At 41.3% G+C, this 121,896-nt stretch overlaps 1 protein-coding gene and 1 pseudogene across 2 annotated transcripts; one reads left to right on the top strand and one right to left on the bottom strand.

Moving 5' to 3' along the window:
- Nucleotides 1-437: 437 nt before the first annotated feature.
- On the bottom strand, nt 438-109,182 carry peli1b (pellino E3 ubiquitin protein ligase 1b). 2 transcript variants are annotated; one of them, XM_034185528.1, is made up of 7 exons: nt 108,875-109,182; nt 32,630-32,916; nt 20,559-20,688; nt 13,983-14,084; nt 11,420-11,617; nt 10,856-11,044; nt 438-3,911 (listed from the first exon to the last, which is right to left on the bottom strand). In XM_034185528.1, exons 2-7 carry the CDS (start codon nt 32,710-32,712, stop codon nt 3,333-3,335), a joined length of 1,281 nt encoding a protein of 426 aa, XP_034041419.1. In that variant the 5' UTR covers nt 32,713-32,916; nt 108,875-109,182; the 3' UTR covers nt 438-3,332. The 2 variants fall into 2 exon arrangements, with proteins under 2 accessions (XP_034041419.1, XP_034041420.1); XM_034185529.1 differs by lacking the exon at nt 108,875-109,182 and adding an exon at nt 96,676-96,807.
- LOC117523905 lies at nt 87,199-90,461 on the top strand (annotated as a pseudogene).
- Nucleotides 109,183-121,896: the final 12,714 nt, after the last annotated feature.

The raw sequence follows: 121,896 nt of genomic DNA, 5'->3' as shown, positions 1-121,896 counted from the left end.
GTTTGTGCCTGAAAGTTTTCAACAGGCCATTCAATACGGCCCAGCGCTGTTATCTTCATCTCTAACTGGTCAGCAGAGGTAAGTTTATGTAGTTACTTAGTTGATTATTTTTACTCATAATCTAGCAGTATTTTCATGTTTTATCATATCATTGCAGTGCATTGAACAGCAATAACAGTCAGAAACCACTTTTTGTGTTGTTCAGTTGTGTTGGGGAGTTTTCCAATACATTTTGCAACAAGTACAAGTACTTTTTTGCTTCAGTGTATTTTATTGTGTATTTTATTGGCCATGGCCAATGCTTCAACACACTGAATTCAAGATGTTAACCCACACACCCTACATAAGCAACAATCAAATAATGGTTTGGTGCTTTTTCTATAGAGGCATCCTCTATTCTTTCTTCAGATAAAACTGAAATGAAACAGTACAGTGAATTGTATCACTTTTGCACTTTATTGTTTAAAGTTATTACAAAACAGTGTTTTGTTTTATTTTTTTGTTTGTTTTTTTGGAAACATTCTATGCTTTATAAGCACAAAAGGTCTGTAGAGAGGATGATGGCGGTTGGATAGAAGCGGGACACGCTGACGGCCACGTCATGTAAAAACAGGGTTGCAGTAACAGCATAGAGACAGAGTAAAGCCCTTACTCACACATTTTATTCACAAAGAGACACAGTTCCTCAGAGTTCACAAAATGGGACTGGGAGAGGGAGACACACGTTTGATTTTTTATTATTATCCAGAATAAATGTGTTTCCTGATGAGGTATCCTCAGCAGACCTTTGCTCTGTGAGTGGCTGTGACACAGGTTGTTTCTTTTCTCCCTGAGGTGGTTTGGAGCGTTGCAGTCTGAGCACTGGGGGACACGTGATGGATGATATTAATATATGTGGACATGCAAACTGCATACAATCACCTTGAACATATAAATTACACTCATACACACACACAAGCACGCTACTGATACCTGCAGATATCGACTCATTTCAGAGCGCACGTACGGAAACATCAAGTCACATCAGTAGAACTGCAACAACAGTTTCCATGACAAATTCAACTGGGAATTGTTGGGTTTAAGAGGAATTGCATCGTTATAAAATAGTGAGCAAAATTAATATAACAAATACTCTGGTACAATTTTACAGAGCACGAAACGATCATTTCAAACGTCTGACCAACAAGTAAACAAGTGTTTACTAATCTGTTAGTGGAATAATTGCCAATGAACGTCTGGATTTAGCTCCTAAATACTGAGCTGCAAATACTTTTGTTTGAAAATTTAAAGCAGGGCAGAAAATGAACACGTCACCATGCAATGATTGTGTGGTTATAAAGTCGAATAAATCTTAAAGGTGGGATTCAATAGTGGACCTGATACCTAAATATTTACTGACTTCTTTTAAATTAAACTTTCAAACTGTACAACTAGTTTTCTGGAGGCATCAAATTGAATCAAATCCTGAGCAAAATGTGAGATTTCACACTGCATAGAATCACTGCTGAACCAGTTTGTGAGTTATTACAATAAAGAACGAGTATACACATCTGCCAAGGCCTACAAGGTGCCAACACGTTTGTGGGTTGTTTTTTTTTTTTTTTAAGTTTTGGGTTCAGACCCCAAACACTTTATTTTTCATTTTTGTGGAATCCCCTCATAATAACATCCTACATTTAAAGCAAATTTTTTAAAATTGTTTTGAACAATGTGGCCAATTTTAGAAGCAAACATTTTATTAAATATTCCTCCCAGACTAACCACCCCACCCACCTGCCTGTCTGTAGATTTAATAGTGATGAAGGTTTTCAGGGAATTACCAGATTTACGAATTTTGTTATATCAATATGGCTCATTTAAGCACCAACTTGCCATATGGCAGAAAATGTTAACCACAGTTAGCATTAGCACACACGGTATAGTTGACACCTTGACATATATGTAATTAGCATATCGCCACCTTCTTAAAATAATGGCCTGTCATTTTTTTTGACAATTTCTTATTTATTTATTTTTGCCAAAGTTAACTCTTCGTGATGCTGACCACCTCTGGTAAAATCATCTATATCCTCAGTTGAAAAGATTATGTGATTACCCCTGTAGTATAATGCCCTATGTCAAGAGTACATACGTAATTGGTTCAGCTTTTTATGGTTTCTGAAAAACTCGAAATTATGACTAAGACGGGTGAGGATATGTGATTACACTGACTGCAGTTAACTCACACGTTTAGCACAAACTGCAGCAGCAGCCAATGCTAGCCACAGCCACATCACCACATGTGCTAATGCTAATCGTGGTTTGGTTTAATATACCAAAATGACAAAGTGAGAACACCTGTAGGACGCTGGCGGAGGTATGCACTCTAACGCTCTACATCTAAGCGCACAGTTACACCCTTAAACATCGTACAGTCATCTGATTGACCTCACACGCTTGTGCACAGTCACCACTGGTGGTTAGTTGCAGCACTTTTTTGTCGTGTATTTGTATTCCTTTCGATATTCTGTGCGAGTTCTACTGTAGTCAAAAGTACTGAGGCGCTACATCTACAGCTGCACTGTCTTGGCTAAACTGTGGTCGCCCACAGAAACATTTCCACTTAAAGGGACGGCGCAGTTGGTTCAGGGAGAACCCCGAGAAGACTCAGTTTCCCATAATGCATCAGGAGGTGTCCGTTCCACATCTATTGCTTTGAACGTGAAAGGCCGTGGTGACGCCTGATGAACTGAAGGGATAAGACGCACGGACATGACACAAAGTGAGCGCACACCAGACAATGGCGTATAAATACGACCGGATGCACAGAAAGTGACGTGAAAGGTCAAAGTCACAGAGTGTAACAGTCAGCTAGAACTTTATATATATATATATATATATATATATATATATATATATATATATACTGTATTTTCAAATTAACAGCTCAGGTTAATTAAGTCTGTCAGAGACACACAATAATGTTGTGGGACATTAAAAAAAAAAGTCTTTAAATTAGCTCTAAGAGATGATATATTGCAACGATAATGTGTAAGAACTGCATGTTTGCCTCATGGTCTGTTAGTATTTTACATAAATACTGATGTTCTGAGAGGGGAAAAAAAAAACACACAACAGTGTTATTTGTTTGGTTTTTGTGTCTCTGGTTTCACGTGAAAATATAGAAATCTTTGTTGTCATTCATGAAAAAAGCAATAGAAAGGTCACTTAAAACAACAGAGAAAAAGTCCAGAAAAGAGTTAATAATAATAATCCAACTGCAGAGGAAAGACCACAAATGAGGGGAGCCATAGGCATTGTCCGCGCTTGACCCCGCCCCACGCCGCCCTGCACTAGTCGAGTGGGCTCTGGAAGATGAGTCTGACGAAGCCTTGCTCGCCAGACAGCTGCTGGCCGCAGAACGGGCAGGCGGCGTGAAAGGTGTGCGTGCCGTGCGGCAGCGGGATCTGACTCCAGAAGGTCGCCGTCTTCTCTGAGCAAACATGGCCGCAGGGGTTAAAGGCGTGAGTGGGTGGGGAGTTGTCCACATAAAAGCCCGCCTCGCAGCCCAGCCACAGTGGGACGTACGGCCCCTTGGCTCGGCACATGGGGCACTCCCTGTGCCGGACCTCCCGGCCATCCCGCTCACCCAGCTGGTTGCCCCAGTTGTGGTAGCCGTGCACGTGGCCGCACTGGAGGTAAACCCACGGCTGTTTCTCATCCGGCGTGTCCTTGCGGCGCATGGAGGGGAAAGCCAGCGTGTTGAAGCCCACAGGGCACTGTGGCCGGGCTGCGTTGATCTCCTGCCGCAGCGCCTCCAAGTGTTTGAGGGTGGGCGTGCGGGACAAGCCCTCGGCAGTGCGCCACAGCAGGGTCGCCCCGCAGAGGTCGATGAGAGAGCCGTCCACCAGCTCCTGAGTCTCGTTCTCCACCTGGAAAAGACAACCAGACCGTTACAGTCCACATCCTGAAAGTCAAAGTGCAACTTGCCCACCACGTTTCCCTCCATACTGATGGACTTAAACTTATGATATAACCAGATGCATGCTGGGACAATCTCCCTAAATCTGGAAAAGGATCAGGAATAATTTCTATCTGCTGCAAGAGACAAAGCACAAGTTTGCAGTTGCAACCTGAGCACAACAGGTGGTGCTACAACATAAACGTTCTGGTGGGGAACAAGACAGAAACATGCTGGGGAAAAAAAATATCACTGGTTTCCACACAACATATTCTGATCAGACTCAATGAGGAGACAACAGGAAGAGGAGGAAAGACCTCCTGACCTTTGACCTGTAGCTGTGTACTCAGTAGCCAGGTTTATGTGAAGTAGGTCTCTGATGAAAAAATATCACTGATGCAGATCTGGGAGCATCCACTGGGGTCTGGATGGGAACTGGTCCATCCTCACTTCTTGAATGTAACCATATATCTGCTGCGTCCAGGTGTAACATGGGCGCCCCCTGGACTTTTTCACCCCCTGGAGTCACTGAGGCACCTGAGTACTGGATCTCAGCTGTGTGGTTCCTCATAATGTAAGTTATACTCCCTCAAGTAACGCCACTTGTGAGACAAAGTCATTCCAGCAGGAGCCAAGGATCCTCTGGACAGACTGTGAATTGTCACGGTCATCTATTAGGTCACCGTAGGTCTCTGGTTTTTACCCAAGTCTCACAGCTGTCTGCTGATATTCAACTTGAGCTTTAAAAATGCTAAAAATCAGAATTTTCTGGGTATACTCCCGGAGCTAATCATGTTAAAGAGTGCCCAATCAAAAATCAAAGAAAAAAAAAAACTGACGGGGAAGAAACATCAAATTACAAATGACAGCTGGTCTGGGATCGTTTCCCATCTGGAATGTTTTGATTTACCATTTTCTTGTATTTTGTCTTTTTTTTTTTTTTTTTTTTTTTTTTTTTTTTGGCAAACTTGCAATGATGAGTGTTTTCACTGCATTCAACCAGAATGTTCTGCAGAAGTTAACTTTTGTGAACACAGGGGTAGTTTAGTCCGATACAGTGAGCGCATGTCCATATGTACAAACAGCATTATTCATGTTGTCTGTATGCCGAGCTGTAAAAAACAGACATGCTAACATCCAAATTTCAAAAATGTCTCTTGGACAGTATGTACCAAAATGACAGGAACAGATACAGAGCAGTCACCACGCCTGTGTGCATTCAGCGCGATAATTAAACCCCATTATGTTCTATTACCGCACATAATGAAACAGGTGCTTTCCCACTGCAGACTACCTAAATTGTCAATTCTGAAATAATGACAGGTTTGTGTCGTGGAGGCTGATGTACGCGCAGTTAACTCTGGAGATAATAAATTGCAGGTTGAGATAAGAGAGCTGTTAATTTGTGCTGCACTGGAGACACTTAACAGGTGGAATACAAGATACAGAGGCTGGACTCCTCCAATACGCCGACGATGTGTCTGTGATGGATGATGTGTTTGTGAGCAGGAAGATGAAAAGAAGAAGAGAGAAGGAATGAGAAGAGAGAGTGGCGCTGTCCGCAATGTCATCTATAAAATACTATCAACTCATACAACAACCGAATAAATAAAAATGAAATTCAAGAATCTGAGCTGTTGAGCTTGAGGTCGGATGTGGAGGATGTTGCAGGGAATTCCCAGAGACGGAATATATCTACTGGAAAAACCCTTAAGGTTTCTGAAGAGCAGGGGCCTCATGTACAATGCATGCATACGCAAAAAATGTGACATACGTCTGTCTCCACGCGAACATTCGCATTTATCAAATGTGAAAAGACCGTGGAAATGTGCGGTGCATCATGCAAAAATCCTGGCGGGTGTACGCATGTTTCTACAGCTATTGTTCCACTGCTGACGCACAGAGGTGATGCTGTGAAACCGTTAATAGTGTGAAAACATGAAGTCATCAGAATGATGTGCACACCAGAGACACACTTATGAACAGTTAACACACCCACCTGTTTGCAATTATATGGGTGGATATAAAAGCATGCGCAAAGTGATGCGTAAAATGGCACTAACAATGGCTGCGTTAGCGTTGTTAGAAGACCTTGCAAATGGTGCAATCTGAGGTGAGCGTGTATTCAGGGAATGCGAGGATTTACTTGCAAATAATGTTAATTGGCTCATAAGCCGATTTCGATTACCAAGGCCACTGTTAGTGGAGTTGTGCACAGAACTGGCCCAGAGCGCAATACAGTGAGGAGCCAGGGGCATTCCAGTGTGAGCCGACCTATCGGTCAGGACTGTGCCAGTCAACCTTACCCCGAGCCATGCCAGCTGTGTGGGATGCAATCATCTGAATGTCATCCAGGTACATCACATTCCAACAATAAAGCGCAATTTGCAGTGAGAGCTGGTTTCCCTAATGTAATCGGAGCTATTGACTGCGCACATGTTGCTATAAAGGTGCCATCACATGACGAGTTTGTTTTTGCTAATAGGAAACAATTTCATTCCATCAACGGTCAAATCACATGTGATGCGCAAATGAAGTGGGTTGGGAGCAGGCTAAGGGCTGGCACGGTGTGCGGTAAATAGTTTGTGTATTTGTTCAGAACGGAAGCCAACGTGGGCACATTTGGGCATGTGTGCATTCGACTATGTTTTTTGTTATTATTATTTATTAATTTATTTTCTTATTCTTGGTGGTGAAAGTAGAGCTGCAGATTCTTAACAAGCCCCCAATTGTCTCCCTGTGCTCAATATTTGTCAATAAACGCGTGTGTAAAGTTGTGATGTCACACACGGTCAGCCGGCGCACCTAATTTACTTTAACTTCCGTTTGTGTGCACTGCTCTGAGCTCACAGTAGTGTCATGCACACATGCTCTCACTCACAATTTTCATTTTACCAAATGAACTATCCCTGCATGTCTCCATGTCTGTAGCTCACACTCGCTATAAATAGTTTTCTGTGTTCATGTTGAGTGATCTGGCGGAGAGGATTCCCAGCTCCCAGGGCCTATTTACATGAATTTGCACCTTTAAATTGTGGTGTGGAAAGGGAGGGGCGTGGAAAGCGAGGGGCTTGGTGCATGTGCACTCAATTCCATGTTGATTGGGATGTACAAACAGAACGTGCTTGGATCCATGTGTATGCACACTTTGATACATCTGGATATTTTTGTGCTTACCCCAGTTTCTGGGTTTTGGTGTAAGCCAGGTTTCAGTAAGAAATCCACACAAGTATTTGTATATCAGGCCTCTGGTCTGATGATCAAGTGGGGCAACTTCAATGTCAGCATCTTGGCAGTGTCTGACTTCGCCTAACTACCGGGCAACCCAGAAATGGGTAAAGGGGTGGAGCATGGTAAATGGACTGCATTTACATAGTGTTTTTCCATCTGCATCAGAAGCTCAAGGCACTTTGCAATGATGCCTCACATTCACCAATTCACACAAACACACTCAGCAATGTCAGGGTGCTGCCATTCAAGGTGCTCACTGCACGCCAGGGGCAACTATCAATCAATCAATCAATTTTATTTATATAGCGCCAAATCACAACAAACAGTTGCCCCAAGGCGCTTTATACTGTAAGGCAAGGCCATACAATAATTACGTAAAAACCCCAACGGTCAAAACGACCCCCTGTGAGCAAGCACTTGGCGACAGTGGGAAGGAAAAACTCCCTTTTAACAGGAAGAAACCTCCAGCAGAACCAGGCTCAGGGAGGGGCAGTCTTCTGCTGGGACTGGTTGGGGCTGAGGGAGAGAACCAGGAAAAAGACATGCTGTGGAGGGGAGCAGAGATCAATCACTAATGATTAAATGGTGGTGCATACAGAGCAAAAAGAGAAAGAAACACTCAGTGCATCATGGGAACCCCCCAGCAGTCTAAGTCTATAGCAGCATAACTAAGGGATGGTTCAGGGTCACCTGATCCAGCCCTAACTATAAGCTTTAGCAAAAAGGAAAGTTTTAAGCCTAATGTTAAAAGTAGAGAGGGTGTCTGTCTCCCTGATCCGAATTGGGAGCTGGTTCCACAGGAGAGGAGCCTGAAAGCTGAAGGCTCTGCCTACCATTCTACTCTTACAAACCCTAGGAACTACAAGTAAGCCTGCAGTCTGAGAGTGAAGCGCTCTATTGGGGTGATATGGTACTATGAGGTCCCTAAGATAAGATGGGACCTGATTATTCAAAACCTTATAAGTAAGAAGAAGAATTTTAAATTCTATTCTAGAATTAACAGGAAGCCAATGAAGAGAGGCCAATATGGGTGAGATATGCTCTCTCCTTCTAGTCCCTGTTAGTACTCTAGCTGCAGCATTTTGAATTAACTGAAGGCTTTTCAGGGAACTTTTAGGACAACCTGATAATAATGAATTACAATAGTCCAGCCTAGAGGAAATAAATGCATGAATTAGTTTTTCAGCATCACTCTGAGACAAGACCTTTCTAATTTTAGAGATATTGCGTAAATGCAAAAAAGCAGTCCTACATATTTGTTTAATATGGGCTTTGAATGACATATCCTGATCAAAAATGACTCCAAGATTTCTCACAGTATTACTAGAGATCAGGGTAATGCCATCCAGAGTAAGGATCTGGTTAGACACCATGTTTCTAAGATTTGTGGGGCCAAGTACAATAACTTCAGTTTTATCTGAGTTTAAAAGCAGGAAATTAGAGGTCATCCATGTCTTTATGTCTGTAAGACAATCCTGCAGTTTAGCTAATTGGTGTGTGTCCTCTGGCTTCATGGATAGATAAAGCTGGGTATCATCTGCGTAACAATGAAAATTTAAGCAATACCGTCTAATAATACTGCCTAAGGGAAGCATGTATAAAGTGAATAAAATTGGTCCTAGCACAGAACCTTGTGGAACTCCATAATTAACTTTAGTCTGTGAAGAAGATTCCCCATTTACATGAACAAATTGTAATCTATTAGACAAATATGATTCAAACCACCGCAGCGCAGTGCCTTTAATACCTATGGCATGCTCTAATCTCTGTAATAAAATTTTATGGTCAACAGTATCAAAAGCAGCACTGAGGTCTAACAGAACAAGCACAGAGATGAGTCCACTGTTTGAGGCCATAAGAAGATCATTTGTAACCTTCACTAATGCTGTTTCTGTACTATGATGAATTCTAAAACCTGACTGAAACTCTTCAAATAGACAATTCCTCTGCAGATGATCAGTTAGCTGTTTTACAACTACCCTTTCAAGAATTTTTGAGAGAAAAGGAAGGTTGGAGATTGGCCTATAATTAGCTAAGATAGCTGGGTCAAGTGATGGCTTTTTAAGTAATGGTTTAATTACTGCCACCTTAAAATCCTGTGGTACATAGCCAACTAATAAAGATATATTGATCATATTTAAGATCGAAGCATTAAATAATGGTAGGGCTTCCTTGAGCAGCCTGGTAGGAATGGGGTCTAATAGACATGTTGATGGTTTGGATGAAGTAACTAATGAAAATAACTCAGACAGAACAATCTGAGAGAAAGAGTCTAACCAAATACCGGCATCACTGAAAGCAGCCAAAGATAACGATACGTCTTTGGGATGGTTATGAGTAATTTTTTCTCTAATAGTTAAAATTTTATTAGCAAAAAAAAGTCATGAAGTCATTACTAGTTAAAGTTAAAGGAATACTCGGCTCAATAGAGCTCTGACTCTTTGTCAGCCTGGCTACAGTGCTGAAAAGAAACCTGGGGTTGTTCTTATTTTCTTCAATTAGTGATGAGTAGTAAGATGTCCTAGCTTTACGGAGGGCTTTTTTATAGAGCAACAGACTCTTTTTCCAGGCTAAGTGAAGATCTTCTAAATTAGTGAGACGCCATTTCCTCTCCAACTTACGGGTTATCTGCTTTAAGCTGCGAGTTTGTGAGTTATACCACGGAGTCAGGCACTTCTGATTTAAAGCTCTCTTTTTCAGAGGGGATTAAGGACCTTGCCCAAGGGCCCTTATCGATTTTCTGGTCGGGCTGAGTTTTGAACTGAGGATCCTCTGGTCTGACGCCCAACACTTAATCACTGGACCATCACTTCCCAAAGATAATAAGTTAGCTCGGGCTAACTTTGGTTGAGAGTTTATTTTTGTGGACAGGCAAGCGGTTTTAATAATAAAGTCTGGAATTAAAAACTATGACTGGCGTATTACCTCAAGAAGTGTGAGACTATAAGTGTAGCGAATATCACAAAGTGCACAGCAGGCCATATTATCTACTACTATAAGCAACAGATTGGTCATTTACCAAGGTTCTTGACATGGAGCAATATCTCCACCTGGTGAACAATTAGTGCAAGAGCCCTAGTGTCAAATATTTGCAAGAAAATGCTAACAAATTAACAACCACGGACATGTCCACAGCAGCTAGCGACCTCAGCTAGTGGCTGGACCCAGCACACTAGGTGTTACTCAACACAACTACGGCGCTAATTATTCACAACTTAAAAATAAATGAATGAGTTAACTATAAATATTCTCCTTCATAAAGCTGTCATGAATGGGGAAAACTAGTTATAAAGACCAAACCTGTTTTTTTTGTACCAGGCTGTAAACATGTTTATTTCTGCTCTAAAATGGGACAACTCGCTCACTTCTGGAGCCTGCCTCAAGTGGTCATTCAAGAAACTACAGATTTTGGGACTTGTTTCTTGGTTTTCATTTTTCAGCACCAAAGGTTGCAGCTTGGGAATTCCCTGTAAGTGTTTTTGCTTGTTGCAGATGGGAGCAGGACTTTGAGGTGAGAGGAGATACTCCTCAGTAATGAAAACCAGCACTGTTTTGGCCTGTTAAGAATGAAGCTGCTTTGGGATTTTCTGGAACCGGCAGTGAAGATCATTGTGAACTCTGAACACACCCTGACTATAAAACTCTTCTGCGTGTTCTGTGACAGTACTGTGTGTCTTCTCTCACCATCTTGCCCCGTTGCTGCGCTGAGCGGGTCTCTCGTAGGGTGAAGACGTTACCACAGACTGAGATCTCCCTCCACACGCCTGGTTTCGAGTCTTGACTGAAGCCGTTGCGAGGATGCATCACCAGGACACCATTGGTGGTCAACCCGTCCATCTGACCATCAGACGTGGTCCACTTAGCAGCCTTCTCCTGAGGTAAAAAAGACGCATTGAACAGAACAAATTCTGATTTTAGAAATGTGATCAAGATGTCTGTTAAAATGATTCAACTTCTGGGAAGATCCAGAACTAAAAGACACGCATGTGAAGCTTTCATCAGAGTAAATCACGCTCATCCGAATATGACTGGAGGCAGTAAACAGGTTACAGAGTTGACACCAAATGTTGTTGTTTTTTTTTTGTTTTAATTTTGAGACCATAATTAGTGCATCTTATTTTCATTCTTATCTCTAAATTTATTCCTTACTTTTTCAACTTCTACATTTCCTCGTCATTCCCTGGTGCCATCTCGTTTAATTGTTTCTTTGTGTTCTTCCTTTACATTTGCTGGCTGAGCACAACTCACCCCTAAGAAGATGTTCTTGGAGGAATCAAATCCCGCAGCGTAGATGCGAGCGGTGTAAGGTGATGTGCGCTGGCAAATGATGCGGCAGGCGAAGCGGGAGATGGTGCTCTGGACCGATTGGGTGTCTGCGTTAGTTTGGCTGCCCACGAGCGTGTCCGTCACCACAAAGTCGATCGGACTCTCTGTTGATCGGCCGATCTGGTGACGAGTATCGATGGACAAGTGAGACAAAGGACACGGGAATCAAATGTGTTCTACCAAGTTCCAACCAAGACAACAAGATTATCAAATTAAGCATTCCCATTACAGTACTGTGGAAAAAACATTGCTATATCTAAAATTCATAACAGAGGTATAAAGCACATTGAGAAAGTATTCACAGCGCTTCACTTTTTCCACATTTTATGTTACAGCCTTATTCCAAAATGGATGAAATTATTTTTTTCCTCAAAATTCTACACACACTACCCCACAAGATAGGTGTGCCAAGCATGTGGCATCATACTTAAGAAGACTTGAGGCTGTAACTGGTGCCAAAGGTGCATCAACAAAGTATTGAGCAAAGTGTGTGAATACCTATGTACATGTGATGTCTTTTTGTTTTATTTTTAATAAATTAGCAAAAATTTCAAAAAACTTTTTTTTTCATGTTGTCATTATGGGGTGTTGTGGGCAGAATTTTGAAGGGGAAAAATGAATTTACTCCATTTTGGAATAAGGCTGTAACATAACAAAAATGTGGAAAAAGTGAAGCACTGTGAATACTTTCCAGATGCACCGTATGTACCCACTCAATAAAAGAATATATATATATATATATATATATATATATATATATATATCAAACTAAATTCTTTTAGGTACTCGTGTAAAAATTGTCATATTTATCAGTTTTGCAATCACTTTACTACAGCATCATTATCAGTATCTATATACTACTAAAACTCAGAAATGGTCTGTTTACCTGTAATTGAATACATGATAAAAGGTTAAGTGTGCCATATTTTTGAGAATCTGGGAACCCAAAGCAGAAGTTTTGTTGAAAATAAGTGACAACGGACCTAACTCACAATATGGTGTGCCACTGATCAGTTGACAGATATAGGGCACAATACACAGAGCATCATGGGAAATTGTCAGTTTTAGAAATACGAGGGCTGTCAATAAAGTAACGGTCCTTTTTATTTTTTTCAAAAACTATATGGATTTCATTCATATGTTTTTACGTCAGACATGCTTGAACCCTCGTGCGCGACGCTCCGCCACAGGAAAAACACCTCTGTTGAAAGCCTTAAGGACAAGTTGGAACATGTCCTGCCTGTTAAACAATTTCTCATATACTCACTCCACTGAAAGCCATCAAAAGCCGCCTGGATTTTACAAATGGTTATCAACACAGAGGTGTTTTTCCTGTGCTGTCGCACCGCGTCGGCTGCGTCCCGACGCGCGGATCCGTCCGCACGTCTTTCATTAAAAAAATCTCCTTTAACAGTGGAATATCCGGATAAAATGCTGAAACCGACTTCTTCTGAAACTTCTCTGTTCTCTCACGACGTCCTGGATCAATAGAGCCTGAAATGTGGAGGTTTTCAGCTTGAACAGGCTGATGACGCCGCCTGAGACGTCTCGCACCGTGAAAAGTCCTTAAAGCGACAGAATCACCTCAAAATCTCTCATCAGCCGTTAAAATTTTCACTGAAAACCAGCTTAATTTTTCGAACCGTGTCCACTTCGATGTGTCTCACAGGTTTAGAAAAAATTTTGATCAAACAACGCGCCAGTCTCTCAGCAACTTGTCAGACAAAGGAATTCCGACGAGGGGCTGGATGACTCCTCCCACAAGGAGTGCTCACAGGCGAATGACGTCACCGACAGGCGTGGAAAAACTCACGCATGCGCACGAGGGTTCAAGCATGTCTGACGTAAAAACATATGAATGAAATCCATATAGTTTTTGAAAAAAATAAAAAGGACCGTTACTTTATTGACAGCCCTCGTATGCATGCAGATGACGGCACAATGTCACTATGTGTAGCAAATGTTATTAACAATTCACAGCTGAGATTTTAGGAAATTATTCTGACCATTTTCATGCTTTTTTTTTCGTGTGTGGGCTGTGATAAAAAAAGTTGTTAGTTAATTCTTAGATTCAGCCAGTCTTCCTTTTCCTCATCATCAACAATCAAATATCTTTTCTTGAATTCTGAATAACATGGAAGGATTGAACTAGCTAATTACCTTCAAGTAAACATTCATTTCAGTGGAAATTTGACGTGGGCGACCTAAAGGGTTTTACAAGTGGTCAAATTATTGTTTTGTCCTTTTAAGTTTCTTTAATGAACTTGGAGGTGAATATAATCACTTTTTTTCCACCACCAGAATAGGAATTTTGATAACCTTCTTTTGAACTTCTAGTGAAGAGTGAAAATATGAATCAATAATTTTTATAAAAATTCTAGGACACGACATCTTTCCCATAGTATTGTTTAGATTGACATATTTAGTGCCACACTGGTAGTCGTCAAATATTCGGGCGTGCAGTGGTGGAAATAAAGGCGGTCACCTGAAACATGTCTGTATTGCTCTCATGAGTGTACTCCACCACCACCGTCTGCACTCGAGAAAGAGTGAAAGAGATGCTGTGCTGGTCTTTGTTGCTTATGGCCTGTGGGACAGAGAAGGGACCAAGGAAGGAAGGAAGGAAACAATGAAGGAAGGAACAGACAGACACACAGAGAGATGAAAACACTAACATTTTTGATTGTCTCTAATCAAACTTTTCATTTTAAATCCAAAGGTGATTTGTGGCTCAGATGCAGCGCTCATGTGTCATCAGTTCAACTTTCACACAAAGTTAGAACTGAATAAATGTAAACTCATATACTTTTTTTATTTTGCACCACCACCAGAATAAAACAACAAATAAACAACAACAAAACATATGTTCCAATCAAGATGAAAAGACACAAATTATGCTGAAGTTAAATTATTATATGAAATTAAAACAAAATCATTTTTATTTATTTTTTTTTAACCGTGAATATTATGTCGGGAACAATTATCTTTTTCATGAAGCTGTGCACACTTAAACCAGTGTGGGGCTCGATGGAGGTCTGTCTGTATTCATGTGGTTGAAGGGCCTCTGCTCCTCTACTTAATGCAGCTCAGACAATGACTGAGCATAAATAAAAACAAAACTACAGCAGTTGTCTGTGAAGGACTTTTAAGATGTTTCCTAGCTGCTTGCAAAAGTATAAAAGCCCTCAGAATTTTAAAACGTGCACCAAAATGCTCTCGTGTCTGTTTTAAGATAAAAAAGAAAGAAAGAAAGAAAAAAAAAGAATAAATTAAGTAATTAATTAATTTATTCATAAAAACATGAGACTTTAGAGAGAATATTTTAATGATCAATTTAATTACTGTGAAACTGTGATTTATTATGCGAGTTGGCACTTTGACATTTCCCATCAGAGCTGATTGTTGTTTTAAAACATCGGCTCACAGAGGACAAGAGAAAAACAGTAAAGAAAAGGAAGGGTGGAGTTTTGTGGTGAAGAATCCGGTGATGGACTCACTGGCTGGAGCTGATACAAAACTCAACATGCTTTTGTTGAGTCAGGACAACGGAGGACAGTCACTCATCCAGCCGGCTGCAACAGTGCACACGGACGAGGCTGCTGATGTGTTCCGTTGAACCAAAAACACACAAAAAAGCTTTCCACGTGTTTGTAACCCCTGTGAAACCTTCAGAAATGAATGGTTTATTTCACTGAATAAGTGCTCCCCTCAGGTGCTCTCTCATTCTGTCTCTCGTACCTGGACATTCATATGTTCTGGATGTGTGGACTTGAAGGGAGGCCTGAATGGAGAAATTCAAGTTACCCATATTTATTGTTTGGCTTTTTGTTTTTTCTGTTTAATGATATAGAAAACTGTAGTTATATTTAAACAAAATCAAATATTAAAATGTATATAAAAACTCATTATATGCAGCATGTTTGAAGTGACTGAGCAATTTTTTACATGCTTAATTGACCATTTATCTAAAGGTTCAAAAACAGAAATACAATCAAATTTTTGATTTTTATAATGAAAAAAGCAACAGACCTTTCCATGTGGACATTAAATATAAACTATTAATTCATTAAATTAAAGTAATATTTACTATATACGAGGTCTGTCCAAAAAGTATCGGACCTTTTTATTTTTTGCAAAAACCATATGGATTTGAATCACGTGTGATTGCATCAGCCAAGCTTGAACCTTCGTGCGCATGCGTGAGTTTTTTCACGCCTGTCAGTTCCGTCATTCGCCTGTGAGCAGGCTTTGTGTGAGCAGTGGTCCACCCCTCTCGTCGGATTTTTATTGCGAATAAATGTCTGAACGATTTGGAGCTTTGCTGCATCAAATTTTTCCAGAAACTGTGAGAGACCTCCAGCTGGACACCATTCAGAAAATTTAGATGGCTTTCAGTGATGATTTTATGGGGATTACACAGATTAAGGAGTGCTCCAGCCGGTTTAAAGACCGCCCACAGTGTCTGAGAGTGCGGCTCGCTCCGAGCGCCGATCGACAAGCTCAAACCCCGCTCAAACAACCAGATCATTTCCAACGTGAAGGCTTTGTTGATCTGGGACGTCGTCTAACTTTCACAAAAAAGGCAGAAGGCGTGGACATCAGCACTTTTTCGGCACATTCTACTGTTACATGAGTTTTTTTCATGGAAAGAGAAGCAGAGGATTGTGCCACCGTGCCGTTCATGGCGCGGGACAAAACCACCTCCGTGTTGGTCTCACAGGACGGCTTTCAGGTGGCTTTCAGACAGCTTCCGGTTGCTTTTCAGTCGTGTGAGTATCCGAGAAATTGTGCATGAGCTGGACATGCCCCAACATGTCCTGTGAGGCTTCATCACGGCAGTGCTTTGCGCCATGCGGCTCCGCCGCGACGTGCGGAGGAACTCCGCGGCTTTCGGTAAAAATTTTACGGGCTTCACAGAGAATAAGGACTGTTACTACAGCTTTAAGGACGGCTTTAAGGATGGCTTTAAGGACGCTTGGCGCACCGCGCTCCGTGCCGCCATCGAGAGCCACAAACCACCGGATCATTTCTAAATGGATGGCTCTGTGGAGCCGGGACCGTCGTGTGCACTTTCTCTGGTTATCACAAGAGCTGGACAGCAACAATTTTCCGGCAGATTTCACTTTTAACAAGAGATTTTGTCATGGAAAGCCGAGCGGAGGCTTTGCGCGTCACGATGGATTCGCTACTGGAGCGAGACAAAACCACCTCCATTTTAGTCTCACAGGACAGCTTTGAGATGGCGTTCAGACAGCTGTCGGTGGTTTTTCCATCGAGTGATTATCCGAGAAATTGTGGATAAGCCTGGACATGCCAGAACATGTCCCGTGAGGCTTCATCACGGCGTTGCTTTGCGCCATGCGGCACCAGCGCGACACGTGGAATTCCTCCGCACGTCTGTCTCAATGTGCCAAAAAAGTGCTGATGTCCACGTCTTCCGCAATTCCTGTGCTAGTCAGACGACATACCGGATCAAGACAGTGTCCAGTTTAGAAATGAACGGCACATTCCACTGTTACAGGAGTTTTTGTCATGGAAAGAGGAGCGGGGTTCCTCCACGCGTCGTGGCGGAGCCGCATGACGCAAAGCAACGCCGTGATGAAGCCTCACAGGACATGTTGGGGCATGTCCAGCTCATGCACAATTTCTCGGATACTCACACGACTGAAAAGCAACCGGAAGACGTCTGAGCCACCTGAAAGCCGTCCTGTGAGACCAACACGGAGGTGGTTTTGTCCCGCGCCATGAGCGGCATGGTGGCGCAATCCTCTGCTTCTCTTTCCATGAAAAAACTCCTGTAACAGTAGAATGTGCCAAAAAAGTGCTGATGTCCACGCCTTCTGCCTTTTTTGTGAAAGTTAGACGACGTCCTGGATCAACAAAGCCTTCATGTTGGAAATGATCTGGTTGTTTGAGTGGGGTTTGAGTCTGTCGATCGGCGCTCAGAGCGCGCCGCGCTCTCAGACGCTGTGGGCGGTCTTTAAACCGGCTGGAGCACTCGTTAATCTGTGTAATTCCCATAAAATCGTCGCTGAAAGCCATCTGAATTTTCCGAATGGTGTCCACCTGGAGGTCTCTCACAGTTTCTGGAAAAATTTGATGCAGCAAAGCTCCAAATCGTTCAGACATTTATTCACAATAAAAATCTGACGAGAGGGGTGGACCACTACTCACAGGCAAATGACGCAACCGACATGCGTGAAAAAACTCACGCATGCACACGAAGGTTCAAGCTTGGCTGATGCAATCACACGTGATTCAAATCCGTATGGTTTTTGCAAAAAATAAAAAGGTAAGGTGCTTTTTGGACAGACTTTGTAGTATGGTATTTACTACATTATGATATAGTATCATCTTATTTTACTGTTTCTGTCAAATCAGGCAAGGTTTGCTGAGCATATGTACGCTGTAAAGAGTTGGTGGTATTTGTGCATTTGTGCGTGTGTGTGTTGCATGTCACAGTACAAAATAGATTTTGGTTTTGAGTTGTGGCAGAGAATCCCACTGCAATGGACATGCTTTATTTGCTGTATTCTTTGAAGATTAAAGAAGACAGAACTAATGAACTCATGAGATGAGAATTAATGATTTTTTATTTTAATTTATGGAAAAGATTTTAGAACATTCAAGAAAACAAATTTCACAAAACTCCCATGAAACAGAAACACTAGAGAAGCTGTTGCTGTGTGTGGATTTGATGGTTGCAGCTTTGTGGTCCCTCAGATGAGTAAATAATACACTGTGTGACATCAGGGTGTGTGTAAACATGTAATTACACGTGCTGAGACGGACACAAACATCTTCCTGCAGTCACTTTTGGGGACACGTTTCTTTTGGGGGGGGGGGGGGGGGGGTGAGTCTGAACTTTTTTTTTGTTGGATCACGACAGATGTGGACGTGGCTGTGTTTGTGGCCCATTATCCAAAGGGTTGGGAGATCGATCACTGGCTAGATTGGTCTGTGCTGTAAAATCTTCTTGTGCAAGACACTGAACCCCAAATTGCCTCCAGTGTACTAGCCATTGATTAAATGGATGCTTGTGGTACTGCCATGTGAATGGGTAAATGTCAAACACTAATTTTGCGTGGGTAAGGTGGTAGTTTTGATAAATTGTTGGGTTCAAAACTGTAGCAAATTACAGCAGAACAATTAATCAACGTTTCACTGAAACTGGAAATGTTATGTTTTTAATTACACCTTAACAACAAGCTGCAAGAGGCTACATCTGTGAAGCTTTTTGCACTTTGTAAAGATAGCTTCGATGAAAACAAGACTCACCCTGTATCATTCCTGATGTTTATAAAGACGGTCTGTGCACTGTGTTGGACTGAGCGTTCTTTGTCTGTTATAAGGTTGGAATGTATAAGTGAACTTTTGCTTTGTATCAAGGCACAGATTGTGACATCTTAATGATGTATTATCAGTAGATCAGTTTTAATTGCAAACAATGTTTTATGTCTGAACCCACTATGAAAACTCAATACCTCCATCCCTACCCCATTTGTCCACACACAGCATGATTATCATTGGTTATTACCTTTATTTTGTATGCAATTCAGTTTCATGTTCCTATTATGCACTATTGTGCTTCGGCACACACTCGCATATGTTTCAGAAGGACATATGGAGATAACACTGTAATACCAATTGATATATCTTTGATGTTGTGCTATGACAATTTTTTTCATGAAAGCAGTCTTTGTAAAGAAAAACAAAACAAAAAACCACAACAACAAAAACAACAAAAACAAACAACAAAAACCTGTTCTGTAACTTGGAGATTCAGATTTAGAATTTCAGATGAGGAGCAAAGCATTATCTGTAAAAGGTGCCATATGTAAACTGTATCAAAAGGCAGAAGCACTTCCAATCTACTAATTCACCTGCAGCAGAACCACAAACTGTTTTATGAAAAAAGGCAGACACCTTGGGCTCCTGCAGTGTCCAAGTCTTTGCAGCCGGTAAAGTCTGCCCAACGACAAAGTTCATTGGAACAGAAGCTGTGGCCTTCAACATCATGCAATAGTGGAGAAAGAAATCTTTAAAAAGCTGCTAAAAATAATCGACCCACTCTTGCTGTTTACATTTTTCCTATCTGCACAGCTGTGCTTTATTGATAAAGAAAGAAAAATCTGGAAGGGTTCTTGTTTGATTAGTCTTTAAATACAACTGTTTGTGACATCATACATGTGATATTAAGTTAAAAATGAATATATTTAGCCCATTTTGTAGAAAACACTGATATATATTGAGTATCGCCCTTCAGCCTAAACATATGGGGATATGATTTTTGGCTATATTACCCAGCTGTGTGCAGAGGGTACGTGGCACCATGAACCCATAAATAAGGCGTGTCTAAATATTGCTGTTTAAATACCACAAACATACCACACTCAATTATAGACCCAGTTTGTGTTGGTCCCAAAGCACAAAATCTTTCAGATTTACGTGCGACCATTCATCATTTTTAGACCAACAAGCCCATGGACGAATACATGATATCTAGAGGACACAGACATTGGATGTGAAATTAACAACATCAGGTCGAAACTAGTAGTGACACTTGTCTTTTTTGCACAAGGTGGAAGATAAGCTTTTCATAATACATATCTTGTTTAAATAACTTTTAATGTGCCTAAAAAGCTTTAAAAAAACTGCAAAATATTTATTATTTGTAAATAAATATAAATAAGTACAATGTATGACAATTTGTCATCTTTTAAAATGCATAATTTCTTTCAGGTGGCTTCATTTTATTACTGTGGGTTAATCTTCAACTGTCTTTGTGATGACATACTAGACCACACATCTACAACTTTTTTTGAATTTATTGTTAAAAATAAGGTTTAACTGCTTAAGTTTATTTTATTTATTTGATTTCTTTTCAAAACGTTTGAAGATTTCAGGTTTGATTTTACGCTTGAGACACTGATACAGAAAACAAAGCATCAAATACTGCATATTTATCAAAACTCCTCTCTGCCTAAATCTTTTGTTGTTTTTAACAAGATTTTGCAGAAATGGCAAAAACATGTCCTTTGCGTGCATTTGTGTGCGTCACCTTGGCTGCCTGTGGAGAGCAGGCGACGTGAACTGTGCTGGGTTTCACCCCGTTCGCCTTCGGTCTCTTATAAAGTGCGAAACGGCTTTTACGTCTGCCTCTGTCTCCGTTGGGCAGAGAGCCATTGTACCTGCACACACCAGAAGTAAAAATATGAACACACACACACACACACACACACACACACACACACACACACACACACACACACACACACACACACACACACACACACACACACACACACACACACACACACACACACACACAATAATACAAACACGCATGCAAAAACAACTGAGTGTTATTGGCGTTATTGTCTCAGCAGCTGGACAATCTGTTAGGAAAACAGTCCTTGTGAAAAACACTGGAGTTATTTCTCTGCCTTCCCTCTGTGACTCCAAGAGCCAGTGAACGAACACACACACACACGCTCGCAAATATAGCAGCCTATATTTTTCGTACATGCTCTGACAAAAGCTGATCGTGCTCCTGCAAACAACAAATCCCTCCAAACATAATCTGAGAATGGCTGAGAAAATAAACACAGAGAAGCCCATTTAGCCTGATACATGTCTGAGGAAACGAGAATAAACAGAGGCGTTTCCTCGGACAGAATGGAGCCTCTGTGAGTCCCAACAACGCTGTGATTGTGCCGGTTCATCGCTCTGCATGTATTACTCAACATCCTCCAGTTAGAAAAGTTTTTTAAAAAATACTTAGAATTTGATTCATCATTGTGAATGAGAAGGAAAAAACAGAATGTGAGAACATGCTTGACTGTAGCTGACCTACTGAGATTTGATACTAGAAGAAAAAGGGGCAAAAAAAAAAAAAAAAGATAAATAAAACTGAGATATATAAAGTACTTTGGAAGCGGGATAGCACAAAAATCCCCGTTATCACTGTTGTTCAAGATGTTTTCAATAAAATTAACCTTTATTTTGCAATACTTTATAGTGTCTCTGTTTCAACACTTTTCCTTCCCTGTCCATTCTGGGATTCTTCTGCTTTTTTTACTCCACATCAGGCCATTTTATTTGTATTGAGGCTTTTCAGGTTTCAAATCCCGCAAAATCTCAGAGAGGTCGCCGCGCTGCGAGATCTCAGTAACACTGAGAACTGCATTGAGACGCTCTGATCACGTTTCACTTTAACCGCTGCACACGGACAACACAATTAACACCGCAACATAAAACTCTTTTTATATTGTGTCTAAAACTCTTGTGAATATATTCTCTGGGTTTTTAGACGTTGTTATTGCGTTTGTTTTATATAAACATGCGAGAATCACAGGCTCTCTCTGTTACTGCTGTGAGCTACAATCGCTTCCTGATCATGTCGTTCTGAGGGAAAGTTAAGTTTGCTCTTTAACATCTTGATTATTGTTCTTTACAACACTGTTTGTCCTCTGTTCCAGACTAATATATACAATATGTCTGAAATTCGGTTTGCGCTTATTAAATTCCATGCAGATTAAACGTAGCAGACACGGATTTTTTGTTATAATTGTTTTAGCAAGTTTTCAGTGTATCATGCAGCAGTCTCTTATTAACGTGATGAAAAGCATAAAAAATGACATTTTGTAGTATAATATTCATTTACAATTGTCATCGTGTGGATTCTCTATGTTGTTTTGACTGCAGCGACTCTCTGGCACGCAAGGGATTATGGGATACGTGAAAACCCCGAATATACACAAACTTATATACACTTAAATACATTAGTTGCTGTTATATCATTTTTACTATGGCCAAAATTAGTCAGCGGGGAGACAAATGTTTTGTCACAGCTTTATTAAAAGCATTTTCCTCTCTGCAAGTCAGAAACTCAGACTTCCCAGTTTCCATCAAATGCAGCATAAACTTCTAACTTTGCACATGCACTTCCTTGTTCAAGTCATCTTTAAAATCTCACGCAGCAAACTCGCTACATGGAATCACACCAAATACCAGAAACGTGTGTAATAACTACATTTCAACATGGCTACAATAAATTTAATTAAATTGCATGAAATAAACTGTTTAGTGGACCTTTAAATTGTAGTCATTTGAATAATCAACTCGGCTTTGGAGACTGAATTAACATTTACAGAAATGTGTCAGTGATAAAGAACAAGCAAATCTTCAAATATCAGCCCTCACCCAGCATGCTCACTCTTAAATACGTTCCTTAAGAAAATTAGTTACCTTGTCTTAACCTTCAAGCAGTAACCCTGCCGTATTTGTTATGATTTAAGTCATACAAAGTATGTACTTTGTGGCCATTACAATTTTGTTCCAAAGTACACAAACAAAGGATTTGCAATCAGTTCTCCAACATGATCAAAATTCACCTTTTCTGGAATGTTTTTCTTTTTCCAATTTTGAATCATGTCAGTAAAAACTGACAAGACATCATGACACATTAGGAAAATGAGTTTGCCAGTATGCCATTTGAGAATCAAAGGACACTATTTTCTACATGTGCTTGTGTTAGCGTCAAGGAGCTGAAAGAACGCAGAAGTACATACAGTACATACGGTGGTGGGCACAGTTCCGCTAATCCGCTAACCGTTAATTAGCAAAGCTGATGTTTTCGTTCGTGGATTAGCTTTTCAGCTAACTTTGAAAACCATCAACGAACCAATTAGCCCTTGCTAACTTTAGTTTCGTTAACATGTTTTTTTTTTTTTTTGCTGGTAAAGTGAGTAAATTTAATGGTCAAAAACGTTTGCAAACCCCAAAATTATACATATGAGTTCCTGTTTATGAATGCAGAAAACCAGCTTAACACTTCGGGTTCACCCCCCCCCGTTCTCGGTCCAAAAATAAATAAATAAATAAATAACAGAAAATGGAAACAAAGACAGAAATTGACAACTAATAAACAGAGGCAGAAGGACTCTGGATTACAATTGGGTATATTTTATATTGTTGTTTTGCTGGATATCTGCTGGACAGGTCAAACACTCACACAGGTCTGCTGTATCAGTTGTTGATACAAACATTACAATGTTTGTATCAACAACATTGTAATGTTACATCATTTTTACTATGGCCAAAATTAGTCAGCGGGGAGACAAATGTTTTGTCACAGCTTTATTAAAAGTATTTTTCCTCTCTGCAAGTCAGAAACTCAGACTTCCCAGTTTCCATCAAATGCACCATGAACTTCTAACTTTGCACATGCACTTCCTTGTTCAAGTCATCTTTAAAATCTCACGCAGCAAACTCACTACATGGAATCACACCAAATACCAGAAACGTGTGTAATAACTACATTTCAACACAAAGTACATTTTGTCAGTTTTTTGAAAAAATCAAACGTGCATGTACCTTTAAGAGGAATTACTTTCCAAATTCACAATTAAATGTTCCATATTTTTAAAGTGATTCCCACAACTGCAATCATTCAATGACAAAAGAACACTAGTCATTCTATGATTACATTTGGAGAGATGAAGTATTTGAAAACACATGTTCAAAGGATACTCCCTTTTCAGGATCATGTGTGGGTGGCAAAAAGACACAATTAATCATATATGTAACTGATTCCGCACGTGTTTTGTGACTGATGAAAGCTTCCCAGAGACAAATAAGTGCCATGATTCATGGTGCTTATGCAGGGATTTCATAAGCAGGAATAATGTCTGAAATGTTTTCTTAAAAGTAAACAGGATTTTTCTTTTTGTTTTCTTAAGTGAAAATTTTGGACTCAGTCAAACTCAGCAGAACTAACTGTGCAATAAAAGGGGCGCACCGCTGAGACAGAACATGCCTTTGGCTGATCACAGAGTCTTGAAATGAAACCAGCCTTTGTATCATCATGTAATTAGTCCGATACCAGCAGAGCAGACGGGTTTGATGGACACTCAGCCTACAGTCAAATGTTTCTCTCTTGACTGGTGACACAACAGGCCTGCGGGGATCAAAGAGTGCCGCCAGGGTTTATAGGTAACCATGGTGAGTGAACACAGTCACAGCAAGGTTTGGGAGGAGTAACCATGGCAAGAGCGTAACCATGGTGAAGTTTAGTATGTAGTTGGAAAGACGGCAGGGACAAAGTGTGCTGGCAGTCAAAACCCAGGCGGATTCCCATGTGTGGCAGTGATGTGCACATATAAAAGTACATCCAAATAATATTACAAAAAAAAAAAAAAAGAACGCAAACAAGCTGAGGCCTAGAAATATGATACTCTGTGGGCACAGACGCATACTTTATCCTACACAACCCCGCAATTAAAAACAAAACAAAATCAGTAACACTACATAATCATGTGACAGCAGACTGTGTGGGTAATTACAGAGTACACCGCTGCTGTTAAGTCTCTTTGCAACTACAAAGTTGTGAGACTGATAAACTGACTGCCAAATGTTTTTTTTAAATAGTTCATTGATGAGTAAAAGTTAAAACTCAAAGTGCAAAACACGTGATAAATTTGGCTCTGCATCAAAGAAATATGAATAGCGTCAATCAGCACCTAAATGGGGAGAACATTTCATTCATCTCTGTGTTTTTGTCAACACTACCTTAAATGAAGAGCAATCAGATATTTAAGAATGTCCCGCTGCTCATCAGATCACAAATTCATTTTTAGCTTGTGCCCTATGTGTTATATAATGGCTGAGTGGATCTTTTTCATTTGACTGGTGGCTTGTATGTCACGTGACTATTAATAAGATTTTATCAGTATCGGATACCATTAATTATTCCGCTTCTGGATCCGATTCCTTATCGAGTCCCTTATCGATACCTCTTGTGAATTTTCTGTGTACTTTAAGCAGGCTTTACAGGTTTTCTATGTCAACAACATTTTATTGAGTCTTAAAGCAAATAAATATAAAATTGGTCACTGGACTCTGGACATAAATAAACTCTACATGGTGGATCCTTGATCTCTGGACATAAATAGAAATAAAATCTGTAGTTTTTGTCAAAAGCATTTCCTTTCAGACATTATTGGCATGAATGTCACGCCATACATCTGAGCTGAGCTCTTGCAGCCGGCTGTGCTACACGTCTCATTTTGGGAGGGGAAAAACATTTTAGTTGATTGTAGTTTGTTGTCTGTATTATAACGTTTGGAAAGAGGTGTCATTTTATCTAAAGCGGCAATTTGCTTTGAAGTTATTAATTGTGGCTGGACTGTAACGTGACTCAGCAGAGAGCAGCGCAGTGTTTGAAGCTGTGTGGACGGAACGGAGGACGATTCTCGTTTCTTGACTGCAACAAGACAAGAGTCCCAGTTAGTGACTTTAATCTGCACAAAAGTGACTCATGATTGACATATTTTAATGGCTTTGAGAGGGGTTAAGAAGCGAACTTGCCACGTCTGAAGGGCAGCGAATCGAAACACTGCTTCATTGGTTCAAGCTTCAAAGTGGTGTCACGCTGCAGAAGTGTTTGATTACAGAGCCGCTGCAGGGTCTGTAATCAACGCTGAGAAATGATCATTTTCCCGATAAACACCCTCAAACACAAAGGACCGATAAGGGAATCGTTAAGCAAAAAAGCTATTGATATCTGTGGATTGAATAATTTCTTAACAATACACGAAAAGAACCGGTTCTCGATACCCAATCCTACACATACATGGATTATTCGTACCATTTGCCATTGTGTTCCATTTAGTGTGCAATAGTTCTTGAACTCATAAACATTAGTGACTTTTATGTGCAAGATAAAACACTACAAAGCCAGAGAATATCAGAGAAATATGAAAAGACGGAGAAGCTTTTCACAGTTTAGACATAGACACCACACATTATCAGTATGTGACAACACTTATGGAGAACTTTTTTTCCCCCCTATTCACACCAGCTCAGTAAATTCTGTATCACTGTTCATAGTACAGAATTTACAATGCCCGCACATGTACACACACACACGATATACTGAGCATGATAGCGTGTTTATGGATTTCACTCAATGATATTAAAAAAATCTGATTCCCATTTCAATTCAATTTCAATTTATTTCATTTATATAGTGCCAAATCACAACAAAGTTGCCTCAAGGCGCTTCACACAAGTAAGGTCTAACCTTACCAACCCCTAGAACAAGCACATAGGCAACAGTGGTAAGGAAAAACTCACTCTGATGATACTGAGGGAGAAACCTTAAGCAGACCAAGTCTCACAGCTATACAATAAGACAGGAAGCACCAGGACTCTAAAGACTTGGACCTTTGTTCTCCTGCAATGATTTTAGCATACACACCTCAGTCCAGTGCCTTCATGACTTTTGTGGGAGAGTTTACAGTTCAGTAAACATGTTTTAAACTTATTTTTAAAAAGGCCAAGGTATAAGACTGGTGCTAAATGAATGTTTCTCTCAGTTTTGTTCTCCATGTCTGAAAACTCAGATTGGTTCAGCTCGGTTCATCCGTACAAACAGGACATTTATGGTACCCTAATGTTTTGATTAATGGTGCTTACAAGGCTGTTTGTGTGTTATCCAGCAAAAATGTGTTCTGACCTTGGAAAAAGGTGGCCTGACATAGAATAAAAATTATGAGCGGAAAAAGCAGAGCAAAATGGAAAAGCGGGGTTCTCCCTTGTAAAGGCACGGAACATCATTTTCTGCTCGCTGCATTTTTCCACTAGGGAGAGATTTCCACGGTGCTCTCCCTAACAATACTGCTGTAACACATCCCACAACAACAAACTGTGAGTCAGCTGTGAATCCAACTGTGTCTCAAGATGTACAGTACGTGCCCTAAATGTCTGTGAATGTAGGCTGTGTTTGCTTATGGTGTTTGGTGTTTGGTGTGTGTGTGTGTGTGTGTGTGTGTGTGTGTGTGTGTGTGTGTGTAAGGAGCATGTCAGACATCTGCAGCCCTCTGTGGAGTGGGCTGGGAAAGGGGGTGGAGTAACTCTCTGGGGAATAAACAGGAGACCGACAGATATAAGAAGTCCTTCATTGTGTAGTACATGTATTGAAGTGTACATGTTTGCGTGTGATTGTCTATGTGTGTGTGGATTTATGTGCTTTGAGCTGTGAAAGTTTCTTATCCCCTACACAAGTGTGGACAACAGTCAAAACAAACCTCTGATGAGGAGAAATCCAGATGAAGATCCTGAGCTGCCACTGAACAAATCTGACCTCATTTCACTATAAAGTCACAAAGCACTTCCTGTTTTCTCCAGTACATCATGGCCGCCGACATGTAGATAAATACGGTGGCCACATCATTGATACCAAGGTTCAAGTGTTTCATGCCAATCTCCTCTGGGCCTTTATTTGCTGATCTCATACTGCACTGGACAATTCTGAATAACACTGCACAACAGGACTGCTCGAGGTCCTGATTACCAACTACCAATCCATCCTTACTTCCCAAAAATAGCCTCTATCTGTTGCAAACAGATGACAAGTGGGCATCTACAGACCCAAACAATGAGTCAGAACTTTTGTCTTTAAGCACCCTGCCCCCTTCTGGAAGCTCCTGTTTACTACATGGCTTCCAGCAGAGAAGCAGCTGAGAGGAGCAGCGAAGCTCAACTCTCTACTCAATAACAGCATGACCGTGAGGCAGAGGTCATGGAAAACAAAGCAGTGCTGACTTATGGTTTTGAGTTATAAATAAAATTAATACTGACAGAATAACTCCATTAATGTCAATTCTGTCATTTGTACAAAGTTAAAATATAACATATATATTTTAATGTTAAATAATGCACTAATTCTTAAGTTTTGTAACAAACACAGGCAGATGCCAAAGGGATTATGGGTAACATGTGCCTCCGCTAACACTGATTGGTTGACTCATTCATTCTATGTAAAAACCAACACGTTAATGTGAGGTGTGTGTTGCTGTTTACATATAAATGTGCTTTTGTAAAATATGACATTTTTTTATTTGTAAAAAAAAAGGCATTTGCAAAAAAAAAAAAAAAAAAAAAGCAAACAGGAATCGATTGCAATGATTCCAATTGAAAATAATGGAGAAGCAACCTGGGCTTCTTCTGGCATTTTTACATAAAACAAACACAATAACAATGTCTATAAACCCAGAGAATATATTTGCGAGAGTTTTAGGCACAATATACAAAGAGTTTAATGCTGTTGTCCGTGTGGAGCCTGATCAGAGTGTCTCAAATGCATTTCTTCTGTCGTGAATGTACTGAGATTACCCATCATGCACTGGGCACAGCATGTTCACTCTGAAACCTTCAAAATTAGTGCATTACTTTAAAACTAAAACATATATCTGATATTTTCACTTTATAAAACTTCAGACATGACATTAATTTAAATAATTTGTCCAAAATTAGTTTGGTTAAAATTTTAACCATAAGTTAAAACTGTATACCTTTGGATGACTTGGGTGATATTGCCAGCATATCAGTATGGGGTCAAAATAAATTTTCTGTGACCTGCTCTCCTTTGCTTGCAGAGGATAGAGCGGTTTCTTCTGGAACCAGCTCTCTTCTGTTTGCAGAGGATAGAACTGCACATCTACTACAAAACATTTAACAGGTAGGTACACAACTGATTTTAGACTTCATAAATATTTGTAACTGTTAAGCTTTGTTTACCACATCTGCAAAAATATGTTATCGGTCTAACAATTATCGGACCAAAACGTATTGGAAGATAATTGGTCCAATGATGGTTTTCAAAGTTATCTGAAAAGCTAATCCGATAATGAAAACATTATCTTCAATAATTAGTGGCTAGCGGATTAGTGGAACTGTGCCCACCACTGCGTGAAGGCAAAGCACATTAGATCATTATCAGGAAAGCAAGCCACAAGGCCAAAGAATCATAACTGGCATTCTCTCACAAGGCATGTAGTACTCATCATTTGAAATTTCCTAAGCAAAGCCATTTGACACCCACTCAATGTCACCCAAGGATTACCCCAATGTCATAACCACAGAATAAACCTGGAAGCACCAGGACTCTAAAGACTTGTTCTTCTGCAAAGTTATCATCGTCATCATCAGACCTCATGAAGATCTTCCCAGCTGTCTCATGACCTCAAAGGCCAAGCTCCCAGAGACATGATTTAAGTCCTTATAGGCCCTGAGACCAGTGGTGGGCACAGTTCCGCTAATCCGCTAACCACTAATTAGCAGTTTACATTTTTGTCAGCAGATTAGCTTTTCTTCTAACTTTGAAAACCATCAGCGGACCAATTAGCTTCCACTAAATGTAGTTCCGCTAACTTTCCGTCCACTAACATTGTTTTGCTGGCATAGTGAGTAAAGGTTAATGGCCAAAAACATCCCAAAATCCTAAAATCAAACATTTTTTCCTATCAGGTGTTTTGCAACAGTCAGGCCACTGTGAGAAGCTCAGCCCTCCCCCAGCAGACTTGTGGCAGCAGCAGGCCGGGTGCATAAAGACAAAAGCTCTGGCTCGTTGTTTGTTTTTGGTTTGTGATCGCTTTGGAATGTACTCAGAAGCCCCTTCGGTGCTTAAACTCGAAACTGGCTTGACTAGCTGACAATGTACCGAGTCAATACTAAAAGTTAGCAGTTAGCTGTAACTTTCGCAACATTTTTTAGCAGATAATCAGTTTAGTGTTATAAAAGTTTACTTTTCAGTTAGCGGGTTTGCGGTTATTGAAGCTAACTTTTCGGTTAGCTGTGCTCACCACTGCGTGAGACTCATCAGGCTGATGCTTATCACCAGTTTCCTTGGTGTGCAGCGGATAAGACTCCACTGCTCCCCCTGGACGGGTTACCAATTCATTGCAGGTTATTATGTAAATTCAGTGCCTTGCCCAAGGTCACAAACAGCATGAGTGGGATTCAAACCCAGGTCTATATATTGGCAGGCCAGGTCCTTATCCATTGAGTTACCTGCTCTGCCAGAGACATGAATGCCACTTTAAATATAAGCAAATGTCTCATCAAGTTCAACACAGGAAGTCACTGAGGCCTTGGATCTTAGTCTTGATCCAGGACCACGCAAACCCAGACATTCCCACTCCTCACTCAGCCTCTCAAGCAGTGCAATGAGGGCACCTCCATTGCTTCCACAAAACCATCCACTAATACCCCTCTGGATGATATTCAGAATGCTCTCTGAGAAGTACCTCCTCCTGTGAATACTGATGATTACTCTAACACAATCTCTGGCAGCTATCAGGGTCTTGTTTAAGAAGAAATCTGGCAGAAACAAACAGTCTCCTTGAACTTAGCTCATTATACAAACTGTAATCAGTCTGTGCACTCACTCCTGTGGATGACATTCACAAGACACCTCCTCCTGCGAGCACTGATGACTACAACTCAACCTTTGCCAGCTTTCAGGGTTTTCTAGCAGAAGAACTCCCACATTCCATTTGGGTAATTTGTTGTGTCAATGTCTGCTCTTGCAAAACTGTAATCAATTTCAAATTCCTTGATAGAACTCTTTATCAAGATCAGTCTCCAAAAGTATATGAATCTCTTGCAGAACAACTCCAACCTATTCAGTAAGCATCATGAGCCTCTTAACAATCCAGCAACTACAACAATCCTTCTAACGAAGCAACGCACACATGAGTGGGAGGCAAGATCAAATTAAAATCTGTAAATTTCAAAACCATCAGTGGAGCTCTCGAGAAAAGAGAAAAGTCCTGTCCAGGCCCCAAGGCTTATCCCTGTATACGCAGATGAGAGTCTACAGCTTCCCCTGGATGGGACACCAGTCCATTGCAGGTTACTCCTCACCTAAGGGTGGCACTCATTCACAGCTGAGTGGACGAGGACAACGCATATGAAGTTAAACAAGGTCACAGGGATTGTGACTCCTAGGTCTTGTCCACACGGATACAAAATGATCTTTGTTTTTAAATAGTGTTCCATAAACACAGCAATATTTCAAGATTTATCTGCATCCACAAGATTTATCTACATGCCAGGCCTGTGGGTGGCACTGTAATTTGAGTGAGTGAGCGCATATGTGTTTTTAAGTCATTCCCTGGACTTTCTATGGATTGAAAACAAGAGAGAGAGAGAGAGAGAGAGAGAGAGAGAGAGAGAGAGAGAGAGAAAAGCTATGTGCTAAAACCAAGCTAAATATTAAATGAATAATTTTCCACACTTCAGTTTGGATCGATCTTGTGCGCGTGCATTTCTCTGTCATTCAAGCGGATGGTGTCAACTGAATCAGCAGAAAAATGATGTATAAGTATAATTAACACCTTTCAATGGACTTCCTATGGCTGGAAAACAACACAGTCATGAAAAATACAGTTTTTCTTAAAAAAAAAAAAAAAAAACACTGTAGGGACTGAAAGAAAGTCACACGACTGTTGTCCAGTTCAGAAAACTCACTTTTGGTCTCTTTCGATCGGATCACCATATAGAAATTTTTCTTTTGGATTTTATACAAAGACTGGAATGCTACACAGAAAAACTTTGGATTTTACAAATCATGGAAAAAAGAAAACAAATGGTGGGTCCACATGAACTTTAATGTACCTATTAATATATTAATATGTTCCGCATGAGGTGTTTTTGTTTGGTGCTGTGAGGCTCACGACAGTTTAAAATAAATACACATGATAAATCCAAATCGAATGCACAGTACAGAAATGCGGAAAAACTATTAATTTAATATTTAGCTGGTTTTCGGCCGTCCAAAATGCTGTTTACGTATGGATGAAACACCAAAACGGAACAAAACGTATGCAGGTGCACCTAAATCTGTTTTCGTGTGGACAGGGCCTTAAATTTAGACTAGTGCGTTGCTCGTGGGGATCCATGGGCTCTAGATTGGATAGTGTTTATAAAACAGGTAGCTGACATTTTTCAAGGATGGTAATAAATTATGCAAAGTTTCTATAATGATTTTGGATGGCATGTGAGCCCAGAATGTAATTATCAATGTCCACTGTTGTTACGCAATATCATTAATTCTCCAAAAATATTTGTCTTATTAACTGTCCATTTTGGCGCCATTTACCCTTGACCCAAAATGCATAAGCAACCTAACGAGAAATGTCAGCTCTCCCTGGTTTCTCCATGATCAAAGCCATATATATGCAAGCACGCACACATGCATACACGCACACAGAGGCCACTTGGCTTTTAATATATAGATGTTCCTATATGTAAAGATGGGGAGGTGTGAAGTGTGTGGCTGCGTACCCCAGCACAATGAGCTCTCCATACTTCACTGGCACTTTGGTGGAGGCGGTGGTGGAGATGTTTTCTTGTTCCGGGGAGTACATTAGGAATGGCTGATTGAGGTTAAGAGGAAGGTGAGCTGGGTGAGATGGAAAAAGGTGAGGGTGACAGGAAAGGGAAAGGAGGGGAGGGGAGGGTGCTGATCGTATGGTGGGCAGGGGAGGAGGTGGAGGAAGGGGAAGGGTCAGCTTAGCCTCAGCTCCACCCTCTCATGCTTCATGTGGCCCCCGCTCAGCACTTGTCCTGCCCTGCATAGTAACAAAGAAAGGACAAAAAAAGTAGATGTGAGACAACATCAGCAGGTTGCATACAAATTTGCTGAAATTGCATGATGAGTTTGATTTGATGCATGTTCACAGTGCTCCTTGATGGTGCAGACAGCATAACTTATAGTAGCTTCTGGTACTTATGGTTCTCATGTGGCCAAAAATCACCTTTTAGTCCAAGTGGAAGATTTATTTTTATTAAGCATACAAAATGTGCTACTGAAGTAGCATGTTTATCTTGACCTTAGAAGGAGTTGAGTGGAGGTACAGTAACTGCAGTAGGCAAAATGAATACATTTGAAAGAAACTAGAGATCTGTCAGGAAAATCACACAATGATACCCTGCACTCTGTTATATTAGTTGCTTCCATGTATTTCTACATTGGTGGTAGTTAGGGCTGCCACAACTAGTCGACTAGTCACGACAACGTCGACTAATGAAACCGTCGACAACTAATGTAGTAGTCGACGAGTCGTTTATTTTATTTAAGTCTTTGTTTTTCTCTCAATTCATAGTTTTAGGCAGCGAGCCATCCTGCCGTCATTTGAATGTTCAAACTTGGATAAGACGGCCGATTAAAACACTGGCCGTCTTGTTCAAAGTCGTTTAAAATGCACAGTTTACCGGAGGAGTTGTCTGTGTGTGTGTGTGTGTGTGTGTGTGTGTGTGTGTGTGTGTGTGTGTGTGTGTGTGTGTGTGTGTGAGTCAACTCACTGCAGACTGCGAACGGAGGCACGAGACGTTACATTCTGCTGAGAACCATCAGTGTAAGTGACACAGCAAGCAAGCAGAGAGAAACGATTTTAACCTGAGCGAACATTTAAAAAAAAAAACACATGGAACTGCCTTTACTTTTCTCTGCTCTTTCTCTACCAGTGTTTTTCTGATGGCACCGTCCTGTTCACACCATGTGCACGTCGTATACTGAATTTATGAGATCATGAGATGAAATAAACGGTCAAATATCCTTAAAAAATGAGAATATATAAATGAACTGAGGAAAAATTATGCATTCATGGGTTAAAAAACCCTGCTGTGGAGAAGCTGCAGTGATGTTCAGAGGTACAGATCACAAAAACCAGGTGAGAACTCTGAACTTTAACAGCTGTTATTTTCCAAAGGTGTTTATTTGTTCAATCTTAAGCTTAATGTAGTGTTCAAGCACAAAAACGTGACTGATGAGGAGAAAAAAATGACTTCATCACACTAAAATGAACTGGAGTCAGAATAAAAATACAAGCTGCTGATTTTTGTTATTTTTCAAAGTTATTTTAAGCTGCAGCTATATGTTTTATTCGTTTCAAAGTGAGTTACGTCTTATTTTATTCTGATTTATTTATACAAAAATATGGGGAGTCAAATCAGCCTGCATTGTTCTGTTCAGTTAATTTCAAAGTTTTCCTGCACATGTCTGTGTATTTGTTCCTTCTTTATAACAGTTTGTTGTTTGCATTTGCTCCACAAAGTTTTAAAACACAATAAAATGTTCACACTTTTCTTTATAGCAGTTCTGAAAAAGTTGGGACTATAAGTAAAATGAAGATAAAAATAAAAATGTTGCCCTATTCCCAGTTTCTCACTCATAGAAGTCAAAAGTTCTTCCAGAGTTGTGTCTTGGTGGCTTCCCTCACTTGTCTCCTTCCAGCATGGACATTTAGTTTTTGAGAACTGCCTACCTGACACAGATTTACTACAATATAACGTACCACACTGTTTGAATGATTGATGTAAATGAAGTCTAAGAAATAGTCACTGACTTGGAAATGTTCATGTTTTCATTCTGACGTTTCTCGGAAAATGCTGCAGGTCTTAATTTAGGAAATTATGTATGATCCAACTGGTCGACTATTCGCAAAAATAATCGTTGACTAGTCGACTATCAAAATAGTCGTTTGTGGCAGCCCTAGTGGTAGTAAATAAACCTCTGTACATGCATTAAAATGGACATGAACTAACATGATGTACTTTTTGAACAACAAAAGCCCAATTACCACTTGTTGAAGACATTGAACCACAAATATTTTCCTTCATTTAGATCTTCCATCATTGTTTGAAGTTTATTTGAAATCCATAAATTGGTTTTGGAGGAGTTGCACTTCGAAGACTCCTAGACAAACGGGCAGATGGATTTAAAATTTTTGAAATTTGGAATCTAAATTTTTGTTTGCATAGGATATACGAGGTCTGTCCGTAAAGTATCGACAAAGGAACACCTCCGTTTCAGCGTGTTAGAGGACAAGTTGGGACATGTCCAGCTCTCCACAAGTTCTTTTATACTCACTCGACTGGTAAGCACTGAAAGCCGAGATAGACATGTCCCAACTTGTCCTCTAACACGCCGAAACGGAGGTGTTCCTTTGTCTCGCTTCATCAGCGAATCGGTCGTGATGCGCGAAGCCTCCGCGCGGCTTTCCATGACAAAATCTCTTGTTAAAAGTGAAATCTGCTGGAAAATGGCTGATGTCCAGGTCTTGTGATAACCAGAGAAAGAGCACCCGACGGTCTCGTATCCACAGAGCCATCAGCTTAGAAATGATCCAGTGGTTTGTGCCGCGTCGTCGCAGCTCGCAGCGCGGCACACCGACCGTCCTTTAAAGGGGTCCTTAAACCTGTAGTTAAAGTCCTTATTCTCTGTGAAGCCCGTAAAATTTTCACTGAAAGCCAGATAAATTTTTCAAATGGTTTCCAGGTGCCAGTCTCTAACAGCTTCTGAAAAAATTCTGATGGAAAAAAAGTCCTTTTCATTCCGCCATTTCCAGACAATGAAAATCCGACGAGGGGGCGGGACCACTCCTTCCACAAGGCGTGCTCACAGGCGAATGACGTCACCGACAGGCGTGGAAAAACTCACGCATGCGCACGAGGGTTCAAGCATGTCTGACGTAAAAACATATGAATGAAATCCATATAGTTTTTGAAAAAAATAAAAAGGTACGATACTTTACGGACAGACCTCGTAAATATGGCAATTATATGAAAACTCTGATAGAAAAAAGCAGTGATTTCAATTTGGATGGCATTTTGCTGTGAACTGTGGAGGATTAACATCAGTTTCTTCCCCCACAGGTTCTTCACTGTTGGACAGTAAAGCCTGCCAAATGGACTGCTTCCACAGCAATTTATGACAGAGAATAAGAATTATTATTGAATGTTCATCAACAACAGCCTTTGTGCTGTCATGTATCAGGCAGTGCAACTACAAAGATTTTTTTAAAATGAAAATGAGGTTTGCAAATTAATAACTGACTGTAGAAAAAACATTCAGTTTGTTGGAATATAAATATATGGACATTTTCTAAATTGATTTTCCACTGATATAAAAAAAAAGTACACTAAATTTCTACTCAAAAGAACATTTCTATTATAACAGTAGTACAGTACTGCTTGTCAGTAGATAGTTGTACAACTCAAACATGGCACACGTACTGTATATTGTCAGCTACAAAACTGTAGCTTCATATGATTTTGAATCAATTGTGACAGATTTGTACATTAAAGATACAACACTACTAAAAGTCAAGACAAAGCCCTCCCTTGCCCAACTCAGGGTAAAGTTCTGCACTAGATGACCTCATGATCTAAGCAGTAAGATCAACTAGTATCTGGGAGGGGGTGGGGAGTCCTTGGAGTCAGATGTAGGTTGTGTCAACATTTCGGGTGCCTATAAGTAATGCAGCCTCTATCAGCCAAAACATGATTTCTGCTCACTGACCATGTGACCTAATTAATATGCAACTCAGGTCATGGTTGCTATGATAACTGTTCCCCCACTGGGACTACCAATGTGCCAATTTTGGTTAGTACGAGCCCAAGCGCCTTGGAGATATAGAAGCAAATGTTTGAACATAGTGTTGTGTTGTTTGGGTGAGTGGGGGCAAGAAATAATTATATGGATTCATTGCCAAGTAATTGTGAGTAAAATCACAGAGCATTAGGAAGCCTCAAACATGGGGATAATGGAAACAAAGCCATCCCTTTAAAGTGCATATTGCTGGTAAATGAAATGCCAAATGAGCCGACTAGTCTAACTAAACTAACAAAATAAATAAAGAATTATGAAAATATTGATGCATTGTGTTTTATTTTGGTATCATATGCCCTGATAAATTAAGTCATAAATACGGGGAAATTAGCTTGATTTCATGCCTCCCGGAAAGCATGGAGAAATTACAGCCGGTGCAACGTGAGAAATGGGCTTAGATCTATTCACTCAATTCAATTTGTGTGGCTAGCAGAACTAAACGTGTCACCTCTCCCAAAAGCGTGGAATGGGAGGTGTGGTTATTTATTTATTTATTCATTTTTGCAGTTGTCACAGAAATGGACACTGGACCAGAGATTAATCTTGGAGAAAGAAGAATTTTATCCATGTCTTTATCTGTGACATGAAAACAGAGAAAGTGACTGCTGTTGCAATCTTAACAGGAGAGCCGTGACATGGACATCGGACCAGTCCGCAGCCGTTTAACGGCATTACCTTGCCGTATCAATGACTGTGGATGATCCACGATCAGAACTTACTGACCATCATATGTTCTTAAAATATGGAGGATTTGAAAGGAGATAACTTTGTTTACATACAGAGCCGTGTAGAACCAGAGCTATTCTACATGGCTGGTGTACGTATCTCTCAGGATATGTATTTATTAATACTTTGTGCTTATATTAGTTTAGTTTTTTTCCTGAATACCAAAAGAAACCCAAACTGACGTACTGGTGTAAGTCCAAGCATGAAACTGTAACTGGACACAGGCAATCACCCTTCATGCAGCTAAAAATCTGTTCCAAACATTACGTAATAATTATAGATAAAAATGGCTGTGAATATGTCTTGTAATTTCCTGACACACTCTGACTTATTTGACCTTTATCAGCTATACTGCAGCCTGCAGAAGTTAAAGACTTAGAAGAAATGCTTTATAATGTGGTATATCATTTTTAAAAAGACAGTGTTGACTGGAGTGAGATATGCCCTTTAAGACCTTTGTAGGACAACATTTATGGCTAATATTACTCTGCAGGTACAAATGAAATGGATGAATTGAAAACATCTTGCTTCCTAGATGCAAGAATTGGAGCTGCTTTCCAAAAATGGAATGAACTCAAGCATATACTAATTGATCACCAAATAAAGCGATCGACATGAATGACATTCCTAACTATCCTTCCTGTCTATGCTTTTTCCTTCTATATAATGTGCAGGCAGGGTCATTAACAAAGAGCGAGCTTCTTACGATTGAGGTCACATGGCATGAATTTATGAGGAGAATGGTTAAGTGTGGGTATGGGTGTATAAATGGACCCACAAGCAGGATTAAAAAGAAGGGAATAGACAGTGAGCTGGACTGGAGATATGAAATCTCAAACGAATGCCTTCGAGAAGGAACAAACACATTACCAATCAGGAATTTCTGCCTTCCACAGCATCTTAATTATTTGGTACATGTGTGCAGGCTGGAGAACTACTCACTGCACAAACAACTGCTGTTTGATGTTAGAACGTCAAGGAACCTATGGAACTATGTTGAGGAAATAAGAGGCACTGACACGTTGCAAACACAGAAAATCATGATGGACAAAACAGCTTTGATGCAACTGGTGGATGCTAGGCTAACCCTATCAGGAGTACCCCAAGGCCAGTGATGTACCTTGTGGGAAAAACGATGATGATGACGGAAAATTTACCAACACACACTTTAAGTTCCAAAACTGCTCCTGTAATTATCACAACAGCTATGACTATGGGACTATGGCTGGTTGTGCATGTGACCAAATCTTCCTGTAGGGTGAGGTGGGTGTGTGTGTTCAGAGGACTACTGAAGAACTCATATGTGCAAGAAATCACATGGAGGAAGAGAGAAACAAGCATGTGAAAGAGCAGAAGATGGATTTCCTGTTTGAGTGAAAATGACAGACCTTTTGCATTCTTGACATCATGGGGTTTGAGTTCAGGTCATGGCTTCTCCCTCTCTCAAACTCTTTTTTTAAGAATATCATTCCCCCCTTTCTACTCCTATTTTTAACTGTACACTAAATAACTTCAATGTAAATTCATAAACAAGAAGAAAGAACATCCACTCAGCACTATCCACTTTCAAAGAGTCCTCATCGCAGAAGCAGAATATTTCACATACAAGTCCCAGAGAGCCTCTGTGCTGGGAGAATGTAGAACCCCACATGAATAAAGCATAAGAATAAAGTGTTATGACGATGGTGAGTGTTGATGGGCAGCTTTGTTCCTTAGTACTAGACAGCGGGATTACCGAGCGAGTTCCATCAGACGCAGGGGATGAAGTTCATACAGAAGCCTTCCAAGTAAACATCTTAAACACGGTCAGTTCGAAGGATTTCATAGTGTGAAACAAGGACACTGTTCATATGAGCATTTATCTTTTGAGTGTCCATCCAGAGGACAATAAAACACTTCTTTCTTATTCATCCATACAATAATGCCAGCAACTCAGTGACTACTACACGTACAGACCCTGTGCTGACTGTAACCTATAAATACGAATTTCACAAATTGATATGGACACACATTTCTAAACCATCCAGCAGGTGCCAGTGTTCACTAGGTGGCAGACAGGTCTATGGTATATTACATGCATTCAGGTTGATAAGTAGTTGAACACAAATAGAATTTTTGTAATTTTTTAGCTGAAATAAAACAACCAATATGTCCTTGTAGTATAGACCAGTATTTCCTAATTGTGGTCCTGGAGACCAAAACACTGCACAATTTCAATTTGTAAATGCACATAATGTTCCATTGGTTAAACAGCTGTTGATTGGCAGAATACTCCTGACTGAGGTGATCTGGTGTGATTATATCCAGGACAAATGGAAAATGTGCAGGCACTATGTAAATTGTTCATGTCATATTTTTGTTCAACAGCTTGGAATTAAAGCTAACTATGGAGACTGCAAAAAATCTTGACCTTTTCAGTTTAATTCTATTGTGGTGGCAGACAAGAATTGCGTCATTGGCCAAATACTTATGGACCTGACTGTGTTACATGAGGTGTGAATACAGAGTACAGGTGTGCCTTCATGTAAAGCATGAAGATTCCACATTCAAAGGAGCCCATTTTAAATCTCACACCAGCAATGCGTAAACACAATAAAAAATACCCCTGGGGCGACAATAAAGTATTTATTTGTCTACTTTCCTGTTTGTGAGGGTTTAAACGTGCATTTTTCTGAGAGATGGAAAGTAGAACAATAGCAGCAAGCCATTCTGATGACCGAGTGGAAAATGAGGCAACGAAGTACTAGTTTCTTTGTCTTCAGAAGCGCTTTGTCCTTTTGGCGCTGGTGTGTAGTTTTCAGGTGAAGCGTCCTGTAGCCATGGAAAAACACATCTATGAACGTCCAAGCATGTGGCGGCCTGTGTTGCGGCCAGTCCCATCTGTGTCCATGTGGCATTCAGCGTGGTTAGGTAGCATCATGAAAGTTGGCCTGACATTTAATAATATGTATGAGCTACAACAAGGGCCTGTTTATGTGTGATTTTTGCTCAGGTTTTGCTCTATTTATGAGTAGAAATGGAATTTAAAATTAAAAATCATAAGTTAATTAATGTATAATTGCCTGCAACAATGAATTAATGTGTTTTCATAAACTTAGAATGAGCCCTTCATAGCTACATAGCAGTGGGTCCTTCATGGAGGCTGCCATGTTGCAATGTCATACTGATACAGCATCCCAAAAGGAATCTCATTTTAATCTTGCATATTTTCTAGGTTGGCTGGAAGACTAAAGAAAAAATAAGGTGAATCAGTGGTTGTGCCCCTACACACTCTCTACTGGTTGTTCGTAATGCTGGCAATTGAACATATCTTCCTTGTTTAATGCTCAGCAGTTTTCTCAATTGAGTTATTAAGCCAACTCAAGCAATGAACGTATGTATGGTGGACAACTTGACAGTCCAGAGATAGCATGTACAATCCCAATTCCAATGAAGTTGGGACATTGTGTAAAATGTAAATAAAAACAGAATACAATGATGTGCAAATCGTCTTCAACCTATATTCAATTGAATACACCACAAAGAAAATATATTTAATGTTCAAACTGATAGATTTTATTGTTTTTGTGCAAATATTTGTTCATTTTGAAACGGATGCCTGCAACACATTTCAAAAAAGCTGGGACAGTGGTATGTTTACCACTGTGTTACATCACCTTTCCTTCTAACACCACTCAATAAGCATTTGGGAATTGAGGACACTCACTGTTGAAGCTTTGTAGGTGGAATTCTATCCCATTCTTGCTTGATGTACTTCAGTTGTTCAACAGTCTGGGCTCTCCGTTGTCATATTTTACGCTTCATAATGCGCCACACATTTTCAATGGGCGACATGTCTGGACTGCAGGCAGGCCAGTCTAGTACCCCCACTCTTTTACTACGAAGCAATGCTGTTGTAACGCGGCATTTCTGGATGTTGTTGATGTATGGCTTTCGCTTTGCATGGTAGAGTTTTAAATTGCACTTGTAGCTGTAGCGATGAACTGTGTTAACTGACAATGGTTTTCTGAAGTGTTCCTGAGCCCATGCGGTAAGATCCTTTACACAATGATGTCGGTTTTTAATGCAGTGCTGCCTGAGGAATCGAAGGACATGGGCATCCAATGTTGGTTTTCGGCCTTGCCACTTATATGCAGATCTTATATGCAGATTCTCTGAATCTTCTGATTATATTATGGACTGTAGATGATGGAATCCCTAAATTCCTTGCAATTGAACTTTGAGAAACATTGTTCTTAAACTGTTGGACTATTTTTTTCATGCAGTTTTCACAAAGTGGTGATCTTCGCCCCATCTTTGCTTGTGAACGGCTGAGACTTTTGGAGATGCTCCTTTTATACCCAATCATGACACTCACAACATCCCAACTTCATCTGAATTGGGGTTGTAGTATTGGGTATAGTGTTATATCATGGCGGACACAGTGTCTGACACACTGTCAGACTTTTTTTTAACAGGTTTGATTGTTCTACCTCTGCAAACCCCCCATCAACCCCTCCCGCAGCAGTTATCACTTCATCACCATCAAAACCCCCAGCAGATCAGCCCTCACCCTCACCATCATCATCATCACCGTCAGCACCAAAACCCACAGTAGATCAGCCCTCGTCCTCACCCTCACCATCCTCACCACCATCATCATCATCATCATCGTCACAGTCAGCCGGAACAAGCACCCACTCTCACCGTCCTCCCTCCTTCACAGCAGAGCAGGTCAGGAGAGAGCTAAGGAGACTCCACCCCAGGAAGGCAGCAGGCCCGGATAAAGTGTGTCCCAGAATGCTTAAGGCCTGCGCCAACCAACTGGGGGAGCCCCTCCAGCATGTTTTCAACCTGAGCCTGCATCTCAGAAAGGCCCCAGTCATGTGGAAGACATCCTGTGTCATTCCAGTTCCTAAGAAGGCACACCCGAAGTGGCTGAATGACTACAGGCCAGTCGCTTTGACATCCCACGTGATGAAGACCATGGAGCGACTGCTGCTGAGCTTCCTCAAACCTCAGGTCAGACATGCTGAGGACCCACTGCAGTTTGCATACAGGGAGAAGGTGGGAGTGGAGGACGCCATCCTCTACCTCCTTCACAAGGCCCACTCTCATCTGGACATGGGTAACAGCGCTGTGAGGGTCATGTTTTTTGACTTCTCCAGTGCCTTCAACAGCATCCAGCCCCTGCTACTGAGAGACAAGCTCATGGAGATGGAGGTGGACACTCATCTGGTCACCTGGATCACTGATTATCTAACTGGAAGACCACAATACGTCAGACTCAGTAACTGCACCTCGGACACAGTGATCAGCAGCACTGGAGCACCACAAGGAACCGTGCTCTCTCCACTTCTGTTCACTCTGTACACATCAGACTTCAATTACAACTCGGAGTCGTGCCACATGCAGAAGTTTTCGAACGACACTGCTATTGTGGGATGTGTGTGAGAGGGACAGGAAAGAGAGTACAGGGACCTGATACAGGACTTTGTGGAGTGGTGCAAATCAAACCACCTGCAGCTGAACATTGCCAAAACAAAGGAGATGGTAGTGGACTTCAGAAGGTCCAGGCCCACTCTGCAGCCAGTCTCCATTGAGGGGGTCGATGTGGAGGTGGTCCAGACTTACAAATATCTGGGGACACTTATGGACGATAGGTTGGATTGGTCAGCCAATACTGACACCCTCTACAGGAAGGGACAGATCAGACTGTACTTCCTGAGGAGATTAGGGTCCTTCAGGATCTGCCATAAACTCCTGCGAATGTTCTACCAGTCTGTGGTAGCCAGTGTCCTCTTCTCTGTGGTGGTCTGCTGGGGGAGCAGCATGAAGAGGAGGGACGCGGGGCGACTGGACAGCTAGTGAGGAAAGCTGGTTTAGTGCTGGAAACAGAGCTGGAGACACTAACATCAGTGGCAGAGAGAAGGACCCTCAGTAAACTGCTGGCCATCATGGACAATGTTGAGCACCCTCTGCACAGCATCATCATCAGGCAGAGGAGCTCATTCAGCGGCAGACTGCTGTCCCAGTCCTGCCACATGGACAGATTCAGGACGTCTTTTGTCCCTCAGGCCATCAGACTGTTCAACTCTTCCCATCTCAGTAAGAAATAATCCTGTGACACATCTGTTCGACCTTTTATTGCTTTCTTTTGCACTACCAACACTGTTTACATTGTGTACTGTTTACATCTGTGCTACCTCCTCACTACTGCACTACTACATTTACTCCTCCGTCATATTCTCTGAGACTGGATGCTGTACTTGCACACAAATTTTATTTTTATTTTTAGTTAGTAGCTTTTATTGATTAGTCTATTTTTCTTTTATTTACTTAACCCTATTTTGTGTGTCTGGTGCAATGAGTGTGTCTTGTCTAATGTGTAAGCTGCTGGATGCCTTGAATTTCCCTCTGGGATCAATAAAGTATCTATCTATCTATCACTTTCATTCTGTCTTGCATTTTGTGCAATATCTAAGAAATGTGATCCAGCTTTTTTTTTTTTTTTTACCACCAACAGTGGAGGGGGAGGAGAGGATTTCTCCATTTTTGGAAGTAATTTTTTGACAATGCACATTCAATTTGGGCTTTTGTGTGTGTGTGTGTGTGCGTGCATATGTATTTTATTTTTTATTTGACTCGCTCGTGCCTGATATATAGCACATCTGGAAAGTATTCACAGCGCTTCACTGTTTCCACATTTTGTTATGTTACAGCCTTATTCCAAAAAGTAAGTCCCTTCAGCTGCTCCCTTGTTTGCACTCGAGGTTACCACAGGAAATCCGAGGTGGATCTGCATATTGAATTGGCAGATGCTCTTCCTGACGGAACTCCACATTACATGGAGGAATGTGGCAGGGGTGGAGTTTGAACTGGGAACTTTCCGCAGTGAAACCAAGTGCACTCACCACTTGGCCACTACCCCTGTCTTTATAGCCTTATTCCAAAATGGACTAAATTCATTTTTTCCCCTCAAAATTCTACACACAACACCCCATAATTATGCCTTTGAGTGGCCCAGCCAGAGCCCAGACCTGAATCCAATTGAATATCTCTGGAGAGATCTAAAAATGGCTGTGCATCCACACTCCCCATCCAACCTGAAGGAGCTTGAGAGGTGCTGCAAAGAGGAATTGGCAAAACTGCCCAAAAATAGGTGCGCCACACTTGTGGCATCATATTCAAGAAGACTCGAGGCTGTAATTGCTGTCAAAGGTGCATCAACAAAGTATTGAGCAAAGGGTGTGAATATGTATGTACATGTTATTTCTTAGATTTTATTTTTAATATAAAATCAGCAAAAACTAAAAAGAAAAAAAAAAGAAAAAAAAAACTTTATTCATGTTGTCATTATGGAGCATTGGGCCTCATGTATCAACGTTGCGTACGGCGATATTTGAGCGTACGAGGTCTCTTAGATAATAAACCGACCCTTTTATTTTTTTTTTTAACTATATGGATTTGAATGACATGCGATTACACCAATCATGCTTTAACCCTCGTGCGCATGCATGAGTTTTTTCACGCGTCGGTGACGTCATTTCCCTGTGGGCAGGCCTTGAGTGAGATGTGGTCCCGCCCTCTTGGCTGAATTCCTTTGTTTCACACGCTGCTCCAGACGGTGCGCGTTGCTTTATCAAAATTTTTTCTGGACCTGTGAGGAATATCCGAGTGGACACTATTCGAGAAATTAAGATGGTTTTCTGTGAAAAGTTTAACGGCTGATGAGAGATTATGGGGTGTTTCTGTCGGTGTAAGGACTTCCCACGGAGCGGGACGTCCTGCAGCGCTTCCAGGCGCTGTCGTCGGCCTGTTTCGAGCTGAAAACATCCTAATTTAAGGCTTAATTCACCCAGGACATCGTGAGAGAACAGAGAAGATTCAGAAGAGGCCGGCATGAGGAATTTATGCGGACATTCCACTGTTTAAGGACATTTTTTTAATGAAAGACGTACGCGCAAATTCGCTGAGTCGTTTCCGTGACGACTCGGCAAATCTGTGTGCGCCGCGACAGGAAAAACACCTCCGTGTTGAAAACCATTTGTTGAATTCAGGCGGCTTTTAATGGCTTTCAACAAGTGAGTAACTGAGAAATTGTTTAACAGCTTGGGCATGTTCCAACTTGCCCGTTAAGATTTCCAACGGAGGTGTTTTTCCTGCCGCGACCCCCCGCGGTCGGGTCCAGCCCGACATGCGACTCTGCCCGCACGTTCTTTCATTACAAAATGACCGTTAACAATGGAATGTCCGAATAAACTCCTCATGCCAACTTCTTCTGAAAGTTCTCTGTTCTCTGACGACTTACTGCGTCAACAGAGCCTGAAATGTGGAAGTTTTCAACTTGAAACGGCGAGACGCTGCCGCCTTGAAGCGCAGATCGCCGTCAGGCGCCGTGGACCGTCCTTAAAGCGACACTACCAGACCAAAATCTCTCATCAGCCGTTAAAATTTTTACCGAAAACCAGCTGAATTTATTGAATGGTGTCCACTCAGTTGTGCCTTACAGTTTTGAAAAAATTTTTATCAAACAAAGCAACAGTCTCTGAGCCATTCCTAAACAATGAAAAAAATCGACGAGCGGGTGGACGACTCCTCACTCAAAGACTGCCCACAGGCGAATGACGTAACCGACAGGTGTGAAAAAACTTTCGCATGCCCACGGGGGTTCAAGCATGTCTGATGTAATCACACGTGATTCAAATCCATATTGTTTTTGAAAAAAATAATAAGGTCGGATACTTTTCTAATAGACCTCGTATATGGGGTGTACGCCAAAACGGCTGCGCTACTTGGCATTTATCAATGTGGTCGTTGGCGTACGCTGCGCTGAAAATATACACCAGGTCGAGAGGTGGCGTAAATTATACACCAAAATGAACCAGCACTGGAATCCACATAAAAATGAAGATAATCAACATGATAAACAGTGCCATTATACAAATCAATGCATATGTTACATAAATAACACTTTCCTGATTATACTACATAATAATCAATACAAATCCCGCCTTTGCGGGATTGTTATGGAGCACGATCCGTGGCCACAGCGCTGACTGCAAAGAAAGCACTGCACACCTTTTTCTCCAGACTTCGAGCCTGGAGCCAGAGCAGCGCTGAGCTTAACTTCATGTGGTGTAATCGTTTTAGACTATGAAATTGATAATAACAACTGTAGTTTTGTCATTCCCTTAATTCGCCCGTACTGCAACCAGGTTTTGTCGTCTCCATTCGGTTGTCACAATAAAATAAATACAGAAATACATTTAAAAAATAAAGAAATCTGACAGATTAGGTGTGTCTTATTAATTGAGCGAGCAAATATCCACATGTCAAGAATTACTGACATGTGAAAAGAGAATAGTGGTCCCTCGCTATTACGCCGTTCACCTGTTGTGGCCTCGGAGTCTCGCGGAGTATTTAGTCCAATTTTGCATGCCTTTTTTTTTTTTTTTTTTTACAGTGTTCTGTGTTCTGCGTATCTGTTTATAAGAATCTTGCTGCCCAGAAGAGAAAAGAGCGCCAACAACTACTCATAACTGTGTTTGTCACACGGAAACAAACACCTGCTGCAGCGAGATGTGAGTGGAAAAGGTGCAGCGCCAGGACGCAGAGGCCCGATCTGTGAAATACTGGTGAGTCACTATTAATAATTTCTTATGTGTCCGACCTCCTTCGTTGATCGTTAAAATTAATTCGTTAGTTTTAAATGCCATCATAATTATTTATAGGAAAACGTTCTATTTTTATTTCTCAAACAAATGTTTGGGCCTGAAAACAGTTTGGTCTTATTTTCCTACGAAGGTTTGAACTTTGAGAGTGTTTACACACAAGAGAAAAGTGAGAAAATGTTCATGCCTGATTGAGAAAGTGTATAAACTGTGTAGTGAGGGGTTTTACAGCTTTGAAACATCTATAATAATTGTAAAAAATAACGCTGACTACGTCGCGGTTTCGTGTATTAGAGGCTATTTTTTAGAACGTAACTCCAGCGATTAATAAGGGACCACTGTAACACTTTATTGATTATATACTACAAAACAATTGATACTCTTGATTGATAACAATTGACGCTCTATTGGCACGCGTCGTGATTGGTGGAGTTCTTTTTCATTGCCGTCTTCCCAGCTTCCATGTTTTAAAATGAGGGTGTGTCTGAAGTGGAGTCTGAATATTTATGGGCGTGTTTATTATAATTACGATCGTTTCCACCCGCCGCATTTATCAAGGTCACGTCAGGCGTACGCCAGAAATGGGCAGGTGCACACTGCTTGATACATGTCATGGCGACTTTGGTGTATTTCAAGTTTATGCCATAAATTTACGCCACAAGTGCGCAACATTGATACATGAGGCCCATTATGAGTAGAACTTTGAGGGGAAAAATGAATTTATTCCATTTTAGAATATGGCTGTAACATAACATGTGGAAAAAGAAGTGCTGTGAATACTTTCTGGATGCAGTGTAGTCGTCAGCTGCACCTCCAAAGCACATCTCTAAACAGCTTATACAAACTTAAGAATATCACCATCAGCTTTTCCTTTGGTGGAATCCAGATCCCGTGTGCCACAGAGCTCCATGGGCATTTGGTAAAGCGCAGAGCAGAAAGCGGCTTCTTGGAACCAGACAGCAATCATGAGACTTTTTTCAATTGCTGAAATGCTTTTTTTTATTATTTCTGGTTTTATAATTTCCATGCATGTGATGTCTTTCCCAGTCATAGAAAGTCCAGTATAGAAAGTCCAGTGAAAAGTGTGAATTAATGTTGCTAGTATGATATGCAATGTGCAGAGACCTTTTGTCTCTACGTATTTGGCTCTGTCTTCTGCGGCATGTGTGAATAAACCCAGAGCTGCACCTATATTCGGCTGCTCAGATATTTTGATGAGCCAACAATGTAAGCTAAAACTTAACAAAACAAAACAATGCAAATTGGTTTCTTTTATGAAAATTGCAGATAATGAGGGAGCAGGCTGCAGTAGCTGTGGATGAGGGACTGAAATTGTAAATAATAATAATAATAATAATAATAATAAATGGAAGCACTCGAAGAGTGCAACCCTCCGCCAAGGCCATAGGGTCACTGACATCACATGGAATACCCTTTAGCAAAGAGACTTATTCCACATCGTTTCACGCATTTACCGTCATGTTTCAGATTCAATGATAAACCCTTAAATCTTCAGCAAATGTATTCATAGAGAAACTGCATGAACTACACAAGTTTTATTTTCTCATAAGTTTATTCAATGAGGAGAAACAAATGCTAAATTACTATTGTGTCGTAACTTAATTTTTGTTCAGCCTTTGTGACCCGTCTTCATAAAGTTAGATGCAAAAATGTTGAAACTGGCCCTATCATGCAATGATAAAGAATCCTTAAAAAACTTCCTGGATCCGAATCGTGTTCCAGATCATTACCAAAATGTAATGACTTCTAAGTTAGGCCAAGATAAAAAGTATCAAAAAATTTCATTCAAATCTGTTGAGGATTTTTTGAGTAATCCTGCTAACAAACCAACCAACCAACAAACGGACGCGACCGAAAACATAACCTCCTTGGCGGAGGTAATCATTATATAAGAAATTATTTGAGTTTTAGCTCATTTATCCCACCTATTGTGGCTGGCAGAGACTAACAAGTTTGAGAACCTTAGTGTTTGGGAAATGGAGGATTATATGGGTTTTGTAATCACAAAAAAAAAAAGCAAAGGAACATGAATCCCCCTCACCAAAGAAGCAAAAATGTGAAGTGAAACAATGTAATTGGTGCAGAAATGTGATCTGCAACCTCAGTATAAGATGACACTAAATCTGACACTCTGTAGCTTGTGTTTGATATTTGTTTACCAGAGTTTGTGATGATTGATATGATTCCAAAATAGATCATTATTATATTTCAACAGAATAAGCAGCACGACAGGAAAGTGCCATTTGATAATACAGAGGCACAGTAAGCATGAAGGTTGACACATTCACAGCCTCACACTCAAAAGAAATCTCACATAATACCTCACTCACAATGTGTTAAGTCAGCAACAGATCTATATTCAGACTATGGCCACAGAACATTTACAGCTGTTTAACTACTGCTAAAAAAAACATCATCACATTCAGCAACACGAAGAGCAGAGGGTGAAGGTCAACCCTGAATTAAAGACAGAGAGGGTTTTTTCTGAAGTGGCAGAATAAAAATAAGACGGAACACGAAGTCTCACCAGGTTTCAACACATTTAAGAAATTCATTCAGTTCACACATCATATGGTAATACTAGTACTAAGGGTTGTGAATACTTTAAAAGGACAAACTGATGTCGATTTGAAGTAAATAGTTTATTCTGGGAATAAAACCAAAATGAAGGAGCAAGCTCGAGTCCCACTTGCACTGCAGACAGATGAGATAAATCTACTTTGTGGCATTATACACACACACAATCAATCAATCAATCAAGTTTTACTTCTAAAGCACTTTACAACAACCAAAGTTGATCAAAGTGCTGCACACAGTTAAAAACAACCATAAGATAAAACATATACATCTAAAATATATTACAATTGTTGGTTTTCCAGGGAGTCTCAGCTCTATGTGTCAAAGGCCAATTGAAACAGATACGTTTTCAGCCTGGCTTTGAACAGGGGCAGGGATGAGATGGAGCATAACTCCAGAGGAAGAGAGTTCCAGAGTCTAGAACCACAGCAAAGGCACGATCGCCCCACTCTCTGTACCTCGACCTTGGAACCACCAGCAGGTGTTGGTCTGAAGAGCACAAGGCTCTGCTGGGCTGGTGAGAGGTCAAAATGTCACTGAGATAAGTCGGAGCGAGGCCATGGATTGAACTAAAGATGAACAACAAGAGTTTAAATTGTATTCAGAACTGAAACGGGAGCCACTGGAGGGAGTAAAGAACTGGTGTGATATGGTCGTATACACAACAGAATGAGCTTTCCTAAATGTGTGTGCGCATGTGTAAAACATACTTTGATATATAGTATGTGAGTGCATTCTGCAAGCATGTTTGGCTGCACAAGTGATGATTTATTCACATTATACTAACAGGGCACATACCTGTACATGACCTCTGATACTGGCATTTACTTTGTCATGTAACAAAAGATACGTGCATTTAAAAAGCATCATTTTAGAAATTTTAAAATAAACAAGCTTGAATTTTTTAAAATTTGAAGTCATAAAAAATTAAAATGTGTAAAAACACAATCCAAGGTTTCACAAATGTTTTAACATCTGTAAAGTTGACTTAGCTTGGCATGTATATATATTTTTTATTGCTAACAATTTAAAAAATAATTAGCCATTCAATATCAACAACTTGAACACTGTGATGTCATGAGGCAAAAATGTTAGAGATCATGAAAGCTTGTTTTATAATGCTAAAGAAAATTACAAAAATCAGGTAAATCTACACTGCCAATTTTTGTTTGACTGCACAAAATTTTGTTAAAATCTTTCTTTAAATAACTTAGCTTCAGTTTAACAGACACACACACACAACCTCTGTTCTGCCATTATTTGGTAGAGGTAGCATGTAGGAATAAAATGGGCCTTCTCTTTTTGCCTTAGGCTAAAGATAAATGGGTAAAAATGAATGGAAACAAAAATACAAGCTTCATTAACTGAAAGGCTGAGCTCAGCTACTGTCAGCATATGCTGATGATGACACATAATTTGGCTCAAAAGTCAGGCACATCCAGTAATAAGGCAAAGATTGTCCTTTGAGAAGAAATGTTTCCTCTTATCCTGCACTTGGTAGGCAAATAGGCTCCAACTTTCCTCTGAAATACTGTTACGAGCACAGAGGTGAGCAGCATGTGCTTCTGTACACAACTACTCTATGTCGATTAAACTGTCATGAACAGGTGTGAAGAATCAGTCGAATAATTGCATCCTGTTTTCCATTTCCTGATGCATATCATTCCTCCCTCCTCTTCACATTGCTGTGGGAAACCAGCTGTTTGTCTGAGATGCATAGATGGGTTCATGAGTCATGACATGAAGCAAAGTGCAAAAAACAACATCAAAATGCCCTAGAAAACTGCCTCTACTCAGCTTTTACCAGCAGAGTTAGTTAGTTGACAGATTACTTATATGCTCTTAAGTAACTTGGCTGTCGGCTGTTCAAACAGTGCCGTTTGTTTTCTGTTTGATGCAGACATTGGCAGCCTGCAGAGCTGGCCTTATACAGGAAAGAGGTGGAATATGCTTCAGCTCTCAAGTAATTTTTTTGCTGTGCAGAATGCACTATGTACTACACAGAATTACTGTTAATATCCTTTTTTGCAGTGTTATAAATAAATAAATGCCTCCACAGTTTTTGCAGCTCTGCACCAAAATGTAATTATTTGCACAATATAAATATGTTAGACCACATACACATTTTCATTGTATAAAAATTATTCATCACCCATCATTCATTCATTCATTCCTTCCTTTTCCATACTCACTTACTCCAATCAAGGCACAGAGCATGGTTTCTTATTTTCTATGCTTTAATCATGTTTAATTTCCTTAATGTTATTATTAAAATTGTGAAATGCAATCTGTAGATTAAAACAGGGGGTTTTATTTTGAAACTTGACCAGATTCACAATGCAATTTTAATATATATGTACTAGTTGCATTCAAAAATTTATTAAAGGTGACATCCCTAACACAATGTATATTCCACATATGTACTCTGATGTGTGTGTGTGTGTGTGTGTGTGTGTTTAGTGTGTGTGAGGTCCTGAGTAAGCTATGGGCCTCTGTGTTCCTGCATGACACAGGACTCTCTGTGGCTCCGCGCCAACTGGTGCTTAGCTACCGAAGCACACAGACATACAACATTAGATCCAGCGCTGTGTGTGAATGGCTCGGCTGGTTTATGACAGGGTGCTGATGACAGTAGAACAGTGACTTCACACTCGGGGAAAACACTTTTAAAACTTTACTGCAAGAAGGCACCAATAATAACACAACAGATGACAACCAAATATACATGCATAGAGGCACATGCATGTACAAACACACATCTACATATACAGACACAAGCAGCTCATGTCAGCAGCTCCAGCTTTACTGTTCATTAAATTTTCATATGAGCTCCAGCACAACACGTCAAACTATTTATTTAGAATATACTAAAGTGCAACACAAGGTCTGCAACAACTCATCACTTCGCATCACAGGGGAAAAATGGAGCCTTCTGCAGGATTCAAGTCACTCATAAATATGGGGTTAAAATTGTCTCATTAATATTTGTAAATGCACGCAGGATGATCTACAAATAATCATTGATTTGGAAATGTGTTGAGATATCCACAAATGCAAATTTCATGTTTGTAACTTGTAAACTGGTCTTTGCAAATAATGTTGTATTTGCAAATATAAAACTTAATTTGTAAAAAAAAAAAAAAAAAAAAAAAAAAAATTTGTAAAACTGGAAATTGTATTTGTGAATTGAGTTTCAGCATTTGTGGATCACCAATTACACGCATTCATCGCTTTCCTCTGTGACGTAATTTTGAGACATTCTTTTAGCGAAATCCACACAGATCCACAAACAAATGCCTACTGATTCGCAAATACACACTCACACACACACTGGATATCCACTAGATGGCAGTGTGGTTCCATTCACTGATGTGGCAAGCTGAAACTATATGCTCCCGGATGAGAGAAGACCGACATTTCAGAATAAATCATTTCACATTACCGTAATGGAGGCATCTGATGGATGGGGATGTATGTAGTGATACTGTGTGCAAAGTCAATTATTTTTTAAAATTATGATGTGTTTTTGTATAAAATGATGACGGATGTTTTACCAGAGCCACCTAGCTAGCATCAGGCTCTGGTAAAACACCCGTGTCATCATGTCGGTCTTCACACACACACAAAAGTGAAGTCACATTTTCAAACTGGCAATCATTAAAATGTCACAACATGATCAGACTCACAGATTAAACTGCTTTGCCAGAAATGGATGAAAAACCTTTAATGGCTAAATAAAATCAAAACAAAAAAAAAAAAACAAACAAACACCGAGCACCAGACCTGATTAGGACAGTAACATATAGACATAAGTTAGATAAAAATTTCTTCCAAGTTACCAAGTGAAAAACAAAATGTGACTGATACATACAAACAGAGGGACACACACACACACACACACACACACACACAGAAAGCCAGCAGCGGGATAATTAGTGGAATATCTTAACTGGAATCTCATCTAGACTGATTTTGGAGGAGAAAAAAGAACATAGCATAATAGCGCAATCAAACACAGAATGAGAGCGCGCAAAAGAGCGATTTTGCAGCCATAACACAAAGTTAAAAGTTGGATCACGGTGACTGTAAGCCATGGAAGAAATAAAGAATTTTTTTGGGGGGGGGGGAGGGGGTAGTGATCCACAGTTGCGGCAGCGCACACTCACTCAGTGCAGCATCTTTTTTGGACTACGTTTAAAAATGTGACATCTTGAATGTCAGTAAAGCCCCGTTTACACATAGACGGTTTTGTCGGCGGGTAGTACATAGACCGAAGTTCGTGGTAGTTCCGACTATTTTCGCAGTGGAAAGGGGCGGAGCATTTCGCCAGCGTTTTGACCGCCATACTAGCCGCAAATACGCGGATAAAACGCCGCTAAATCCGCCGAATAAAGCGGCATTTTGACGCCGTAGCATCCGGCACACGTCAGGCAACGGGGATTAATACCCAGTTCTATACAATCGCAGGTTAAGACGCGCGTGAGAACGGCGGTGTTCTGCTGCCGCCGATAATGCCCTGTGTACCGCTGGTTTTATCCAGGCAAATCCTGCGTTACTCCAGGAACTTTTGCATATAGGCACCGCCCCCAGAGTATAATAGGCTGAAGCAGCAGGAATACATGCCTCTGTCACTGCAGGGGGAGGGAGATCATCAGCCTTTTCTTCTCCTTTCCTTTTCCCCTCCTCAACGTGTTGCTCCGTCTCCACCACAGGGCTACCCTGTGCTTCTGAACCAGACCTCTTGGTAAGTCCTTGCCGCTGCCAATTTTCTTTTAGGAGGCATATTGGAGCTTCTCTGCAAAAATATCTGGAGCTGGCCGCGAATGCATGCAGCGCGCTTTTTTATACTGACCGCTGCCTCGGCCGTTTGGAACGCCGTTAACCGGGAGGTGGCGTTTAGAACGGCTTACTGTCCGCTAGCGCCGCCGTTTTGTCTGCCTCTGTCGCCAGTTAAAACACCCTTGAGGATGCCGATGTGGGCTCTATCGCCGTTTTACACACTGCTGATTAGGGATACAACGCCGGCCGCCAATTACAGCAGTGTAAACTGCGGCACTACAGGAAGGGGAAGAATGAAACGGCGATTAAAAAGTATCAAACGCCGTTGTTCGCGTTGTCGCCATCGTCACGTGAATTCTCCGGGAGCGCTCCCGGAATTATTCGACTTGTTGAATAATGTTTTTGACGATTCCCGCTAAAGGCGGAACTAAGCCACGCCTCCTAGTGCCAGCGTTAACAACGGCGTTTGATCCTTAAGACGGACAAAAACTCTTCCGGGACGCTTCCGGGAGCTCTTACCGTTTATGTGTAAACGGGGCTTAAGTGTTACCCTACACACCTAGCCAGAGTAGCTGCAGTCTCTCACCTGCACAACTGCCTTGACATGTTTGAGCTTTGGGTCATAAACAAACCACAACACATGTCCGCTTTCCACCGCATCTTCACTTTTTCTTTGCATTTTCACTTTGTTTGCTATGTAATTTGCCCAAATAAAAAAAGTCCTGTTTTTCTAATGGGGACATACTAGGGCTGTCCCCGGAAGTAGAAGTGCTGCGTCATGTGTCATATTTTACCCCTTTAGTACCCGCCCTCAAATGAGACTGCGGTGCCCAATCCTGAAACATATTTATCTCACATTAATTTAAACATTATATTTTGGTGACACAGCACCCCATCTGCAATTTCGGCAAGAAGAGCGCCAACTTCATTTCGATTAAAGACATATAAACATACAACTGCCAAAGGCATGCACTCTGTGACTGCACTCTGGTTAAAAGTATTGCTAAAATACATTTTAGCATCAACTTTTAAACAAATGTTAAAACTAGATGCCTTTTGGATGCTTCCAAAGATTTACTTTCTTAAAAGGATAGCATTGGTAAAGTCAGCAGTTACCAGAATAAATTTAAAAATCAGTCTATTCACTAATAATCAGTTCATTCACTCTTACTGTGCAGGTTATGACAGTGAAAGAGCTACAGATGCACTGCCTTACTCGGCAAACACCAAACAGAGAGCATGTGGGCTGACACCGAGTGACAGTTGCTATATTAGCGCAGATGCCAATGTTAAAATAAGAAAGCGGAAAAAAAGTAAGTCATCTTATTACGTGTGGCTTCTGTGATCTTTGCCGAAGCCCGTCATCAAGGAAGTCATCAGACGCCTAATCATCTGGCTCACATCACAACCTCAAACACTATGAAACTTTTAGGGGTTTCATACCTTTCATGTTCCCTATGAACAGGCTGTTAGCGAGAGGCTTTGACCTCCACAGCATTTCCATGCTGACCCGCAGAAACCCATATTCTTCAAAAGATTGCAGCAACAATTCTGCAAAAACAGAAAGTCTGTGCTTTTCTTTTCCCGCCTCTTCATTCTTTTCATCTTTGCATCCCTTGTGACAAATGGCTTGGTCCCTACCTTACATTTATTATGCATAGATGGCTAAGCGGATAAGGAGAATTTTTTTTAAGCTAAAAACATACAGTACAAACAGGCGTATGTTATCCCATTGTCTTCGGTATAACATTAATTATTTCATCATACTCAATGCCTGGTTCTTGGCGGTTGTTTTCAGATGGAGTTCCAGAAACATCAAACCCAATCTCATGCAAACAAAACTATTGTAAAAGCTTAAAGGAGACCTGCATTGAAAAAATGCAGTCAGATTTTTTGAACAAAAAATGACTTACATTTACACATGAGATCCTTCTGAATGTAGTAAAGTAAATCTGCAAGCCCAGATCTGTCATTCAACGGAGAAATCTTCATTTGAAAATGACAAATTTACAGCTAACATTTAGCCCTCCGCAAATTGTCCCTCTCATCATGGACGCTGCCCAGACGTCAGGGACAAGACCCTCTCCCAGCATGCATTGCGCCAATTGTAATTTGTGGATTTACGTCAGTTTGCATCTGCACCTTTTTCTTGTCTTATACGGAAGGATCTACTTTTTTTAAAACTTCATATTGTCTTGCGGCACGTTTGGTGAGTACACATTTCTTTTATTTGTGCTTGAAAATTATTTTGGGGGACTTTTTCATACACCCGTTTGACTGAGTGGTGTCGCATTGAAAATCTACTGTCTTTCGCCTCTGGTACCGTCACGGGGTACGGAGGCAGGACCCGCAAAGAATCCAAGTCATTAAAAAGTTATAAACCTCTCTCAGCGGCCACGGAGCTCTGTAGCTCCGATTACCGAGACGTGCGGCGCTGCGGAAAGTCTGTCCTTGCAGCAACAGGTGTTACCGGCCGCTCACATCAAAACAGCGAGCGTATTCTCTGACTTGTGCCAACTTGGCTGCACCTCCATTCAGTAGAGAGGGACGTGGTGCTGGCTGCACAACAGATACGGGCGATGTGAGTGGCCCGCTTCTGCGTTTACCGAGCACAACTCGGTAAGCGCAGCGAAGGCAGAAAGCGAGGCGTCGGTGAAGAACGGCGCCCGCTGTCGATGTCGTTGCTGATCTGAGCACACAGATCTGTATCTCACATTCACTGCAGCTTACTTTTGGATGTTGAAACCAGGACGTGTATAAGTAACATTACTAACAGATAAAATCAATTTCAATGCGGGATCGGACTGAAGGCGGGAGCGCTTCGTCTTGTCCCTGACGTCATGGAAATGATACGGCTGTACAAACTGTTTTCACAGAGGGCTAAATTTTAGCTGCAAATTTGTCATTTTTAAATGAAGATTTCTCCGCTGAATTACAAATTTGGGCTTACAGATTTACTTTACTGCATTCACAAGGGTCTTATAAATATATATCAGCTATTTCTTTCTGAAATCTGACCACATTTATTTCAATACAGGTCTACTTTAAGACTTACAATTAAATCTGAAGAATAACATACACCTCGTACAAATAGTACAAGTAAATAGTAATATATCATGTTTTTAATATATCTAATCATAATTCTCAGCCCTTGACATAATGCCAATCAATAAATGAGCACAAAAATCATATATACTTCCTGTTGTAAATCAGCAACCACAGACTATACAGACAATAGAAAAACCCTCCATGACATCACCCACAGGTTTTCAATAGAGACTTGGTAGACAATCAAAAAGTGCTGCTCTGGGTGTTACCATGCTGGCAGCACTTACTCTGCCTATGCCACAGCTAGCCCATAAATGGGTGAACAGGTGGAGTGTGGATGAGACCCTGTAAGACCTGGGCAGGTGGGATGAATGAAGGGCGAACACGCTTAGAGTGACCAAATAAGTTAAACTAACAGGATAACCCTGGTTCAAGTCTTTATTAAGTCATATTTTGTGGACTGCTTGGTGGTTTTCATAATGGGTGGCTTTTATGTAGGCATTAAAAATTATGGCCGCCTTATTTCCTCAATAATCGTGGATTACCTGCACTTAATGTCATCAAGGTACCGATAGCTGCTAAAAGTTCAAATGCATTCAGCCCACAACATTAAATAACACGAAAATTTCACTTGACGGAAATACTGGAGCACAGACTTCTTAGATGATCTGGCAGGATAATTTACCTCACAACAAGCCATATTATTACAGATACTTCTAATGAAATGCTCAGAAAGGTCAGACATGGGGCACCACAACAACTAAACTAGCAGCCTCTGTGCTACTGCAGCTCTGAGCTGGGCTCATGGCACTTAAAGTGACTCTCCCCCTAATTATGCAAAACTTTATAACTTTACCTTTGACTGATAATATATATATATATATATATATATATATATATATATATATATATATATATAATCTCCCTCTCAGCATATTATCTTAGCTGTTCCTAGGACTGCACTCTTCTGGACACACCTCTGATGTTTTGCCTAGAATCTCCTTGAGCCACTCTTCCAATTTGACCACTTTGGACATTGCCTTCCACATCAGCTCCAGTTGCTCCTTCAGCCCTTGGTATTTCTCTATTTTCTCGTGCTCCTTCTTTTTGATCTTGCTGTCAGCTGGGATTGCAACATCAATCACAACTGCTGTTTTCTTTCCCTTGTCAACCACCACTATGTCTGGTTGGTTGGCCTGCCGCTGCTTGTCTGTCTGGAATTTTTAGTCCCACGGGACCTTAGCCTTGTTGTTCTCAACCACCTTTGTTGGCGTCTCCCATCAGGATTTGGGGTCTTCTAATCTGCATGTGGCATAGATGTCCCTCTACATGATTCCCGACACTTGGTTGTGCCTCTCAGTGTACGCTGTCCCAGCTTGCATCTTGCATCCTGCTACGATGTGCTGGACTTTCTCTGGGGCACATTTGCACAGCCTGCAAGTTAGTTCATGTCAGCTGTGGTAGACTCCTGCCTCTACGGATCTGGTGCTTAGGGCTTGTTCTTGTGCTGCCATGAGCCGAGCCTCTGTGCTGTCCTTTAGGCCGGCCTTCTCTAGCCACTGGTAGGTCTTCTTGAAGTCAGCCACTTCCTCTGTCTGTCGATGGTACATCCCATGGACACACATACACGTGTGTGTGTGTGTGTGTGTATATATATATATATATATATATATATATATATATATATATATATACACACACGAGGTCTGTCCATAAAGTATAGGTCCTTTTTATTTTTTTCAAAAACTATATGGATTTCATTCATATGTTTTTATGTCAGACATGCTTGAACCCTCGTGCGCATGCGTGAGTTTTTCCACGCCTGTCGGTGACGTCATTCGCCTGTGAGCACTCCTTGTGGGAGGAGTCGTCCAGCCCCTCGTCGGAATTCCTTTGTCTGAGAAGTTGCTGAGAGACTGGCGCTTTGTTTGATCAAAATTTTTTCTAAACCTGTGAGACACATCGAAGTGGACATGGTTCGAAAAATTAAGCTCGTTTTCAGTGAAAATTTTAATGGCTGATGAGAGATTTTAAGGTGACACTGTCGCTTTAAGGACTTCCCACAGTGCGAGACGTCGCGCAGCGCTCTCAGCCGCCGTCATCAGCCTGTTTCAAGCTTAAAACCTCCACATTTCAGGCTCTATTGATCCAGGACGTCGTGAGAGAACAGAGAAGTTTCAGAAGAAGTCGGTTTCAGCATTTTATCCGGATATTCCACTGTTAAAGGAGATTTTTTTAATGAAAGACGTGCGGACGGGTCCGCGCGTCGGGACGCAGCCGCCGCGACGCTCCGCCACAGGAAAAACACCTCTGTTGGAAGCCTTAAGGACAAGTTGGAACATGTCCAGCTGTTAAACAATTTCTTATATACTCACTCCACTGAAAGCCATCAAAAGCCGCCTGGATTTTACAAATGGTTATCAACACGGAGGTGTTTTTCCTGTGCCGCCGCACATATATATATATATTTTTATTTTTTTTTTTTACCACCCACACAGTTGTCATGGATGGGGAATCTAGCTGCATGTACATCACTTTTTTTTTTATTCATTTTTATATCAGATTATAAACACTTATATTTGCTTTAAAGTTGGACATTTTAATATAGGCTTCTATGGCAATCTGGTGGCTTTTGGAGCCAGCCTCAAGTGGCCAGTCAAAGAGACATGGCACTATGTTTTTGCTACCACACAGATTTGAAGTTAAAGGTCTAAGGTGCCATTCACACTCAGAAGAGATGGTACTTCTTGTTACCCATTAATGGCGGTGACATACCTGCTGCCACATGTCTCAACTTCCTGACATCCACATGAGGTATCTACTTCTGGTTGTAAGCATAAACATAACTGCGTAAACAACTGTTAAATTACGTTGTGTGGTTCAGTAAGCTGGCACACTAAAGACCCATAAGATGCTTCTTGCACTGCATGTTCATAATAACAAAGCAGACCTCAGCAGAAAGATTCCACCTGGTCTGCAAACATGAATTCAGCAACAGACAAGCGTGAATTAAACACTGGAGACAAATGTGTAGCCATGACATGCAAGTCAGCCAAGAGGTTTTCCCACTTCATGTGGCAAAGCTTAAATATAATGAAACTGTCTCTGGGTGGGGCTAACAGTGCCATGGGAACATGGGCTGGTAGAAGCAGGAAAAGTACTCAGACCTGGCATCTGAGTGCAGGTAGGCTGGCTGGAGTGCAGTAATATGCCAGGTAGAGGTGGGATGCCAGGGATTTATCGGCTCTTCAACATCTCGTCTGCTTTGCAACATGGGGGTAGCAGTGGAGATTTGAAAGGTGATGAAGTAGCTGGCTGAAGAAGCTGAGAAAGGCGGCTTCTGGTTGTGGCTGAGAAAAAAACATGGACATTGTAGGCCAGGTAATGCCTCGAGCAATAGCAGGGGGTAGTAGTGAGAAAACCCTGCCATTGCTCCACCACCAGGTAATGCACTGGGATCAAGGATTGGTGGTCCTCACCTGATGACTCGCATCACCTGTGTGAAGGTGTTGGCTGGCTTCCTGAAAAGTAGAACACCGGGGAGCAGTCTAAGGCACCAGTGGAGGTGTATCAGGCAGTGATGGCTAGCAGGTTGACCAGCAGCCTGCACTTCAAGTACTTGTTTGGCTAAGAATCACCCTGTTGTACGCAACTATTTGATAATAATTCACTTTAAATAAAAGCATCTGTCATATGTGTAAATGTAAAGGCAAATCAGTCAAGACACCATTTTTGTACCTTTGCACAGCTTGGTACCATCATTACTCCACATCCAAGTCAATCATCCAAGTTAATCAGAATAATGCTGCTGCTACTATCCAAACGGTCACTGGGAAAGATGTGGGGCACACCCTGAGTACACACAAAAACACAAGGAGAACATGCAAACTCCACACAGAAAGGACCAAGTCAGAAGACCGCCACACCATGAGACAATATTGCTAATTGGTAAGCCACTGCGTTGCCCTCAATACAAATTCACATTTCAAAAGTTCACCAAAGTAGAATATCATGCATTTTTTTTGCATTAATTATTAAGAGCAAATGTATCACCTCATATACAACCCCAGTTCCAATGAAGTTGGGACGTTGTGTGAAATGTAAATAAAAACAGAATACAATGATTTGCAAATCCTCTTCAACCTATATTCAATTGAATACACCACAAAGACAAGATATTTAATGTTTAAGCTGATAATCTTTATTGTTTTTGTACAAATATTTGCTTATTTTAAATGGATGCCTGCAACATGTTTCAGAAAAGCTGGGACAGTGGTATGTTTATCACTGTGTTACATCACCCTTCCTTCTAACAACACTCAAGCGTTTGGAAACTGAGGACACTAATTGTGAGTGTAATGATTGAGTATAAAGATGGGATGAGGATCACCACTTTGTGAACAACTGTGTAAAAAAATAGTCCAACAGTTTAAGAACAATGTTTCTCAATGTTCAACTGCAAGGAATTTAGGGATTTCATCATCTACAGTCCATAATATTTAGAGAATCTGGAGAACTTTCTACACATAAGCGGCAAGGCTGAAAACCAACACTGAATGCCCATGACATTCGATCACTCAGGCGGCACTGCATAAAAAACTGACATCATTGTGTATCGTTACTGTGAATTTGTTTGTGATTTTTCAGACCCTTTGTCTGACTTAGTGCTTAGCTCAGATAAGATAATTATAGTGGGTGATATTAACATCCACATAGATGCTGAGAATGACAGCCTCAACACTGCATTTAATCTATTATTAGACTCAGTTGGCTTCGCTCAAAATGTAAATGAGCCCACCCACCACCTTAGCCACACTTTAGATCTTGTTCTGACATATGGCATAGAAATTGAAGACTTAACAGTATTCCCAGAAAATCCCCTTCTGTCTGATCATTTCTTAATAACATTTACATTTACTTTAATGGACTACCCAGCAGTGGGGAATAAGTTTCATTACAGTAGAAGTCTTTCAGAAAGCGCTGTAACTAGGTTTAAGGATATTCCTTCTTTGTTATGTTCTCCAATGCCATATACCAACACAGTGCAGAGTAGCTACCTAAACTCTGTGAGTGAGATAGATTATCTTGTCAATAATTTTACATCCTCATTGAGCACAACTTTGGATGCTGTAGCTCCTCTGAAAAAGAGAGCCTTAAATCAGAAGTGCCTGACTCCGTGGTATAACCCACAAACTCGCAGCTTAAAGCAGATAACCCGTAAGCTGGAGAGGAAATGGCGTCTCACTAATTTATAAGATCTTCATTTAGCCTGGAAAAAGAGTCTGTTGCTCTATAAAAAAAGCCTTCCGTAAAGCTAGGACATCTTACTATTCATCACTAATTGAAGAAAATAAGAACAACCCCAGGTTTCTTTTCAACACTGTAGCCAGGCTGACAAAGAGTCAGAGCTCTATTGAGCCGAGTATTCCTTTAACTTTAACTAGTAATGACTTCATGACTTTCTTTGCGAATAAAATTTTAACAGAAAAAATTATTCATAACCATCCCAAAGACATATCTTTATGTTCGACTGCTTTCAGTAATGCTAGTATTTGGTTAGACTCTTTCTCTCCGATTGTTCTGTCTGAGTTACTTTCATTAGTCACTTCCTCTAAACCATCAACATGTATATTAGACCCCATTCCTACCAGGCTGCTCAAGGAAGCCCTACCATTAATTAATGCTTCGATCTTAAATATGATCAATCTATCTTTATTAGTTGGCTATGTACCACAGGCTTTTAAGGTGGCAGTAATTAAACCATTACTTAAAAAGTCATCACTTGACCCAGCTATCTTAGCTAATTATAGGCCAATCTCCAACCTTCCTTTTCTCTCAAAAATTCTTGAAAGGGTAGTTGTAAAACAGCTAACTGATCATCTGCAGAGGAATGGTCTATTTGAAGAGTTTCAGTCAGGTTTCAGAATTCATCATAGTACAGAAACAGCATTAGTGAAGGTTACAAATGATCTTATGGCCTCAGACAGTGGACTCATCTCTGTGCACGTCCTGTTAGACCTCAGTGCAGCTTTTGATACTGTTGACCATAAAATTTTATTACAGAGATTAGAGCATGCCATAGGTATTAAAGGCACTGCGCTGCAGTGGTTTTAATCATATTTATCTAATAGATTACAATTTGTTCATGTAAATGGGGAGTCTTCTTCATGGACTAAGGTTAATTATGGAGTTCCACAAGGTTCTGTGCTAGGACCAATTTTATTCACTTTATACATGCTTCCCTTAGGCAGTATTATTAGAAAGCATTGCTTAAATTTTCAGTGTTACGCAGATGATACCCAGCTTTATCTATCCATGAAGCCAGAGGACACACACCAATTAGTTAAACTGCAGGAATGTCTTTCAGACATAAAGACATGGATGACCTCTAATTTCCTGCTTTTAAATTCAGATAAAACTGAAGTTATTGTACTTGGCCCCACAAATCTTAGAAACATGGTGTCTAACCAGATCCTTACTCTGGATGGCATTACCCTGACCTCCAGTAATACTGTGAGAAATCTTGGAGTCATTTTTGATCAGGATATGTCCTTCAATGCGCATATTAAGCAAATATGTAGGACTGCTTTTTTGCATTTGCACAATACCTCTAAAATTAGAAAGGTCTTGTCTCAGAGTGATGCTGAAAAGCTAATTCATGCATTTATTTCTTCTAGGCTGGACTATTGTAATTCATAATGATCAGGTTGTCCTAAAAGTTCCCTGAAAAGCCTTCAGTTAATTCAAAATGCTGCAGCTAGAGTACTGACAGGAACTAGAAGGAGAGAGCATATTTCACCCATATTGGCTTCTCTTCATTGGCTCCCTGTTAATTCTAGAATAGAATTCAAAATTCTTCTTCTTACTTATAAGGTTTTGAATAATCAGGTCCCATCTTATCTTAGGGACCTCATAGTACCATATCACCACAATAGAGTGCTTCGCTCTCAGACTGCAGGCTTACTTGTAGTTCCTAGGGTTTGTAAGAGGAGAATGGGAGGCAGAGCCTTCAGCTTTCAGGCTCCTCTCCTGTGGAACCAGCTCCCAATTCAGATTAGGGAGACAGACACCCTCTCTACTTTTAAGATTAAGCTTAAAACTTTCCTTTTTGAAAAAGCTTATAGTTAGGGCTGGATCAGGTGACCCTGAACCATCCCTTAGTTATGCTGTTATAGACTTAGACTGCTGGGGGGTTTCCCATGATGCACCCAGTGTTTCTTTTTATTCACCTCTTTTTGCTCTGTATGCACCACTCTGCTTATAATCATTGGTGATTGATCTCTGCTCTCTTCCACAGCATGTCTTTTTCTTGATTCTCTCCCCTCAGCCCCAACCAGTCCCAGCAGAAGACTGCCCCTCCCTGAGCCTGGTTCTGCTGGAGGTTTCTTCCTGTTAAAAAGGAGTTTTCCTTCCCACTGTCATGAAGTGCTTGCTCATAGGGGGTCGTTTTGACCGTTGGGGTTTTTCTGTAATTATTGTATGGCTTTTGCCTTACAATATAAAGTGCCTTGGGGCGACTGTTTGTTGTGATTTGGCGCTATATAAATAAAATTGATTTGATTTGATTAAAGGATCTTACCGTATGGGCTCAGGAACACTTCAGAAAACCACTGTCAGTTAACGCAGTTCGTCGCTACATTTACAAGTGCAAGTTAAAACTCTACCATGAAAAGTGAAAGCCATACATCAACAAAATCCAGAAACGGCGCTGCCTTCTCTGGGTCCCAGCTCATTTCAAGTGGACAGATGCAAAGTGGAAAAGTGTGCTGTGGTCTGATGAGTCCACATTTCAAATTGTTTTTGGAAATCATGGACATCGTGTCCTCCAGACAAAAGAGGAAAAAGACCATCCAGATTATTACCAGCACAAAGTTCAAAAGCCAGCATCTGTGATGGCACCATCAATGCTGAAAGGTACATACAGGTTTTGGAACAACACATGCTGCCATCCAAGCAACGTCTTTTTCAGGGACATCCCTGTTTATTTCAGCAAGACAATGCCAAGCCACATTCTGCATGTGTCACAACAGCGTGGCTTCGTAGTAAAAGAGTGCAGGTACTAGACTGGCCTGCCTGCAGTCCAGACCTGTCGCCCATTGAAAATGTGTGGCGCATTATGAAGCGCAAAATACGACAACGGAGACCTCGGACTGTTGAACAACTGAAATCGTACATCAAGCAAGAATGGGGAAAAAAAAAACACCTACAAAGCTTCAAAAATTAATGTCCTTAGTTCCCAAACGCTTACTGAGTGTTGTTAGAAGAAAAGGTGATGTAACACAATGGTAAACATACCACTGTCCCAGCTTTTTTGAAATGTGTTGCAGGCATTCATTTCAAAATGAGTAAATATTTGCACACAAAAAAAAGTTTATCAGTTTGACCATTAAATATCTTGTCTTTATGGTGTATTCAATTGAATATAGGTTGAAGAGGATTTGCAAATCATTGTATTGTTTTTATTTACATTTTACACAATGTCCCAACTTCATTGGAATTGAGGTTGCATCATCTGTTGTTGGAAATCCTAATAAATGTACAACTCACTGAAAAGTGATACTAATTTATTCCATTAAATGACAGAGGAGTGCAGGGAGTATGTACCTCAACATTTATGAAGTCTGAAAAATTTTAAATACTGTGAATCAGGTACCTGTATAGAATAAAAGGTTTATGTGAAGTTCAGTGAACAGTGCAATGGCAGTGCTCTTGCCTCACAGGATGAAGGTCTAATGGGCCTTTCACACTGAATACATCAGATGCGTCAAATGCTTCAAAAATCGGTCTAAAACATATTGTTTTCAATGAGATGCGTTGCTTTTTAGATGCGTCAGATACGTCGCGTCAAAAGCCGAGCTAAACCGACGCTTCTGACGGGAGCGCGCACTGCCGCTTGTCGGCAGGCTGACGCAGTCAAAGTTCAATCCAATCCAGCTTTCAATGCTCTGAGTTGTGACGTACCTTTGCGTTGTCCAATACAAACGGCGCGTCGGGTCAAAACATGGAAGACTAGTGGCAGAAACCACTGATCTCTACAAAATGGATCTGTGTAGAAACCACTAATCTCTACAAAACAAACGTGTCACAGGACTGCTCATTTATGGAGCAGTTTTCTGAAGAAAAATCCTTGGAAATGTTTTTGTTGTTTGTTACCTCAGAATTTCTGATTATTGTTAAAAAAAATTATAACACTTGTAATTAAAATAGCTAAATAAATCAATAAATGTTCTTTAGAAACCTTTCATCTGTAAATTAAAACCACCTGTTATTTCAGATTAGATCATTTCTTGTTTAACATAAGGAACCTCAGACATTTATTTTTAGACAAAATAACATGGAAATTTGTACATTTTTTAAGTCTGGTAGATTATTTATATCTCATTTCAACCATAAAAACACTGTAAATAAATACAAATGTTTATTATAAATGCAACAGGAAATAATTTAACAACGACTGCAGTGTGATTGTAAAGTAGGATTTCTGTGACATAAACCTCATGATGAATTTTTTTTAATTGTCATTTCAACTTGTAATTTTGCCAAAATATATAATTGCCTTTAATGTTGTTATCAGGACAGAGTCATTTCTAAAATATGAATTTGAGCGCAATAAGTGGCGAGCTTCTACTTGTGCAAATGTCTTTTGACTTTGATTTCGTGGACATTTTTAATGATCTGTTCATTTATTGTTAAAATATAAAATGAAACGGCTTTTTTAAAAATAATAAAATAGTTGCTGTCAAAAGAGCCTTTTATTTAGAAGCAGGTGATGTTATGCTGGATTCTTGGGACCAGATGAAGGTCTCTTCTGCAGCTTTGAACTCTGGTGGTGTTGCTGAAGACACTTTTGTCCTATTTTGAAGAGCAGAGATGTTTTCTTTCGAGTGGACTTTGTGGTATTCAGCTCATCACTGGAAGTTTGGTTGTCTGCACAGCAAGTGTTCCTGACTGGGACAAATAAAAATATTTCTTTAAATATAAAAAAAACACTAAACAGTTTATATATAAAAAAGGAAAAAAAAAAAAAAAAACGGGAAAAAAAACGATGGAAAAAACACCTGAAAAAATAAGTTATTTAAAGTTGAGCTTTTGTGGTGTCTGAAAAAAGCTGTAGCTTTATTTGGTAAAAATAAAAAAAGACTGAACCATTTAGAAATTAAAGCGTTCACTCAGATCAACTGTGCTAAAAGCCTATGCTAACGTTAGCCGATCATTAAACCTTCACAGCAGTTCAGTAAACGTCACGTTTTATTTTTACATTATTCTCACCTCGATAAAGCTGCAGAACTAAACTCCGTTGGGCAAACTGGGACTTTGCATATATCCAAAAAGTGGAAGATGGAGATTTCGGACTGAGTGGGTTTGCGCCATCACCCCGGCTGCCTGCCTCGCTCTGCCCAGTGATGATGCCTGAAGGCTGGCTTCTCCGTGCGGGTCGGCCCACTGTCGCGGTTCGATCGATATCCCGCCAAGTCGTCAGTCTTCCCTCGGTCGGCGTCACTCCAAAAAGTAGCTGACAAAAAGCTTCTCCCAGCAGGGTGATGGGAGAATCGTTCTACTGCTGTTTTTTTAAAGCTTTTTTTGTGGTTCAGGCGACCCAAATTCAAGATGCCGATCACCAAACTTTTTTCAGGTTGTGGAAACAGCCAGAGTGTGACGTGGCAATCTCCGCCCCCTTGCTGATTCTGTATCGACGCGTCTGATGTCATGCGTCGGATGCGTTAAAAACACATCTTGACGGATAGGGAAGTGCTGACGGATTGGCCTGAAGTATACAGTGTGAAAGGCCCTTAAGGTTTAAAGCCCACCTATACTCCAATCTCCCCACACATTTGGAATTGTGTCAGGAAAAGCATCCGGCATAAAACTTGTGGCTGTGTACTGGATTTACATCCAAGTAAAATATAAGCAGCCAAAAGAATCTCACACAAAGAAATGTAAAGGGAGCAACACTCAGCTGATCTAACTCACACTGCTAAGAATCAGGCTGTCCTCACATCTTTCTAACAAAAGCTTTCTTTGGCAGTTTTCCATACAGAGAGGAACTCCAAACCACTTACCCCATGTCTTGTTTGAAACCTAGGCCAAGACTTTCAGTTCAACGGAACAAAAAGGACATCCATCCAAGTGCTTAAACTAATGCCCTTAAGAAGTGTGCCTTCAAGGAAGAGAAGCAAGGTTTATAACAGCTGCAGTCAGACCTCAGAAAAATTAAATTGAAATAGAAGAGGCCTGTTGGGAAGCACAACACAAACTTCAAATGTTTCATCCAGTTCACGTGTGGTATTGCTACTATGCTCTCTTGAAAAGCTATTACAACCCCTGGCAAAAATTATGGAATCACCGGCCTCGGAGGATGTTCATTCAGTTGTTTAATTTTGTAGAAAAAAAGCAGATCACAGACATGACACAAAACTGAAGTCATTTCAAATGGCAACTTTCTGGCTTTAAGAAACACTATAAGAAATCAGGAAAAAAAATTGTGGCAGTCAGTAACGGTTACTTTTTAGACCAAGCAGAGAAAAAAATGATGGAATCATGAAAAACAAAAGAACGCTCCAACACATCACTAGTATTTTGTTGCACCACCTCTGGCTTTTATAACAGCTTGCAGTCTCTGAGGCATGGACTTAATGAGTGACAAACAGTACTCTTCATCAATCTGGCTCCAACTTTCTCTGATTGCTGTTGCCAGATCAGCTTTGCAGGTTGGAGCCTTGTCATGGACGATATTCTTCAACTTCCACCAAAGATTTTCAATTGGATTAAGATCCGGACTATTTGCAGGCCATGACATTGACCCTATGTGTCTTTTTGCAAGGAATGTTTTCACAGTTTTTGCTCTATGGCAAGATGCATTATCATCTTGGAAAATGATTTCATCATCCCCAAACATCCTTTCAATTGATGGGATAAGAAAAGTGTCCAAAATATCAACGTAAACTTGTGCATTTATTGATGATGTAATGACAGCCATCTCCCCAGTGCCTTTACCTGACATGCAGCCCCATATCATCAATGACTGTGGAAATTTACATGTTCTCTTCAGGCAGTCATCTTTATAAATCTCATTGGAAAGCCACCAAACAAAAGTTCCAGCATCATCACCTTGCCCAATGCAGATTCGAGATTCATCACTGAATATGACTTTCATCCAGTCATCCACAGTCCACGATTGCTTTTCCTTAGCCCATTGTAACCTTGTTTTTTTCTGTTTATGTGTTAATGATGGCTTTCGTTTAGCTTTTCTGTATGTAAATTCCATTTCCTTTAGGCGGTTTCTTACAGTTCGGTCACAGACGTTGACTTCAGTTTCCTCCCATTTGTTCCTCATTTGTTTTGTTGTGCATTTTCGATTTTTGAGACATATTGCTTTACGTTTTCTGTCTTGACGCTTTGATATCTTCCTTGGTCTACCAGTATGTTTGCCTTTAACAACCTTCCAATGTTGTTTGTTTTTGGTCCAGAGTTTAGACACAGCTGACTGTGAACAACCAACATCTTTTGCAACATTGCATGATGATTTACCCTCTTTTAAGAGTTTGATAATCCTCTCCTTTGTTTCAATTGACATCTCTCGTGTTGGAGCCATGATTCATGTCAGTCCACTTGGTGCAACAGCTCTCCAAGGTGTGATCAGTCCTTTTTAGATGCAGACTAATGAGCAGATCTGATTTGATGCAGGTGTTAGTTTTGGGGATGAAAATTTATAGGGTGATTCCATAATTTATTCCTCAGAATTGAGTGAGTCCATATTTTTTTCCCTCTGCTTGGTCTAAAAAAGTAACTGTTATTGACTGCCACAATTTTTTTTCTTGATTTCTTATAGTGTTTCTTAAAGCCAGAAAGTTGCCATTTGAAATGACTTTAGTTTTGTGTCATGTCTGTGATCTGCTTTTTTTCTACAAAATTAAACAACTGAATGAACATCCTCCGAGGCTGGTGATTCCATAATTTTTGCCAGGAGTTGTATTTTGTCATTGCAACACATAGGATTACAATTTTTTTGCTTACTGATTAATCTGCTTTATAATTAATTATTCAATCAATGAAATATAACTGGTTCCACGAGGTTATGCAGGGTTTTCCCTACTGCTGTATGGGCCTGGCAGGTATGGACCAGAGAGTTAATTTTTGGCAAAGATACTTTCAAACAAAATGACAGTTTCAGCTCAGTTTTGCCATTTCTGTTGGTGCAGCAATAGAAAAGCGTAAACATACTTCAAGTGGGGTTTAGCTTGACGTTGAAGTCTTCTTAAACACAGAAAACATCAGCATGATTTGCCGGGGAGGCATTTAGAAACATGAAGTGTCCTGTGTGACAAGCCAGGACAAAGAAGACTGATTCAGAATAAGCATGTTCTAAGTTTCAAAATAGTTTTCTAGAACCAAAGGACAATTCTTCAATCAAGATACTGATTTAACCATCACTTTGATTTAGTTAAACTGCAATGTATTCTGTTAAAATCCAACCTGAGCATATTATCAATTGATTTTGAGTTATTTAAACAATTCAAAAATAGCTAAATGCTGAAAAATGGTCTTTTAAAAAACATTCAAATCTTGCATCAGTACAGAACAGTTTACAAGCAATTAAAGCCAGATCATCCCAACTTCATCCAGCAACAGTCCAGTTGAACAGATTTTACTTATCACTTAGAGCATCAGACATTATTAAAATAAGCCATTATCTTGGTTTCAGCATTTTCAAACAATTCTGATAAGAACTCAAGCAAACTAGTGGCCCCAAAAACAAGGAATAGAAGCAGATAAAAAGCTAAAAAAGAGAGAGAAAAATAAATAAATGACAATAAATAAATAAATGTTGGAGACGACAGAGGAGAAACAGTAAAATGCTGTCTGACTAAGCTGGCCAGGGGCAGGCATTAGGTAGTAATATCCAAGAATGCAGGCAAATGTCAAACAAATAATCGAAATGTCAACGCTAACAAGCGGTAGTTCATTAGCGGGTCAGGACAGGAACTAAGTCTGGAATGCACATGACATTGTAGAAAAGGAAGTGGTGACCAGCTGTCTAAGTTCTGAGGAAATTGAAGTGATTGTTGACAGGTGTTGTGGTCAGGTTACTCAGGTGTTGGGGGCTGAGCAAAGTCTAACAGCAACTACTGCAGAGGAGTAGTTGGGAAACGCAGTCTTAAATAGAACAGGAAAGGAGTAAATCATGACATTTGAGAAACTAAAAGATGTCATTTCGGCTTCTCCCTTTTCTTGTGATCAGGAAAACTGCAACAGCTTTATATCGGCACATAATAATATTGTATCACCATACAAAAATGATAGAATGAAATCTCCAATAACTGAAAAATGTGCATGTCATTTGTTTTCTGATTTAAAGGTCATGATCAAATCCTTAACAGTGATGAACCAAAACCACTCGGTGGACAGTATTATTTACATACAGCAGTGCTTTAATGTAAGTTGTATATTTGTTGTTTTGTTTGAACTATGTCAGAAGAGAACTTTTGTCACCTTTGGGACAAACAATAAAGTTTATTTATTCTGTGTACAAATATTAAGATACAGAATATTGCTGTACAAATTTATATATATAAAATTAAACACATTTCTCATGATACGTTGGCAACGCGGCAAGTACGTGGTGAAATTTTCCCTCCCATGAATAGGTGTCACCAGTGGCAAGGTCACTGCCAGCTTCAGCTCCTTCGTTTTTTGCGGCTTTGGATGCTGTTTGTTTCACGATTTTATATCTGGAACCTGACTGGAAACTAACAGGAGCATGTGGACACAAGGCATAAGCAGATGGATACACGGTGGTGCTGCTCCTACAGCGCTAATTTCAATATCACATTGTATAAAACCTCCATTACTAAAGAGTTAATCTTTGAGGGTGAAGGACATAACCTTCTTCAAGCTAAAACCTATTTTACACACAGCTATGACAAAATGACATCTTACAGCACACAGCATTCTTGGTAACTCTACATTTAACTTGGAATTGAATGCAAAAACAAAGTGAAAAAAATATATATCAAAAATATAGATTTATCATTCACAGCAAAAGGAAAAAAAGTGCTTCAGTAAGCCATCATCATCTCTGGATAATACAATTTTGTTCCCTGAGCGGATCTTTATGCACGAGAAGGAAAAGTCACGTCAAAAAACCTCAATTTTCTGAGACAAAATCCAGCTGCTGGGTGGGAAAGCCAAGGAGCTTCATCCAGTGAGTCAGCCAGGCCTCACAGACCACAAGTTACTCTGCACACGGCTCTATCACAGCCAGACTGCATTTTTTTTTTACTTATAAATACACCATTCATTCAGCAAGGAAGCCCTTGTTTTTCATCTTTCCACTTTTCTGTGTGTATTATTTTTCTGATCAACTTTCTCCATACAGCTCAGTCCTGAACCAGCTCCCAGTTCAGCTCCTTTTCCATCAAATCTTACTCCATTTTCTCCATTAAATCTTACTCCATTACTCACAACAGGGGACTGATTCTTGAACAAGTGCTGTTCAGGGCTGTTTAAAACTCGGTGGCATCTTGCAAACCGACCCACATCTCCATCAGTTTTGAGCGGAACTGCTGTTAGCAAGGAAAAAAAAGACGATGGGTGCAGCGCTTTTTTCTGGAGGCAGCTGTCTGCAGCTGCATATGCTCTGTTTTTATTTAGCTCAATTGAAAAAAAAAAAAAGATTGTAGGAGGAAAAATGCTATAGGGACATGGGGACGTATTTGTTTCATTGTTAAATTGTTGTTTTTGTGTATTCCAAAAAAAAAAAAAAAAAAAAAAAAAAAGCATCTACAACCACAACATCTTGTCTGCACTAAATATCGGCCACCCTGCTCTTCCACATCAGTCATAATGGTCAAATAATTATCCAAATCACCCCACCCTACTTCCCTGCACTTTCTTATGCAGGTTCTACTTGTGTCGTGCTTCTTCTTCTCAATTCATATTCTGTGCAGTTTCTAATTTCTGCTGCATACGACTTCTTCTCCTGCACTCCCTTCACTGCCCATAACAAATATTATTACAGCATCGCTCATGTTACAAATACTGTAACATGCTCTGGCATAAATTTCACTATTCTACATAGTAACTGTATCAAGAGTAACAATCAAATTGCTCATCAATGACATAACAATACTGATACCCATTCTCAACTGTTCCATCTGGACTGCACTCTGTGAATTGTTTGTATATACAATTATCCATCTTTGACTACCACTAATTATAGTTTTTAAACTTATTTTCGTGACAGCACCATTCACTACGATCCAACTCCTAAATCTTAAGTCTTAAATATGTTTCTCCCATCCCCTTGTCTTCTAGTGCTCACCTTGATTCTGTTTTTCAAATGTGAGGATTTGCTGCCTTTCTGTATTATTTCAGATAAAGATTTGATTGTATTTAAGGTCAGTGTCATCCACCCATGCGCTTCCACTTATCTGGTGAGAGGTCATGGAGGTTGCTGGAGTATATCTCATAATACTTTGGGTTGAGACCATCATAATGCTGCTTGTGTAACAGTTACAAACACAACTCTACAACACAAAGCATGTGCCATCCTACAAATAATGTTTAAGAATTTTAGAGACGTCTGTTGGAGTGTGCAGATCATCATTATATTGCAATGTGGATGTGTCTAAAAATGGCATCACCACAGAATACCTTTAAATAAAACAGAAAAGAGGATGGGGCTCCTTTCCCACTACTTTAGGAAGTGGGAGGAAATTAACTGCTCCCTATACATCCATTACTGTACATGTGTACATGTGAACATGGCTTATAAGCATGAGTTCCATTTAGCTGTTCCATTATTTTGCCATCTTCAGCCTTCAAATGTGTCATGTTTGTTCTTATTCCTACAACTCAATGCTCTTATTTTGCTTTTGGACATTTAGCCATCCTATGCTCCACACTACCATGGAATGAGCTAAAAAAAGTCAGCTGTTACCCACGCTGTACTAAAACCGGAGCATGGCTTGGTAAAGTAAATGCTAAGTTCTGTCACACTCCATTCTTGTGATGAATGCCCATTTCATTTCTCATCCATCACAACAATGGACAACAGATTTACAGCAGATGAAGACTTTCCAGAGAACTGTTAGTTACCTGCCAAAATGACAGGACAACAGTGTTTACATTAAGACAGACAATGCAAACATTTGGCAAATGAGCTGGTGTTAAATTTTCAACCTACTATTCCCTCTCTTTCATTGACTGTAACCATGGATGCAACTGAAGGATTTAAGAGACTGGATGATTTTAAAATTCCAGTCTGGATTTCATCCCTATATTTGTACAAACCTACGTGTATTTGACTCAATGGATCTTCCACGATAATTAACTCTTGCCATTTCTCAGCTGGGAAAGAACATTTATTCTCGACTGCAGTGGGAAATATCAACAAATTATAATGTGTGTAAAGAATCAGAGTTGTTTCCATTCCAATCAGAATGGTTTCAAATCACAAAGAAAATAATGTTATGATGACTGCAGTATAGGCACAGTTTGAAACATTGTCCCAATTTGATGCAAAGAATGGAATACTATTATTTCAGTGTTTTGTGTGCAGAATTTAACTCCAATCTCAATTGCTGTGTTTTGTTACTTTATTGATGATTTCAAAGTTAAAACATAAATAAGCGCTTTGATGAACACTTAAGCATAAGATACCGACATGACACAATCCATTAAAAAAAAACAGTGACTTCCATACAGTCAGTCTATCGATTCACACAGGAAATCCCAATTCCCTGCCCACTCACACACTTCTCATGTTCAGTTGCCCCTGAAGGCATTCTCCTGTGTGGGGGTCTGGACATGCGTGTAGTCCAATATGTGGACCAAGATGGGTGAATACTAACACCAGAATCGTATAAGCACCACAGCAGGAACAATACTGGATAAACACAGACATAATTCTGTTTAAGAGGAAGAACCACAAACAGGTTTGTGATGAAACCTCTCAATTTACCTTATGTAATTAATGACACTGCTGTCAGTGATATTTGAGACATAAGGGTTTGTAAAGGTTTATAGTAATATTAATAATTTATAACTAAATATTGTGACATAAGGCAGGCTGAGATGAAAGCCAGAATGCCAACATTTTTATAGAGAACAGAATAGTATTATAAGGAAAGGCTTGAGAAAAAAATGGGAAGAGGGTGGCAGCATCAAAAACATTTTAATCACATTCAGATGTAGGTAAAATTGAATCAACTCTCCCCTAACCCAAGCACCATCTCTCTGCAAAATTTCATTAAATTCTGTCCTCTATTTTTTTGAGTTATGCACACAGTTTGACAGACGGGGTGATTACATATCATCTACCTCTGTCAAATAGCGGTGTTAAAAATAGTTCAAGACTCAGTGTGTTTTGCTCCAGTCAGTCCCGAAGCTTCATCTTGCAATGTTAAAATATTTTTTTGCTAAACTCCTATATGTAGAGAGGCACTGAAAAGTATTGAAATCTATTCCACAACAGGCCTGAGTGTTTAAATAAGTTTCATTCTTACAGCAGTGTTGTACTGGGTTGTATGAGAAAGAAGTGACGTATCCAAATGTAAATATATGGTAGACTGTTGGCAGTGACCGTCCATCCTGCCAACTCATGATGGAACTTACACGCTTTCTTACATGGGGAATAAAATTTAATTGGTCCATCTGTTATTTTTGTGTGTGTGGCAGGTTAAAATCCTCCCAATTTATGGAAACATATTACAAGACATCCACCCTCTGTGGTGTCTGGCTTCTCTAGAGCAACCATTAGACTATACCAGAAAGCTTAAAAATGGGTACACAAGTCAAACCACTTCCCCATGTGTTGCTACAAATACATACATACATAATGAGTCTCCAATACATGGAACCATTATTAAGCTATGTAGAACATAAGGATCTTCAACGACTGTGAATATGACCACACACACACACACACACACACACACACACACAAAAAAAAAAAATACAAAAAACAGAGTAAACGTGAACAAGGATGATTTGTACTTGGGCCACACACCAAATGACTGACCTGAGAAACTTGACACATCAAGGCTCACACTCAGTGATGAACATGAAAATATGTTGAGCAGCTCAGCAAAAGTATTTGAGCATTGGGAACAGGATGACAAATGTTAACCTGATGTGGTGTGGAAATATCAACTGCCACAGACCTTTTTCACAAAAATAACACTTGCTGAAGTACCCAGTGCACCATGTTAGGATTCTGCAAAATCAATTAAGTATCACAGTTTCAACTAGGGATGCATGAATACTGTATTTTTGGATCCGTATGACTCTGATATTGATGTGATGTTGAAATGTCTCGATTAGATATCAGAAAAAAAATACAATCCTATCAAATTTGTGTATTGCACATCTGAGTCATGTTTTTGGTTATGTATATTTTTGCTTAAATATTCTGAAATTCATGGACTTAGTTGATTACATTACAATACAAATTATGTACAAATAGCAAATCAGTACCCAATCAGTATCGTATCAGACATGAAAAAGTGGTATCGTGCCAACCCCAATTTCAACCATGAACATTAAATGCCAGCTAAGTCCCCAGCAGACACATACACAAACGATTCTCTTCAAACAGCAGTATAATTCAGACCAGATCCACTCTCACTTCCACACTGCACTCCTGAAAAACACCTGAGTGACAAATGTCTGCTGAGAATTAACTATACTCATTAAAACAAACAAACTTCCAGTTGTGGACACATTGCACCCTCTCATTTTACTGCTACAGTAATATAAATACAAGTTATGATCGATGTCTTCCCAATCATGGCTTTTTAATGCTAAAAACACAGGTGTTACCCATTGTTTTTTCTTCTGTTAGAATCTTTTTGCATATCTAGAAAACCATAAATATTTAGAAAGCTAGATTCCCTTAAATCAAAAGTAAATGTTTCCTAAAAGGTGGCTAAAACTCCATTGTATTGAAAGTGTGCAAGAACTCAATAGCAAGAAAATGGAACTCATAAGGGCACTAATCCGTTAGAGTTCATTATTGCTATAAAGCACATATTTCACACATTCCCTCAATTACTGCACATGTAGTGTGTTATGATCACCATACCACATCAAAAATTGTATTATGCACCACAGAATTTTGTACACATAGCAATGTAGCTTGCAGAGCACAGCATGATAAATTTTCTATGGTAGTGTAGATACACCTTCAGATGGCCATAAAATATATTACAGTATGTAAAATGTAGCTATGATTTATATCTATCCCTGCGGGTCGAACCCAGAGTAGGGGAATAAAAAAAATACAATGACTCCATATTTTGTATGTCAGTTTCATTATACTATAATTTGTGTTGTACTACACTGGTAAAACTATTTTAAAAGACAAGGAAACTTTAAAAATCTATAATAGTGGTGTTGTTTAAATTTAGTTTTAAATCTACTAGAACCAGAATATGATTACAAGGTACTCTCCAGAGAGTACAACTGACTGGAATATTTTGAAAATGCAGTGTTGTCCTTTCGGCTGCTCCTGTTCATTCTGGGTCACTATAGCAGATACAGCCAGATCCACATGGGTAAGTTCTAGGCCAGATTCCCTTTCTGACACAACTCCAGTTTTACCTGGAGAAACACAAACACACAAAGCCCCTGGTCTTCTGAAGAGGTCACCTACCCAAGTACTAACCAGAACCCACCCAGCTTCTGAGATCTGATGGGATCAGGCTTACGCAGAGCAGACTAGCTGCATTTTAAAAACGCATTAAAATGGTGAAAAAAATGTAGCAGACATGGTAAAATGGGAATATAAACAGAATGGGTAATGGCATCAAAACAGAAAATCTCATGACTTCCCATCCCTAATCATGAGTATAACACAGTTGATTCAGTTGAACTAACACATTATGTGCTTAAAACTAATATGATATAATGTGATTACAGACATTCGAATAAAAAAAAAACAAAAAACATTATGTTTTTCCAATGTCCTATGTGCTACAGTAAATCTAAAGTAATTTTTGTATTCAGTGTAATGCCTTTTTTAAGCATGGATGGCTACCCCTAGCCCCAGTTTTCAGTACAGGTTCATTGTATACTGTAGTTTTCTGTTTCCTGTAAGCGGCATTGAGAGGAGGCTAACTGATGACAGTAGGCAGGGGAAGAAAAAAGGAGGGCTGGTGCTCGTATTACAGCCTCATCAATGATTCAATGAGAAGAACACAGACACAGACAACAAACAGCCCTCTTGGTGGATGTGCAACACAAAAGTCTGGCACATAAAATGTAGGCGATCAGGAATGCAGACATGTGTGAGCACATAATCCTCTGTACATCGCACAGATCCACACCAAAGCTTTTGGTGAAACTTTCACCCAAGGGTCATCACACAAGACAGAAAATGAGTGGGAGGTGTTTATACCGGATGTATCTTTAGTCAAAATATTCACTAAAATAACAGGTGGCAGTAGTGAAAATATATGCCGACAAATGTGCATTCATGTCCACAAAATAGTGTAAATGGAACACACACACACACTACAGAAAACATAGTGTACTTCTAGAAAAATGTCCTGACTCTACAAAACACACAATATGACCTTCCTAGAAGCACACAGCGGCATCTGTGGGGGGTCCTAAGCTCAGAATGATAGTGTGCATTGCATTTTCAGCGGGAGAGAGTGAGGGAGGAAAAACATCACAACCAGTTTAATCTGCTGTCACTCAAATCTGTGTTTAGAAATCCAATGTCAACCACACAAAATTTGCTGAATAGATGAAAAATTTCCCAAAGAAAACCATTTTAACACAGGGACTGACTGAAGATAAAGCGTGTTGGTCTTTGGGTGTAAATTGAATATAGAAAACATAAAATGCGGTCATAATATTGTTGCAGAAATCATGCATTATTCTGCACAGAAATGAAAGATAATGGTGAGATTTAAAAAACTGCCTAAATAATTTAGTTATATCTTATTTTTTTAACTACAAATATTTTCTTGTTGAACTTCTCTCCTTTGTTCTACTTTAGACTTTTGACAGTTTAGCCTGTCTGACATTTCAATAATTCTTGTAATTATTTATCAAGAACTTTGACTTGTTGCATCTTTTCAAATGTGTGGATTCGTTTTTTTTTAAGCAAATCAAACTGGTTTTAACAGATTTAGGACTGTTCAACACTGTTCTGTTTTCAGACAGCTTGTTTTAAAATAGCTCAAAATAGATATAGTATGATTTACTCACTTTACCTCCACAGTCAGAAATGTTTTAAAGTAGTTATAAAATATTACAACCCCAATTCCAATGAAGCTGGGACGTTGTGTAAAATGTATATAAAAACAGAATACAATGATTTGCAAATCATCTTCAACCTATATTCAATTGAATACACTACTAAGACATGATATTTAATGTTCAAACAGATAAACTTTATTGTTTTTGTGCAAATATTTGCTCATTTTGAAATGGCCCGCAACACGTTTCAAAAAGCTGGGACAGTGGTATGTTTACCACTGTGTTACATCACCTTTCCTTCTAACAACACTCAGTAAGCATTTGGGAACTGAGGACACTAATTGTTTAAGCTTTGTAGGGAATTCTTTCCCATTATTGCTTGATGTACAACTTCAGTTGTTCAACAGTTGTTTTGCGCTTCATAATGTGCCACACATTTTCAATGGGCAACAGGTCTGGACTGCAGGCAGGCCAGTCTAGTACCCGCACTCTTTTACTACGAAGCCACGCTGTTGTAACACATGCAGAATGTAGCTTGGCGTTGTCTTGCTGAAATAAGCAGGGACGTCCCTGAAAAAGACATTGCTTGGATGGCAGCATGTGTTGCTCCAAAACCTGGATGTACCTTTCAGCACTGATGGTGCCATCACAGATGTGTAAGTTGCCCATGCCATGGGCACTAACACACCCCCATACCATCACAGATGCTGGCTTTTGAACTTTGCACTGGTAATAATGTGGATGGTCTTTTACCTCTTTTGTCCGGAGGACACGACGTCCATGATTTCCAAAAACAATTTGAAATGTGGACTCATCAGACCACAGCACACTTTTCCACCTTGCGTCTGTCCATTTCAAATGAGCTCGGGCCCAGAGAAGGCAACGGTGTTTCTGGATGTTGTTGATGTATGGCTTTGTTGCTACATCTACAAGTGCAAGTTAAAACTTGCACTTGTAGATGTAGCAATGAACGGTGTTAACTGACAATGGTTGTCTGAAGTGTTCCTGAGCCCACGCGGTAAGATCCTTTACACAATGATGTCGGTTTTTAATGCAGTACCACCTGAGGGATCGAAGGTCAAGGGCATTCAATGTTGGTTTTCAGCCTTGTCACTTACGTGTAGAAAGTTCTCCAGATTCTCTGAATCTTCTGATTATATTATGGACTGTAGATGATGGAATCCCTAAATTCCTTGCAACTGAATGTTGAGAAACATTGTTCTTAAACTGTTGGACTATTTTTTTCAGCCAGTTGTTCACAAAGTGATGGTCATCGCCCCATCTTTGCTTGTAAACACCTGAGACTTTTGGATTTGCTCCTTTTATACCCAATCATGACACTCACAATTAGTGTCCTCAGTTCCCAAACGCTTATTGAGTGTTGTTAGAGGAAAGGTGATGTAAAACAGTAGTAAACATACCACTGTCCCAGCTTTTTTGAAACATGTTGCAGGCATCCATTTTAAAATGAGCAAATATTTGCACAAAAACAATAAAGTTTAGCAGTTTGAACATTAAGTATCTTTGTGGTGTATTCATTTGAATATAGGTTGAAGAGGATTTGCAAATCATTGTATTCTGTTTTTAATTTACATGTCACACAACCTCCCAACTTCATTGAAATTGGGGTTATATGTTAGCCAATGGGAAATAGGTTATAAGACACAAAGCGATTTAAGGTTTTAGACAGCTCAACAATGACAAATTGGCTACAATAAATTTAAAACACGAGAACAAAATCTGAAAACGGTACTACATTGTATTTGAAATGTTTCTTCTTCTTTATTAAACAATTTTTAATAGAATACAGGCTTGAGGGTAATAGTAATGAACAGAGTAACTAATAATTTAAAAATGTGTAGAAAGACATGAATAAATGCACTGTGTAACTCTTAGAAACTTTTAACTTTTGACTGGCTTAATTTCCTATTTAAATGTACTGTTGTGGTACACACTCCATCAAATGCTGTAACAACATACCATGGTTCACACAATTTTCTGAAATTTTACTCTATCTTCATCATCAGGAGAATTTTGTGATGACATGTTACTGTCACTGTTATACATCTCCACCTGTTCCAAGCTGTTTGTTACCTTTACCTCATTACAAGTTACAGAATGTATAAAACACTGGAAGAATCTCAGTCACAAACAATCTGATATGTAGTTTTAATATATATAAATGTATTGTGCTAATCTGGACAATGATGAAGCTATAAACACATTTTGAAATAAATCTAATTAAATAGTTATGTTTAAAATCAGGGGTATGAAATTTAATGAATAGCTGCTTTTAATAGGTTCAAGGACAAATTTAACCTATAACTATGTGTAGAATTTGGTGAAATGTAAAGATTTCATTTCATGTACAGTATGATTTACAACCCCAATTCCAATGAAGTTGGGACGTTGTGTAAAATGTAAATACAGAATGCAATGATTTGCAAATCCTCTTCAACCTATATTCAATTGAATATATCAGAAAGACAAGATATTTAATGTTCAAACTGATAAACTTTTTTGTTTTGTACAAATATTTGCTCATTTTGAAATTGATGCCTGCAACACATTTCAAAAAAGCTGGGACAGTGGTATGTTTACCATTGTGTTACATCACCTTTCCTTTTAACAACACTCAATAAGTGTTTTGGAATTGAGAACACTCATGATTGGATTTAAAAGGAGCATCCCAAAAAGTCTCAGCCGTTCACAAGCAAAGATGGGGCGAGGATCACCACTTTGTGAACAACTGCATGAAAAAATAGTCCAACAGTTTAAGAACAATGTTTCTCAACATTCAATTGCAAGGAATTTAGGGATCATCTACAGTCCATAATATAATCAGGAGAATCTGGAGAACTTTCTACATGTAAGCGGCAAAGCCGAAAACCAACACTAAATGCCCGTAACCTTTGATCCCTCAGGCAGCACTGCATTAAAAACCAACATCATTGTGTAAAGGATCTTACCGCGTGGAATCAGGAACACTTCAAAAAACATTGTCAGTTAACACAGTTCATCGCTACATCTACAAGTACAAGTTAAAACTCTACCATGCAAAGCGGAAGCCATACATCAACAACATCCAGAAACGCCGTTGCCTTCTCTGGGCCCAAGCTCATTTGAAATGGACAGACACAAATTGGAAAAGTGTGCTGTGGTCTGATAAGTCCACATTTCAATTTGTTTTTGGATATCATGGACGTTGTGTCCTCCGGACAAAAGAGGAAAAACAGCCATCCAGATTGTTACCAGCGCAAGGTTCAAAAGCCAGCATCTGTGATGGTATGGGGGTGTGTTAGTGCCCATGGCATGGGCAACTTACACATCTGTGATGGCACCATCTACGCATGAAAGGTACATCCGGGTTTTGGAGCAACACATGCTGCCATCCAAGCAACATCTTTTTCAGGGACGTCCCTGCTTATTTCAGCAAGACAATGCCAAGCCACATTCTGCACATGTTACAACAGCGTGGGTTCGTAGTAAAAGAGTGCAGGTACTAGACTGGCCTGTCTGCAGTCCAGATCTGTCGCCCATTGAAAATGTGTGGCGCATTATGAAGCGCAAAATACAACAACGGAGACCCCGGACTGTTGAACAACTGCAGACTGCAGATGGGGATTCTCGGTTCGCAGAGGAGCTAAACAGTTACTTTAACCGTTTTGGCTCCTCCACGCCTGCCCCCCCGCCTGCTCCCAGCCCTCCACATGTCTCCAGCAGCAAGCCCTCCAGTCCCTCTGACCCCCCACCTTATACCCCCTGGTCACCTCCACTGCACCCCGGACCTCACCCCCCCCCCAGGCGCGACTGTATTCAGCACCAGCCCACCTCAGCTCACACCCCAGCTCCCCCCTCCCCCCTCACTGTTGTAACTCCGACTGAGGTGAGAGGCCAGCTCCGGCGGCTGAAGCAGAGGAAAGCAGCAGGACCTGATGGGACCTCCCCGAGGCTGCTGAGGACGTGTGCAGATGAGCTCTGTGAGGTCCTCAGCCACATCTTCAACATGAGCTTCAACCTGGGGGTGGTCCCCACCCTGTGGAAGACCTCCTGTGTGGTCCCGGTTCCCAAAACACCGCACGCCAAGGAACGGCCCACTACAGACCAGTTGACCTGACCTCCCACCTCATGAAGACCATGGAACGGCTCGTCCTGTCTCACCTCCGCACCGTGGTGAGCGACACCCGGGACCCAATGCAGTTCGTCTACAGGCCCAACATCGGGGTAGATGACGCTGTCATCTACTTACTGCAACAAGTGCTCACCCACCTGGAGCTTTCAACACTATTAGACCGGCACTGCTGCGGGGGAAACTGGAGGACGCAGGTGTGGATGGACACCTCGCTGCCTGGACCATCGACTACCTCACTGACCGCCTGCAGTACGTGCGGCTGCGTGGGTGTCAGTCTGAGGTGGTAAGGTGCAGCACCGGGGCCCCCCAGGGCACTGTCCTCTCGCCTTTCCTCTTCACCCTCTGCACCTCGGACTTCACCTACAACACAGACAGCTGCCACCTCAAGAAGTTCTCTGATGACTCCATCATTGTGGGTCGCGTGTCTGAGAGGAACGAGCTGGAGTACCGGTCGGTCATCTCAGACTTTGTGGACTGGTGTGAGCGCAACCACTTGTGTCTCAATACCAGTAAGATGAAGGAGATGGTGATCGACTTCAGGAGGAAACCACCACCTCACCCACCGGTGAACATCCAGGGGGAGGACATAAAGACTGTGGACAGTCTCAAATACCTGGGTGTTCACCTCAACAGCAAACTGGACTGGACTCACAACACAGACGCCCTGTACAAAAAAGGTCAGAGTCGCCTCCACCTCCTGAGGAGACTGAGATCCTTTGGAGTGAGCAGGCGTCTGCTTAAGACCTTCTACGACTGTGTTGTAGCCTCAGCTCTCCTCTATGCTGTCATCTGTTGGGTCCTGGGCAGCACAGGGCGGGAGAGAAAGCGACTGAACAACCTGGTCAGGAACTCCAGCTCTGTCCTGGGCTGTCCTCTGGAGTCTCTGGAGGAGGTGGCTGAGAGGAGGGTGTTAACAAAGCTCAAATCCATCATGAACAACTCCTCTCACCCTCTGCACCGGACTATAGTGGAGCTGACCAGCTCGTTCAGTGACAGACTGAGGCACCCTCAGCGCAAGAAGGAACGATACCGCAGGTCGTTCCTCCCTGATGCTGTCAGGCTGTACAATAACACTGTGAAATAACCACATGCAATAATATGTCCACAAATCACATGCAATATTAACATGTCCACATATCACATGCAATATTAATATGTCCACATATCATGTGCAATAACAAATTGTTTACAAATCCCAGCACTAATGTCACCTTACCACACAAACTCCATTTCACATATTGGAAAGAAGATGCTCCTATCTCCTTTTCAATCCTAATCATGTTTATATATATGCATATGTGTATGTGTATAGGTATGTGTGTGCATATGGGTATGCGTGTATGGGTGTACGAGGTCTGTTAGAAAAGTATTGTACCTTTTTATTTTTTTCAAAAACTATATGGATTTGATTCATATGTTTTTACGTCAGCCAAGCTTGAACCTTCGTGCGCATTCGTGAGTTTTTCCACGCCTGTCGGTTGCGTCGATAGCCTGTGGGCAGGCTTTGAGTGAGCACTGCTCCACCCCTCTCGTCGTTGTTTCATTGCGAGGAAATGGCGGAATGATTTGGGCTTTTTTTCCATCAGAATTTTTTCATAAACTGTTAGAGACAGGCAGCTGGAAACCATTCGAAAAATTTACATGGCTTTCGGTGAAAATTTTACGGGCTTCACAGAGAATAAGGAGTGTTACTACAGCTTTAAGGATGGCCCACAATGGCGCGCGCCGCGCTCTGAGCCGCCATCAAGAGGCAGAAACCACCACACCATTTCTAAACGGATGGCTGTGTGGAGCCGGGACCTTCGAGTGCAATTTCTCTGGTTATCACAAGAGCTGGACATCAGCCATTTTCCGGCAGATTTCACTTTTAACAAGAGATTTTGTCATGGAAAGCCGCGCAGAGGCTTCGCGCGTCACGACCGATTCGCTGATGAAGCGAAACAAAGGAACACCTCCGTTTCGGAGTATTAGAGGACAAGCTGGGACATGCCCAGCTCTCCACAATTTCTCTTATACTCACTCGACTGGTAAGCACTGAAAGCAGAGATAGGCACGCAACCGACAGGTGTGGAAAAACGCACGCATGCGCACGAAGGTTCAAGCTTGGCTGACATAACAACATATGAATAAAATCCACATAGTTTTTAAAAAAATAAAAAGATACGATACTTTTCTAACAGACCTCGTATATGTATATAGGTATGTATGTATGTGTGTGTATATATATATATATATATATATATATATATATATATATATCTATCCATCCATCTATCCATTTTCTTCCGCTTTATCCGGAGTCGGGTCGCGGGGGCAGCAGCTCAAGCAAAGCCGCCCAGACCTCCCGATCCACACACACCTCCTCCAGCTCCTCCGGGGGAACCCCAAGGCGTTCCCAAGCCAGCCAAGAGATGTAGTCCCTCCAGCGTGTCCCGGGTCTTCCCCGGGGCCTCCTCCCAGTGGGACGTGCCCGAACACCTCTCCAGCGAGGCGTCCAGGGGGCATCCGGAAAAGATGCCCGAGCCACCTCAACTGACTCCTTTCGACGTGGAGGAGCAGCGGCTCGACTCCCAGCTCCTCCCGAGTGACCGAGCTCCTCACCCTATCTCTAAGGGAGCGACCAGCCACCCTGCGGAGGAAACTCATCTCGGCCACTTGTACTCGCGATCTCGTTCTTTCGGTCATGAGCCAAATCTCATGACCATAGGTGAGGATCAGAACGTAGCTCTCTCTTCACCACGATGGTCCGATACAGCGACCGCATCACTGCAGATGCTGCACCGATCCGTCTATCGATCTCACGCTCCATCCGTCCCTCACTCGTGAACAAGACCCCGAGATACTTAAACTCCTCCACTTGAGGCAAGGACACTCCACTGACCTGAAGAGGGCAAAGCACCTTTTTCCAGTCGAGAACCATGGCCTCGGATTTGGAGGTGCTGATTTTCATCCTGGACGCTTCACACTCGGCTGCAAACCACCCCAGTGCACGCTGAAGGTCCTGATTTGACGAAGCCAACAGAACCACATCGTCCGCAAACAGCAGAGATGAGATTCTGTGGTTCCCAAACCAGACCCCCTCTACACCCTGGCTGCGCCTAGAAATTCTGTCCATAAAAATAATGAACAGAACCAGTGACAAAGGGCAGCCCTGGCGGAGGCCAACGTGCACTGGAAACAGGTTTGACTTACTACCGGCAATGCGAACCAAGCTCCTGCTGCGGTCGTACAGGGACCGGATAGCCCTTAGCAAAGGACCCCATACCCCGTACTCCCGGAGCACTCCCCACAGGGTGCCCCGTAACATGCATTTGCGGAAAGCTGTGCAAGAACCATCGTGGCCTGAAAATCCATCAGGCTAGAATGAAATGCTTGGAGAAAGACAATGAGGTACAACGCTCAGGTCTTGTACCTGGTGAGACGCAGGAGGAGCCCGGCCAGGAGGCAACCCACAGAGCCCAGTCCCTCCACGTACCTCAGACTCTCAATCCCAGCAGAGTAAGTCCACAGCAGCGGATTAAGTGGCCCCCAGCCAGCAAGAGGAGCGAGTGGCAGCAGTTTGACAAGGATGTGTCAAACATCATCCAGGCCACAGCCAAAGGAGACGCGGACAGCCGACTCACATCAATGACCACCATCATCATCAGCTATGCCTCAGAAAGATTTGGGCAGGTGGACAAAGGAAAATCAAAACCCACTTCCTACACAATGAGCCGAAGGGCCACCCGGATACATCATCTGCGCCAGGAGCTTCGTACCCTCAAGAAGCAGTACAAGGCTGCAGCTGAGGAGGAGGAGCAACCCTTAGCGGAACTGAAAAACATCCTGCGCAAGAAGCTGATGACTCTTCGCAGAGCAGAATGGCACCGGAGACGGGGGAGGGAGAGGGCAAGGAAGCAAGCGGCTTTCATCGCCAACCCCTTTGGCCTTACCAAACAACTGCTAGGGGACAGGCTCTATAGAGCAAGTAAACCGCTTCCTCCAGGACACTGTGAGCGACCCTCTGAGAGACCTGGAACTGGAGCCCAACAAAGTTCTCATCAGCCCAGATCCCCCAACAACAGAGTTCATCCTGAAGGAGCCAAGCCTGAAGGAGGTTGAGGAGGTCGTCAAGGTGGCCCGCTCTGCGTCAGCACCAGGCCCCAGTGGAATTCCTTATCTGGTCTACAAGCGCTGCCCGGAGCTTCTATGGCACCTGTGGAGGATCCTGAAGGTGATTTGGAGAAGGGAAAAAGTGACCGACCAGTGGAGGCATGCTGAGGGAGTTTGGATCCCCAAAGAGGAGAACTCACGAGACATCAGTCAGTTTCGATCCATCTCACTGCTAAGCGTGGAAGGGAAGGTGTTTTTTAGCATCGTCTCACGAAGACTGACTGAGTTCCTCCTCAAGAACAGCTATATTGACCCATCAGTACAGAAGGGAGGGATCTCTGCTCCTGGCTGCTTGGAACACACTGGGGTCATCACGCAACTCATCAGAGAGGCCCATGAGAACAAAGGCGACCTAGCTGTGTTGTGGTTGGACCTGGCCAACGCCTACGGGTCCATACCACACAAGCTGGTTGAGCTCGCTCTCCACCTCCACCATGTTCCCAGTAAGAACAAGGACCTCATCCTGGATTATTATAATAACTTCAGGATGAGAGTTACTTCTGGGTCAGAGACATCGGACTGGCATCGTATTGGGAAAGGGATAATTACAGGCTGCACCATCTCTGTTGTCCTCTTCTCCCTAGTCAAGAACATGGTGGTCAAGTCAGCTGAGGTGGAATGCAGAGGGCCCCTGATCAAGTCAGGTGTACGACAGCCCCCCATCAGAGCCTATATGGATGACCTCACCGTAACAACCATGTCGGTCCCGGGGTGCAGGTGGATCCTGCAAAGGCTCGAAAAGGTCATCACCTGGGCAAGGATGAGCTTCAAGCCCTCCAAATCACGATCCATGGTGCTGAAGAAGGGGAAGGTGAGTGACAAGTTCCGCTTTTCCATCTCAGGAACTATCATCCCAACCATCACGGAGCAACCCGTGAAGAGTTTGGGGAAACTCTTCGACTCCACCCTGAAGGACTCAGCAGCCATCCAGAAGGCCAGCTTAGAACTTGGAACCTGGCTCACCAAGGTAGACAAGTCTGGCCTGCCTGGTAGGTTTAAAGCCTGGATCTACCAGCATTCAATCCTGCCCCGCATCCTGTGGCCCCTGTTGATTTATGCAGTCCCAGTAACAGCAGTTGAGTCCCTAGAGAGGAAGATCAGTGGCTTTCTTCGAAAGTGGCTGGGACTTCCTCGCAGCCTTACCAGTGCTGCCCTGTACGGAACGAGTAACATCCTGCAGCTTCCTCTCAGTGGTCTCACAGAAGAGTTCATGGTGGCACGCACCAGAGAAGTTCTACAGTACAGGGACTCAAAGGACTGCAAAGTGTCAGCAGCCGGCATCGAGGTGAGGACAGGAAGGAAGTGGAAGGCATGGGAAGCAGTGGAGCTGGCCGAGTCACGCCTAAGACAGAAGGCATTGGTGGGCACTGTGGCAACAGGCAGAGCAGGCTTGGGTTACTTCCCAAAGATCCTCATCAGCCAGGCCCATGGGAAGGAAAGGCACCACCTGATCCAGGAGGAAGTCAGAGCGGGTGTGGAGGAAGAGCGGGTGAGCAGGGCAGTAGGACTACGGCAACAGGGAGCATGGACAACGTGGGAGAGCGCACTACAGCGCAGGATCACCTGGACAAACATCTTGCAGCCAGATTTTCAGCGGGTCCGCTTCCTGGTGCAAGCTGTCTACGATGCTCTGCCAAGTCCAGCGAACCTCCATGTGTGGGGGAAAAAGTGAGACACCTTCCTGCCCACTGTGCTCTGGTAGAGGCTCTTCAGAACACCTCCTCAGTGGCTGCCCAAAGGCTCTGGCAGATGGTCGCTATCACTGGCGCCATGACCAGGTGCTTAAGGCAGTCGCTGAGAGCGTAGCCTCAGCCATTAGCTCCAGCAAGAACCATCATGCTCCAAAGAAGGCAATCTCCTTTGTTAAAGCTGGAGAAAAACCCAGAGCAAACCAACATGCGACATCAGGACTACTCCACACAGCAGCTGACTGGCACTTGCAGGTTGACCTGGGTAGCTGAGGTTCCCCCAGCACATTGCAACAACATTCCTTCGCCCAGATATGATCATGACCTCTCAGTCTTCGAAACAGCTGCTCATACTGGAGTTGACAGTGCCCTGGGAAGAAAACATCGAGGAGGCCAATGAGAGGAAGAGGGCTAAGTACCAGGAACTGGTGGAGGAGTGCAGGGAGGGAGGCTGGAAGATGGTCTACGAGCCCACAGAGGTAGGCTGCAGGGGATTTGCAGGGCGGTCTCTGTGCAAGGTCCTCAGCCGCCTGGGCATCGTAGGAGCGGCAAAGAAGAGGACCATCAAGTAAGCAAGCGAAGCCGCCGAAAAGGCCACCAGGTGGCTTTGGATGAAGAGGGCAGATCCGTGGGCTGCTACTGGGATGCAAGTCGGGGCTTGATCACCCCCGGCTGGGTCGCCTGGGTGAGGGTGTATGATGTTGCAAGACCCGAAACACCTGATGACCCCAGGATACATCACTGATGATGCATCCCAGTGCATCCATGAGGTGTATTTTGAATATATACATACATACATACATACATATTCTATTTCTACCTCATTTCTTATGTCTTGTACTGTTACAAGTATTATTATCATTGCTTATCTTGCACACGCTGTTTGATGAACATTTTCCTCTACTTGCACCCACCTTGTGTGTTTTCTTAAGAGCTGACGTAACATGTGAATTTCTCCTCTGTCAGATCAATAAAGTTTATCTTATCTTATCTTATCTAAAGTCGTACATCAAGCAAGAATGGGAAAGAATTCCACCTACAAGGCTTCAACAATTAGAGTCCTCAGTTCCCAAACGCTTACTGAGTGTCGTTAGAAGGAAAGGTGATGTAACACAGTGGTAAACATACCACTGTCCCAGCTTTTTTGAAATGTGTTGCAGGCATCCATTTCAAAATGAGCAAATATTTGCACAAAAAACAACAAAGTTTATCAGTTTGAACATTAAATATCTTGTCTTTGTGGTGTATTCAACTGAATATAGGTTGAAGAGAATTTGCAAATCATTGTATTATGTTTTTATTTACATTTTACACAACGTCCCAACTTCATTGGAATTGGGGTTGTACACCAATCATTATGGTAGTATAAAACAAAAAAGTGGCAAAGAAGCACGGTTTCACTTCCTAGAGAATAACAGTCAGTGAGTAGGTTACATTATTGTCTTTGCTTGTAATCAGGACTACTCAAAAACTACCACACCCATTGAAGTGAAAAGAGAAAAAGAAGTGGACTATAGTATAATTATTAACAGATTACCCACCCAGGGCGGGTTTGATTTAGAGACTGAAATGAAAACTTCATCTTCACCAACAAAGCTATCACCTCCCACCTATTCCACATTCCAGAACTAAAGCTGCCTCAAGAAGAGACAGCTACTACTACTACTACTACTACTCTTACTACTAAAGTGCTCAGTAGCCTATAGTAGAGGTCTCAAACTCACTCCAGAAAGGGCAGGCTTTCTTTGCAACCACCCACTCCACCAGGTGATTTCACTGATTAACATCACTTTGAGCAGGTCGAATCAGTTAACGCATTTGGAATTTTGTCTCAAAGGAAATTATTTATAATATTTATACTGTAATGGTTGGATAAAACAGTTGCATTTTCATTCCTTCTCATGAGTTAGATAATGTATCTGTAACATTATGTTTATTATAGATGTACATCTCATCATAATCTAATTTCAGGTTCAGATGCACTGTGCGCAATGACAGGCGTTGATGCACAGTGACACGCAGTGTTTTCGAATAGGTTGCACAATGTTCACAACTAGTTCACACATGGCAAGAAATTTATGCGTGCAAGAAATTTGGAACACTTCAAAATTTTCTTTGCACAGTTCATGCACCGTTTACGACAAGTTTACTCACTGGCACACAAGACTGTGCCAGTGCACGGATCAAATTCATGTAAGTGTCAAGGTGCCTTATGTCACTCCCCATATGTCAAGGTATAAGTGTGTCGCTCATCCCATACCTGAGTGAACTTGATGACACTGCGCTTGTTCGCTCTAATGTATGGACATGTACATGTTGCACTTCCAAACTATATTTTTCAATTTTTTTTTTAAAAACATTCTTGTGCATTACTCAGACACAGAAATCACTCACAAAGGCTCAGTCTCAACATGTTAGACATGAGGCCACTTGGATTGCCGAGAATGAGCGCAAAAGCTCATTTAGTACAGGAAGGCTGGAAAGTGAAGCAGGAAATGGCAATCTTGCATAATCAGAAGAGAATCTGATAATTAGCCATCTGCGTGCATTTGAGAGTAAACACACAAAGACAGAAAAAAACTGTCAATCTCTTTAGCAGTACTTTAAGCTACATGTGCCCTTAGAACACAAGGATACCACAGAGAGAGAGTGAATGAGTATTTGGTTAATCAATGAATGAAAACACACACACAGACACGCAATCACAAACCTCTGTTTCACCTATTATGCATAACCTCAACAGGACTTTCAGTTTCTGCTTGTAAATGTGTATGATTCAGATGACATAAGGGAAAACTAATTATGCTAACTAATGTGATCTGAGTTTCACAAGTGTTGAAAAACCATGCGGTGCACCCCCCCCCCCCCAAAAAAAAAGCAGTACAGAGGTAGGCTAAAACTTGTTGCACAATAGAAGAGTTTCAAATCTTAATCAACTTTTAAAGCATGGGAGACCACAGACCTGATGGAACATTTACCCAATTTTAATTTTGGCATAAAGAACACACGAGATTTTTCAGGAGAAAGACCCCAAACTTGGCGTTTACACTAAACAATTTTATACTGGAGATTCCAAGGACTTGGGATTTCTTTTTACAAACGTGGATCCTGACTTCAGAGAAAAACAATACACACATGGACAAAATGGTTGATAACCCTTATTTTATGTATACATTTTAATACATAGCAAACAAAGCCATTTTGTTTAATCAAAATATTTTTAAAAAATGCCCAAAGTTATTTGGCAACAAGAAGAAAAAATGCAAGGAGGAAACCCACGCAAACACGGGAAGAACATGCAAACTCCACACAGAAAGGCCACGGGAAATGAACCCACGACCTTCTCGCTGTGAGGCAACAGTGCTAACCACTAAGCCACCGTGCTGCCCGACTTTATACCAATTATGAAGAAATGCAAACAGAATGGTTCTCTAAGGTAAATCTGTACAGCAGACAGTTCTCAAAAACTAAGGGACTGTGCAAGATGGAGACGAGTGAGGAAAGCCACCAAGACACCCAGACAACCCTGAAGAAGTTATGGGCTTCTGTGGCTGCAACTGGAGAAATTATGCAGAGTGTAACTTTTGAATTTTGCATCATCAGTTATACAACTTCCTGGTGATGTGGCACATAGAAGGATTTTCTTAAAAAGAATATGTGAAATTTCCGCTACAGTTTACCAGAATGTATATGAGAGACGCAAGCCTAGACCTGATCTGTTTTGTTGTATGAAAGTCCTTCTCTGCTCCAATTCACTATGAGGCTGTGAGCGGTGGTGCAACAGACAAAAGTTGCACATATAAAATACAGGGGTACCAACAATTTTGTCCATGTCTGTATGAAGCCAGATTGTCATAATCATCTACTTTCACTTCTGTGTTCCAAGTTTAGCACAGAAGGACAAAATACGAAGACCAGAAAAAAAATTAACTGTGCGCTAGAAATAAAGTTGTTTTTTTGTTGTTGTTGTTTTGTCTGTCCCAAGCAGGGAAAATGTAAGAAATGTCAGATGTCATTTTCTCATGTCTACACCATAGATTTTGAAACTTAACAACATAACAAAAGGCAAACAATACCCACACACCCATTAATGAATACGTGAGCTCCACTCCCTCCATCCCAACATATTTTGCCCTCCAGATGTCTTTTCCTTTGCTGATCACGCAATATAAGGTGCTGTTTGATTAGCTGAAACTTTTGTAAAACCAAACAGCATCCATAATGACTTGTTGCAGCTACACGAAGCTTAAGCTGTGCATCTGATACACACCATGTGCAAGCTGTAACCTGGTAACATACGTGCAAAATGAAAATAAAGACAATTTTCAGCCTATACACACAGTGCATCTGGAATGTAACAGGCTTAAAATCATATTTATGTCATAGCAACACAGCCACCACATGCTGCTGAACATGGCTCAGAGAGAGAGACCTTGCAGCTGCATGGTCTACCCTTGTGCTCAGCTCTGCGCAGTTTTGCTGCTTTCCGCAAATCTGTGTCCAATTATCGTACCAAGCCTAGAAAGAATTACCATGAGATACGAGGAGCTGAGGAGGACAGAGTGCACAAGTTCATCTGGTGTTACACTGAGTTGCACTGTGCCTGCTTCTGGCCATCTTGAGCCAAGTGCAGGAGTTCCCAGCTACCTCTGACTTGCCCGCACTTGGCTCTAGTCAGCGTGTATGGGAGGACACTGTACCACTTGCTGCCAGGTGGGATCTACTTGGAGAAACAGGCAGAGGTGTGTAGACTTGTGATTCAACCTGTTACTGTATAAAACAGTGCAGACCTCGACCTGGGCCCGGTTTCATAAAGCAGTTTAATCTTTAAGTCTATTAAACTTTCGTAGTTGACTACGGTTAGTCACCCAACATTATCCGTCTAATCTCCACTTCACATCGACGGCTAAACTTGTAGATTAGCCGTCTTACATTAGTCAACGATTTTCACGGCCATAACGGTCTCGCGAGCACTGTTGCCAAGGAACGCCTCCAATGCGTGACAGTTTTGTTTACTTCTGGTTTGGTCGTTGTCATGAACTATCTATCCTTTGTTTCTTATTAACATTTACAGACACATATGAACTGAGAACGATGTGCTTAGCTCTCAGCCTAGCAGTTATTCTTCTACACTTCCGTCAAGCGTTTATGTGCACGCAACACTGCTCAGCGTAACAGTGACGCCCGATGGCTAATGTGAAAACTGCCACAAACACATCATGAAAGTCGTCTGCTGCAACCATGGCCAACAGCAGAGGAAGCTCTCTTTTCGGAGGAATATGAGCAATGTAGGGAAGGAGGTGATGGTCTAGTGGTTAAACGTTGGGCTTGAGACCAGAGGATCCTCAGTTCAAATCCCAGCCTGACCAGAAAATCACTAAGAGCATTTGGGCAAGGTCCTTAATCCCCTAGTTGCTCCCAGTGTGTAGTGAGTACCTTGTATGGCAGCACCCTCACATCGGGGTGAATGTGAGGCATTATTGTGAAGCACTTTGAGCATCTGATGCAGATGGAAAAGTGCTATATAAATGCAGTCCATATGAGCGACGTAGGGGTGCTCTTGAGTGGTCCATCAAGTGGTGGTAGCTACATGATATGCTATTTTTGAGGTAAGACACTGATGTTTTGTCGACTAAAATAAGATTAGCCTCCTCTGTACTAGGCTAAAAACTTTTGACAGGTAACCTGAAATATTAGTTGACTAAGTGCTTTGTGCAACAACTAACATCAAAAAAATTAGTCAACTAAGTGAGTTTATTTGACTAAACAAGATTAGATTGATTAATGAAACTGGGCCCAGGTGTTAGAGCTCATTAAATAATAACCTCCCTGATTAAGGCCCTTCTCCTCCAGATTGCTCAGTTTAGACAAGCGGCCAGCTCTAGAAAGAGTCCTGGTGGATCCAAACTTCTTCCATTTACGGATGATGGAGGCCACTGTGCTCAGTGAGACCTTCAAAGCAGCAAAAATGCTTCTGTATCCTTTGCCAGATTTGTGCCCTGAGACAATCCTGTCTCAGAGGTCCGGACAATTCCTTTGACTTCATACTTGGTTTGTTCTCTGACATGCACTGTCAACTGTGGGACCTTATATGTAGACAGGTGTGTGACTTTCCAAATCATATCCAATCAACTGAATTTACCCCAGGTGGACTCCAAATAAGCTATAGAAACATCTCAAGGTTGATCACTGGGAACAGGAAGCACCTGAGCTCAATTTTGAAATTCATGGCAAAGGCTGTGAATACTTATGTAGATGTGATTTATTAGTTTTTTTAATAACTTGCAAAAATCTCCAAAAACCTTTTTTCACATTGTCATTATGAGGTGTTGTGTGTAGAATTTTGAGGATAAAAATGAATTTCATCCATTTTGGAATAATGCTGTAACATAACAAAATGTGGAAAAAAGTGAAGTGCTGTGAATACTTCCTGAATGCAGCGTACGATTAATTCAGGGGGTGGGGGGGTTGGGGAGTTGATATTTTCTGAGCTGTCATTATAACTTAATTTCTGCTTGATGTAAATTAGCATCCGTTTACCAACAATGAAGGCACTCTAAGTGAATACCTCTGTCAACAATCCTAGCCAAAAAAAAAAAAAAGACATAAAAAATAAGGAAACTGTTACGAGGATATCATAGCAACTGTTTCCTCCAGGGGAAGAATTATACAATTAAATGGTTGTTTGGTTTATCTGTCCACTCAAGACTGCAGAATTCTTTAAAAAAATAAATTCTTGAATTATGGGATTTAAAACATATGCTAAGTTAAGAAAATCAATACAGTAAAAAATTCTGCAAAAGCAACTCAAGTATTCTCTCCAACCTTCTCTGAAATCTGTCCATTACTCTTGAGCTTATCCTGCACACACTTAGACAAACATACAAAGGTTAAAATAAAACCTCCACCCTGCTCAAGATTAAGGATGCTATTCATGAATTCAGCTGTCTTACCTTTAAAAGAACAAGCTTGCCAAACAGAACCGTGAACTCCCTTACAGCTTTTTGAAGAAGCACAACAGACCCACTGTGTTTCACTTTAGTCCTGCATCGTTTACATTTCTGACTCAAGTACTGTCAGCAGGAAAGAAGCCTATGCGCTCCTTTCAGTGAATGAAAAGCTAAAGGAAAACAGAGATCAAGACAGAGTGAAGGGAGAGCAAGAGCAAAGACAAAGTCTGTGAGACTGTGCCCCAAAGGCATCGAGGTTCATAACACTGGGATCAAATCTGGTGCAGCTTTTGTTTCAGCATCATCTATAAAATATCTTTTCCAAATCCTGCAGAAATACTGCATGAGAAGAGCTAAGACTTTACATGCTGGTTCTGAATGAGAAAGTTCCATCTTGACTTGCAGATACAAAGACACAGGTCAAGAAATAGACTCCAGTTAGCCTGCATCAGCCTAATCAGATTGTGATAATTGGTTCATAAGACATACTGAACCAAATACAAATCTAAGGCATCAACTGTCAATTAGTTTCAAACATTCAAAGAAGTACTCCCTGCACTGGTAACACTGTAGGGCTTGGACCGCAAAAATGCATGAGTGGGTAAGTGAGTGAGTCCATCCCAGATAGATTTTGTAGACAATAACTCAAAAACAATACATGGCATCACCATTTAAAGAGGATGATTTATGTCATAACTTGGTGCTATATAAATACATTTAATTGAATTGAGCATACATACACAGAATTTGTCTATTTGAATTTTATTTTAATTAATTGCATTAGGGCAGCATGGTGGCTTAGTGGATAGCACTGCTGCCTCACAGCAAGAAGGTCATGGGTTTACTTCCCACCTGGGGCTTTTCTGTGTGGAGTTTGCATGTTCTCCCTGTGTTTGCATGGGTTGCCTCCAGATGCTCCGGCTACCTCCCACTTCCAAAGATAGGAGAATTAAATTGAATGTGGGTGTGTGTGCAAGTGTGAATGTGTTTGTTTGTCTATATGTGGTGCTGCGACAGAATGGCATCCTGTCCAGGGTGTACCTCGCCTCATGCCCTGTGACTCCAGCCCCTCATGACCCTTAACTGGATTAAGCAGGGTTTGGTGATTACAGTGGACAAGTAAAAATGTTGTCCCACTTATGGATCAATTATGCTCCCCGTCAAAATCTGCCACTATGGCAATATGTTTTGTCATATTTAATCTTAGCAGGGTATTGTTTTCACTCATGGGAGTGTGGGTATATGTGGGTACAAGCTAACTCAAAAATGGCTACACAGATTTCCTTCAAACTTGGTGGGAATATTACTTGGATAGATATCTAGAAGTGATTAGCTCCGAAGTAGTTTGGTTAAAGGTTAAATTCTAGCTACACATGGTGTATAAAACACTTTTTCTATATCTTAGTAATCAAGAAGCCTAGATGGATTATTGAAACCATATATTGATCAGCAATATATTTGTGATTAACTGGTATGAATGACTTCATAGTGAAGTCATATAATGAAGTCACGTAGCCAAAAACACCATTACAGACATGTATATTAACTTGTCCAGTGTATCCATTAGTCCTCTGATGCCTTTCATTTGGACAGTCTGAGTATTTTAAACATGATAAGAATGCAAAGAAAAGGAGAGAGAGAGAAAAAAATCTCTTAAAATCTTTCTAATCATGACCAATAGGATCTCTTAGTACTATCCACATGTTGCTCAGGTGTAAAATTAACCTTTTATTTAACCAGGTTAGTACCATTGAGATTGAGGTCTCTTTTACAAGGGAGACCTGGACAATTTTAAAGTTTGCAATTTTGGGAGGAAGCCGGAGCATCTGGAGGCAACCCACGCAAACACGGGGAGAACATGCAAACTCACAGAAAGGCTCCAGGTGGAAATCAATCCCATGACCTTCTTGCTGTGAGGCATCAGTGCTCACCACTAAGCCACCATGCTGCCAAAGTCATTCCATTAAGAATGCTCTTCCTTGAAGCTGAAAATTTGCCTTGCTGCGTTTTATTGTTTGAACTGGTGTAGTCATGTAATGTCTCATGTCACAATACAGCACAGACTCGTTAGTAAAAGTGTGGAAAATTGACTGATGATGAATCTGACAGCAGGGAGCATATGAAATAACTGCACTGAACACAGGCAGCTTCAAGCAGCATGATGGAAAAATTATGTTGGTTTAATGCCACCCGCCCCCATCCTCCCCTACCACACAGAAATGGGGCCATAAACGTGCCCACTCTCTGACCCACTTTCCACGACAGACGTAATATCCCTCCACAAACTTCAGCTGGTTTACCGGCCTAACAGAAAGTCAAATGGGCAGTGAGGAAGGTGTCGCACACAGGTGGTGAGGGACAGCTGCTCTCAGCCCAACTCACACCCACAGATCCTAACCCAACAGATGCCAACCTAGAACAAACTGAAAGTCTTTCCTACTTATAAAAACACATAGCTGCAGAGATTATAAAGTTTAAAAACAGTAAAAACACACAGCTGTTTGGCATATTGTTGGGTGGAATCCAAGCAACACCAGGATGTTAATCTACAGCTGGTGGCAACAGAGTCTCTTTCCTGTGGATAATTTTGAAGAAAAGTAGGTTTCACAGTTCTGACTCACTTCATGCCAACACGTCTGTAAAACAAACATCAGATGCAGGAAACCTTGCAGCTATCAGGTATAAATTTTTTATTATGTCTTCACCGATATGTTTCTTCAAATATATGGCTCGGACACATAAATTAGTTATACATTCTCTTGGATTAAACCATTTATGCACTCAGATGACTTCACTTATTCCCAAAATCTATTCATTTAAAGAATAAGTGAAGTCATGCAGTGATATGCAGTAAATGCAGTCATCAAAGTACAGAAATAGAATTATTAGTATTTAGTTATCGGAGAATTCTTGGACAGCATGGTGAAAAAGTGATTAACACACTCGCTTGCAAAAAACAGAATGTTCCAGGTTCAACACCACCTGTGTCCATTCTTCATATTCTGATTTGTTTACTAGTTCCTTTACTCCTCTCTGACAATAAACAGAACATATTTGGCTTGTGGACAAAACAACACATCTGAGAGCATGACCTCGGGCTTTGGGAGGCACTGATCAATATTTTTATGGACCAATAAACTCGTTGATAAATAGTCAACAGATTAATCAACAACAAAAATTTATGTTCGTTGCAGCACTTGTTTTTGGTATTATATATATATATATATATATGGCTCACAATATGCTAAACCGTTATATTACACCTGAGGTACTTCATGAATGTGTTTATTAAATATGGATTGTTGAATAGAAATGTTTGTTAATGTTAACACTAATGTAAGTAATGTATATATAGTATGCATAATTTGAGTGTATTTCATTGCTCATAAAATAAAGAAAAATTGAAAAGAAGTTTGGAAAATCCACTTTTTTTCATCACATATTATAACACGATTGGACCTCACTCTTTCAACCAGGTCATATTTTTTTCAAACCAAACTCAAGGCAATTGCATTGTGCGTTAGTCAATAGAAAACCCATGAAACGAAAAATTAAAAGTAAATAAAAGGCCCTTGAGGCAGATATAGATGGTTAAAAGTCGCATAAACTATAGCTAACATTTACACTTAGATGGGCATTCTACTTTGAAATATGTATTCTCCGATATACATTGTCAATTTGTATAAAAGATACACATATTAACCCCTTAACGCCCATCGTCGCATATATGCTACAATCTCTGACTCAAATATGCAACTTACCAAATTGACCTGTATGCCCGTTGTCGCAAATTTGCAACATACCATCATTATTATTATTATAACATTATAACATAAAGTCATTACCAGAATACCCAATATTACTATCTAGTTTTTGTGCAAAAGTGAAATTAATAATCATAATAACCATCTACTTAAAGGCAAAAACACACACAAAACATTTTTTTTATATACGAGGGCTGTCCGTAAAGTATAGGTCCTTTTTTATTTTTTTCAAAAACTATATGGATTTCATTCATATGTTTTTACGTCAGACATGCTTGCACCCTCGTGCGCATGCGTGAGTTTTTCCATGCCTGTCGGTGACGTCTTTCGCCTGTGAGCACTCCTTGTGGGAGGAGTCGTCCAGCCCCTCGTCGGAATTCCTTTGTCTGAGACGTTGCTGAGAGACTGGCGCTTTGTTTGATCAAAATTTTTTCTAAACCTGTGAGACACATCGAAGTGGACATGGTTCGAAAAATTAAGCTGGTTTTCAGTGAAAATTTTAACAGCTGATGAGAGATTTTGAGGTGATTCTGTCGCTTTAAGGACTTTTCACGGTGCGAGACGTCGCGCTGCGCTCTCAGGCAGCGTCATCAGCCTGTTTCAAGCTTAAAACCTCCACATTTCAGGCTCTATTGATCCAGGACGTCGTGAGAGAACAGAGAAGTTTCAGAAGAAGTCGGTTTCAGCATTTTATCCGGATATTCCACTGTTAAAGGAGATTTTTTTAATGAAAGACGTGCGGACGGGTCGGCACAGGAAAAACACCTCCGTGTTGATAATCATTTGTAAAATCCAGGCGGCTTTTGATGGCTTTCAGTGGAGTGAGTATATGAGAAATTGTTTATCAGCTGGAGATGTTCCAACTTGTCCTCAAGGCTTCCAACAGAGGTGTTTTTCCTGTGGCGGAGCGTCGCGGCGGCTGCGAGCCGACGCTGCAATCCGCCTGCACGTCTTTCATTAAAAAAAATCTCCTTTAACAGTGGAATATCCGGATAAAATGCTGAAACCGACTTCTTCTGAAACTTCTCTGTTCTCTCACGACGTCCTGGATCAATAAAGCCTGAAATGTGGAGGTTTTAAGCTTGAAACAGGCTGATGACGCCGCCTGAGAGCGCTGCGCGACGTCTCGCACCGTGAAAAGTCCTTAAAGCGACAGAATCACCTCAAAATCTCTCATCAGCTGTTAAAATTTTCACTGAAGACCAGCTTAATTTTTCGAACCATGTCCACTTCGATGTGTCTCACAGGTTTAGAAAAAATTTTGATCAAACAAAGCGCCAGTCTCTCAGCAACTTCTCAGACAAAGGAATTCCGACGAGGGGCTGGACGACTCCTCCCACAAGGAGTGCTCACAGGCGAATGACGTCACCGACAGGCGTGGAAAAACTCACGCATGCGCACGAGGGTTCAAGCATGTCTGACGTAAAAACATATGAATGAAATCCATATAGTTTTAGAAAAAAATAAAAAGGACCTATACTTTACGGACAGCCCTCGTACAGCTATATAAATTCGGGCGTTAAGGGGTTAAGAAATTATAACAAGATGAAACCAACCTGAGAATTGTCCGTCAAAAATAACATCCGCAAGGGTTCATACTCTTATTAATTTCACTTTTCAATAATGGAAAAGTGAAATTTTTAAAGTTAACAGTTAATGAGTTATCTTGAGCTTTGTGGTTTATGAAATAAATATATGTGTACTACAATTTCAAACTAGTTTGCAATAAAAATATGTAAGTTGAAAAATTGACCTTTGTGTTACACTTTCATAACAGTTGAGCATATTGTGAGCCATATATATAAAAGTTATTAAAAATATGTTGCAGACTCAAAATTTTTTTGAGCCGAAAGAATGCACAACTTGTTGTCCTTCATACAAGTTCTAACTGGAGTTACTTGGTCCTTCTTCCTACAAGATGAAAGTGGTCAACAATGACAACGCATTTTTGTTCCAAGACAGCAGGAATACTGTATCCAGCTGAAGCTGAGACTGAGAGGACTTGCTGTATCCCCACACAGGGGGGTTACTAAGGATACAGGCGGCACTGAGCCTCCATTAATTCATCAGAGATCCTTCTCTGCTCTCTGTCTGACACCATCAGCTCCAATTTCCTCCCTGAAACTGAGACCCTTAACCACACTGGAGAACTTCACACAGGGCAGCAGGCAAGTAACACATCAAGCACGACGTTTCTCTACTGCACTGTCCCCAAAACACTTCACACTGAAACCTGTCAGCAGATATATGCCTCTGAAGGTCTGCAGTGCAATAAATATAACAAGGAATCCTGGTCCTATCTTAGAACATTTATTTGTTTTATCAGAAAGTGCTGCAAAGAAATTCTCGTGTGCATGTATAAGCCCCAAGCTCCACTTTTATGATTAATGGATTAATAGTACTGTCTAAAAATGCCACAAAATGGAAAAAAAGGACACATACCACAATTTCCCAAAGCACAATGCAACAGCCCTGCATTACACAACAATCTACGCCCATTTCTCAAAGAGAGACGGAGTTATATTTTTATATAAATATGGCTTCCACTCTTGCTGGTGTTGTCAAAAGAGGTCCATATTAAGAAACTTAAATACTTGTGTAGTTTCCTCCTCCACAGTTTATAAGGTAAACAATAACAATATATAGAGACATTAACAATATACAGTGTATTCACGTGACGTCACAAACATAGAAGTGGCCATCTCAGTGTTACGTCACTATCCATTCTGTTTATACATGCATCTACTTTTAGTGTTCAAGTGCTGCCATGGTGAATTATTATCACATCGTCAGCTGCCACAGTCGTCAGACAGAGAACTGACCTGCATTACTATAGATTGCTGAAGATCATCAGGAATCAGCGCGAAGTTTGTGAAAAAACTGAGAATGTGAAAGGTGACTTTCCAGAATATGACCTCTTTAATAATTGTCTTATTGGATCCAAGACCATTTTATTTTTAAATCTGTCCATTGAACATTAAAATGTGGATGACAAACCATGAATCAAACATTTTTAAACCTGTCAGAGCTCCAGGCTGTTAATGAATGATTGTTAAGCTAAACAGAGCCTACAAGTTGCTAAAAGCACAAACTCCCACATTTGACATTTAACAGTAACAGATATTAAAGCAAGTTAATTTTAGTTTGAAAACATTTTAACATGTATCTTACCTGCATGTGTGGCAGAGCAGCAGGAAACATTAATGTGGGAGAACAACAAAGATAATCCATGTGCTGTTGATGTGCTGAAACGTTACTTGTCCACTTGTCCTCCACGATTCGTGACACTTTTTCTGTGACCCAGCCACAAACAAACTGATTAGAGACATCCAAGCTTGAGTAGTTTTTTTTCAAATGTCTCTGACAGGTCCAAGTGAAAATAAAAAAATAATTCACCATGTCTATGTACATAACACCAGGCAGTGAACTCTCACTCTCCGACCAGCAGATGATGGGATTTCACACAATCTTCATCACCAATTAACTTCATCTTCATCTCACTTCACTGAGTCCAGCTCTATATCTCACGGCTGTCTCACACAGTTTAGGGAGAGTCAAATGTATGCTTCCTCTATCTATTGTTTACTTGCCGATGCCGTCAACATGGCCAAAACGACTGGTGCACCAAAAATTCTGACATCAGTGAAAACACTCTATTCACTGCCACCATCTGACAGATGAGGATGGAGGTGATGTAGTCACATCTGTCTGCTTCGATTTTGAAACTGAGGGACCCTAGTCTTTTTGTATTGTTTAAAATCCTTGTGATTTTTCTATGAATGAAAAAGAATTCATAAACCGAAAAAGTTGAAAAAGAAAAACCAAAAAAAAAAAAAAAAAACTGGCAACACCACAAAAAAAAAACACCTTTGATTCCAGTGCATGAACTAAATACATACTCCTGACATTTGATCACATCTAATTTAGCTTATGAAAAGCCACTTCTAAAAGGACTTTGACCTTGAAAATGTTTTCCAAGGTAAAAATTTGTGGAATTGGAAGCTAGTGTTGGCGGACGTTTGTGCTCTGAGTGCAGTGCTATAGTTTGTTTGTGAACAGCCTGTAACCCACATTTTTTCATATATCGTTATGAAATTTTTACAGAGGATTTATATCCTGATAGGAAAGAACTGATTCAGTTTTCAAGGTCATTGGTCAAAGGTCAAAGTCAGAAAAATCTTGGAAAACTGGAAAAATCCCTATCTCCTTTAACACTGAACGAATTTTAAAAAATTAATAACTGTCAAAAAATATCAAATTTCTTACATATTTGAGAGCTTTATGTAGGATGGTTTCTGTTATCGACTGACAGAGTTTGATCCAGATTGGATCCGGATTACAGATTTTGTGGCCATTTAAATTTAACATTTAGCATTATATCTTAATCAAACGTGCCCCAATCACTCTCATATTTGAAAGTGAAGTGCAGACTGGCACTCACTACTGCCTGACAAAGTTTCATCCAGATTTCATCTGGTGTCACAGACCGAACAATCCAACTAAAAATCGGTCCCCCCTGATGACGCGGTTCACAGATTAACATCTCGTTTCTGCTTCAAACTGCACACCCCTCATCATCTATCTCAGCAACAGATAATTGAAGCTTTTGTACAACAATCATTTCCACATAAATTCAGCATTATTTCATCATAAAAGGCAGCAGAAGAAGAAGCATCGGACATTTCAAAGTGTCACGGAATTTCACCTTGTTTCTGCTTAAAACAGATTGTTTCTGCTTAAAACTGACTGTAGAATGATTTGAGAGGTTTTTCCTTTATCATCTGATGGTTAATATTCCCATTAATCCATTTGATTGCTTTGGGTGAAGAGACTCCATCTCAGACGTGCTGCTGTGGTCTGAAATGACGCATGCGCAGATGCAAAAGGCGAACTGATTTTTAGTGGTGGACCATTCGGTCTGCGACACCGGATTGTGGATATTATGCATTTAATATCGAAAAGCCCATTTGGTGTACATTTTGCATTATATCTCAATCAAAAGTGCTTCAATCACTCTCATTTGTGACAATGAGGTGCGAATTGGCACTCTGAATGAATAGACTAAGTTTGATCCGCATTGATCCGTATTGCAGATTTAGGGGATATTTGATTTTAATATTGAAAATCTCTTTTGATCTACATTTTGTTTGCATTATATTTTAGCTGATGAAAAGCCACTTCTAACAGGACTTTGACCTTGAAAAATTTTCCAAGGTAAAAGATTGTGGAATTTGAAACTATATATGTTGGCGGAGGTTTGCTCTCTATGAACGTGGCGCTGTAGTTTCTATTTTACATTATTAGAGGTTCATGGAACTGACCACTGGTTTTCTGGAATGAATTTAAAGCAAATTTTCACAAAGCAGCACCTTGTTCAATTGTGTCGCACTTTTGGAGAAAAAAGTTCACCTACTTCATGTCAGACATGTTTTTTCACCAACAGGTTAAAGTCTTTAAAGATTCTATAATATAATGCATTTTGCTAAACAGCTTGTGGGTTCTGTGGCTTTTTTTTTGCTGTCAATTCCATCTGCAGTGAGTGACAGAGAAAAAACCTCACCGATGTTCACACAGTTTGCATATGAAATGGCTTTCCTCCCTAATGTACACTTTCTGGCCGTGCCATATCATACAGTCCACGATAATACCAGAAAAAATATATATCAATATTTCAAACATTTTTCTGACACTTCCTGTTGTGCATGTGCAGTGGGTCAAATGTCACACATCGGGTTTTAGCTAATCCTCAAGCCCCTAAAATAATTGTAACCACTGTTGGACGCCATATGCCCCGCTTGGCGGAGTACCATGAGGTGTCACTGTATGTATGTGTGACATAACAGGAAGTGGAGCATGATATTCGGTCAGTCCAAGTAGAATAGCACACAGGTACATTGCCCCATTTCATTTCCAAACACGGTCTATTTTACACTAATCCAAATCCCTATTAGGGAAGGTATATGGGCCAACCAGCTATCAGTCGTGTTACTTGCTGTAGCTCATATACCTTACAAGATATATAGATCAGTCCAAATAGTGGCACTACTACAACTTGCCTCAGTAGGGTAGATGTGCTAAACACCATAACCCATAATAACATTTGTGCATTTAGCAGATGCATTAACAGATAGTGAGTGACTTACAGATCCAGACATCAAAAAAATCAACAGCAAGTATGAAAAAAAACCATAGCAAAAGTTTCCAACAGAGCTTAATACTAAGGATATGTAGACACTTTGTTAATATAGTGCATCCAGAAAGTATTTGTAGCACTTCACTTTTTCCACATTTTGTTATGTTACAGCCTTATTCCAAAATTTAGTAAATTTTTTCCCTCAAAATTCTTCTCACAAAACCCCATAATGACAACATCAAATGTTTTTTTTTTTTTTTTTTTTTGCAAATTTATAAAACTAAGAAATCACGTGTACATAAGTATTCGCACCCTTTGCTCAATACTTTGTTGATGCACCTTTGGCAGCAATTACACCTTCAAGTCTTCTTGAATATGTTGCTACAAGCTTGGTGCACCTATCTTTGGGCAGTTTTGCCCAATCCTCTTTGCAGCACCTCTCAAGCTCCATCAGGTTGGATGGGGAGGGTTGGTGCACAGCTATTTTCAGATCTCTGCAGAGATGTTCAATCGGATTCAGGTCTGGGCTTTGGCTGGGCCACTCAAGGACATTCACAGGGTTGTCCTGAAGCCACTGCTTTGATATCCTGGCTGTGTGCTTAGGGTCACTGTACTGCTGAAAGATGGACCGTCACCCCAGTCTGAGGTCAAGAGAGCTCTGGAGCAGGTTTTCAACCAGGATGTGTCTGTACATTGCTGCATTCATTTTCCCATCAATCCTGACTAGTCTCCCAGTTCCTTCAGCTGAAAACCCCTCACAGCATGATGCTGCCACCACCATGCTTCACTGTAGGGATGGTGCCTGGTTTTCTCCAAACATGACACCTGGCATTCACACCAAAGAGTTCAATCTTTGTCTCATCAGACCACAGAATGTTATTTGTCATGGTCTGAGAGTCCTTCAGGTGCCTTTTGGCAAACTTCAGACATCTGCCATGTGTATTTTACTAAGGAGTGGCTTCTGTCTGGCCACTCTACCATACAGGCCTGATTGGTGGATTGCTGCAGAGATGGTTGTCCTTCTGGAAGGTTCTCCTCTCTTCACAGAGGAATGGTGGAGCTCTGACAGAGTGACCATCGGGTTCTTGGTCACCTCCCTAAGTACCTTCTCCCCCAATCACTTAGTTTAGATGGGCAGCCAGCTTTAGGAAGAGTCCAGGTGAATCAGAACGTCTTCCATTTATGGATGATGGAGGCCACGGTGCTCATTGGGACCTTCAAAGTGGCAGAAAGGTTTCTGTACACTTTCCCAGATTTGTGCCTCCAGACAATCCTGTCTCAGAGGTCTACAGACACTTTCTTTGACTTTATGCTTGGTTTGTGTTCTGACATGCACTGTCAACTGTGGGACCTTATATGTAGACAGGTCTGTTACTTTCCAAATCATGTCCAATCAACTGAATTTAACCCAGATGGACTCCAATTAAGCTGTAGAAACATCTCAACTATCATCAGTAAAAACTGAAGACACCTGAGCTGAATTTTGAGCTTGATGGCAAATGCTGACAATACTTTAGTTCATGTAATTTCTTAGTTTTTAATAATTTTGTTAAAAAATCTGAAAGATTGTCATTATGGGATATTGTATGTAGAATTTTGAGAGGAAAAATTAATTTGATCCATTTTGGAATAAGGTTGAAACTTAAAAAAATGTGGAAGAGGTGAAGTGCTGTGAATACTTTCTGGATGCACTGTATATTTTCTGACATGTTATAAACTATATAATGACTCAATACAAATAAAACTGTTAGTTGCAGCTGCAATGTTGCAGCTTGCATGTCTAAAAACATCTAGATAAAAGAAGGGAATGGAGTAAAGGAGAGGAAAAGAAAGAGGGGGAGGAGAGAGGCAGAATGAGATGGCAGATACAGGAGAGGAAAGTCATTAACTGGCAATCAGGCTTTCGTAATGGCATGAGTCCGTGCATTTGCTTAATTCCTTATCAGGCAATGTTCCATTTCCCACTCAGCCCGTGTGACAGGTCACACTGGAACTCATGCAGACCAGGATACCAGCATCTGTGCAGCAGCTTTATCTCTGCACAGCTCCTGATTTCCACTGAGATTAAGTCAGAGAGAAACAGGTGCATATCTGTGTGCATAACGATGAGCACTTTGCAGAAGCAAAGATGTGATGACTTGCGCTTGAGCTGAGGAGAAGGGAACCAACGAGTGTCTGCTTCCAGGACAAAGCAGGTGATGGATGATAAACAATGTACGTGCTTTTAGCGCTGAACCACAGTCTCTGGCCGCTTCTACATCGATATCATAGTTAGAATTTCTACACCTTGTAAATATGTACTCACAGCGATGTAAAAGACGCTGTCCTTTCTCTTTCTCCGGTGTAGTCGCTGCTTGTTAGCTTCTCCCCCACCAGCTGCTGCTTTCTCCCAACTATCTGTGGCTCCAGCCCGCTAGCCAAAAAAAAAACAACAAAAAAAAAACGCTTAAAACCCCCCCCAAAATATTTTGTTTTAATTTCTCCCCGAAACAGAAAAAAACAAAGCCGCACCAAGCCTGTCCGTGTGCTGAGAGTTGTAAATGTGCTGCTGATATAGATAAGAGCCTCTCCGAGTGCGCTCTCCTTTGTTGTGAGCCTCTGACCGTAAACACAGTAGTGTTGTTACGCCTGGTACCGGAGCTTCGAATCGTGTGTCGAATATGCATGTTCTCCGTGTCGAAACAAGTCTCACTTTGCGGAGGTAACGCCATGACGTTCGAAGCTCCTTCGATAGACAAACTATGAGGTAAATAATTGAAATGTTCAGTTTTTTCTCTAAATTTTCCCCCTGTTATTTTTTTTTAATTATTCAGTCAAACTCCACAAATCTTGATGAATCAATCCAAGATATGGAATCAAATTAATGAATTTTTCGTTTAGACTGCAAGATGAGAGCTTTTTTAAATATGTTGATATATTTCTCTCTTTTTTTTATTTTATTATTTATTTTTTTATTTTTTTATTTAGCCGACCCCCACAATATTTGGTGGAAAGATGTTATTCCCAGGCTTTGGTATGCATCCTGTTTAATCTGATTAGTGAACAGATGGATAAACCAATCAGTCCACCCCTATCCATTTGTACAATAACTCAAAAACAACAAATGTTATCCTGTTCTATGTCTCCAAATATAAAAAGGGCACATAAGGGACAAACTGGTGCACTGTCAGTCTACATGGGCTTTGCCCCTGTCCACTGCCCAAACAACGCATGACCCTTTAGTCTTTCCTTGTGGGGCAGTGAGCTCACAGGGAGGTGACACCATGTTGTTTCTTCGAGCTGCGCCCAGCCGAGCCTCATAGTTGTAGACCAGGCCAACATGCTCTCAACTGCGAGCCCCCACCACCAGGCATGACTCCAAAAGGAGGCCCCAGTTTCCCAAATCCAGGTGAGGTGACTTTCCATTTTTATGTCAATGAAGGGTGTTTATTTAATCAGCCTTTGTCTGTCTCCTCAGAGGCACAAGGGAGATCCCTCCAAGAGTTAATGCTTGAGGCAGTACAGCTTCCAGTATCACTGGTGCCCATACACCCCTCCACCATGACAAGCTGTTGATTCAGGGAGGGGTACACTCAGGGACACGGTGAGAAGCTTGAATATCCGGAAGGGACTCGGTGTAGAGCTGCTGCTTTTTCACATCAAATGGGGCCAGCTGAGGTGATACGGGATGGCACACGGTTGTCTCCCTAGGGAGGTTATCCTGGCATGTCCAACTGGGAGGAGGCCCTGGGGAATTCCCAGGACACGCTAGAGGGTTTATATTTCTCAGATGGCTTGGAAATGATTCTGTATCCCTAAGGAAGAGTTAAATGGCTTGGCTGAGGATGGAGAAGTGTGGACTGAGCTCCTTAATCTGATGCCTGTGTGACCTGGACTCAGATAAGCAGCAGAAAATGAATGAATGAATGAATGAATGAATGAATGAATGGATCTGTTAGACTTTGATACATCATATCAATCAAAAAATCAACTTGATTTTGGTTATGTACAACCCCAGTTCCAGTGAAGTTGGGACGTTGTGTAAAATGTAAATAAAAACAGAATGCAATGATTTGCAAATCCTCTTCAAACTATATTCAGTTGAATACACCACAAAGACATGATATTTAATGTTCAAACTGATAAACTATATTGTTTTTGTGCAAATATTTGCTCATTTTGAAATGGATTCCTGCAACATGTTTCAAAAAAGCTGGGGCAGTGGTATGTTTACCACTGTGTTACATCACCTTTCCTTCTAACAACACTCAATAAGCATTTGGGAACTGAGGACACTAATTGTTGACGCTTTGTAGGTGGAATTCTTTCCCATTCTTGCTTGATGTACGACTTCAGTTGTTCAACAGTCTGGGGTCTCCATTGTCGTATTTTGCGCCTCATAATGCACCACACATTTTCAATGGGCGACAGGTCTGGACTGCAGGCAGGCCAGTCTAGTACCTGCACTCTTTTACTATGAACGCTGTAACACGTGCAGAATGTGGCTTGGCATTGTCTTGCTGAAATAAGCAGGGATGTCCCTGAAAAAGACTTTGCTTGGATGGCAGCATGTGTTGCTCCAAAACCTGGATGTACCTTTCAGCATTGATGGTACCATCACAGATGTGTAAGTTCCCCATGCCATCACAGATGCTGGCTTTTGAACTTTGCGCTGGTAACAATCTGAATGGTCTCTTTCCTCTTTAGTCCAGAGGACACGACGTCCATGATTTCCAAACACAATTTGAAATGTGGACTCATCAGACCACAGCATACTTTTCCACTTTGCGTCTGTCTATTTCAAATGAGCTCGGGCCCAGAGAAGGCGGCGGCATTTGTGGATGTTGTTGATGTATGGCTTTCGCTTTGCATGGTAGAGTTTTAACTTGCAATTAATAAATGTAGCAACGAGCTGTGATAACTGACAATGGTTTTCTGAAGTGTTCCTGAGCCCATGCGGTAAGATCCTTTATACAATGATGTCGGTTTTTAATGCAGTGCCGCCTGAGGGATTGTAGGTCACGGGCATTCAGTGTTGGTTTTCGGCCTTGCCGCTTACGTGTAGAAAGTTCTCCAGATTCTCTGAATCTTCTGATTATATTATGGACTGTAGATGATGGAATCCCTAAATTCCTTGCAATTGAACATTGAGAAACATTGTTCTTAAACTGTTGGACTATTTTTTTCACACAGTTGTTCACAAAGTGGTGATCCTCACCCCATCTTTGCTTGTGAATGGCTGAGCCTTTTGGGGATGCTCCTTTTATACCAAATCATGACACTCACCTGTTTCCAATTAACCTGTTCACCTGTGGAATGTTCCAAACAGGTGTTCTTTGAGCATTCATCAGCTTTCCCAGTCTATTGTTGCCCCTGTTCCAGCTTTTTGAAACGTGTTACAGGTATCTATATAAAAATGAGCAAATATTTGCACAAAAACAAAAAAGTCTGTCAGTTTGAACAAAAAATATCTTGTCTTTGTGGTGTATTCAATTGAATATAGGTTAAAGAGGATTTGCAAATCATTGTATTTCACACAACATCCCAACTTCATTGGAATTGGGGTTGTAATATTCAATATACCTATCTCCCACTGATGGATAGTTAGTGGTAATAATACGAGCATGTGTAAGAGACCTAATGACTTGTTTTTGTGCTGGAGGTTGCAAAGTGCCACATTTTGCAGTTCCTTGAATGCTGACTTGAGGCTGACTTCAAAAGTGAGTCACTCGGTATGTTAAACTCAACTTTACAGCACAAATAAACATGCAGCCTGGTCCAAAATTTCCTAAATACAGGATGGAGGAGGGTTGGTGTTTGGGTTTCATTTGTCACATGGGTGTTACCTGTATTCCACCTGGTTACCCTGTTGGGAGACAGGCGGAATTAGGCACTGCCACAGTGACATATAACATATAACCACCTTATTTGAGCCTCAAAACAGCTCTTCAGAAAACATGATGTGGGTGACACCACAGAGCATTTGTCCAGTTTGTATATGTTCTGTGTTTGGGACTAACTCAATCATGCACTTGTCTGCGTTTTCATTGTGCATACCCAACATTCTGTTCAGAGGCAGGAATAACAGCAATGAACGAATGACTGAAGACCCTGTTTGCACTATATTAAGTGTGTCTCTAATCTGAGCAAAAACAGCAGTAAGTGTAAAAACGTCTGAGATATTAATGATTTAACACAGCCAAAAAGCTACAGACTGCAGGATTTGAGTTAATAAGGTTGCTATTTTCCACCGCATTGTGTGAAATAAACAGTCAGTTCTATAAAACATGAAGCCTTCTGGTTTGACATTAAACAGACAATGACATGACTCGACCTTGAACGACAGTAAATTCTCTGCCTTCATTACCTCTGCAGTGGGTTTTGATGTGAATCTGACCAATCCAGACATCACAGTCTTGACTCTCCACACACATGCATTCAAAACAACTGACACACACTGCAAGTGCTTAAAATTTCCTGCTGAGTGGCTCCTACTGGAATGAAATGAGTTCTTTCCATCTGTGATGCCATTTGTGTTTTGCTTTTTTAATTATTATTATTATAACAACTTTTTATATAGGGCTTTCCCAGGAATCAAAACACTAAACAAAATAAACCCAAATAATGAAAGAACAAATGGCAATAAGAGATAGCACACTACAACAATGCATATAAATCCCAAATTAAAGAGCTGACTAGCACATTACCCGCAGGGATCCATGGGCTCTATTGGGTAGTGTTTATAAAATAGGTAGCTGACATTTTTCAAGGGTGGTAATAAATTATGCAATGTTTCTATAATGATTTCAACTGAAAGTGCAGGAAATTAAAAAAGAATGTTTTGTGAATCATTGTATTTATTATTTGGAAAATGTAGTTGATGTCATGTTTTACAACTGGCATTGAGATATTTCCAACCCAGTCTCACGGCAGTTTGTGGCAACATTACAAAAAGTACATTAATCTATGGGTTCATGATGGGGACACGGAAAAAAAACAACAACGTGAGACCGGGCTGGATATTTCCTTTGTTCTGAGCTTGTGTGGTTACCAGGGACTGATTAATGGTGATATCAACGTCCGATGTTCACAGTTTTTTTTGTTGTTTTTTTTTTACCTAATATTCCTAATTTCTCCAAAAATATTAGTTCTATCAACTTTCAGTTTCTGTGGTTTTCATCCTTGACCCAAAATATATAAGCATACCAAATGCACATCAGCTCTCCCCGGTTTCTCCATGTGCAAAGCCACGCACATGCATGCATACATATACACAGAGGCCACTTGGCTTCTATAGGCTTCCCAGGTGACTGACCTCAAACTCCTCAACAACAAAACAAATCTGATTTGAATAGAAAAATTAGCACTTGTTTGAGTCCAGCCCGGACAGTCTGAACAAATCAAGGAATTGGGTCGTGATCATGTCTGCTGCATCTCATGACGTGCTGTCCACTGAATCCACTTCATGCTGCTGCAGGTCTTCGGCTCAAATATAAAAACACATTTAATTTTTCAATATTTAATAACCAACTCAAAATGTCAAACATCATGTGTGTGTGTGTCTGAGTTTGATTACAACAGGCAAGAGTGTACTTTGAGTGGGAAACAACTGCTTCAGTGGGAATGAGTGGGAAAAAAAACCTGTGAAGCCAAGAGGTTGTCTCATGGTAATGACACGCATGCACATGTGCACATTTTACGCGGTTGTGATGCCGTAAAAGACTCGCTTGTGTTTGCTAATTAAAATACCCTCCTGCTACCTCACAGAAAGCCAGAAGTTAGTTTGAGGCAACTTTCAACCAGCTGCAGAAACTTAAAGCAAACTCTGTTGAAAGACTTTGCATGAAGAAATATGAGGAAGAATGTGCACCGTGTATGCACACATGCACGCACAAGCAGTTCCTTACATCATCTTTGCACACATTTTAATCTGTGTTGAAACCTCCTGTTTACGCTGCCATGGTTACATTGCCAACACCTCAGAGGCTGGAGGCGGCTGACAGGCCTTCCTGTGATTCCAGGGGTGAAATAATTTCGCGGCCAAGTTGACTTCACGCCTGATGGCTGTTTGGACAAGTGGTTCACCTTCCAGGAGCCAATGGGCTGCAGGTCTGTGTGAAAATACAGGCAACGTGACCCCAGGTGCCAAGTGGATCCTGGTGGAACTTTAATGCTGCACGTGTGCAAACACCTGCTTACAGCGAATAAAGTTATACATTCATATCTTCAGCTATTGGAGGTGTTCTTTGATCCATCATTGCTGCTATTTTCTCCCAAAAAAGCTATTTCTCTGACAGAAAAGAGGTTTATCCTTTTTTTTTTTTAGCTGTATATGTCTCTTAAACTAAAAATAAGTGTGAATACATTCAGTTACTTACCGTATTTTCCGGAGTATAAGTCATGTTATTTTTCTTACTAACTTGGGAGGAGATGCGACTTATACTTAGGTGTGACTTATATCCTGAAAAATCATGCCTTTGTTATAAATAATAATACTTCAAGTAAGTATTTATATAGGACTTTCACAGGAATGAAAGTGTTAAACAAAACTAGAGCATTGTGCTCGTAGAGCACAAACCTCTGCCAACACTAGTTTCCAATTCAGACAAATTTTTACATTGGGAAAAAAATTGAAGGTCAAAGTCCTGTTAGAAGTGGCTTTTCATAAGCTAAAATATAATACAAAAAATATAGATCAAAAGGGCTTTTCAATGTTAAAATCAAATATCCGCTAAATTAGCAGTACGGATCATTCAGTTTGAACCTCATTGTCACAAATGGTAAATGGACAAAATTTATATAGCGCTTTTCCATCTGCATCAGACGCTCAAAACGTTTTACAAATAATGCCTCACAGTCCCCCTGATGTCAGGGCGCTGCCATACAAGGTGCTCACTACACACTGGGAGCAACTCGGGGATTGCCCAAGGGCCCTTAGTGATTTTCCAGTCAGCCTGGGATTTGAGCCGAGGATCTTCTGGTCTCAAGCCCAATGCTTTACCACTAGACCATCACCTCCGCACAAATGAGAGTGACTGAGACAGTTTTGATTGAGATATAATGCAAAATGTACACCAAATGAGCTTTTGAATATTAAATTCAAATGGCCACAAAATCCACAACCTGGATCAGATTCGGATCAAACTTTTTCAGGCGATAGTGAGTGCCACTCTGCACCTCACTTTCAAATATGAGAGTGATTGGGGCACATTTGATTAATGTATAATGTGAAATGTACATTAAGTGGTGTTTTCTATATTAAATTTAAATAACCACAAAATCTGTAATGGGTATCAGATCCAGATCAAACTTTGTCAGTGGATAAAGGATATTGTACATAATGCTTTCAAATATGAAAGAAATTCAGTCTTTTTTGACAGTTTTGAATTTTTAAATATTCTTTTAATGTTAAAGATACGTATTTTTCCAATTTTCCAAGATTTTGCCTGACTTTGCCCTTTGAGCTTGAAAATTGAATCAGTTCTTGTCTATTAGAACATGACTCTTCAGTAAAAATTCCATAACGATATACCGTATTTTTCGGACTATAAGTCGCACTTTTTTACATGTTTTGGCCGGGGTTGCGACCTATACTCCAGAGCGACTTATACACTCAACAAAAATATAAACGCAACACTTTTGGTTTTGCTCCCATTTTGTATGAGATGAACTCAAAGATCTAAAACTTTTTCCACATACACAATATCACCATTTCCCTCAAATATTGTTCACAAACCAGGCTAAATCTGTGATAGTGAGCACTTCTCCTTTGCTGAGATAATCCATCCCACCTCACAGGTGTGCCATATCAAGATGCTGATTAGACACCATGATTAGTGCACAGGTGTGCCTTAGACTGCCCACAATAAAAGGCCACTCTGAAAGGTGCAGTTTTATCACACAGCACAATGCCACAGATGTCGCAAGATTTGAGGGAGCGTGCAATTGGCATGCTGACAGCAGGAATGTCAACCAGAGCTGTTGCTCGTGTATTGAATGTTCATTTCTCTACCATAAGCCGTCTCCAAAGGCATTTCAGAGAATTTGGCAGTACATCCAACCAGCCTCACAACTGCAGACCACGTGTAACCACACCAGCCCAGGACCTCCACATCCAGCATGTTCACCTCCAAGATCGTCTGAGACAAGCCACTCGGACAGCTGCTGAAACAATCGGTTTGCATGATCAAAGAATTTCTGCACAAACTGTCAGAAACCGTCTCAGGGAAGCTGATCTGCATGCTCGTCATCCTCATCGGGGTCTCGACCTGACTCCAGTTCGTCGTCGTAACCGACTTGAGTGGGCAAATGCTCACATTCGCTGGCGTTTGGCACGTTGGAGAGGTGTTCTCTTCACGGATGAATCCCGGTTCACACTGTCCAGGGCAGATGGCAGACAGCGTGTGTGGCGTCGTGTGGGTGAGCGGTTTTCTGATGTCAATAATGTTGTGGATCCAGTGGCCCATGGTGGCGGTGGGGTTATGGTATGGGCAGCCGTCTGTTAAGGACGAAGAACACAGGTGCATTTTATTGATGGCATTTTGAATGCACAGAGATACTGTGACGAGATCCTGAGGCCCATTGTTGTGCCATACATCCAAGAACATCACCTCATGTTGCAGCAGGATAATGCACGGCCCCATGTTGCAAGGATCTGTACACAATTCTTGGAAGCTGAAAATGTCCCAGTTCTTGCATGGCTGGCATACTCACCGGACATGTCACCCATTGAGCATGTTTGTGATGCTCTGGACTGGCGTATACGACAGCGTGTACCAGTTCCTGCCAATATCCAGCAACTTCGCACAGCCATTGAAGAGGAGTGGACCAACATTCCACAGGCCACAATTGACAACCTGATCAGCTCTATGCGAAGGAGATGTGTTGCACTGCATGAGGCAAATGGTGGTCACACCAGATACTGACTGGTATCCCCCCCCCCCAATAAAACAAAACTGCACCTTTCAGAGTGGCCTTTTATTGTGGACAGTCTAAGGCACACCTGTGCACTAATCATGGTGTCTAATCAGCATCTTGATATGGCACACCTGTGAGGTGGGATGGATTATCTCAGCAAAGGAGAAGTGCTCACTATCACAGATTTAGACTGGTTTGTGAACAATATTTGAGGGAAATGGTGATATTGTGTATGTGGAAAAAGTTTTAGATCTTTGAGTTCATCTCATACAAAATGGGAGCAAAACCAAAACTGTTGCGTTTATATTTTTGTTGCGTGTAAATGAAAATATACAGGTAGATTCTCAATTAATTTACTGTAATAAAACAATTTTATGTGACAAAGTCGCTCTATGTTTTAAAATGGCCACTGGAAATGGAAATGCAGTGCATCATGGGCACTGTAGTATGGAGGCCGCCCTATAGGTCACAGTGGTCGCAATAACCAATCAGAGAACAGAACATTGGACGTGTATTCCTCACCTCACCCAGACAATGATTGTGAAACAGCATGTGAAGCAGACGAACACGGTGCTTGCTGTTATTCCGGGAGGGCTAACAAAACAGCTTCAATCCAGAGCCGGCCCAAGGCATATGCCAACTACACAGTCGCTTAGGGCCTCCACGCCACCAGGGGGCCCCGAGAGCACCGAGACGTTGTGATTAAAAAAAGTAAATATATACATGAAATTAAAATAATATTGAATAATTTAAAGGAAATTGTATTACACCCGAAAAAAATAAATTCATTTTGACAAAATACCAATACTAGGTTAATTGATGCCTCCTGTTGGCTGCTGCCACCGTTGAGCAAATTTAGATGCACCGCTTAGGTCAGGTGGTCGATGACTAATCGTGAGGAATGAAGTGAGTGCAAGTCATGTCTCAGAAAAGAAATTATCCCTCTGGACCCTTGGATATCAGTGTGAGCAGAGTGTTTAAGTTGACGCTGAGAGCTGCGTGTGAGCACTGGGTGAGCGACGGCGGAGGATTAGCGTCTGCACTTGGAAGGAGCTGGTGTCGACACCACGGGGAGGTCATGAGCTGCGCAGGTAGGTGCTGCACGAACATCGGCAGCTGACACCTGGTGTGTACTATGGTCCACAGCGGGTAATATGTTAGAAAAAAAACATTCAGCGATGGTGCGGGTTATGGTTCAGCTCACAATGTGGTCCGCAAAATACAAACATATCCGTGGGTAAAATGCAGCTCACGAGAGGGCGCTCAAGGCTTGTGTGACTGTTCCTGCGACTTCTGACTACCATAGAAAAATAAAAAAATCAACATTACTGATAACAAGACAATGTGTTGTGTGGGCCACTGAAGAGGAGGTACTGCTGGCCCACCACCAGAGGGCGCCCTGCCTGAAGTGTGGGCTTCAGGCACGAGAGGGCGCATCCGCCCCAACTGGGAGTGACAGCTGTCACTCATCATCAACGGCAGCTGTCACTCATAAACCACCACCACCATAAAAGCCGGGCAGCATCTCCACCTCGCTGCCGAGATATCGTCTACCAAATAGGTAAACTGCTCAGCCGTATTGCTGACCGTTTTTTGCATCTGTACTTTTGCAGTTGGTGAGTGCTTGCAGCTGGAGGCTGGGTTTGTGGTTCGTGGAGGGCTGACGGTTTCGCTCCCCACACCAAACTTGGATAAGTACTCACAGATTTCTGCACGTGCCTAGTTTCTGGATGAAAGGTGGAGGTGTTTTTCCCACCCGACTACAGAGAGAACGTGTTTGCTGACTGTTTGCTGGGTGTGTACACACACACCCACCATTAACTGTTTCTGCTTCCTGCCAGCAGTACCAGGTCTGACAGCTGGAGACGGTGGCCACCTGGGGACTCAGGACTTGGCGGCTCCGGTGTGCTTCAGATCCGTTGGCAGTGAAAATCGTGTGGGGTCCGGCTCTTCTCTGGACAGACGTCTTCTATCCTCGAGCCTGCCCACACGTCACCTTTGTATATTGATTGCATACAAATTCTGTGATTGTCTATATTTCGTTGTGCACATTCACAACAGTAAATTGTTGTTTTTGGCTCATCCATTGTCCATTCATTTACGCCCCCTGTTGTGGGTCCATGTCATTACACTTCCCCAACAGGATATCTCGGCCAACGTCATGGACTCCGAAGGGCGTCAACCAACGTTTGAACAACCAATGGAAGAGCAGGGTGCACAGGTGCCAGGAGGAGGTGTGTTAGGTGAGTGGCAGCAAATCTTAACCGCCTTCACTGCTCGGTTGGACTTAGTGACCGTGCAGAGCGCAATACTCAGTCGCAGGATGGAGGCTCTCACCGCACAGGTGGAAGCGCCCACACGGGGCACGGCTGCAGCTCCTCCTCCTGCTGTCCTGGTGCCGAATACAGAGATTCCAGTGGTCGTTCAACGAACCCCCCCACCGTCCCCTGAAGCATACATAAGTCCCCCGGAACCGTACGGAGGTTGTGTAGAGACATGCGCAGACTTCTTAATGCAGTGTTCGCTCGTCTTTGCACAGCGTCCCGTCATGTACACGTCGGACTTTAGCCGGGTGGCTTATGTTATTAATTTGCTTCGAGGTGAGGCACGCTCCTGGGCTATGGTGCTCTGGGAGCAGAATTCACGGCTTCTATCGATATATACTGAGTTTGTGAGGGAGTTCAGACTGGTGTTCGATCACCCAAATAGAGGCGAAAACGCTTCAACAGTGCTACTGTCGATGAGACAGGGGCGTCGGAGTGCAGCCGAGTATGCAGTAGACTTCCAGATCGCGGCTGCGAGGTCCGGCTGGAATGCTGCTGCACTCCGCGTCGCCTTTGTAAACGGACTGTGTTTGGTCCTAAAGGAGCATCTGGTGGCTAAGGACGAGCCGTGGGATTTAGACGGGCTTATCGACCTGGTCATACGATTAGACAATCGATTAGAAGAACGTCGTCAGGAGCGAGACGAAGGACGTGGCTGGGCACGAGCCGTCCCTCTCCCTTCCACGTCCGAAAAGGCGCCGCCGTCCCCACGCTCCACAGCCTCAGCGCTCTGTGTGGTAACAGCTCCCCCTGCTGACGTTGCTAGGGAAACGAGCAGGGCCAAAATAAGATCAGATGACAGATTGAGGAGGCTGGCCCGCGGGGAGTGTTTTCTCTGCAGCTCAAAAAAGCACATACAGAAAAACTGCCCCTAACGGTCAAAACGACAACACTCGCCTTTAGAGACTGGGCTAAGGGTGGGTCATAACATTCACGTGGGACACACATGCATATCTGCACGCCTCCCAGTTATGATCCTGAGTGGGGATCTAACCCTTCAAGCCCCAGCACTGGTGGACACGGGGTCAGAAGGGAATCTGCTGGACAGCAGATGAGCAAGGGAAGTAGGGCTCCCTCTAGTGGCGCTCCCTTCACCATTGAAGGTGCGGGCACTAGATGGCACCCTTCTTCCTTTAATCATACACAAGACACAACCAGTAACCCTTGTGGTGTCTGGGAATCATCGGGAGGAGATTGAGTGTTATGTAACTCCTTCTACCTCCCGCGTAATTTTGGGCTTCCCATGGATGATTAAACACGATCCCCGGATTGATTGGCCGTCTGGGGTTGTGGCTCAGTGGAGCGAAACCTGCCACCGGGAGTGTTTAGGATCCTCGGTTCCCCCCGGTTTGACTGCTAACGAGGAGGTAAAAGTCCCCCCCAATCTGACGGCAGTGCCTGAGGAGTACCATGATCTTGCTGACGTCTTCAGCAAAGATCTGGCACTCACTCTTCCCCCGCACCGGCCGTACGATTGCACCATTGATCTGATCCCGGGCGCTGAGTACCCATCCAGTAGCTTGTACAACCTCTCATGTCCAGAGCGTGAATCAATGGAAACCTACATCCCGGACTCATTAGCTGCTGGGTTGATCCGAAACGCCACCTCCCCGATGGGTGCTGGTTTCTATTTTATGGGCAAGAAAGACGGCGGACTCCGTCCATGTATTGATTACAGAGGGCTGAACGAGATTACGGTTCGCAATCGATACCCGTTACCCCTGTTAGATTCAGTGTTCACGCCCCTGCATGGAGCCAAGATTTTCACAAAGCTGGATCTTAGGAATGCGTACCACCTGGTTCGGATCCAGAAGGGAGACGAGTGGAAGACGGCATTTAACACCCCGTTAGTTCACTTTGAGTACCTGGTCATGCCGTTCGGCCTCACCAACGCCCCCGGGAACATTCCAAGCTTTGGTGAACGACGTTTTGCGGGACTTCCTGCACCGATTCATCTTTGTATACCTGGACGATATACTCATCTTTTCCCCGGATCCTGAGACTCATGTTAAGCATGTACGTCAGATCCTGCAGTGGTTGTTGGAGAACCGGCTGTTTGTGAAGGGTGAGAAGTGCGAGTTCAGTCGCACTTCTTTGTCCTTCCTGA

Source organism: Thalassophryne amazonica, chromosome 13 (genome assembly GCF_902500255.1).
Source record: "Thalassophryne amazonica chromosome 13, fThaAma1.1, whole genome shotgun sequence".
Classification (NCBI taxonomy): Eukaryota; Metazoa; Chordata; class Actinopteri; order Batrachoidiformes; family Batrachoididae; genus Thalassophryne; species Thalassophryne amazonica.
This window is presented reverse-complemented; position numbering and strand designations above follow the sequence as displayed.

Coding starts and splice junctions, on each gene's coding strand:
- peli1b (XM_034185528.1), bottom strand. CDS start 32,712: ATGTACTCCCCGGAACAAGAAAACATCTCCACCACCGCCTCCACCAAA. Junction 14,085..20,558: donor GCTCTCCACAGGCAGCCAAG/GTGACGCACACA, acceptor TCTGTCCCACAG/GCCATAAGCAACAAAGACCA. Junction 11,045..11,419: donor CCAAGAACATCTTCTTAGGG/GTGAGTTGTGCT, acceptor TTTTTACCTCAG/GAGAAGGCTGCTAAGTGGAC.